General features: G+C 34.8%; 6 protein-coding genes across 10 annotated transcripts; 2 read left to right on the forward strand and 4 right to left on the reverse strand.

The window, feature by feature from the left end:
• The first annotated feature begins 361 nt into the window (after window positions 1–361).
• LOC128996010 (ribose-phosphate pyrophosphokinase 1-like) lies at window positions 362–21,637 on the forward strand. 4 transcript variants are annotated; one of them, XM_054421120.1, is made up of 9 exons: window positions 362–496; window positions 1,701–1,905; window positions 4,993–5,176; window positions 9,164–9,232; window positions 16,327–16,425; window positions 17,016–17,140; window positions 18,879–19,052; window positions 20,403–20,562; window positions 21,277–21,637. In XM_054421120.1, exons 1-9 carry the CDS (start codon window positions 439–441, stop codon window positions 21,367–21,369), a joined length of 1,167 nt encoding a protein of 388 aa, XP_054277095.1. In that variant the 5' UTR covers window positions 362–438; the 3' UTR covers window positions 21,370–21,637. The 4 variants fall into 4 exon arrangements, with proteins under 4 accessions (XP_054277095.1, XP_054277096.1, XP_054277097.1 ...); XM_054421121.1 differs by lacking the exon at window positions 9,164–9,232 and adding an exon at window positions 13,132–13,152; XM_054421122.1 differs by lacking the exon at window positions 9,164–9,232 and having other exon boundaries at window positions 16,309–16,425.
• Window positions 21,638–22,188: 551 nt separating this feature from the next.
• LOC128996013 (UPF0046 protein C25E10.12-like) lies at window positions 22,189–33,113 on the reverse strand. The gene is made up of 5 exons (XM_054421125.1): window positions 32,949–33,113; window positions 27,984–28,128; window positions 26,223–26,490; window positions 25,242–25,468; window positions 22,189–24,591 (listed from the first exon to the last, which is right to left on the reverse strand). The coding sequence occupies exons 1-5, from the start codon at window positions 33,069–33,071 to the stop codon at window positions 24,464–24,466; spliced, it is 891 nt and encodes a 296-aa protein (XP_054277100.1). The 5' UTR covers window positions 33,072–33,113; the 3' UTR covers window positions 22,189–24,463.
• Window positions 33,114–35,772: 2,659 nt separating this feature from the next.
• On the forward strand, window positions 35,773–61,114 carry LOC128996007 (uncharacterized). The gene is made up of 15 exons (XM_054421117.1): window positions 35,773–36,237; window positions 43,369–43,425; window positions 46,877–46,918; window positions 48,242–48,319; window positions 48,978–49,094; window positions 50,929–51,134; window positions 51,801–52,101; window positions 52,656–52,773; window positions 54,128–54,259; window positions 55,036–55,230; window positions 56,342–56,505; window positions 57,057–57,117; window positions 57,852–58,010; window positions 58,386–59,065; window positions 60,009–61,114. Exons 1-15 carry the CDS (start codon window positions 36,109–36,111, stop codon window positions 60,171–60,173), a joined length of 2,604 nt encoding a protein of 867 aa, XP_054277092.1. The 5' UTR covers window positions 35,773–36,108; the 3' UTR covers window positions 60,174–61,114.
• A 2,702-nt stretch (window positions 61,115–63,816) lies between these two features.
• LOC128996014 (uncharacterized) lies at window positions 63,817–72,833 on the reverse strand. Of its 2 annotated transcripts, XM_054421126.1 has the most exons (5): window positions 72,720–72,833; window positions 72,540–72,599; window positions 71,915–72,047; window positions 65,474–65,906; window positions 63,817–64,012 (listed from the first exon to the last, which is right to left on the reverse strand). In XM_054421126.1, the coding sequence occupies exons 1-5, from the start codon at window positions 72,777–72,779 to the stop codon at window positions 63,883–63,885; spliced, it is 816 nt and encodes a 271-aa protein (XP_054277101.1). In that variant the 5' UTR covers window positions 72,780–72,833; the 3' UTR covers window positions 63,817–63,882. The 2 variants fall into 2 exon arrangements, with proteins under 2 accessions (XP_054277101.1, XP_054277102.1); XM_054421127.1 differs by lacking the exon at window positions 72,540–72,599.
• A 28,522-nt stretch (window positions 72,834–101,355) lies between these two features.
• On the reverse strand, window positions 101,356–107,662 carry LOC128996015 (uncharacterized). Its single transcript, XM_054421129.1, has 4 exons — window positions 107,549–107,662; window positions 106,578–106,749; window positions 102,777–103,206; window positions 101,356–101,816 (listed from the first exon to the last, which is right to left on the reverse strand). Exons 1-4 carry the CDS (start codon window positions 107,606–107,608, stop codon window positions 101,690–101,692), a joined length of 789 nt encoding a protein of 262 aa, XP_054277104.1. The 5' UTR covers window positions 107,609–107,662; the 3' UTR covers window positions 101,356–101,689.
• Window positions 107,663–122,860: 15,198 nt separating this feature from the next.
• LOC128996016 (uncharacterized) lies at window positions 122,861–135,367 on the reverse strand. The gene is made up of 4 exons (XM_054421130.1): window positions 135,256–135,367; window positions 131,079–131,229; window positions 125,627–126,053; window positions 122,861–123,039 (listed from the first exon to the last, which is right to left on the reverse strand). The coding sequence occupies exons 1-4, from the start codon at window positions 135,313–135,315 to the stop codon at window positions 122,913–122,915; spliced, it is 765 nt and encodes a 254-aa protein (XP_054277105.1). The 5' UTR covers window positions 135,316–135,367; the 3' UTR covers window positions 122,861–122,912.
• Between the last annotated feature and the right edge of the window lie 8,812 nt (window positions 135,368–144,179).

Raw genomic sequence — 144,179 nt, forward strand, 5'->3', positions numbered from 1 at the left:
AGCTAATGTGTTTTACCATAGATAAAACCATAGAGATAAAACCCTAGATTAAACATACTCCTTGAGGTGATAAAACCAAAATAAAACATACTACCTCAGGTTTTAATAAATATTAGCATAGACGAGCTAGACTAACCAAGTTCGCTTTATCTATGATATTAGCATACTATAACCAGGGTAATCTATGATTTTGGGTACAAAGTACTAAAAAAAAAAGTGCGTAACTAATATCATGATCATTTTTATGCCAAAATATGTAAACACGAGGTGCAAAACCATCATAATAATTCACATGAGTTTTAGTGTAAACATATGTGGGTACGTATTTTTCTTTCAAAATAAACAATCTTTAGTACTTGAAACGGAGTTATAGGAAAGTCATTATGGAGTAGTTGATAGATAGTTTATTTTTGTCGAATTCAAAATTACTTATGAAAAATGCACAGAGATACTTTTTATCTATGTGGATTCGCTTGTTATGTTGCATTCTACAAATGTAAGTTTAATTTACCTTCTTTATTTTTAACGTTACTTAAGTAACAGTTTTGTTGGACACAAAAAACATAAGGTACTTTTGTCCCAATTAACAAATATTTAATTAGGTAAACAGAATAAGTTTATACTTAAAGATAACGTACTCACTCTAATTCTAGGTCAAGTTTGGAAACTCTCAAACTTGCCACGTTTTCCAACTTCCCTTCAATTAAGTTGCTGGGTGAAATTGTGTTTACAAACTGTCAACATTGTATTTAACATAACCTTGTTTTTTGTTGTTGTTGTATTGGAGGAGAACCACGCGAATATACTAGTTTCAAATATTCGTGGGGAGAACCGACTCTGGGAAATAACTTACGCTAATAATTCATTGGATTACATTAAAATAATTTGACATATTATTAAATAAGTTCTCATTAATATTTTTACGTATAGCTAGGTTATCGGCGTAAGGGACCAAATTATATGGTCACAAATATCACTCTCCATAGTCCACTTAATTTCTTGGACTCTGCGTACCCACCCAACTATAAACCAGGAAAGTACAAACTACCCTCAGCTGTCAAACGGGCCAAATTAAAATGCCAACACCCCCAGTGCAAGAAATGAAACAGAACAGAGGAAGAGACTCCGCCACGTGTCCGTCTTCACGTTGTGCGATTTACCCGACCGCAATATAATAAATCAAATGACCACGCGTGTGTAAATATTTTAGAAAATACGGTATATATTATATAGTGTTGCGTGATCAAAGCAGGCCCACTTTTATAAACGGGCAGACTGGGCATATGCCCAGGGGCGCTGGAGGTATGGGGGTGCCCACCGGGTGCTGGGTGTTTAGGAGAAAAGGGGGCAGCATATGTAATATGAAATAGAAATGTAGCATATGAAATAGAAATGTATTTCCTTCCCCCACGGTACCCGAGGCCTTAGTGCAACAGCTGTTTCGGAAGGCCGGGACTGCGGCGTTGCCACTTTTATCTCGCTACAGACTTGTAGTGGAGGCAGGAGGCTATGTTTCAACTATAGAATTTTGATTGATATTAGTTAACAATAAAATAAATACTGGTTATAAATGGTGATTTGTATACATTTTAATCGAACTTTACGTAGTGGTTTGAAAACATCATAGCATCATGTGCAAACGGAAGTCGAAGATACTGAGATTTCATTGGATGCATTTTTTTCTTTTGTTTTTATTCCAGTAATGCCTGGCTTATCGGACGCGATACGTGCTAAGAGTTTGTTGAGAGCTAAATCAGACAAGTACCTACCTCTAGAGTCTAGGATGCCGAACATCAAAGTTTTCAGCGGGTCTTCTCATCCCGATTTAGCGCAAAGAGTGGTTGATCGACTTGGGATTGATCTGGGAAAGGTGGTCACCAAGAAATTCAGTAATTTGGAAACATGGTAAGATGTCTTCTTTTCATTACTTTATTTAAACTTAATTATGTAATGTTGGCTACTTACCTGCCAATGTTAATGGTTTTCGCCTAATTATCACGTGTGTTGTTTGTACCTCTTAAGCTTACTTAGAATAATTTATTTCAATCTCCCAATAAGTGTACTATGACATATTGGTTTAACTGGGTGTAGCCTACTGGTTTTATATTGCTCTAATTGGTTTGTTAGAGCCTAGCCTACATGTTAAATTAATCTGCCATAACTTGTTATGTGGTTGTAGATGGTATTCTAGGGCCTTAATCCATCATTGGGATTCTTTTAGGTAATTGGGCCTTTGCATTATTAACTTAGCTTATAAAAGTAACCTATTAAAATATCAGGGCTTGTTTACGCCCCACATTCATTCGATTAAAACTATCGATACGGTATATCAATTAGCCTACTGTATTTCATTCGATTGTTTAATCCATTTTTTATCAATTTTCCCTACTTTTTTATCATTATTTTTTTTGTATCTTCAATCAACTTCAATTTCAATTGAGTTTACATTCAATATTGAATGTAAACTAAAGTGAAGCCATATCAGTTTAAAGGTTTGTGTTTCAAAACCGAACAATAAGTAACAGTGTTTAGGAAGTTTAACTGAAGGGAGGGCCGGGTACTCCCTAATTTTATGCTTGCCAAGTGGGCCTAGGTTAATTTAAAAGTAGCCTAGGTAATTTAAGTTGAAACTCATCTCAATTAGCCTAATGTTTTCATACTGTATATATTCATTTTTTCAAAATTATTTATCAATAGGCCTGCTCAGAGAGGGGTTATTTAACGATAAACCCCATGAACATGTAAACATATATAGGAGTAATAATTTGATAGAGTTTTATCTTTTGATTATAGTTATATACAAAATATAACCAAAGAAATCTATAACGGTCTCACAGACCAAAGACACCAAATGTGTGATAAAAATCATGACACCACTCTAGGGTTAAAACTCATTCAATCGATATATTTCTATATCTAAACTTTTTAAGTTCTTTCATCCAGAAGACACAACCACTGCAGCAAACCAGCAGATTATCGGCATTTCCATTTACCTGATGAAATTTTCACTAAAATATTTCTGAAAAGTAAATGCCTACAATGCACACAGTAGGCCTATAGTTTTTCTTCCGCTTAACCTACCTAATATAAGTTACAAATGCACTACAGCAACAAGATTTTTTTTAACTTTCATCTTGACGATGAAGCTTGGTTGGTACCGGTATACATTTGTTTGTGGTCTAACCACCTGTTCATAACCAACCACCATTGCAGTTAAGACCATCTTCGAGAATAAGGAATTCTAAGAAATGTAGTTGTTGCAAGTGAATGATGAACTAACGTTGAAGTCAAGTGGGGGAGAACTGTTATCTATATATATAAAGCTCAAATACCACTGACTCATTCACTCACTCATTACGAAATCTCAGAAACCATAAGACCTAGGAACCTGAAACTTGGCAGGCATCTTCCTTTTGGGTAGTAGACGCTCACTAAGAAAGGATTTTACCCTCCGACCTCTGGGCTCCGCCCCAGTGGCTCTGGAGTTTCCCCTGTTAACCTTATGAGTACTCATATTTAAATGGAATTAATGAATCTTAACAGCTGTTTCAATGAAACAAGTTGGTTCTTCTATGATGTTCAATTGCATTAAAGTTACAAGGATTACCAACAGGGTGCAGCACTATTATTTCTTTTACATTTATGACAACAGCTAATTTGCAACCAAAAGGTGAGTGAGCGTAGCGAACGAACTTCAACCTGGAGGCGAGTTAGCAAAGCGAACGAGCAAACCTGAAGGCAAGTGAGCGCAGCGAACGAGCTCTAACCTAAAAGTGAGTGAGCGTAGCGAACGAACTTCAATCAGGACGTGATTGAGCCATGCGAACGAGCTCACTTATGAAGTTAAACGGGGCAAAGCCCGCTGGTACAGCTAGTAGCCTATATTATTATATCTGTTAGTCTGGACTCATTAATTAATTTTATTTCTATATAAAGCTGATTTAATATTTACAATTCTAAGATTAAAAAATGAATAAAAACAAGACTTTATTTTTAGTTCTTACAATTGTATGTTATAATTATTTAATTCAATAAGTACGTAACAAAAAACAAATCAAGGTACTAACACAGGGAAGTAAGATACAGAGGAAACATTCAATGGTACACTTAAGTCGTGTCTAGCACCAGTCGCTGGTGTCTAGTGCAAATTCTATTGGTCGTCCCCTTCCGCTCTCCTCTCCCCCTCACCACCACTTACTACAGCGCTCACGCTGTAGGAAGAACCCGTGTGCTACAACTGCTGTTGTAAACAATAGACATTTGGGCTCTTCGTTACTCGGTATACTAGTATATTTCCGCCCCACCATTCCATAGCTAAAAGCGCTTGGTTGTTCCATAAGCGAGTTTCCTCTGTATCTTGCCTCTCTGTGGTGCTAAATTATTTTTTTTAGCTCTACAAAATGGTTTAGTCAATGTTTTTAAATAGGGTAATTCTATGTTTTGATGGTCAAAAATGAGGAAAACCAATTTTCACCCCTATATAGGCCTGGCCTAACCCCCATTAAACTATGTTCCCATGGTCCAATCATGCTGGTTCACAAACTCGTTTGATTAAACATAGGTTTAAACACTTTATACCAAATTTCATCATACCGGTACTGGGATTATTTTAACATGGCATTTTTGGTCTCTGAGGACATCAAAAAGTAAATCGGTCTTGGGTCGAGGTCTTATACTATGAGACCTACGGTAATAGCTTATTCCTTACATTGGAAATCTGCTAAAATCAAAATTATTGCACCTTATGAAAGACGTTAAAATTATGCTTTTCACCAGTTAATCTATACTATTATACCTTTATAAAAATGTACAGCCTTCGTTCCACAGATCAAAGGGAATAAAACTAGGCCCACATTTTAAAGTCAAGTTTCCTTTTACTTTCTTTTAAGGTAAGGCCTGTGGCCTGTGTACGCATGGTTTTCATAGTTCAGTTATTTTTCATGTCAGTCTCATACTACTTAGGTTGTTAACATTATTGACTCATGTTTACAGTGTGGAAATAGGAGAGTCAGTACGAGGAGAAGATGTTTATATAGTACAAAGTGGCAGCGGAGAAATCAATGACAATCTGATGGAGCTTCTTATAATGATCAATGCATGTAAAATTGCTTCAGCTTCAAGAGTCACAGCCGTCATTCCATGCTTCCCCTACGCCCGACAGGACAAAAAAGACAAGGTAAAATTTTGAGTAATATTGAATTATAGTTGTTTATTATTCTTTTTACAGTTATTTGGGAAAAATTGAAGTTTTAGTCTTGTCAAATTCATGTAGTGTAATACATTTGCAGAATTTCTTACTACAATTATGTTGTATCTCTCAAAGAACAAGTAGGCCTACCTAACTAGTTTTAATGCAAGTGGGTACCATAATTAAATCTAGTCTTAAATACAGCGGCTTTCAATAAGCTGTGATACATTCATTCTAAGTTACATATGTAAAAAAATTCATCCCTACTATCTTATGTTTGTACTTAACAAAAATACTAGAAAAATTTCCTTAGGTGTTTAATCTACACTGTTAAAATGCTATTTATGCCATTTATGATACTTTCATAAAATAGGCAACATAAATTGTAAGAATTAAATAGACAAATCATTAGTGACTGTCAGTTATAGCAATGTAAATCAATAATATAAATAAAAGCAGAACCAAACGACCTAAATTAAAAGTAACCATTGAATTTGATGGTATAAAGAACAATATGCAAATTATTAGAACTACCGATTTTTAAATCATTTCATTTGATTGGAATCCAAACCCCATTTTAATTGGGAGGATGATATGATGTTGCTCAAGACAGTGGATAAATCAAACATTAAACTACATTGGCTAGAATCATATATAGTGAGTGAAAATAATTTGGTTTTGTATAAAAAATACACCTAATTTATTAAGAAAAGACTAGAGAAGCATGATGTTTGCAAAGTTTTTGGGTTTTACTTGGAGGAAGGTTGTGTGCTGATTACAAATCATTCACCTCTGGCTTTGTCAGACAGAGATTCAAGGTCATCCAGTTGGCTGCAAAGGTCTTTATACTGAGGGCCCAATGGTCCCAGCCCCTTTTTTGCTCTCCAAACAGATTAAAATCAAAAGAGGCACATTCCTTTTTGTCCCTTTTTGGTAGAGGTTGTCTATTTGGTGCAGGGTAGTTTTAAAATGTTATATTTTCGTAGTTTTCAATAGGAAATATAAACTTCTTCCTTTATTATTATTGTTTTTTATATATTTTAAAACATTTCTACTGGTAAATTTTAAGTAATTATTGTGTTTTCATTTTTTTTTACAATTTTTGAAGTTTCCTAAATATTTTGTTGATTTACATTGAGGCCTACTATTTAAATTACAGTACAATTACATTAAATAAGAGTATATTAATTCACGTTCACAATTTTTGACTTAACTTGTAGGTTTGTAAACTGTGTGTGGAGAACATTATATGTAAATAATATGTAACTTGTTATTTAGGGCATTGATAAAGTGTAGGCAAAGTTATGATGAATATTTGATTAAACACTTAACTAAAATGTAATTAAAAACTGTTATATGTATTTCTTCTTTTTTTAATAAATTTTCATATACTGGTACGGTACTGAATTACTTGGAAATTCCAGTCCAAACACAATACGTACAGATAAGAAACCAATTTTAATTTTTATGGTTTGTAAAAACCTTTGAGTTGTTTTTTGTGCCATAATTTTGCTTGAAATATAATTTGAACCCATAATTTGATTTCAAAGTATATGTATTAACTGATTAAAATTCTAAATTGAGGTCACTTTAAAAGTTAATAATACATTGTTGATTTCAGTTTTAAAAACATGATTTCACAAAACAAGATATAATTTTAAGCAAATATTATGGTATATTTGTTGTTGTTTAATCTTGAGATAATTTTTATTTCTTAACATGTTGATCCAGAATCATTTTATTTACAACAACTTGTTGACTAGTTGTTTACGTAATTATGACATGGGACTGTTTCTGACGCTAGAAAGTTTCTTTTTAACAACCATATTACGTCATAAGTTTGATAAAACCCAAATAGAGGCTATCTTTCCTTCATTATAACTGATATTTTTTACATACATTCATTTCTTGGTTGTTAACATATTGAGGAATTAATGTATCTATATTGTACAGGCCTGATTGTAAAACATCGAAACAGTTAGTTCTATAAGCCTACTGATAATGAAGTGACTAAATACAATAATAAACAGTGGTTACAAAATATACTTTGATGCACCAATATACTATTTCATGACATCATAGCTCTGTAATATCACAAACCTTATCACATTTGACTATAACTACTGACTGTAATTTCCGCTTAATAGTCAATTGGCCATTTTTTGATATTGGAAAGAAGTGAAATCACAAATCCTAAAAATAAGTAAAACGCCTACTTTACTCAATTCGGTTTTTTTTTTGTTTTTTTTTTATGCCAGTGGCATTTCACGAGAGAGTTACGTTAGGTGTGCATCAATATTTTGATATTATATGTTGTTTAAGAGCTCAGTTTTATTTCTCTGTTATGTTAGTGTAAGCTACTATAGTTCGGCCGCTTAGAAAGCGACCTCCTCCAGCATTGGTTTAGCATTAGCGCACAGGTCGTTTTCTAAGCGGCTGAACTATAGTACATTACTAACATGGACTGAATGTGGTTTTCCACCCTGACGTCAGAGAGCCAATTGGTGACTTAATTACGAGCTTTGAGACAACAGATCAATTAAATACTACTTCTTAGCCCTGTTAAACAGACAAGCTATACGATAATATTGACAGTTGGTAGGGCTACTAACAAAGTATGACTATTAATCTATTTAAATGCTGTAGGCCTTCTATTTATTATAATTATTTCATAAATTATTCTTAAGTTCACATCAAAAAATTTTCTCCAAGTTGATGAATTTCGATAAATGATCATTCGTCTTGCTCCTATATATTTTAATGGTTTTTGATGATTATGGATATTTTGTTTTAGGCAATAATAGGTTAATGGGTTTTAGAAACATGAATATTGTAACGTACCAAGTAGCCAAAACATAATTTTAAAAGTTTTGGCTGCTTAGTCTTAAGTTTCCAGGATTCTTATTAAACTTTTAGGCGTTACTAGCAGTTACCCGGCGCGCGTTGCTGCGCTAACAACTTTTATTTTAAATGGTAAATTTGTTCTTTACAATCTATATATTTATATATTTATTAGATGTATGAATATATAAGTTTTTACTTTTTAAGTTTTTATGTTTACATATTTTATACAATTTATACAGTAGTTTTTATACAGTAGGGGAGAATTTAAACGTTGTTGAGTGCACAGGTGTGCTGCGATTGGGGTTTAATATATTTGGACTTATCTAAAAGTAAAATAGTTTTCTGTGATGCATTCTGTAGAAATATTGTGGGGCTATTCCAAATCATGACTAATACAGAATGTTGTGATTATTCAAACCAACAGTTGGTGAAAGTAAACATCTGCTTTTAAATTATATTTATTTGTAAACATTGTAGTTCCAAAAGTCTGACATTGGACCCCTTAAAAACCTCTAGGGTAGGAGCCCTTTTGACGAATCTGCACCAAACTTTACACAAACCATCCTTGAATAATGCTTAATAATGCCTGAAAGTTTCATTACAATCTCTCAAGTGGTTTTGGAGTCCATAATGTTCAAATATATATATATATATATATATATACAAACTTCCTCTTTTATAAATATAGATATCAGCTTGAAAGTGTTTTTGCTAATGTACAAATTTTTAGTTCTCTATTAATAAGATGGCTCCTCATTAAGGCAGTTTCAACATGAAATCTGAATAAAACTATGATAATGAAAACATTTAACTAAAAGTATCCTGAATCTTCAATTTCACGCTGTTCATTTGGTACGCTCATTCACACACTGAATAGGTATCTTTTAAACTAACTTTATCATCGAGCTTCTGTGTGCTTACTGGTGCTTTCTTTTGCATTAAGGTACGTAGCAAAAATCCCAGTACGATTTGAAGCTAGTCTAGACGAAGCGATGAGTGAAATCCTATTGTGACATTTAATATATTGTTCCAATTTACTAGTTCTTTGTTTGATTATTCAGTAGTCAAAGTGGTGAACAAAGTCCAACATTGTGCAACAGTATCAGTAATAAAAGTTTTCTGATTTGACAGGGTGGTATAGATGATGATTCAAACGTGCCACGGACCATGAAATTTGTAATCAATGAGTGGAAGTTCAGGGTATTTATTTTATTTATCAAAAAGACTAAACATGGAGGACTCAAAATGGTTCTTGCGATTTTGCACTTGGCGGTATATTTTAACACATGGGGTCAACTTGTCTGTTAAATTTGACCATGGTGTCTACTCTCCGGGAAATTCGGGAAAACCGGGAAACCTCCGGGAATTTTATCTTACCATGAAATGTCCTGGAAAACTCCAGGAATCCACCCAAACCTCCGGGAATCCGTAGCCCAGTCATCGGAATCGTCGCCTAACCGAAACACTACCGCTTTTGTTGCCACGATCGCGAGAGACGATTATCGGTGTCGCCGAAGCCACGTGAGATGCCTACGGGCGTTGCCGCGATCGCGGGAAAGATTATCGGTGTTGCTAAAACCGCAAGATATGCTTACGGGTATTGCCGCGATCGCGGGAAACGATTATCGGTGTTGCTAAAACCGCAAGATATGCTCACGGGTATTGCCGTGATCGCGAGAGACGATTATCGGTGTCGCCGAAACCACGTGAGATGCCTACGGGTGTTGCCGCGATCGCGGGGAACGATTATCGGTGTTGCCGAAACCGCAAGATATGCTCACGCGGGTATTGCCGCAATCGCGAGAGACGATTATCGGTGTTGCTAAAACCGCAAGATATGCTCACGGGTATTGCCGCGATCGCGGGAGACGATTATCGGTGTTGCCGAAACCGCAAGATATGCTCACGCGGGTATTGCCGCGATCGCGGGAAACGATTATCGGTGTTGCTAAAACCGCAAGATATGCTCACGGGTATTGCCGCGATCGCGGTAGACGATTATCGGTGTTGCCGAAACCGCAAGATATGCCTACGGGTATTGCCGCGATCGCGAGAGACGGTTATCGGTGTCGGCCAAACCGCAAAAATGCATACGGGTGTTGCCGTGATCGTTGACGGTGTGACGTTTTGTCGCTGGTGTTGAAGATACTGCAAGATATGCTCACTGATATTCCCACAATCGCGGGAGATGATAACTGGTGTCGCCTTACCTACCAGTTATACTGTTTTATTAGGTTGTATAAAATATTATTCTTTGGAAATGTTTTGTTTCAAATAATAATAATCATTATTATTAATAATAATAATAGCCTAATAATAATCATTTTCATTTATTAGCGGGTTGCGATTAGTTAAACGGGTTCCGATAGTAGCTCCTTAAAATTCAGGAATTTGTCTTGAATTCTCCTGGAAAACTCCTTGAATTTTTCAAACCAGGTTTAGTAGACACCATGTTGACTAAAATTAAATAATCAAGCCTCACTGATTTTATTTTTACTGTACCGTACTTAATTTTCAATAGAAAGTATTTTTTTAATTTGTTTACAGTGTGGCTAAAATACTGCTAAAGTAACAACTGGCTGGGTTACCAAGATAATTGCATTCATTATTACAAACTACTAATCCTTTAATGCTTGTTGCTAACATGAAAGCATAAAAATTTTTTTGTAACTAGTAATTTAACACTTTATTAAAATTGTAATTTTTACGCCTATTTATGCTGAATTAATGTTTAACCATATCAAGAAAAGTTTCAAAAACTAAAAACTATTATGTATGTTATTGTTACCGGGATTGTTATTTGTTATGGTCACATGCTATAAAATTAATATATGTAGCATTATGTGAATTCAATGGTTCCCTCATGGTCACAACAAAATGGGATTTATTGCTTTGATTTGGCAGGCTCTCAAAAATTAAGGTCTTAAAATCTCAGACTGATCAAGAAATGTAAATTTAAATTGGTAAATTTACTGACTAACCAGAAAAATTGAGGCGATTTTATAGCCAAGTGATTTCTAGATTGCATAAAATTAAGTGCCTATTTTATTTTTCTAGCTGTCTGCTTCTTGAGTTAAGATTTTTGGGAGTCTACTATAATCACTTACCTGCCAATTAATACCAATATAAGAACAAATTAAATGACAAAGTAAACAGCAAACTTCCCTACGACAGCTATGATTTGCATTATTTGACATCATTTCTGCTCTCTTGTCAAATTAGACCTACTAATATTTGCATTTGCACATTAAAAATTACCAGTAAATGCTTGGGACACAATTGCTAACAAAATTCAGTATTTAAAAAATGTTTAATTCACTAATCAATTAAAAAATTTATTAAACAACAATTTTTGTCAAATTGTATTTTATTTACAGCTGTTCATGTTGCAAAGCAGTTACTATGTTATTTTTATTTATCCTAAGTTTAAAAAAAATGACAATCATGAGACTCAATCAATATGAAAAATAATTATATCAATGTTTTTAATTGAATACATATTTGTTACTTAACTCAAATTAGTTGTTCCAACAGTGAAATCAAGTTTTTTAATCGGTCACATTTTGAGTCTCGTGGCAATTAGTTATATAAGCCCCAAACATGTGTGGATTTGACCCGTTGTGTTATCACTGTCCGTTGGACATTGATATACTGCCGACATATGTTCACTATTTTCAGCTATTTATGGTTTCCTGGTGCACTGCCAGTTTAATTTGTGTTGGTACAGCCTCTGCCAATTGCCAAAGTTCATACTATCTCAAACAACTTTGTTTGATATCGCTCATATTTTTGCTGACATGGTCAATTATAACAGTCTACTGATAAATGGAATTTCATAGCTTTGCGCTATCAGATTTAATTCAAGTTATTCAGGGTAATGTTGAGAATGTGATCTGATGAAATTATAACTTTTAACAGAGTGACTTGATGTAAATCAATTTAAAATTACTAATACAAACTAAACTGAATCAATAATCGCAGATGAATGAGATATTTCTTATCAGTGATATAAATTCTCTTCATTGGTAATTTTTATCTAGGTTTTTTGCACATAAATTTTGCACCAATCTCTCTGCATATTTGGTGACTTTCCTTGTCAAATAATACAAATACAATGGTAAATAATCATGCTTAAATAAATCTGATAGTGTCTGGCTAGAAACTATTCGATCATTGAAAAATTACCTGACTATACTCCGTTTACAAAATTTAGGCGGTTTGAGGGGAAGATCCCCCATCACTTTTTTAGCGAATTTCCCTATAGGGAAGTAGCTATTATCGTAGGTGGCACGGTAACACCTAGACCCTAGAAATATATTTGATTGAAAATCAATTCAGACAAATGGAAATTCCACTTAGTCGGCAGGTTTGCTGCAGCGAAGCTATTCTACTATCTATATGTAGTAGCTGATTGAGGTTTTGGCAAACCTCAGCTGTTGATCTATTGCTTTCAAGGTAGGATCAAGTGGAGGGAATAGATTTCTTCCCCTAAAACTGCCTAAATTTTGTGAATGGAGTATAATTGAAAATGTTGGGCCTTCTATAGAGACATTCTAAGGCTCCCAAAAGTATGCTCCTGTAAAAAAGTTTGAATGTTAGTTTTGGTTACAATACTTTGAAATAGGCTGTTTTTTTGCTTACTGATAAACTAACCTATTTATAGTATAATGCGTTATATTCGGCTTAAGTAAATACAGAGAACAATCTACTTGAGTTTATCTGTTGCTTCATACTTTAGTCTTGAAGTGGTTACCTGATTTGAATCTACTGATTGATATATATTTTTAAGTTGATGAATATTTTTCATCATAAAAAATTACATGACTAATTAAAAATGTAGGACCTTCTATAAAGATGTTTTAAGGCTCCTGATAAATTATGCTCCTGTTTGAAAGATTGAATGTTAGCCTTGGTTATAATACTTTATAATAGACATGTTTTTGCTTACTTCTGAACTCACCCATATAGTGTACTGCGTTAGATCCAGCTTTAGCAAATACAGAGAATAATCCACTTGAGTTTATCTATTTAGTTTTGAAGTGGTTACCTGACTTGAATCTACTGATTGATATATTTGAAGTAGATGACTATTTTTTCAGGATGCTGCACATTGGTATACTGTAAGTACAGTCAGCCAGGTTTATAACGTGCCTTTATCTGTTTCTAGCTTAGAACAGTTCTGCTCTTCACATTTTGTTTCTCTGTACATTTTCGTTGTATGACAGTCGAGACTATTGTTTGGTGAGAAAACATTTTGTAGGAAAATTATATTGGAGGTTGCAAAGATGGTATGGATGCAGACAGTCAATATTTTGACATTCGAATCAGAAAATCAAGTTTAGTCAAAGTCAACATCGAAGGTAGTTTTAAAATCATTATATCTCAATTAGAGAATTTATAAAATTGGTTTTGTATCATAAAATTAATATTATATTCCCAGTAATGCAAATGGGTTTTTATTGAAAACAATTTATTTTTTTACTATACAATTCATAAATTTGTCCTTAAAGATTCACCAAATTCAGTTTGAAAAGCTACCAGTACTAATGTGATAAAAACTATTTAAAGTAGCAAAATGGCTTGAAGTGCGAGTTTAAATAATAACCTTTTTTTTGATACTTGAACTTTTTATATTTCCCCTTTCAACATCTCCCATCTTTGAAACAGCTGTTTGTATTTGAAAATATCCCTTTTACTAAGCAATATTGTTTGAACGATGTTGGCAGTTGAATAAGTAAATCAGGGTGGTACAACTTGGAGGCAGCTTGGTTGTAATCAATAAAGGATAACTTGTGTCAATGTAGACAAAGAAAGCCAACGGATACATAAGGAACTATCTACGTTTACCTGCGTTAAGTTACAGAAGTAATAAAAATCCTCTTAATCAGTCACAAATAGCTTCAACATTAAATTATAATTAATTTGTTTCCCTATTTTTGGTCCAAAATTGAACGATATTTGAGACAACCGCTGTTTACATTTGTAAATGTACAGAGAACTACAGTTGAGTGATATTGTTAATATTCTATTCTCTTTTAAAATAAGTAATATTGATGTGCATTTCTGACCAGATTAACAAATGCATGGAGAGATATAGGCCCATTTTAAACATAGCGGGTTGCTATTTTGTGTTAATTTGTGATAGATCATGTTTGTAACTCAGTGTACAACACCAATGCAATTGACGATTGTGACCTTTCAAGTTGCCCTTTAATGATTTAAAGAGGCTATAAAGTCTTAAGAGGGGCTTTTGCTTAAGAAAACAAATTACAGTATATTAACCTTTGTGTGCTAATCAAATTTACTAACTCCTGGTTATTTTTTCTTGTTGTCTTTTTAACCCCTACATTTTGGTGAAATTTTATATTATTTACTTATTCTGATTTATTATACTGTTAATGTTACATAACTTCTAGTGTATCGTTTGAGACGATAAGTGGATGGGTTGTCGTGCAATTTGTTGTTATTAAGGTGATTTGAGTCTAAATTCTGTGCCGTGTTTGAGCCAAACAAATTTGAAATGACTCCTCTGAAAGCATAATGAGGTCAAATTTTCATTGTTAAAATGTTATTGGTCGGTAACTACAGTTTAAATAGTGGAATTAGCTCAATAGATCTCTGTTTTAATTAACTATGATGGTTACCATCTTGGCTATAAACAATGAAAATATTTGAAAATTTAAGTTAAAATATTTATACCAAAACAAAAACTACATTTCTTGTAATTTTAATATTAATTGTTTAGCTTTAATTTTTGAGAATCCAGAACAAAAATTAAAAACTGGAATTTTTCTATTTTAAACTGTAAAAGCTTTTGAATTAAGTTGGGTTGGATATGCAAACACCTGTTTTGGTGATAGTTTTGCCATCTCGAAGCTTTTCTTTATTTTCTTGTTTATTGCTTTTTTAAATACTAAGCTTTGTTTTGTGTCGTCTGTGTTTATTTTCGGTGTACCAAAAACCTTGGCTGACTGTATGTGTTAATGTACAATTTTTGCTGAAAGTATTTTAATATAAACCAAAATATTTTTTGAAATTTTGTGTTATTCACTTTAGGAATGTGTAGGACGAAAGTGTTAGATTCCGTATAAACATCTGGAAATGGTTACACTTATTAAAATATGCCTTAAGGTTGTTGTAAATATAATTTCCCCCAAACATGAGTACTCGTACTAAGCTCGATAATAATTTGTATATTACATAGCGTACTAGTTTGTAATGGATGGTGAAGAGATAAATTGAAAAAAGTAACGAATAATGCTAAAAGGTAAATAAAATTAAAAGATATTCCTCGTTATTATTTGTTCCCGATTCACTTTTCCTCACAACCTGTTAAGAGAGGTTTCATAAAATATTTTAAACTAAGCTATTCTTTTAAAATATTTTAATAAGTTCCAAATATAAAAAAGTTGTTTTAAAAGGTTCGATGCTTACATTGTATGAGAATATAGTAGCAATCCTAAGTAAACATACAACCTAAATTAAATGTCGAAAAATTAAAAATGTTAGCCGACTTGTTCTCTTAATACATTTTTATTAGTTAGAAACAGATAATTGTTGGAATAGGCAGTCAATATTATCTGGCCGTATGTTTAGCGACTTTTGTAAGTTAATTGCATTTAGCAGTGTCAATAATAGCAGCTTTTTTGCAACCAATCCAACTATAGCCGACATGCAATAATCGTTTTTGGATAATGTTGTAGTTAGAACTGTTAAATTAACTTATGCTTGAAGGCAATGTTTTAGCTTTTTGCCAAGATCTTGGATGGATAGAATTATAAATGTCTCAATAAACCACTAGAGCAGAATCACCAATTTGCTTTCCTCATGTGGTTATTTAGAAATCAGTAAAAATAGACAACAATGTTTTTTTGTTAATTGGCTATAGCCGTAGACAGGACTGTTTTTAGCAATTTTCCTTTTTTACATTTATCTACTGTGAATAATCTTGTGTATTTGTTGAAGTGTTAATGCTAATAAAGATGTTTGATTAGTAGTAGTTAAGATTCCATTTTTAGCCATTACAATTTTGTAAACTGGATTACACCATTTAAGTCAAAGATAACACTTAACATTTCAGGGTTTGGGGGTTATAATTTTCCAAGGGTGTGTGTATTATATACTGGGAATTCAAAACCCAATTTTTGTACTGTGATGTGTTTACCTTTTGATCTCTCAAATATGCATACTAATTTAGTTCTTACACTTAACTATAGCCTAACATTAAGTTTAACTGGGGAAAGATGATTTTACTTTTAAAATGTTATTGTATTTAGAGCTCCAATGCTTTGCAGAGTCGGGCTCCGATCTCGGCCAAGCTTGTGGCCAACATGCTGAGTGTCGCCGGGGCGGATCACATCATCACCATGGACCTTCACGCCTCTCAGATCCAGGTGAATATGGAGATATGTACAGTAGTTTATATTCGGATAATCATGAACTAGTACATAAGTTTGATTGTCATAAAGGAGCTACATTGAACTTATGGTATGTTAGGTTTTATTTAAGGAACAAATTTTCTGACTGAAGAAGTCTCATATTAGGTTGAAATACCAATGTTAAATGTTCTCTTACATCTTATTGTGTATCTAATGGCCCCTGGATTTTAATGTTTTCAGGTAAGCTAAATAAACTCTACCCCTTTAAAAGCCCTGACTAATGTATTGTGACTTTGTGACCTCGTAGTATAATCTATGACTAATGTGACCCTCTAGTAAAATATGTGACCTTCTAGTAAAATCTGTGACTTATGTGACCCTTTAGTAAAATCTGTGACTTATGTGACCTTATGGTTGCTAGTAAATGTGTCTTTGGGACCCTTATCCATGGCTTTTGATGACTTCCATGATCCCCAAGTAAAATCTTTTACTATCATTGACATGTTTCATTTTGTCTCTGGTGACAGAAAGTGTCTTAAAAGTGTCCGAGACTTGTGGAACAGTCAAATTTTACCTCTTACTGATGGTTCATGATTGATGTTTAGGGCTTCTTTGACATTCCCGTGGACAACTTGTACGCAGAGCCGGCCGTTCTCAAGTGGATCAAGGAGAACATCAGTGAGTGGCGCAACAGCATCATTGTGTCTCCTGACGCTGGGGGTGCCAAGAGGTGAATATAAGTTGTTAGGTTAATCATTGTCCTTGGTTGGAATATATTGTTGATAAAAGGATTACCTTATCCACCACATTAATACATTGACCTGGCGAAGCTTTAAGGGACGAAACTAGTTGTCATACCAGCAACTGTGGTTGGATAAGGTAATCTTTTTATTTCATCACGAATATAAATCGTTAAGCTAATATAAGTTTTTAAGCTATAGACTGAACTAGACATTACATTAAAATTTGCAAGTTGTAGCCAGATTTAGAGTCACACTAATCCAAACCACGTTATGGAACTAGGACATTCGGAATAATCACCTTATATGGTCGAGTGTCCATTCATCTTTGCCATTCCATTGGTTCTGTTTTAAGAATGCAATCACCGAGGATGATCTTGGGTTTGATTGTAATATAAATCAAAGTTAGTTCCGAGATAAAAGGATTTAATCAAGGATGATGATTGCAGTGTTTTTATAATTGCGGGAAATTTTCACTGTGTTTCCCATATACCATATATCATAAAAATAGTCATAGTCATAGTCATAAAAATACATTACCAGTACTTTAACTTTTGGTGTAGTTTTACTGCATTTGTGACTAAATTGTAAAATTTTGTAAACCGAACAGGGTCCAGTCCCAATTATTTCAGATTAGCGGCACTGAGGTGTAGTTGAATTCAACCACGGACGGAGTGTTTTGATGTTAGTTTCTGATTTCTGTTCTACATGCCAACTTTTTTTTATCACAGGGGACGTAGAAGATGTCCCTTGGTCGCGAAAGATGTTAACAATTCCACCGTGACCGCAGGGATTCTCACGTCTTCCTAGTGACTGAGGACGATTTCGTTAATTTTCAATTTTACTTTGTGTTAACACTTTCGTCGTGATTTCAGAAGTCACTCTATATAAATCATTATACTAACTTGCTTACTTGCTCAAACAAATTCAACATGTACTGTCAGTAATCAGTTACTATTGTGTCCCTTATTTCATTCAAATACAATTTCCCAATCAAGCATAATGTCTTTTACCGTCATGAGTATCTTTTCACGTCAGATAATATGGTTGTTTGTTCAGAGTTCAGTTCAAAAATCGTTATTCATATAAAAAAGCTTGTATTCAATTCCATATTCAACCATGTGTTGGAAACACGTGCGGTTGAAAAACTTAAAAATATATCTTATATCTACATAAATACTTTCTTGAGTAGGTCCATTTTATTTTAATAAGTCACTGTTACTGATACCTAATATCTATTTTGATTGTTTTTCTTTTTTTCACTATAACACTTTGGTTCGTTACTTAACTGGCTATTCTTTCTTGCATACTTTTTTATATACAAAAATCTTTTTAACGTACCGTAATACATTTTATAATTGTTTTACTTTGTTTGTTTAATCGAGCCGTTTTTGGTCAATTAATTTAATTTACTTTTATACAGTTCAATTTTCAAATCCTGCATATTTTTGAGTAACGGTACTCCAAAAGTTAAAACATTTTACTGCTTTATGGTAACACTGTACTCTGCTTATGTCTTTTATAACAGGTGGTATCACAAGCATACCCTCAGTATAGTTTCCGTATTCCTATAAATAACAACTGATTTTGTTGTCGGCTACGAGTTACAACAAATCCCAGAGGCTCTACGGGGTTCTCCAGTTTCATGATAGGATTATGTTGTACTTGGTTTTTGGAGATCTCTGTAATAAGTCACTTTAAGCACAATGGTGTCGTTTTGTATCGCAGGGTAACATCGATTGCGGATCGATTGAATGTGGAGTTTGCGCTGATTCACAAGGAGAGGAAGAAGGCCAACGAGGTGGCGTCGATGGTGTTGGTGGGAGACGTCAAAGACAGAGTGGCTATCCTGGTGGACGACATGGCTGACACTTGCGGCACCATATGTCACGCGGCAGAGAAGTGAGTCAATTTGAATCAGAATTACAACCTCCAATACACCCAACAGAGGTGGCCCTACATAAAGGCGAAAGGTGGTGCCTGGGGCTGGCGCTTTTCAGGGCACAGCCGTATCTCAGGTAACACGAGAGAGGCCCGCTATTTAACTTCACCTTGGACCCCGTCATCACTAGGTGCCCCGCCACTGATACCCATCCATTTTTTTCTCCCTATTAGGGATAATCGAGATTGGATTTTCAGTTGGAGACGAGACCGGATTTCCCTTCTCATACTTAACGGGAAATGCACGTTCCACATTTAAACCTGATTTTGTAACATTTTAAAATACCTACTGATTTATGACAGATGACTGGTTAAATTAAAAAATAATAATAATAGACTTAAGAATATTGAAAATCTGTTATTAAATAAACGGTATCAGCAATATGACACATACTTTTTCCAATTAGCTTGTCAATAATCTCTATCCAGTAGGGGTAAGCGATGAGAGTAACTGATATTCAATAGGAAAAATCATAAAAGCTGCATTATCTTTTGAACAGTAATTTTTACAGGAATGGCAAAGTTTTGTTTAGAATTATAAGGACCAGTGCAGATGAATTTCAATCGAAACCGGTTTAAAAAAAATGCTTATGGAGAATAGTCAGACTGGAATTTTGCCGCTGAAATGAGCTTCGTGCGGCTGCCGCGCTACTCTAAACTCTCCCTCTAAGCCGATTCTTTGTTTTACTCAGTCAGCTGACTTGGCCGCACGCTCGCTATAGTCTACCTATTGGCCGCCGCAGGAACTATCCGAAATTCAGATATTCCCAGACTGAAATTTTAACAAAGCCATTGCGCTTTTTGTATTCATTGAGATTGTTGTGTCGGTGTAAATATTGTATATAACGTAAAAAGAACATCTTAGAATTTTTTCTGAAGATGCCACTGTGGCAAACTAACTAACAATATTGGAGGAAAAACTGAATTCTGCTGCTAACAATGACAATAAATTAAATTTTCTAGTTCTTGTCACTAGGAAAACAAACAAAAAGTGAATTTGAGATTTGTAACTGGGTCATTGCTGAACAAACCTATAAAACAGAAATTTCTTTTAACAAAGTTGTTACTATAATTAAAGAATAAAATTAATTTATTGGCACATAAGTACAGTTTACATAAAGAAAGTGCTTATAGAAGTAATTGGTGTCTCGTCCATTACATAAATATAACTAATTCAGATTTTGCCTACTATTTTTTTTTTTGCCAATTTATTTACCCATGAAGCTTAAAACAAATATCTAGTAAACAGATGACATGTCGACAACTGACGTTGGTGCTAGGATGCTTACTAACGGTGTGTTCCTTCTGCAGACTGATGGAGGCTGGAGCCACCAAGGTTTACGCTATCCTTACCCACGGAATATTCTCAGGACCAGCCATTTCCAGGATCAACAACGCCTGCTTCGAGGCTGTCGTCGTGACAAACACCATTCCCCAGGAGCAGCACATGAAGGACTGCCCCAAGATCAAGGTGAGTCCCACCTCAGGATGTCTTAAGCTCCAAGATATCTTTGATCCCCTCAACAATTTTCCAATATTCAAGCAGGATCCCAAATGCCCTTAAAATCTCATAGAACTTGTCCCGAATGTCCTTAAAATCTAATAGAACTTGTCCTGAATGTCACAAAAATTTTATAGAACTTGTCCTGAATGTCCTTAAAATCTCATAAAACTTACTTTTCGAAAGTCTGCAGATCTAAAGAAGCACAGGAAGTAACTGACGAAAATGAAGTAAGTGAACTTGGACCTTCAAATAATAAAGTATTCATAGGTACACTTGGGGATGGGTCAAAATGTAAGCCCTGGAAACTAGAGTTAGTATTTGAGGGAAAACCACAAACATTTAAAATTGATTCAGGGGCAGATGTAACAGTAATTCCCCCTGGCATAGTTGGGAATTGTTCATCAAAGTCCCTAAAACCCCATAAAACTTAAAATTGTGTATGTAGGTGATGTAGAAACCCTAATAATAAACACTGTGCCTAACGATTTTGGTTTTTATAACAAATCTTTCATATGATAAAGAATCATTGGTTTCTTTTGTTCTAAATAAACGTAGAAAATAACCGATCGATTCACAAGAGACCGGACACAGTGTACTCTTAGTTACGGGTGTTTTTTAGATGTGTGAGACCTTCCTCACGTATGAATTCACAATCAAGTTATTGTTTCTGGCCTGTTTCAGTGTATTGACGTCTCGATGATGTTCGCTGAGGCAGTCAGGAGGACACATAACGGAGAATCTGTGTCCTATCTATTCTCTAACGTTCCTTATTGAATACTGTTTTATATTAAAACAGTACAAATGTTATTATGTTAAGGAATATCAAATCTCATCTAAGGTTTACAAATATGTACCACTCTTAGAGCAGTGGTCGCTACTTATTTTTATACACAATTTGAAGTTATTCAATATTATTTAGCCGAAAAAGTTATTATTTGTATTCTAAAACTGTTACGAACAACACAGCGAGCTTCTTCTAATCAAGCTGTACATGGATTATTGATAGTGTATTATGTTAACTGTGATTAAAATGAGAATGACATTTGTGGCTTTATTTTACCTTGAAACTCGGTGAATTGTAGTGACTTTATTGTAGGTCTTGTCTGCCATGCAGCCTGTGCCGGTTTGTCTCAGGTTGCAGGTTTGGCCAGCCAAGTGTGTATTTACTACAAATGTTTTCCTGGTTTTCAAATATAAATACTATACGTGTCGATGTGTGTTTATAGTTTAAAATTTTTGTTGGATTTTATACCAATTTCATGTTGGATTTGTATTCTATTTACATTTTATTTTTATATAATGTAGACTAAGTTCAGAAACATGTCGTTAAAATAAAATAATTATACACAAAAGCTTTTTAAATTGTGGTTTTTAATTTTTGTGAACTTATATAACTCAATATACGAGTATAAAATAAATTTGAACGGATGGTGTTCTTGGCCTCTGGAGACCTCAAAAGAAAAAAAAAGTAAATCCGTTCCGCGTCTGGGTCTTCCCACAAGACCAACGGTATTAGCTTATTCCCTATATGGGAAGGAACTTTCAAATACAGAAAACAAAATGTTATTACAAAAGCTAAAAAATTTATTCCGTTCCAACATCCATATAATAAAATTAAAATCCTAAATGGTAACTCTAATGCTTACGCAGGGACAATACTGATCACAAATAACCTACAAAAGGTACAAAAAACATTCAAATTTATAAATTACACACTGCAAATCAAATCATGGTATACAATCACAAAAATAGGCCAAAGACAAAGAGAGTGAGAGTATTCATTGCACCATCTGATCCACACACATCAAAACATGATGTTAATATTTTTTCCTACAGTCACCCGACAAAGTTGGCTTCCTTGTACTGTTTATAGTACAGAAAGCTGCTAATTGCTGCATATTTATACTTTGTCGTAGGGTTTATACTTTGGCGCACATCAGGATTCCAACGAAACGACACAAAACAGCGTGGTTCTATTATGCACGTAATCCGTGTACACTTCGAAATAGGTTGGCAACACTAAAAGAAAAATAATACTATGAGCAGCTGATTGACTATTATAACTACGATTTAACCTCTCATTTCGTGTTTATAGGTTATGTTCTCTTTTCGGTATTTCTGAACTTTCTGGACTTTTCTTTTAAATGTTTTTAAAACATTCCTAGGATCTTAATAAACAAAAAAATACCTTTGAAGCATTTTTTTAGGCGCGGAAACCACTGCAAATTACAAAAACATACGGAACTATTTTCTCAAGTCCCGGAGCACATTGCTTGCCGAGGAAAAAATAGCGGAGTGATACAGACCGGTGACTACTTTCTCTAGGGCACCTATTTGTGTTGCCAGCTGAACCTAAAAACGTGTTGTATAGTGTTTGAAAGACTAATTATTTATATGCTTTATAGTGACTGTAGGAAAAATATAATGTGTAACACAAGTGCAAAAGGCCTTTGCTGCATTTAAGATCATTCCTCGAGGCCTGCGGCTTGTGCGTAAACATTTCTCTCGTGTGCAGCAAAGTGCCACTTTGCTCACTAGTTACACAAATAACTATTTCTGATGACATTTTCTTCCAACTCCAAGTTGTGAAGATTAATTTTCTTACATTAGTGGCAACTTCCTCCCATTAATCATGGAGAAATATGTCAAAACACATTTCACACAAACAGTTTTTAAAAAGCACACATTAAAATGCAAGTTGCCGTTACTAAGACTAGGGGCTAAAAATAGTTTTACAAAATTTTATTTTCTCTTCAGTAAATCTTTGTTTCTCATTTATGATATGATTCTCGATTTGAAGTAACTATTTTACTATCTTATACTAGCTGATACAAAAGTTTTTTTTAGCAAATATTGCAGTATTTGATTGTACTTTTTTTGTATAGAAATACAGTGCAACCTCGATAAAAAGACTCTCATAAGGATTAAGTATTAAATAAGACTTTTTATCAAGGTTGACTTCTTAACAATGTTTAGAATAACACGTAGGGGTAAAATAAATTTAAGGGAATTTGAAAATGAAATGACACTGGTTAAGGTTGACTTGTTATCGAGGTTCCACTTACAATTTCAATTGATGAAAGTAATAAACTACACCAGTTGGCTCCTTTTCAAACCTTAAAACTTTGTCAGCCAATGAAATTCACCATAACAGAGTAAAACTAATTTTGCTCTGATTGGAACATTTACCGCACAGAGTGGACACGGCATCAGCGTACCAAACCGAATAAATTCAAGATTGAATGCAGAATAACTAATAAGAGCTACTGTGTGATTCTGTGCTGGTCAAATATAGTCGCTGTAATTTGTAAAAACAAAAATTACAAAATATTAGTTGGTGCCTTTCATTTGACCAAGGAATGTTTTTAAAACATGTTTGTACAATACTTCAATTTTTTTCCAGAGCCTCCTAGTTATCTACAAGTAAAAAATACACTTGTCAAACACTTATTCGTTTAAAAAATCTCACGACTTCTCACCTTAACACTGTTTAAAAATATTAATATTACATCGTAATATCATCAAAGTGTCTCTTCTAGACCTTGTTAGGTAGCCACAAGGTCTAGAAAATATATGACTTTGCAGCAATTAAACGTACGAGATCACTTATTTGTGATTTTGATGCAAACGATTCATCAGTAATTGTGATGGCCAGGTAGGGAGGCGATGTAACACTTACATCTAAACAGCTGATCCAACAAGTAAACATGCTATGTGAAGAGGGTAGCTCAAACACGGCTTCAGTTGAATCGGTAACCATGCATTGTTGCCATCGTTATCCTAAGATGCCATAAAGCAGCCTATCACATACACGGATTTCTTTGTGGATTATCAAGCACATGTAAAACATAAAAATAAATTATACTGTTCAATCCTTCGTTGCACCAGGAGGTAGGCTTATGTCAAACACTATTGGTTGATTGTTCGGTAAGTAGTTGACATCACAGGTTGAAGCGTTAATGTAGATCACCCGCCCATCTGAAGACACACCATAACCTAGAAAAATAAATCTTTGGCTTTAATAGATTCAAATTGGTACAGGTTACAAACACAATGTGAGTAATACACCAATACACAACGGGACTGAGTTAAAACTACGCAAACTCGTTGGTACTGAATAACCAACACTATAGCAACGCGACTGGATATGAGCTTGTGAAGGGGTTCCCCCGCCACAGCAAACATGCATACTAAGTGAATTACCATTTGCCTAAATTGATTTCCATTTCAATATCTCCTTAAAACATGGTATATGACCAATGTTGATGACTACAGGATTATGGCCTAAAATCTCCAGTTCTACATTTCTGTTGAACGAAACCTGCATCCTTTAGGGTAAATATTTAGTTTTTCCAACTTTGAGTTTGTCTATTGGATGTTTTTCCTCTTATATATGATATGAATTTAAGGTTAACATAGGAAAGTGAGTATGCTTGTTTTCTACCATTAAAATGAAAAAGAATGGAATTTTAGGCCACGATACAATACTTCTAAACTAGGAGAATCAATAAACTTTTAAGGGAGATATGACTGTTTCTTCAGAACTTGCAAAACTGGTTTAGATCACCTAGCTCGGCCTAGCACTTCTCACTATGGCATTTTGTAGTGTCGTAGCAGTTAGATGATTGATTACTGTTTTCAGTTACCTTCATGGACGTGTCCAAAAATGTGGTACCTAGGTCTGACCCTCTGTTGTACAGTAGCCAGCAGTTCCACACACCCTGCGCGGACACCCGAGCAGCACAGGTCACCATGTCCTATGGGTGGCGTGTGCGTCACGAGTACATCGGTGTTGTCTGGAATCTGCTGCCACTTGCTGAGGCACGCTTCACCTCGAGGCAGATTGAACGCCCACTTGCAAAACTCCGGCTGCCTGGTCAACACACACAATAAACAATATTAGCAAACCGACACGTACTTTCTCTCATTAGCTCGACATTAAAATCGGATCACAAGTGTGATTGAATGAATAAACAGTTTAAGAAACATTGGCTACAAACTTCAGTTGTGCTTATTAGTAAAAGGTGACAGAGTTACTGACTTACAGGTATTATGACTTCATTATTATATGGGGTGACACAGGGTACCTACCAGTTGGTCCTGTGACTTCAGGGGACAGCAACGACGTAAATGCTCGATCTTTTGTACCAATGAGGCAATATTTCGATTTGATTTGGTGGCTTGCTCCTAAAATATGGTCCCTCTCATTGATTCTTCATTGTGAATTAAATAATTATTTGCATCAAGCAGAGCAAAAAACCAAAGACACTGTGGCGGACCTGGAGATCGCGGGGCCCAAGGTGAAGTTCAATAGCAGGCCTCTCTTAATAACTGAAATACACCACACGGCTGTGCGGGGGCCCCTGAAAAGCACGGGGCCCCAGGCACCGCCTTGTTCGCCTTTATGTAGGGCCGCCACTACAAAGAGAGGTCTGGTCTGGGGAACTTTATTTTGGTTTTGGCCCAATGTTTTCCTGTGACTTTTGGGACTTTGAAAGGTGGACACCCTGTGAAAAGAGACTACTCCTCCAGTTAAAGTCAGAGCCCTATTTCCCATATATTCGAGGAGCCCACAGCCTATTTTCCCCCTGAATTTTTTCTAAGTATAAGCACACTCAGCAGCTTACCACGGCGACCCGTAGAAATTCAGCCCGTATATTCCTATCGCCTGGTCCTGCAAGTAGGTGCAGTTCGTCAGACACTCCTTGATGTTCTGCATCTTCACAGCCTCCGCGATATTGTCCTTGGGCAGACCCAGCGTGGGGATCTGGTCTATGATGCTGCCTCCTCTAGAGCCGTCACTGGGAGAGTGGCTCAGAGGATGTGTGAACGTCCGGTCAAAGCTGAGCTCGTGGTTCCCAGCTATCACAATTTTGTGTTTGTGTGGCAGGCCGCCTGGACACAAAATTTATTGTGTTTTCAGTTAATCGAGATGGACATTTCCTACCGCTGTTCAATAACACAACGTTTCGGGAGGTAAGGAAACACCTCCTGGTTTCAAAAAACAAAGTATCTTAAGTTTTCTTAACTAGGGGCACAAGGCAAACCCGCTTCCACGCTGACCCACGGGATCATGACTTTAGCCTCTATGCACCAATATGAGGTTAGGTGGGCTAACTAGGAAAATGTAGATTTAGGGTCACACGAAAAAAGGAGGAATTTTCTTCACTCATAGTGTAGTTAACTAAGCGGTAGTAATTGAAGATCCATGTTACTTAAGAAAAAGTTAACTTAAGTGTCAAAATTAAATTAAGATTGGATAAAATTTGTTTAAACTAGACTTGACTTTTCTAATTTTGAGTTTTTATGCCTTATGATTTTTCTATAACCATAAGTAATATTTGGTGTGTACATGCTAATTGTGTATGGTATTAATCTTAAAAGCTAAGTTTAATCGTAATCAGTAGTTTACTAGTTTTGTTCATTGTGTTTTTAGAAATGTGACTAAATTAGCACTAAAATTTGAGTAATATATTTGATTGTTTTTTGGAGTGTTTAATAACTTGAGTACTTTTTGTCCGATTTTGATAAAATTTGGTTTGAAGGTGTAAGGCGGGATACACTTGAATGAGTTCGCGAACCAGCATGATCGGACTATGGGAACGGGGGTTTATGGGGGGTTATATGGGGTAAAAATAGGTTTTTCCCATTTTTGACCCTAAAAACACAAAATTTCACAATTTCTTTTTAAACCATTTTGTAGAGCTTAAAAAAACAAATAATTTAGTACATTGAAGCGTTGTTATGCGCCTAATTGTTACAGAGAAAATTCAAATAAATTGTAATTTTGAAATTCCCATGTTATTCTTATGGAGAATAAGTCAACTGTTGTAGTTTGCTTGTTTATGAACATATTTTGATAAAATTTGGAAAATACATTAATTTCTTACTAAACCACAGTACCTTTTAATATTTTACATTAAAAAAGACTTTTTTACCCTCCCTGTTGCAGCAAACCTAAGTACTCATTAAACTAATTCTGTTTAAATTGGGAATAAATGTGATATTTTTAAGGAGACATTTTAGTTTAAATCCAATCAGGAAAATTGAAATTCGCTAAGTCTGCAGGTTTGCTGCGGCGGGGGTATTTTAGACACTCTATGTTAAATTCTAACCTCCCTGTGGAGGAGCAAACTGCTGAATTACGTAATATGTCTGAGTAATATGACTACACCTTAGCGAATTGAATGTATCGATACAACCCCAGCACAATGCATAGCACACCATTTGTCAACTCTTCACTCATACCTGCTTCTTTCTGCTACCCAACCTGTCTTATTTGGAGAACACTCAGTAGGCTATAACTTCTATTTTAACTATATGGTATTCTGGTAAAATTAAACACTAAACTCATTCTCCAGATAAAAAAATATCCATTAATTCATTACCTATCCAATTGTTGAAATCAATAACTTCTTCTAATCCTCCACATTTTGTAAAGTCCCCAGCGTGTATGAAAATGTCGCCATCAGGAATATCAAACTTGATGTGAGAAGTTAAAGAGTGTGTGTCACTCATACAAACAACTCGAGCCTAGAAAAAATGCCATTCATAATTTATCTTTATAGAATAATTAATTTATAAAACTCATTTTAAATAAACTTAATCAAAAACTATTTATTTACAAAAACAATAATCATGTAAACAAACCAAATAGCAGATGATTCATAACTTTATAACTCAGCTGATAACAATAATCCTACATTTCTCCCCGCCCAATTTAGGCTGAGTTTTCGAAACTGTGTTCATCTTCTGGTTCCGTTTGCATTTTCCATTGAGGTGGATCAGTTGCCCCTTCTCTTGCTCTCAGCTGGTCAGCGTGTTTTCTCTTTATTTCTCCCCCAACTAAAACTGTGTATGATAGCTCTCCCGTCCTTTCTTGGTCTCCAGCCCTTCTTCGTTTCATTTTGAACCCACACTTCTTGTTTGGCAGAAAACTCCTTTTGTTTAGATTTTAAGTCGTGGTAGTACTTCTGTCGCCACACTTGATTTTCTATTCTCTCTCTGCTATTACACCTCCACCTATCCAAAGCTGTTGGTATTCTTCTACCATAGAAAAGGACTGATGGTGGTTGTCCTGTGGTCTTTTGTGGGGTGTTTCGATAAGCAAGCAACACCTGTAAAAGTGCAAGTGATGAACTGAGACCTTCTTGTCTGCAAGCACTGTATCTACTCTTGAAGGTTCTGATAATCCTCTCTACTAAACCATTGGTTTTTGGATGATACGGTGTCGATGTGACATGACATATGTTATTGTTCTTACAAAAAGTCTTAAACTCATGGGACGTGAAGGGGGTGCCATTATCGGATACAATTTTTTTAGGAACACCATAGGCTACCTCGAAAACCAAGTCCTTAATCTATTTACAAGAGCAGCAGTTGTCGTACGGTCCATAACTTCGATCTCAACCCATTTAGAGTAGGCATCGATTCCTACTAACCAGAATCGGTTGTCAAATGGACCTGCGAAGTCGAGATGAATTCGCACCCAAGGATCACTTGGCACATTCCAGGGATATAGAGGTACTTCTGTGTCAAATGATCGGTTACTCTGGCAAGGGTGGCATACGGACATAAACCTCAACATCCTTACTCAGATTAGGCCACCATACATAATACCTTGATAGGGATCTCATGGCCTCTATTCCAGGATGTCCTTTGTGGAGTTCTTTTAATATATTTTCTCTCAAAATCTGTGGCACCACAATTCTTCCTAATCGCATGATTATACCGTTTTCTAATGTCAGCTCTTCTCTCTTATTCCAATATGGTTTCATGGATGGTGGTAAGTTTCCTGTATCTTTTGGCCAACCATGTTCCAGGTAGTCTATAAGTTTCTTCATATTTGGGTCTTTCTTATACTCCAGTACAAGTTCATGATTTGGATAAACGACGTCAATTTTCTCCTGAACCAATGCTCGAATCTCTCTCTCATCTGGATCCAATACTTCTTGTGTCTTGAGTGAAAACCTTGACAAAAAATCAGCCAAACAATTAATTATCCTGTCCTTTGATGTACTGGATCTCAAAATCATACTCCATTAAATACAAAGCCCAACGAACCAAACGGTTGTTTACTACTTTGGTAAGATCTCGATGCATTCCGAATATTCTTTCAAGTGGCTTGTGGTCCGTCCTCACCTTGAAATGTCTCCCACTGAGGTATTGTCTTAGCTTCTTCACTGCGAAAACTAACGCCATCGCTTCCTTGTCAACTGTAGCATACCTTTTTTCTGCTTCCGTTAGTGTCCTCGAGGCGTATATAACTGGCCTTTCCGTTCCATCCGGCATCAAATGTAAGAGCACTGCACCAACCCCTTGTTCACAAGCATCACATTCAATAATGATCGGCTTTGATATGTCGTATGGAACTAATGTCTTCTCTAATGACAGGATATTCTTCAACTTGTCGAACGTCGTTTGTTCGGTGTCAGTCCATTTCCATTTGGTCTTCGTACCAGTCAGCCTATGCAAGTTCGAAGCGATCGCATGAAGATTAGGTATGTACCTTTCGTAAAAATTTAGTGCTCCTAGAAAAGCTCGTAGTTCTTTCACGTTTCTTGGCCTTGGTGCGTTTCTTATGGTTTCAACTTTGTCTTCGGAGGGATGAATACCATTCCCATCTATTGTATGACCTAAATACTTTACAGATTTCTGAAAGAACTTACATTTTGATAGTTTTGCTCTTATTCCACTTGATTCTAGCCTCCTCAAAACTTCTCTAAGAGTGGTTATATGGGTAGTCTTATCATTACTAGAAATGATTATATCATCAAGTAGAACTCCGACATTAAGTCCTTTTAGTAAACTTTCCATGTACCTTTGAAATTTTGCCGGACTCGAGGAAAGTCCAAAAGGCAACCTTTTGTAGCGAAAGTAACCTACATGAGTTGCTATTGTAAGATACTTTTGTGACTCGGGGTGTACTTTCATTTGCAAGTACGCGTCTCGAAGATCTATGACTGAAAATATCTTTCCATCCGTTAATTTGGAAGTCAAGTCATCAAAGGTTGGCAAGAGGTGTCTTTCCGGGACGATGTTTGGATTCAAGGTTGTACGAAAATCGCCACAGATTCTTACTCTACCTCCGCCCTTGTCTACGTTGACTGTTGGGGTACTCCATTCTATCAGTGTTTCGGAAGGGTCCACTGCTTCCAAAACTCCTTCCTGTACTAATCTCTGTAATTCTTGCTCCACTGCCTCCTTTAAGGAGAATGGAACTCGTCGTGCCCCGTAAGATACAGGTTTTGTTCCACTTTTTAGATGAATGATTTCATTAGAGTCAGCTATCGTTCCTAGCTCATCACGAAAGAGTTTGGAAAACTCCTGAATTAATGCCTCAACTTCTTTTTGTAACTCTTTTTTATAACTTTCTTCGTTCTTACCTGCCTCTTTACTATTTGTCTTTCCATTGTCAATACGCCTAACCATTACTTCTCTAGGCAAATTAAGATTGAAAGCTACACTCCACGGCAACCCAAATAATGGAACATCTAGTAATACAATAACCGGCAATCGCTTAGTACGATTACGTAAAGTAACGTCCACAAAAGCCTTACCCATGACTTCTAGCTTATTTTTCCCATAGCCAGTGATGACATCAGACGTCTTTTTGAGAGATTCGCCACCTGAATTTATCTTATCCCAAAGAGATAAACTTATAGCACTTACCCGAGCCCCGGAATCAAACTCCATTCTAACATTATGCCCGTTCAATTCTACATCTATTGTAGCTCTGGGAACCTTACTCTTGACTGACCTAATTTGTGTTCCACTAACATCAATATCAGAACTACACTCATCATCATAAGTTTGATCACAAGAATCATCTACTTTTATCAAATTACCGTCTGTTCTTTTCATTATTTTTACTTTTGCACATTCTTGCGAAGTGGCCTCTCTTTGAACACTTCTTGCACACAGCAGAAAAAGCGGAACATCTATCTTCACTAGGGTCATGTGTAAACCCGCATCTATAACACCTATTGAAGCCAGTAGATTTCTGTACCTCTGGTTTCCTCTTTTCCTTACTGTCACTTACTTTGAAAATCTCATTTTTACACGCATGTTTGGAAACTTCTTCTCTCGCGCGTTCCATAGATTGAGCTAACTCTAGTACTACTGTTGACTTAACACGCTCACCTCGGTTATTAACTCCCTCGGGCCATCTTTGTCTGACTTCGACTTCAAATTCTGGACAGTTACTTCCTACTGCAAATCTATCTCGTACTCGTTCATCTAAGCTATCTCCATATTTACAACTTCTAGCTAAAGACTTCAGTCTGTTATAAAACAAAATAAATGTCTCACCATCTTTTCTTATGGCTCTATCAAACTCAAACCTTGTTGCAAAAAGGGTCCTTGTAGGCTTGAACAACCGGTTGGCTTCCTCTTTGACTTCGTCGTAAGTGCACTCCTCCCAGGCCCTTGGATACATCTGGTCCGACAGTGCCCTGAGGTGCTCCTCTCCGATATTTGCCAATAGAAGATCTCGCCGAGCCGCTTGTTCTTCTGAGTCAGCACCACCCAGTCCCTTAACTCTGCAGGTCAACTCAAAACGAGCTATGTAGTCTTCCCACAATTGTTCACTATTATACTCTTTAAATGAAAATCTGCTCATTCTATCTTGTATGCAAGACATGTTACTACAGTCAATTACACTCTTATACTGAGACTGGTCTGTTTTCCTATGCATTTTCTCGTCGCCAATATAGAATAATTAATTTATAAAACTCATTTTAAATAAACTTAATCAAAAACTATTTATTTACAAAAACAATAATCATGTAAACAAACCAAATAGCAGATGATTCATAACTTTATAACTCAGCTGATAACAATAATCCTACAATCTTCAATTACCAATTATTTAAGATGGGGACGCCACTATGTGCATATTTAGGTAAAACCTAAATCTAATATCGTTTGGTTAGTTAGGTTAGGTAATCTAACCTAACTAACCAAACGATATATCGAAAGAAAAAACCGATTAATCGATTTAAGTTATCGATCTATATTGAACGAGTGTAGGACCTAAAGTAAAGTGCAGCCCCGGACACGACTGCCGACACCCATTAAGCATATTTATATTAACAAAAACTACAAGTGCGGAGGAAAACTCCGCATGCGCCCGCTCGAGGGTTAAAGTGATAATCATTAACATTTTCACTAAGCATTTAATCAAGGACAGGTTAGGATTTCAAAGCCTCTAGTGAACAAGACTTTTAAAAATAAGGAGTTTCCACAGGCTAATATGCCTATATTGTAAGCTAACCCTAAAATGAAAGGGACAATCCTTGACTTAATCACACTATTAAGCCTACTTTTAATAAAAACCATAATATCCTACCTACCTTATTTTGGCTTACTTTTTCTTTAGGGATGTTGACATGGATTTTAATAACCTTCTGAGACTGGCTCAATTCTTTCCAAGCAGCAGTTGGGTTATTTGTTAGGGGATGAACTTCAACACTCATTTTAATGTTATTTTATATTAAAGTCAATTTTGACATGGAAGAGACATCAAAGCAAAGGGAAATTTAAAACCCTAGTTCTACTTTTACTTTACTTACTCCCATCCGACAAGCTCGACAAAAACACAACAATCACAAACAACCACTACCACACAACACAACACAACACAAACCACAACACAACACGAACACAACATAGGGTATAAGCATAGACGATTGGATACAGAAGTCAGGTATAAAAGCACAGAAAACGTACTAGTACGTTTTCTGTGATAAAAGTAACCGTTCCGCACATTTTTTTATTTCAGCTGCGGTTTTTCAATACGGACGAAATGAGAGTTAAAAATTATAAAATTAGTTTAATAATTTTAAATTTATGAAAAAATTTAAAATGGTTATATATTTTTTCTTAAATTTTTAATTAATTTATATTTATTTATTTATAATTACTTTTTAAAGGCTATAAAAAAATATAAAATTAATTTTATATGTTTTAAGTAGTTGTGATATTAAACTGATAACCTATGGTGTCAGGAGTGGAATACGAACCATGGAGGACCAGAAGTTGAGTCTGAAGCTGTTATTATCCAAATATATTATGTACTACAGTTAAGAAGTAACCGCGTTCTAAGCTAAATCGTTATCAAAAAGTTAATGGTATCAGTGGGATTCGATCCGGCTACCTTCAGTTCATCAGCCAGGAACGCTTCCACTGCACCACCGAGGCCGATGGCTCTATACCGTATCGTTGCGGTAATGGTGTTCCCTCAAGAGAAGAGATCTGATCTGACACTGACAGCTGACGTCATAAAAGGCTCGTCTATTCCTCCCTTGAGTAAATACCCTCTAAATCACGACGCCCCGCTCCGCTCCCAATCGATGTGTGATTTTTTAACCCTAAACTCACTCAGTCAAGTCAGTCAGTGCACTTGGGTAGTCTGCAGTGTGGTGAGTGTCTCTCTCTCTCTCTCTCTCTCTCTCTCTCTCTCTCTCTCATCTCTCGACTTCGTATGTCGACCACGGCCGCCTTTAACTCCAGGGGCCCATTTCATAATAAAGTAAAAAATAATATTATTAGTAAATCAGCTGATCACCCAATGCAAATCTTATGGAAATTACAAGTTACAAGTTGTAACTTGTAACTTGTATTTTATCATGAAATGGGCCCCAGGCCGTGGCCTTCGAAGTGGCAACGTCGCAAGTGGTGTTGTAACAGCTGTTTTGTTTGGAAGCAGCTAATAGTATTTGTATATTTACTAAAGATTATGGTTACTGGAACTATGACAATATTCGAATATTCCGCTTAAAATGTACATATATATATATTTAACTCATATTGTTTCGTCTTTCAGTTCTGTATGTTTTATTTTATTTATTTATTTGTTTTATTACAATGCTGCTAAACAGGATAAACCCAGTTACATTGTAGCATTGATATTCTAACAACAAAATCTTGACATGCATGATAAATAACCCAGGCTTGCCCCCCATGCATGATAAATAGCCCCACCCCCCACATTCCCTGCTCAGCCCTAGACCCAATATGTCATCAGGATTCACAGCTGTTATTTCAATATTTTAATAAATTTATGTTCATAAATTTAAATTTAAATCATTAAGGTGCGAATTAATGGCTGTCACCTGTCCGCCATGTTATCTTAGGGCCATGTCATACGAGCGCTATTGCCGTTGCGCAGATGCCGTCGAGATAGCGCAGGAAAAAGTACATGTCATACGTGACGGCAAATGCGTCGCGTTGATGCCGACCCGCCAACGCCAGGTACCTGTCATACGTAGCGTCTTCAGGGCGCATTTGCCGTCGCGGCAAAGATGGACACCATCCAGTTAGGTTGTATCAGCTTTTTGCACATTTTAGATACATATGAAGAGTACCATTTTAATCAAAGGAACAGCATTATTTTTATTAATATAAAACAAGTAAAACTGATTTCCACATCTGATTCCAGTTTTCGTGCATGGCCTCCCAATCCTCGTTCCAGCACTGTGCCTTCAGTTGCCTGTTGCTGTAATCACTCGACTTTACATCGTACAGAGGTGGCAGTTTTTCAACTAAATAAATACATTTTTCCGTATTGAACATCGTATCAAATATCGTAATGATCACTCCAAAGGTGTTCCAGTAGTTGTTCTGTCAGTGCTCACGCGGCAAATGCGTCCCGCTGGCGCTAGCGCTCGTATGACAGGGTCCCGCTTTACGTGCGCCGCGTTGCTAACGCGACCGTCCGCGTTGGCAGCGCTCAGCGTCCGGCTAACGCGGAACTGACGACGGCATTAGCGTCCGTATGACATGCTCCATAAGAACCCCATTGCCGGGTTGGAGCGACTTTAACGCGACGGCATCTACGCGACGGCAATAGCGCTCGTATGACATGGCCCTTATGGGACGTCTGTCACTAAACAACACCACTTGCGACATTGCCAATAATTCTACCAGTCCGCGGCCTGTAGTTAAAGGTGGCCGTGTGTCGACAGATGCGCCACCCGCGCCAGGCGCCACGCCACCACTAGTAGTGTAGTGACTGACAGATCGCTGGCTGAATTCGAACTCTTACTTGGTTGTCTTTGTCTAATGTCTAGTTGAATGAAGAGTTGAAGTTGAGTTGAGTGGACCAGTTGACTTTGACTGAGTTGAGTTGAGTTGCAGTTGAGTTGAAGTTGAAGTTGAAAGTTGGAGTGAAGTCGTCGATCGTGTTGCGAATGTGAAAGTGTGATTTTGATTAATAGGAACTTAGCAACACCGGTTTACTTTTTATAATCAATAACTTATCCTCTAATCTTTATAGGCCACAAACCCTTCTGTGTACTAGAACTATTGTTATATTAGGGAATATAAATATCGCAATTTCAGTACAGTAGGAACCGCTTTAAGTTGACTTTCTTTGTCTAAAGACGCCTCAATCAAGATTGCAACAGCAGCCCTGGTAGAAAGTTCAAAGATAACGCAACATACGATCATTGACTGACCTGGCTTCTTGGATTTTCTGACTAATCAAGTTGGATTTGGTTTAGTTTGACTAAAATGTCGGACCAATACGTCTTTGAATTGTGTTATAAACGACAAGGAAGGAGCCCTGATGAAAAAGAAACTCAATTCGTGATAATTGATGGCTCTTCAATGGCAGATTTCTGCAGACTGAGGGAAGACTTGGTAAGCCCTTATAGACTTAAGTAGGACATATCCTTTGTGAGCCTAAGCCTCTGCCCTATGCTGTCACTGGCTTCATAAACTTTATCATGACAAATTTATTTTCTTTTGGCTAAGGCAATAAGTTATGACTAAGTTTAGGCCTAGCTGGTGTGCAACCCAACCCATCTTTACCTTAGGCCTATGGATACTGAACTAAACTGGTCCCATGAGGGATAGGCCTAGGTTTAGGATAGCCTTAGTTTTGGTAATTATTTGATAGGCTATAGGCCTATCGGCAAATATTTGATACATCTACAATGCGATATTGTGTAATTTTTAGATGTCTAAAAGTATTTTTCACGCTGAATCCAAAAATGCAATCAGTTTTTGTCAGAGAGATTCATAAGTGGCCGTAAAACGAAGGTTAAAATTACAAATCCAAGGTTCATTGAGCTTACTGATGGTAAGTTACGGTACCTAATATGGCGTGGTCTGGACGGGTCCGTATGTGGACTGAGTGAGGAGGAGAGCAAACAGCTGTTTTATAGGTACTCGACTTAATGCGGAATGAAATCAATTTGTTTTGAAACCAAATAATCAGTTCTTATTTTAAGCATGTGAGGAAGGTAGGGCCTAGGTCGGGCTTTACACGGATTCGTACCTGTATTAGGCCTAAGTGTTTTGAAGTGAGGTTAGATTAGGAAGGTAGGTAAAGGTTAGGTTATAATGAACCGACTCATTAATTTATGCAACTTCCAGACTGTTTTTGCAAAATTAAATAGTGGGTGAAACACAATGAAATAACGATATCAAAAACACTTTGATGCGGGAGCTGAGGGGGCCCGCAAACCGGTGAGTGGGAAACGGTGAGCAGAGAGGCCCGTGAGACGAGTGGGGCTGAAAAATTGGAGTTCATTCTTATTTAAATGTATTATCAATCATTCAATAATTGTATTGAACAAGTAATGACATTGATGTCATTAATAATAATGTTGTTATCAGGTATCGTTTAATTTCGTTAGGCCTCTTCAGTGATAATGAACTAGGGTAACAAATTCAGCGTGTTATAACGTGGGTCTTTGCAATTTTACTTTTGTCAATGAGAATACTATACGGTAAAATATGCATTTTAGGGTTTACGCGATTTTTGAAAATTTTTTTCATTCTACTCGAAATTTAACGCTGATTCCGAAAATGACGTTCTTTTCCCGCGGAAAACGACCATAACACGGAAAAATGACCAAAACGACCAAAAATTTGTTTTTACCAAAACACGTAATGTGGGTACTCAAATTAACCGTAATATTAAGCAGATCACGACTATGTAAGAATTTTTAGGATCCGAGGTCAAATAAGCGAGATTTTTACGAAAATCTGAGATGCTATTTTGAATTTTTGCTCCAACTTTTGTCTGTGTTGAAATACCAGCTGATCAGGATCAGCTGGTCATTATTTTATTATAAGGCAAATATTTGAAATATCAACAACGCGATATTATGTACTTTTTTGATGTCTACTTACAGTATTTTTCACGCTGAATCCAAAAATGCAATCAGTTTTTGTCGGAGAGATTCCTAAATGATCGTAAAACGAAGGTCAACATTACGAATCTAAGGTTAATTGAGGTATACTGATGGCAATATGGCGTGGTCTGGACGGGTCCGTATGTGGACTGAGTACTGAGTGAGGAGGAGAGCAAACAGCTGTTTGTATTCGACTTAAATGCGGAATGAAATCAATTCGTTTTGAAACCAGAGATAATCAGTTCTTATTTAGGCATGTGAGGAAGGTAGGTCGGGTTTTATGCGGATTCGTGACTGTATTAAGTGTTTTGACGTGAGGTTAGATTAGGAAGGTAAAGGTTAGGTTATAATGAACCGACTCATTAATTTATGCTACTTCCAGACTGTTTTTGCACAATTAAATAGTGGTTGAAACACAATGAAATAACGATATCAAAGTAGCCCCGGTTGACGGTACCTTCCTAATCTAACCTCACTTAAAAACACTTAATACAGTTACGAATCCGTGTAAAACCCGACCTACCTTCCTCACATGCCTAAAATAAGAACTGATTATTTGGTTTCAAAACAAATTGATTTCATTCCGCATTAGGTCGAGTATAAACAGCTGTTTGCTCTCCTCCTCAATCAATCCACAGTCCACATACGGACCCATCCAGACCACGCCAAATTACCATCAGTATAGCCCAATGAACCTTAGATTCGTAATTTTAACCTTCGTTTTACGGCCACTTATGAATCTCTCCGACAGAAACTGATTGCATTTTTGAATTCAGTGTGAAAATACTGTAAGTAGACATCAAAAATGACACGATATCGCGTTAAAGATATATCAAATATTTGCCTTCGTTTTTTCAATCGCAGAGGATACGCAAGTAGTAACCGGACGTGGATTAAGCGTCTGGCAGTTACTGTCATAACCTAACCTAACCTAACCAACCAAACTTGCTGATAATGAAAAAATCGAATGAAGATTAAATTCTGTTCTTAAAATAAAATTATAAATGCCAAAAATTCTAACAAAAGATGTACAGTTAAGAATAAATGGCATTCAAAGCAAAATCTGTGACAAAAGTTAAAGTTACCGATGGGATTCGACCCAGAGACCTCTTGCATATCAGCCGAACACTCTATCCACTACACCTTGAAAAACAATGGCTGAACATCATGTCGTTGAGGTAGTGGTGTTCCGGGCCCCCACAACCCGGTGACGTCACAGCCAGACGCCTAATCCACGCCTGGTTACCAGATGCTTATCCTCTGTGTTTTTCAATTTGTTCAAAACCTTCAAATTTATAAAAATAATTTAGGCAAACTTAGGCCCATAACAACCATGTCAAAACAAACTAACTTATGTTAACTTTAGTTATAGACCATTAAATAAATCTTAGTCTAGAAGGCAATAGGGTAGATAACGGAAGTGCTATAATGTAGATAGGTAACAGTGCTATAAATAACTTACAGGCAATAATAACAGACAGTAGTTGAAACAGTCAACATCAATGGTGCTCTTTCATTGACAGTTTTGCTGAGTTGTATATTTTTCTGCATTATTCCAATGGTGCGTTACTATATCTTTATAGATCTCGTCCGCTATGATTACCCAGGTGCGATATTACGAGACCCCGAGATTAACTTACATAGCGCAGTAATCTTTTGCGCATCATAACCTCGCAAAGAAAGGAGAGAGAGAGCGTTAGTTTATATGAACCAGTAGCCTACAATGTTGACAATCTTCAGCCAGCCCAGGAAGTGAATAAGGCGTCATTGTACGAGATCTCATACCGCACAGCTGTATCATTATTATCATTATTTGTTTGTATTTATTATTTTCCTACAATAACAAATTAAGAAAAATATGTGTTATCTGTTTATTTACGAATTCCTATTAATCTTAAGTAACCGTTTAAAAAAATATATTTTATCTTTGTATTATCACTTTTTATGCCAAATGCGTTTCCTTATGGCTGGTTTCAGGCTAAACAAAATACAAATGAAATATGTTTGCAAATTACTGTTATAGCCTTTACCTTTTTCGGTCCCAATTGGTTCGGATTTTTGATGCTCTACTCTAGATTAGCTATTTTGTTAGGATTTGATTCCCTCATTTTACCAGTCAAATCTGCATTAAATGAGTTTTTGATTATCCGAGATACACGATGTCTCTATTCTCGGATAATCAAGGCTCTCTATTGTATACCAATAACACATATTGCCAAATGAGCCATTCCAAAATAATAATCTAGGTAAAATTAGTAGTCTACCTATTTTTAAATTCCATTTTCCAGTCCCCTTCGAACTCCAATGAACATGCTGAAATGTTGCAAAAAATACGCCCAAAGAGTTGTTTTGTGTAAAAAACATACCGGTATCATTGAATGTGCTGTAGGCCCTACCAGTGGGGTTTACTGTGCTCCCAAAACAAATAACATTTACCCATACAGTAATTTTGAGTTATCGCAACTTCAAAATCCTTATTCCTGAATTGCTTATCAGACAATGAGCGGTTGGAATGAGCCTTTTGATAAAACCTCAACCAGTGATAATATTAGACACTCATCAAAATATTCCCTTATTCCTCTTGACATAATTTCTAACTTCTGACATAAATTCTGACGTAAACTGCATCTAGTCCTTTGACAGTAGGTAAGGTAAAGTACAGATTATGAACCTAGTTGTTAGTTTATGTTATCTTCAGACTGTTTTTGTCCAATTAAAACACTGGGTAAGCCATTGCAAAATATGTACCCTACTATTTCAAAAATCAAGTTGGTTTGTGCGATGAAACCAAAAAACATACATAACCAAAGAAAGCACCGCCAACCATTGCGGTATTGCGGTTTTTGTGGGGGTGATTTTATAAACTCAAAGAATCATAGCTTGTTTTTTAATGATAGTCATAATGAAACAACATTGCTGAAACTCAAATGTTACCATCTATGTGTAGGTTAACTTGCATTATTTCTTATTATTTATTATTTATTATTATGCATTAACTGGCATAATTTTAGGTAAACCTAAAAGTTAACTTGCACAATTTGTAGAAATATCAACTAACAACTTCAACACATTTTATGTAGGCTATTTAAAAAAATATAAAAATAGGCCTATCGTCATTAAAAGGCCTTGTTATTTAGACTGGCTACAGTATTATATTAGTCAAGTTGATTTTTTATGTTATTATATTGCCATTCATAGTTTGTTTGTCATTATGAGCCATAGACAGAAGTTGTTTGCAATTATGGTGTATTGAGTGTCCATTTGATCAGAATGCCTTGATAACAGAAAACTTGATAAGATAAGCTCAGTAGGCACTATGTTTCAAACTTAGTATTAATTTTAATCTAACTCATAACAATTTTATTTATGCAAAAACTATTTTGTATAACTTGGTAATTAATGCATTTTTGTTTTCCTAAACTAAATTTAAATGTTTAGATGTTAATTATTATTCAAGTCTTGGATTTATACCATAAGTGCTGATAAATAACCAGACTTTGCCTCTCAATAGTTGGCTTTCGTTTCAGATAAGCCACTGTTGTCAACAGATAAAAAGTGTATTATCGGTGTAAAAATATTCTGTAGGTCTAGAGTGGACTTGCACAATTGAATCTAGTCTATAGAAAAAGAATCAATGCCATCTTCATTCCTTTGTATGATGTAATGAAATATGAATATGGTGGTCACCGTTGGCAAATAAATGAATACAAACTTATTTGTAACGCGACTAACGATACATGTGCACGCCACGGGAATTAGTTAAATAGCTTATTCCCTAAAAGATAAATTCGCTAAAACTAATCCAAATATTTTAGCCTACTCGAATTTGAGAGAGCATTGTTTTTAGAAACATGTTTTTAGAACTGGTCTCAAATCTTTCCCACGAGAAAAATTGTTTCAGTACCACCCACTTCCTGCTAATCCAGTCCGGCCAAAATTGTAAAATTGTATGAATTGCTGATAAAAATTGTCCGGTTAAAGAAATGAAACTTCAGGAAACTTCAGCCGTGTGTAGTCCTGTTAAACCGATGTCTGGCCATTACCGAAAACGAGGGGGGGGGGGAGAGTGCCACTGTATGCCATCTATCAATGATCTTATTGTAAGTTTTTCATATCAATCAACTTAGAAATTTTAACTCTATGGGCCCTATTACACTTCAATATTCACACTTATTGCAATATTCAATATTAATATTCACCAGGCGATGTCACTGGTGTTACTGTACGGGCAGCCAGCCTCAACACCACAGATGTCACCAGGAGTGAGACCAACCCTAAAAATTCCTCCACTCCAGTGTCTACATACATTCAGCGCTGTCACCTCGTTGAAGCACAAAGTACTCTGTTATCCGCGTCTCTTCAGTTTAAAAAATGTCCTGTGAACAAACATTAGTAAATAAACGGGGAAGAGATGCAGGGAAAGGAAAAGGGGAAGAAGACTTAGTAAAAGTAAGCCAGTCTAGTGTAAAATGTTGTGGTGAAAAAGATACCACTACATTTTCCTTGGGGGTGCACGTACATTTTCCTTGCTCGTCTCCTCCTTCTCCTCAACAAACGAGCAATAATTAACATTTCTTCATATTTTTCCATCAGTACGTCCACCCACTACACTGGCAACAATCTGAACACGAAAATACAGTGGTGACGCAACACCGGTGACTGTAATATGTGCCATTTGATTCAATGCCCAGCGACAAATCTTGGTCACCAGGAGACGTCACCGGTGACCTGACTGGTTGGTGGGGGGCACTGGTTCTTACGGCACCTATTACACTAGAGTCACCGGTTGCATCACCAGCCTTTGGTGACTGACCGGTGACTCTGCCCCGTGACCAGACGAGTAACCACTGGTGACCAAGATTTGTCGCTGAGTATTGAATCAAATGGCACATATTACACACAGTCACCGCTGTTGCGTCACCACTGTATTTTTGTGTTCTGTAAGTTTAGATTGTTGCCAGTGTAGTGAGTGGACGTAATCGGAAAAATATGAAGAAATGCTACTTATTGCTCTTTTGTTGAGGAAAAGGAGAAGACGAGCAAGAAAAATGCACGTGCACCACCAAGGAAAATGTAGTGGTATCTTTTTCGCCACTATATTTTACACTAGACTGGCTTCCTTTCACTGAGTCATCTTCCCTTTTCCTTTCCCTGCATCTCTTCCCCGTTTATTCACTAATATTTGTTCACTGGACATTTTTTAAACTGAAGAGGTTGGACGCGGATAACAGAGCACTTTGTCCTTCAACGAGGTGACAGCTCTGAATGTATGATTGTAGATACTGGAGCTGAGGAACTTTGGGGGTTGGTCTCACTCCTGGTCACTTCTGGTGTTGAGGCTGGCTGCCCGTACAGTAACCGGCGACGCCACCGGTGACGTCGCCTGGTGACCAAGTGTAATAGGGCCCAATTAGTTTTGAGATTCATGAATGGCTTCTAGGTTTTGCAGATTTACACTCTTACTAACCAGTTGTTTTTGTTTAGCCTATATGTACTGTATTTGTATTTGAGTTTGCAGTTGTTTGTTGCAAGTGGTAATTCTTTACGCATATATATGCAAGTAGGTCGTATTAGAGGATTTTTGTACTCTCATACACTATCGTATCTAAAACTTTACCTTGTGTTTCAGGGAATGTGTATGGCAGAGCCGTTTACAGTGCAGTACATTGACGATGAGAATGATGTTGTAAGTGCATTTTATATTTCAGAAACTATGCATTAGTACATTTTATAGATTATATTGTTTTCATAATCATTAAAAATCTTATTGTCTATTGTGATTTTTTTTTAGACAAGGATCTGTTTTGTAAGGCTTTAGTATTTAAGGCTGGGCGCACACAATCCAGCAATTCACCTGAAGCAAAATGATGCACAACGATTTGCTTGGAAGCGTTTTTTTTTCTTTGCTTCTCCAGTGAGCGGAAGTTTCAAGCAATTCAGCATTTGGTTTCAAGCAAAAATAAGAAAAAATACACACTATTTTTTCTGGTCCTCTACTACAGTATTGTTTAAACATCAGTCAGTTTTTGCAAAATTTTGGACTAAATAGAAAGAAAACATTGGGTTTACACAATCAATCTGATGATGGACATTAAGGCTTTTCTCTCAGAAATTAAATCAGATCCAGGGAAATTTTACAACTATTGTCGAATAATTGCTATACTAATTAATTTGAAAGGGTTTAAATACTGTAAGTTATACCGTAAAAAACTATTAGATAATGGCGTGATGGTTAAATAATGGACTGAGTATTCTTGGTAATTTCTTAATTATTTTACTACTTTGCATGGGCTGTATGACTATCAAAGTGGTAGCAGGAAAAATTAAACAATAATATTGTTCAATGGAAATACAAAATATAATAGTAAAGTTTTAATGGAACTTCAAATAAGAGTTAGTTATTTTTTAAACAATAAAAGGCCAATTGAATTTTGAGAGCCACTAAGCCTATTCTAGTTATAAGGGATTTGGCGCATGCGCAGAACATTTTGCTCCTTGAAACATCAAACATCGTGCTGTCTATTCGTCGAGCAACTGCTCAAATGTTTCAAGAACATTTGATGTAAGAACATCCGCCATCTTAGATGTTCTTACATCACCAACTTGGACACTCATCACCAACTGTACTAGTGCTCCCCATTATTTAAGTGAATTAAGTGGTAAAACCAACAAATTACCTACATAACTTCACACAAAACTGTACTCATCAACTATAAGTAGCCTACACAAAAATCATGAGAAACTAAGACCTACATACCTAAAGAGTAGATTCAATCTGAAAACAAATTTGCTGCACAAGGGCTTACAACTCACCAACATACCTTGCTCTCAGCTTTAAAATATTGAATAAAGCACCAAAATAAATTTGTATAATCTTCTGACAGTATAAACTGAAAAACTCTAGGCCTAAGATATTTATGAATAATACACTATTTACAGAACATTTATGAATAATACACTATTTACAGAACTAGAATAAACCAATTAAAACTGTGACAGCTGGTGACAAGCAATGCTGACAGAGCACAATCAGCACATTCCATCTTTGCTAACTCACTCAAAATACTGCTAACAACTGACCAATGCCAAAATGAGCTGAGCTGTGCTTTCAAATCACTAATGCAAGACTGCACATATGTTATCAATTGACATAATATTCCTGATAAAAAACACTTAAACAATTTGACCAAACCAAGAAGAAATTTATTTCACAACCACCAAAAACTAAACCCCCCTAAAAAAGTGACAATCAGAAACCACCTTAATCATGTCAAAATATCCATGCGGAATATGCAACATAGGGGTTAAACACAAAGGCATTCTGTGTACCGGAGAGTGCAATCAATGGTAGGCCTATCACTCCAAATGCCTGAACTGGACAGATAAAAAACTGAAAACGCTTACGAACCTAGAAATACAAAACTGGAAATGTACTTCATGTACCGAAGACACCAAAGTCCAAAACCCCAGCGTAGACGAACTAGAGCAAAGAATTAGTAACCTAAGTAACAAAGAATCAGCTGACCTTGAAACATCACTATCTTTAGCATCCGAGGTTGGTAGCGCACTACTAACGGAGAATAAAGAACTCAAACAAAACTTAGTAACTATGACAAACAAGTACATTATCCTAGAAAATGAAATAAAGGAATTGAAAAACTCCAAAGACCATTCCTTAATATACCAACAGCAACTAGAGGAATGCATTATTGAAAGGGAAAACATCCTATTCAAATATAACTCCCTAATTGAAAAAACAGATGAACTAGATAAACCACTGATAAAGGAGAAACAAATGAGATATGGCCTAGAAAAAATGTTCGAGGAGCATGACAAGGAGAGTACTGAAACTATTCTTAGATATGAAACAAACATCGAACAGCTCCAAAACAAAGTTAAAGAACTTGAACAAAATAAGCCTGTCGCATATAGAAACCCAGCTAGACCAATATACACAGACTCTGAAACCCAAACAACAATCTCTGACGCATTCCCATCAACTCAGATATGGCATTGCGACTTGGGGTGGAACATCAAAAGGCAACCTGAGAAGAGTACGCCTAAAGCAAAAAAGAGCAATTAGATGCCTTGCCGACCTAAACTATAGAGACAGTTGCCGAGAAGCCTTCAAGAACCTTAAAATTCTCACATCAATTTCACTCTACAAAAGAGAAGTCATTATCCACACCACTAAAACAGCCCAGCCAAGACACAGAGACATACACTAGCACAACACACAACATGCCGCCAATTTTTCCCTCCCACAACACCATCTGAGTCTGTACGTGAAGAAACCATCCTACAAAGGTGCTCTGTACTTTAACAACCTACCAGAGCACCTTAAGAGAGAACAACCCAATCTGTTCAAGAAGCACCTGACAACATGGCTTATGGACCGGCCATTCTACTCTGAGGATGAATTCTTAAACAATAAGCTACCATGAAAAAAAAGAAAAAAAAATCTAATTGTAATTGCAAATGACTGTAATAGTTTATGTACATACTGTACATTTTATGTACCTGACACATGAATGTTCTCTAGGAATATTTCAATAAAGATTTTGTCTATTGTCTATTGTCAAGGCGTTGCGAGGCAACGTTTGCTTGATCAGTGTGCAGCCTCACTATTGAAATACATGGGGCGATCGTACCCAGTGAAACATTTTGCCTCGCAACACTTGCTTCAGGTGAAATGCTGCATCAGTGTGTGGCTGGCCTAAAGTAATAGCAAAATACTGTTGGGCCTACGCCTGAATACAGGTCACCAACCAGATGAATCAACACTGTGTAATTACGAGCATTATTTGTGATTTGTCAATAATTAGGTCTATATAAGCACCGATATTACCATCATCAGGACTAACATATTCAATGGCCTTATTTACAATAGAGTTTTATGTTATGGATGTAATAATAATCAGCTTTAAATCAGAAATTTCCTTCAAAAATGAGACATGTAATTTTTATTAAATTACAATGTTTACTTTTGATCTATTACGTTTATTAATTTTAAACCGTCACACAAACTCAACTGATTGAAATGAATAAAATTGATTACTGTTTCAAACTATGCAAGGCCTACTAGTTCATTAATAGAATCACTAATATACACGTTTTAAAAACTTTGTTGCTTGCAGATTTCAATTGATACAGAAGAGGAGTTTCAAGAGTTTGCAAAGGTAAGCTAGAATGTTTACTATCACAAGAGCCCCCTTGTCTTGCACGGAGATAACCTCACATTGTTAAATTTTTTCACACCATTGTCTAGATAAGAACACTTAAAGAATCATTTAAAGTCACTTAGATTATTTGGCTGATAAGCCTAATTTTCTGCTTCTGAGACTGTTTGTCTGCACTAACTTATAACTGCAGTTCCCCCTAGCTTAGCAATGTGACTTGTACCATAGATAAAACATACTCCCTTAGTAGATTTGTCATCCTTATGGAACAGCTGAAGCCAATTTTATTGTTAGTTCTGTACGTCCAACTGTAGAGGTTATGTTTTGTTTACGATTTGTTTCTTGATATTTCAGTCATTTAAAACATCATTTAACCAAATAAAACTGCATAATCCTAAACAATAACTTGTCTTCTAGTCATATAATCAAATAGTAAAGCACAAATCATGAAAATAACCCTAAAATAATAGAAACAAAATTTTGTCTACACTAGCGATCTGTGTGGACGTACATGAACTAGACACAAAAAACAAACTTCAAAATGTACAATGGGATGAGGAGTCTACTTGTGTTGATTAGTCTATGCTTGTACCAAAACTCAACTGTCTTCACATATCACTGCAGAGACCACTAGGTTTCAAAAGCTGTCACGGCTCGGTAAAAAAAGTTGGTAAAAAACTAAAGAAAATCTCATGCATGTCTTAGTATGTAATACAGAATCTATATAATAAGTCAATTTTGATAGTGAATTTAATACGTTCATTCCAAAGACTTTTAAAATGGTTTTTTATGTTAAAACTTGAAAGAATTCTTTCAGAGGCTAGAATTGCACTGGTGATGGTTGGGGAAATGATTCTTTCAATATTCTTTTGCCATCATTTTGATTTGATGTATCAGAATATCTTTTTCTATAGCCTATTCTTATAGCCTGCCTTAATATAAATCGATATTATACATATTTTCAAGGAGCACATATTCTTACATCCAAATGAGGGTTTTACATTGATTAATATGTTTTTTATTTCTATCTTTAACTTATTCTTAAATTGAGTACAATTAAATAAGTTTATGGTTTTTTTTTAGGGATACATATGTTTTTATAATGAACTCTAATAGTGTCACTTTAATCACAATCAGTTGAATGAATTTTGAGCAATAATAAAGTAAAGTGGTAAACATTTTTAATACAGTTAGAAAATTCCTGTAATGTCTTTTAATATTTGGTTTAAGCTTTTTTTCTGTTTGTGATTTGTGTTATAAATAGCAATGCTCTTAACATGTACCAGTTGAATCTATTGTGAATTTGGTCGTCTCAACTTTCAGATAGCCAAGAAGCGTTGCTCTCGTGGAATGCTTATGCGGCTCATCTTGAACTCGAACACACAAGCTCCCACACCACCAGTAAGTAAAAACGCAAATGGATACTAGTAATGTTTCTATAGTGTTGATGTACCTATGTGTTGGAACAAGGATGTTAGGTTCGGTAAAACCCTACTTATTTGCGGATTTAAATTTGGATAACTAACATTATCTACAAGACATATTCCCTTGAAATCAATTATTCAATAATTAATCTTGGATTTATTATTTATAACTATGCCATAGACTGACTATTTAAAGGTTACAAAACAATTATCTTAACATAGAGCTGTGCGAGGCAGATTTTTGATCTAGCGGAATCTGGGCTTTTTTATATCATGAATTTTATGTAATGCCTTATAATAAGTTAATCCGTCACAAACCTTCTTTTTACAGTGGAATTTAATATTGTGATGTGAAGAGTTAGAATAAAATTTTCACATTACTTAAATAGATTATAAAACCGTGACTAAGTTTAGAATAAATGTGAACTTATTTTCTATTCTTAAAAATGCAATGTTTTTCTGAAATTTATGTAGTTACGGACGAAGAATAGGTCCAAATGAATATACAAATAATAAGTTATTAGTTACAATTAGTTCTGATAAGCCGGACTTTGGTATATTAATCTAATTGACATGTTTAGGCCTAATTAGGTCTCGAGTCCATGTTGTTTATCTATGTCTCGGTTGATTTCTAGGAAGGAAGGAAGAAGGTGCAGTTCTCGAACAGCCAGAGACATGCAAACAGAGAGTCCTCCGCAAAGACGCCCAAAACAGTCTCTGAGAAACCCATTCGGGACCCACAGGATATGCTGGTACTTTATATCTTTTAAGTGAATTCCATTCCTTAATTTTTGTACTTTCAAAAGACAGGGTGTCCGGCCAACCTGGAAACTGGGAAAACAAAATTTTATGACCGGGAAAAATTCCATGAAACTTATATAATTTTTGTAAAGAATCGAGAAATTTTAATTTTTGATAAATCACAGAAAAAATCCACCAGAAATCACCGATGAATCTTTTTTTGCGTCATTGAAAATCATGATTTTGGGAAACCATCACGAATCACGGATGTTGCTGCGGCCGTAAGAAATGATAACAGACATTGTATCTATTGTAAGAAATTATCACAACGTTGCCGCGGTCGAAAGATTACAGATGTGCGATATCGTGAAAAATTATCACAGACGTTGCCACGAATGTGTAATCATCACAAATTTTGCTGCAATCATAAGATATGATTACCAATGTGGCTGTGAACTCTGGAAATTATAACAGAAGCAGTGAATTTCGATTACGTGTGTAGGCAATGAGCATCACATTGTCACAGCGCTTCTACAAGCTTCTGGAAAATATCACTATAGTTTCATAAACCAGCTGGTTACTGTAAAAACGCCAGAATCTGTCTGTCTACAGAATCGGTAAAAATTTGGCGTATTCAACAGAAATCAGTTGGTCACATCAGCACAATCTGTGAGTGGCTGGATTCAACTTAGTCCATTTTGATTAAAAAACTGACGACAACTTTGGAGGATGTAATCTTTATCAATAGTCAAAGGTTTCATCTATTACAGTTCATAAGAAGACTGCCTGACTGATTTGATTATAATAATATAGGTTAAATACCTTGCATACGTCCTCAATCCAAGTCGTCTTTTATAATGACTATAGTTTCGGGGCCAACAGCCCCATTGTCAAATTTTCTGTCTTGTTAATTACTGTTTATAGCATTGGTCACGTTGAAGTACACATATACACATACACTGACACACGAAACATTTATATTTACACGTAACATTGAAAAATTATACTTTTTGGCCGGCCTAAACAAAAGTGATTACATCATTGTGCGGACCGGTACACTGACTGACTGATTCATGTTAAGCCGATACCCTGGGGTATACATAGGGCAAACTGGTCGTTCCTTTAGAACAAGGTTTAACGAACATCTCCCTAAACCTAAATTGCATTCACAGCGTTCTAAGATTGCCGAACACCTGCAAAAAGAAAACCATTCCATAAAAAGTTCTAATGGAGGATTAGAAATTTTACATAAATGCAATAAAGGCCCCGTGATGAACGTCCTAGAAAGCTATGAAATTTATAAAGCTTTCAAAAAATCGCCAGACGATGTGTTAAATGAAAAACTAACTTTCAATTCCAACATTCTGTTCGATCGCATCGATTCATTGAACAATAGAAATAGTGACAAACAGCTGATCTCCCCCCTCCCCCAAGGCCAAGGTCAACGTCTCCTGGGTATCGGCTTAACATGAATCAGTCAGTCAGTGTACCGGTCCGCACAATGATGTAATCACTTTTGTTTAGGCCGGCCAAAAAGTATAATTTTTCAATGTTACGTGTAAATATAAATGTTTCGTGTGTCAGTGTATGTGTATATGTGTACTTCAACGTGACCAATGCTATAAACAGTAATTAACAAGACAGAAAATTTGACAATGGGGCTGTTGGCCCCGAAACTATAGTCATTATAAAAGACGACTTGGATTGAGGACGTATGCAAGGTATTTAACCTATATTATTATTATTATTCAATCCAGGAGGCAAACATGGATGATTTGATTAGCTGGTAAATCACAGGTCTCTTGATTCTGTACTATCTTTACAAATGTTATCATTGGGTTACAGAAATTCAAACAACAATTCATAGCAGAGGTGAAGAGAGAAATTCTGTCTGAACTCAGAGGTGCAGAAGGAGCACAGGCTGGTTCATCCAACATCAACACATATGTGTTTAAAGCCAGCGGCAGCAGGGACAGTAGCCGAATGGAAGTAGACTCCAAGGAAACAGAATACGAAGAAGATTCTGATTTTCTCTGTCCTCCAGAGAAGAAGTAAGTTAATCAATCACAGCTTCTTATTGGTCTCCACATTCATACTACAATGATCGTATAAAACATCTGATGTCATGAGTTAAAAAAACACTAGCATTTAAATCGGTTAGGCCTACAAGATAAATAAATAATTATGATGGTAGATTGCAGGGATTTTCTCAAGCTCCGCTGAAACATTGGTGGAAGTTTATTATGGGAAAAAAATGCATTGCGTAAACATATTTACCTTACATAAAAAAAAAAATTAATCTAAGTAAAATGAAAATTCTTCTTTATTAAGACGAACTTAGGATCTCACGGTCCTGTGTTGCTGCTAACCTGAACAAAAATACAACAAAACTTGGAAAAACAAATAATTACAATAATTTCTTTGTTTCCGTGAAATACAATCACACACAACACATAAACACATTGCTGTATCAAGACATAATGCACACCACCTGCCAGGAGGAGCAGGATCATAGGTGGCATGTTTTTACTATATGATTCAAACAGTTGTCCTGTGATGAGGAATGCTCAGTTAAGGATGCCAGAGTGAGGATCCTTTGAGCATCTACCGAAATGTTTAAAATTTGGTATTTAATTACATAAAACATCAATATTAAGTGTAAATAATGTCTTGTGTAAATATTTACCTAATATAAACATTCCCACTATTTGATTCAGCTCTAGGAAAACCAAGCTGATGCATCACAGCCAGAAGAAGCTTGAGAAGAAGGATAAACTGATCGAATCAAAGATCGATCAGAGATTGGAAAAACTAGAGATGAAGAGGAAAAAACTGATGGACAAGGTCAATCAGAAGATGACTCCGTCAAAGTTCCTGGGCTACCAAATGTCCCAGCCGATGATCTTCAGCGCCATCGCGACCCAGGAGACTACGAAGATCGACCAGCCTGTGACTGCCTCGGAGATGTTTTCTCACACCTGGACCATCGTCAACGATGGCACCGTGTCCCTGAACAATGTAAGTTTTAGCACATTACAGTAAATCATGAATAAAGGAATAAATATTTACCTATTCTACAAAAAACATATGCTACATCAAACACACTTTTACAAAAGATCTATGAGCTGGGCAAAATATATAACTTTACAAATACAATAAAACTCTGTAGTTAAAATTTAAATTAAAAGTCTGTGGAAGGGGCAGAAATGGACAAAAATGCACTTGTGCAAGTACTGGGACTACCTTTTTTACTTTTGATTGACTATTGCTGATTATTTTATTGATGGTAACAAAAGTGAAAAAGTGCTGAAAGAATTTGATTTGATTTTCTATTGAATATGACAAATGAATGTGATTATGAAGTGAAAATTAGTAAGTAATAAAGGAGAAATAGATAATTCTGAAGGAAAGTACAGTACAGTTATCATGTTGGTCTTGAAAAGTGATAAATTTATTTGGTAACCGGTACTTATTTCTTAGACTATTAGAGGAATGTATTTGAAAGCTGATGATGTTAAAAACACATAAAGGAAATCATTCTGATGCTGATATATTGGTATTTTATTTTCCAGGTTGCACTGCGTCACACTTACAGCTCTCCTGGGCTTGAGCCCAAGGATCTTGTTCTCAAGTTGACTCCTTTGCAACCAAATGAGACTTGCAACATTGTGGCCAAGTTCAGGGCTCCAAGTGAGTATTATTACTAACAAATGTTGCAACCTTCTTATGTTTCTTAAAATAAACATAACAAAAGTGTGTGTCTTGGGAAAATTGGTTTGTGCCGGAAATAATTTGGGTCAAGCTCGGATTGGGTAATTTACTTTAGAGTTGTGCGAGATTCAAACAAAGCTTTTATTCTTTTGATATCATTGCACCGCAGAGAGCTTCTGTGATTGTGTGATAGAAAACTCACGATTATGCTGCAATTGCAGGAGAAATAAAAGATAGATTCTGTAAAATAAACCCTAAAATGATAATTATTAGTGCACTCAGTGCTACAGTCCGAGCTGGCACTCGGAGTCTTTTCTATGCTAAGCACATGGTGCTCCGTGGACATTGGTGTTCACCAGTGAACTGAGTGCATTAGTGTGAATTTGGACATGGAATACACGTTGGATCAGACTTCAGATTATTTCTAGGATTCTAAGAAGTTTACTTGCAGTATCCAAACTCAATGGTACTATACAACTATTATACTCTGTTCACAAAATTTAGGCGGTTTCAGGCGTGTGCTCCCGCTATCTCCGCATTCCGCCACCTCCGAACCCAAATCTGTCCCGCCACCTCCGAATTCTTGAGTCACCCTTATAGTCCCGTCACTGCCTGCGTTGGTAGCTGTCATTGTATCCACGGCTGCGAAGCCCCGTGAATGGAAAATTTAATGATAATTTAAACCGTGGGTTAGGTTAGGTTAGGTTAGGTTAGGTTAGGTTAGGTTAGGATAGGCTAGATTAGGTTAGGTTAGGCTAGGTTAGGTTAGGTTAGGCTAGGTTAGGTTAGGTTAGGTTAGAACGGAAAGTCTTAACGCAGGTAGTAACCGAGGATTATAGGGGTCACTCTGAAATTCGGAGGTGGCGGGACACGGAGGTGGCGGGACGCGGAGATAGCGGGAGGTAACCGTTTCAGGAGAAGAAATTTAGCCCCTCCACTTCAACCTACTTTTAAACAATAGTTGCCTAAAAATAAGCAAACATTCATAAAAAAATGGGGGAACTTCTGTAAAACTGCCAAAATTTTGTGGACAGACTCTCATCTAGGTCAGAAGAAAAATGATGTGTATAGATCCACTTGATATTCATTGTTTGACATGATCTTACATTTTTACTCCAAGACCATTGATTATTATTTGTAGTGCTAACCATAATACAATTTCTTTTTTAGAGTAAAGTTAATTTTATGACCACAGTTAGCTTATTTTTCGATAGAACAAAAAGGTGTTCTTAATTAGCCAGCTTATAGTTATTGATTCATACAGAGAATTTTGTTTTTAAAATGTCAGGAGCGTGATATTAATTATAAATCAATTTTGCTACTTTGTTTTCAGAAACTCGAGGCATTACGTTCATCTCCTACTGGCATTTATTCCGTCTGGTTGACGCTCAGTGGCAAGAGTTTGGGCATTATGTCTCGGTAACTGGGACCACTGAATCTTCTGTTGGAGATACTGCAAGTAACGGTGCGAACAGAAAACAATTTTAAATTCTTTAATTTTTATCTACATATTTTTAATCAAAATGATGTGTCTTTGTGATACTTGACTGGTTTTACTGACATTTTTACCACACTATGACACAAAGTTAGCAACCCTACTCAGGTTTGGGGTAGGCACTTTGCTGTGTTAATATTTTAACTGAGGGCAAAACACCGCCTTTACAAAGAGTCAACGAAGGTTTCTCAAGTAAATATTAATCGGATGCCATGGCAATTGAAAGAATACATAACACGATCTTTAATGTTGTTTTATTAACATTTGCTATCATTGCATTTTAGTTTACTCTGCCATACAGCTAGATAAAATGAACCAAAAAGATTTTTGGAAAATAAGTAGTATTTTTTTACTATCAAATTTTGCATATCACAAGTAAAATAACTTTGTCCTCCTAATGTGTAATGTAAAATCTTATTGTTCAAACTTATTTTGTACTTATTACTTAAAAAAGGGAATTTTTAATAACAAACTATGCCTTTTTTTTAACACTATCACAATTGTACTACATCTGAAAACGGAGTTACAGAATGCAGAATGTGTTTTGGAAGATTTTATCTTCAGTTTCTCAATTACTAAAATCATGCACTGTCATCTTGCATATCTCATTGTGTATCTATTGGTGTAATCAGTAGTTAATTGACTATATAGATAATTTAGTAAACTTTAATTTTTAATTTTTCCTGCAATTTTAATTGGTATCCAGAAATATGTTTCTAATTTAATAAAACCAGTCTTACCCACAGACCTGACAGTAACCAACCAAAAGCCCCTAGAGGAGAATCCAATTGATATGGTTGGAATCGTGGAGGAGGAAACGAACGTAAGACTGAAACAGCAGATGGAGCAACTGCAGGCAACCCTGGCGTCCACGGAGATTGCGGCAGAGATGGCACAGAAGGCGGCCAGACTGCTGGCACGAGCTGCGGAGAGCAACAAAGGTGACAAACTGTTCTCACCATCCTGTAAAAATCCCTGTTAAGGTTAAACGGCTCCAGAATTTAAAGAAATTTTCGGTACTTATATATTTCTGATCTGCAGGCCTATCTATCTATATATTAATAGGCAAGCATGTTTCTTTAAAACCTTTTTTCTCAGCTTGTGTGCATTGTGGGGTAAATCTGCGCATACCGTTAGAAAGCAATTTTCCTGTAGGTGTGCAGAATCCCTTTATAAATTTAAATAGGCTCAAAGATAAGCACAAAAAATGAGTTTAAACATTTGAAAAAATTAACATGGATCTTATGCGTTGCCATGCTGGTGACGAAATAACAACGAAATATAAACAGAAAATCAAAACAAATGGAAGAAACTCCAATCACATGTTTTATTTACAGTGTGGGGTGAAAATAGAGAAGTGAGTACGTTACATATTTTTGGTCGAGTTTCGACCACTGGACGACCTCTCGTAAACATTATTACATAGTTTCAAATACCATTGGATGAGTGTGTATTTCCATGATTGATTTTAGAATCCGATGTTTTTAACCCGATGTCTATACTTTTTGCACAGTTCACCTATATCTGAACTTTAAACCCTGACGCTTATTAATGTCAACAAATATGATGTACCCTGTGAGTTTTTTTCAAAATGTTTTTCATAGGACACTGACTCTAGGCCTACTGATTTGCTACCAAATTGAGACTCTAATATTGCTAAAAATATAATATTTATAGTAAAAAAACAGATTTTATGTGGTGCAGCTTGGCAGTGCACACACTTAATACTACCGTTTGCTAGCAATATTTACTGAGGTCCCATGGTATCATGGTTTTATTATCATTTTGTGAAATTTAAAAGTAATTAATATCTTTCTTCTCATTATTATTTACATGTCGTTGGGCACAATAAGTTAATCAAGGGATTTTTTTACAAAGAAAAAGATTTTCTAGGCCTACAAAAGTTTATACGCCTTGAACCATCTGAAATGTCCTGCACCATCGATCCCTCCGGCTTTGCCTGATACACTTACCTAGATTGCCTGATTATTTAAAAGTACATATGATAATATATTAATCATAGTTAGTAATTTGAACCTTTATATGTTTCAGGCAAGCCTCAGAGCGGAGCATCCACAACCACCACTCCCTCCACATCTGCACCTCAGCCGGAGAGAAACTGCCAAATACCGGCAATCAACCGTGCAGAACTGTTGGCATCGCTGACGCACGCACAAAACCGTCAACGAACTGAGAGCAGGACCAACGCTAGGCAGGTTAGAAGCTCAGTCATCTAATCAGCAAAACATTGTACAGTAAAAGCCCGCTAATCTGGCATCCGATGGTCCAGCATTTAAAATAATCCGGCATCGGTGTTAGGCCAAGCAATTTCTGAATGTTTTAGGTCATTTTATTGCAGTCGGCAGATCTTAGGAGCAATCAGCACATGTTGGAAGCAATGGGCAGACATTGGGAATGATGGACTGAGTTGGTAGTGATATATACAACGGGAGCAATTGGCAGAAGTCACTTGCCATTTGATAAGATTCAGAATTTTTCATATGGATTTCTTTTTGGCATTTTTCATCACTTATAAAATAAAAGAAAGCCCATTAAAATTTAGCTGCCTTTCCTGCAGCACATAAGTACTCTTCAAAATTAATGTTATTGAAATAGAAAATCAATCTGACAACCTTTAGGGAATATTTTTAGTGAACATTCAATCAGGTACATGGAAGTTAGAGCTGTTTGCAGGTTTGCTGTGTTGGGGGATCACTTTAAATTGTTCTATAATTTTACTCCTGAAGCATGTTCATTATTTTTACAGTGTGCTGTGCCCGTCTGCGACAGGCAGAAATTGCTGAAACGCTTGATGACACTTCAGGCAGGTAAGTCTTACTTAGTGCACAACTGCAACGCATCCAAATATATGATGTCTCACTCGAAAGAAAGTGCAGTACCTGACTGCCCCATATGTCTGCCAGTCAGGGGGGAACAAATTCAATTGTTAGGGTAATTTGTTTTGAAACTGAGTTAAAAGTGCTTTTTTTTAGATCATTTTGAAAAATCTCATAATTTTTTTTACTGTAGGCCTAAATTTTTGTCCTCTTGCTTCAACGATTAAGCTTAAAGTGTCCACCAATTGACAAGTTTCTGTCTTGCCAATATTCACCTTTGGCTACGCCAAGTCATCTTAAACAAATTTTCCCAAAATCCTATTACAATTTCAGTTTCTATTGGGCTGAGGATATAGTTCCAGGCAGTGTCGAAAAGTTACAAAACTGGCAGGTAAATTACATGAAGATATGACTTCAAATTTGTAACCTAACCACAAGTTATTTGTACTGTCTACGTGCACTATGACAATCCATAGCCCGTGGACTCCATGACTAAATAAATAGACAATCTTACCACTGTCTGTAGATTTTCATAAAAAAATTGCCTGGGCTAAATAAAGAGGTGAGGAAGCATATTTGATCTATATCTATATGTCATTTTATTATACATAGTAAAATAAAAAATAAAAATATTCGGCAAATCACACGTCCAAAGACAACAACCAAACATTTGGTATTTTTTTAATGTGAAGAAGTTGGTTTAACGTTGAGTTTGGCTATTGCAGATACAGATTTGGAGCAAGCAGCTGTCAAAGTGCAGCAGTTGAACCTGGTGGAGAGTGAGTCAGACACGGACACAAACATGGAGACCGGTGAAGACACAGACCGTGGCTTTGTCATGGTTAACATGACCACAGAGCAGACTAGTCCTGAGGGGACCCAAGGTATGTCGATGAGTAAAATATGTTGCTGAAATAAATTAGTGAACATTTCTTGTGATAACATCCTGCTATCACAGCAACATCATGATTGAAATGAAATAAAATGTTTATTTGTCTCACAGAATGGAACAATATTCTACCTAATAGATTTTGTCTGGGTCATGGAATTCCATTTTTGTTGGACATCTGCGTTCCTTTTTGTTGGAAATTTTTTGTCCGACCTTTTGAGAAGTGTAATGAAGTTATTGGCTGTTTGGGTCTGAGCCTTGTATCTGCAAAGCTCTAGTGTTTTCGGCTTTAATGCTATAACGAGGTATAATATACAGTAAAAAATACGTCAAAGTCTCTCATATTGATGTCAATCATCTGTATCCTTAGGTGAGCTTAAGGAGGATAATACAGCTGCTTCTGAGACTGTTAACCCCGAAGAAGCACAGCCAGAACCTCAGCGTACCCCTTTCGTACAATCGCAGCAGCCGCATTTGGGATTTTGGCACCAGGTCCCACTAGGTTCAGATTATCCTAGACCTATGTACTATCCCCTCCCCGCGAGACCCCTCTACAATTCGCCAGTGTTTTCCGAAATACCCCCTCGCCCTGCCAACAACCTAGGGGTTGTTTTCCCCCCTCCTATGAACTATCACAACACATGGATGCCTCCCCCGGGGCCTGTACCTCTTCACCCATTTGTTCCTCTTCCCCAAACAATGACTCCTCTGGCCTCGCACCCCTTGCCAGTGACTCTGCAACCAGTCACACAATCACCAGCTACTGCGCAAACCACTGTTACTCCGACTGAGGCTGCAGATATAACAGCACCAGAAAACCCTGCTGCGACTGTGCCAACTACGGCTGAAGTTGAACAGGAGCAGCAGCAAGAACCTCAGACAGACGCTGCAACTCCCAATCCTGAAGAGGAAACCCAAGCCCAAACATCCAACCCGGTCCAGATCCTGCCTCAGTCGCTGGTGGATGGGGCTATTAACGTAGCCGCCACTGCCTACTCCACAGCCTGGAACGCCCTCAACAACCTTCGTCCAAAAGAGGGAGAAGCTGCGGTATGTATTAAGCTAGATAGATTGGTTTGAATATTGTAATGGCTTACCTAAGTTTGATTTATAATGGGATTGTTTGCTAGGTAATTAAATTAATACCAAAGGAATAGAGTTCAACTAGCATCTGAGAAAATTATTCCAGGGAGTAATAGTTACACAATGAATGAAAACAAAACTTTATACTGATACTCTTCTACTTATACAGTAACTTTACTTGATACTGAAACGTTTTGTCCTGATTTTTTCAGAGTAGGTTGAAGAGAAGAAAATTTTCCTTCCCCGGGACAATAATTTTCTTAGATTGAACTCTATTAAAAAAAAAATCCTTAGCCAATAAGCTTTCCTTTAAAATATAATTAATACTAGAAACTTCTATCATGAAGGTAGGAAGAGTTTTTAAAACTCCTAGCTCCTTCTCCAGTTGATCATTTATTATTATACCTCCTTCCTACAATAGGCAGTATAATGAATCTGTGATTGGAAAAGGAGCTAGTAGTTTTGAAAACTTTTGGTGTTTTATGTATTTTTATCAGCATAAATTTGTTAGCGGTAAACTTGTTAAGATGGGATTCAAACTTAAGATGTTCTGTATCCTGGGAAGACAACGTATCTTGGACTGCTTGGGTACCAATCACTATCAGACCTATGAATCAACAATGTTAAAGATGGAAAATACCATTAACTTTGCAATAATAGTCATGAAAGTTCCATAGCTCCTTGTGTGCGATTACATGGCTAAATTAGTTTTTTTTATTTTGTTTCACTATTGCTGGCTTTTTTAATACACACTTCTTTAGTACTCTTCTCTGCTTTTTTAAAGACATGCCACAGCGTCGCCGGTCAAATACGTTCGGTAATCTTAGCGGTATTTAGCTGGAGCTTCATCAACGACCTCGGGAAGTTACTTTAAATTATGCCCACCTCTAATGTCTTCTGACATTCGCAGGAGTTTGACCCAGTGTTTGAGAACAACATGGCTGTGTTGGTGGAGATGGGGTTCAACAACCTTGAGCGCAATGCCCGTCTTCTCAAGCGCTTCAACAACGATATAAGCCAAGTGATCGGAGTCATCTGCTCCACTGGTGGGGGCCACGACTTGAACATTGATTAAGCAACAATCCACGATATATTTTAACACACAACGTATTCTTTCATGTAATTTTAAGTAACGTATAGTCCTATTGTTTAAGTACTTGTATAACTGAAGTTGTTTATAAGATTGTCTGTGGTGATGGCGATTTCCGAGTTAATTATTTTTCCATTAGACAAACGCTTCTGTGGTCTTTAGTGAGTTTTATGTGATACTGGTTAATGTTGTAAAACATGGCTGTGGCGAGGAATTTTGTCTTAGTGTTTTGTCAGATTTTTTGGGGTAGAGAATTGTTTCTAAAGTTATGGGATTAAGCTTTTGCATTTACGTAGTGTCAATGATGTAATTACCGTTTCCTCGCATTACTTTTATGGTTTAAGTCTGTGTAGCATTTATTTGTTCTCTTGGTTAATTTCATACCTCTGTTATTTTTTCAGACTCTATTAATCACCTTATTTAATCCAAGGGCATTAGTGTCACTCGTATAATTGGTGGATTTGAATACTATTCATCAAACTGATATATTATTCAGTTGTTATCCATTGTATTGCAATATATTGTTTGTGTTAAGTAGTTAAGAGTTTAGCTAGAGTTTATCTATATAGGGTGTTTATTTTCTATTTTAATATGTTATCAAGTTAACTTGACTTTAATGATTAAAATTTTTAGCTGTTCAACATTGTAACTTGTTGTAAGAATCAAATAATTTGCAAATTAAATATTTTTTTAAATTATACCCATTATGCTTTGAAGAAAACAATATTTTTCCAAAAAGATGTAATGTTACATACAAGATGTTACTTAAGAGTTTTTAACCTTTATTAAAATAAAACGAGATACTATAAACTATAAAGGATATTATGTAAATAAAGCTTCATTAACAAAAACATTTGGTCCTGCGTTCAAGTGTATGCACATGTAGCATTTTAATCAAGTGTATAAAATAAAACTGTTAAATTACATTTTGTTGTCATTAATAATCCAAAGAAACCTAATTTTGGTTTATACTCCTGCAAAAGTGGTCGATTGGTAGCAACTGCACAAGATGCGTTGTGGGGCTAAAGAGATTCTTTCAATCAATTGATAAAAAAGAATCAGCTGTAGTCGAGGATATCATTATCAGATATATACCTTTCTCACTATAAAAATTGTCCACTTGCAGAAAAAATAGTACTGAAAGGAATAATATCATTATTAAATATTCTTGAGTTTGTCAAGTCACATGTTGATTTCACTCGTAGCGAGCTGGTCTAGTGGTAGAGTGAGGGACTTAAATCCCCAAGATCCCAGGTTCAATCCCGCCAATCAATTTGATATAAGTGAAAATGGGGCAACCCCTAGGTCAAGTCTGAAGTAATGTGAAAAATGAACCCGAGGTATGGAAAAAGGCCTAGGGTGAAAAACTGTATATTCCACCCCAAAAAAATATTGCCAAAGGAGATTTAATATAACCACATACAAGGGAAATTACGCACCAATGGAAAATAATTTTCAAGCTGATTAAACAAGGGCTTTCCATAAATCAACAAGGTATAAAATAAAACAATGGCTTTACAGATTTTGATAAAAATTCTGTATATGGTCCATATTTCCAAACAAAATGGCATAAACCAAATGGCTGTAAAAATTATGATTCAAAAGTTATTGCAACTTTTGTGATTTTCACCATAAAATATAGTTACTCCCACTGTTTACGTATAATAAAGGTTGTTGGCTATTTAATGGGGGATAGTAGGTGTCAAATTGCTGATACCGTTTATTAATTTACCTGAAATAAAATTTCACATTTAGCAGTAGTATATAAGTAACTAATTCATGAACTGTAAAGCAGATAATGGTATTTTGTTATCATTGGTAGATTATTCAATGAAGATTTGTGTATATAATAATAAAATAGAATATTTTTTTTTTACTGTAACGCTAACAATGTCAAACTATGGAGGACCACAAAAATAAATAAAACTATAAAATAGCAGCAGAGTACCCATCCTTCGTATGGGGTTGGCATATAAGTATCAAATGCTTATTGCAGACAAAATAATTATTGATATTATAAGTATCAAATGCTTATTGCAGTTATACTCAAGCTTTGCGTTTGCAATGGGAGAGAACACATTTAGATAAAATTCAGTTCTTAAAATTTGTGGTACCCTATAGTATAACACATCTACCATATAGCCATAATGTTCTACCACTGCAACTAAACAATAGAACAAATCACCAAACATTCACACGCAATTTAACAAATTATTCATTAATTTAATTAAGACTCTTCATCTTCTAAAAAGTGTACCTAGTTCTTTCATAGTTGTATCGGCTCTTCTAATACACTCTTCAAGAACCAGCTTGTTAAGTTGGAACAGCTGATTAATACCTACAGCTATTACCCTAGCTATTACCTTACAAGTGTAGTAAGAGCGTTTTTACATCACGCAGGTGAATGTAATATAAAATCGCTTCCGCTCGTTGCATAATTTACCGAAGTGATGTAAACACGCTCTTGCGTAACGTGTAACGTACAAGATTTTACCTGACCCGACAATGTACAGGAGGTTACGAACAATATTTTTCATTATCCATTTCACTCATCTTCTATCAGTAACGTTCATTTACAAACAAAAGCTAGGTTAAGAAAATTCTTCAAAACATAACAATAAAATTCAAGCGCACAGCTGATTTCTAGCGTTGAAAGTCGTTGGCTCCATAGAGGTATATTTTTTAAGTTAAGCACTCAATGTTATTTAAATGGGTTTCATTACATCACCGAGTGAGTTTTTTCAACTTTACATCACTCGAGAAGTAACGAAGTTATATACATCACGCTTGGGATAGGGAAGTTTAACATGGCGGGTTAGGTAACCTTTTAAATGTATACTCATAAGGTTAACATGGGGAACTACAGTGCCACTGGGGCGGAGCCTGAAAGGATTTTTGAGATAAGGATAGGCCTATATGTTAATCGAGCTATAATGTGCCAAATTTCAGCCCAATCCTCAAGTAGTTAATGCGTAATTGAACTTCAAACAAACAAACACACAAACTTTCACATTTGTAATATTAGTAAGATAACATATAAAATGGTGTTGAGTCGTATTTAAAGTCTAAACGTGATTTATATAATTTACTAAAAATAATTATTTCAATGGAATCAAAGAATATAAATGCTGTCGTTTGCATTTATTATTTTTCTGTGAATTTATTTTATTTTCCAAAGTATACTCCTAGGATATAATCATCATATAATGCATTTTCCAAATGCTATGAAAGGATTGAAGAAAAAATATTTTGTGTTAAACAATAGATGGAAAATTAATATTCTGTTTTTATTAGATGCAATCCGATTCACATTTAAGAAACACATTTTGGGCTGCAGGAAACAAAAGAGACAGGAACATAATGGAATCGTTGGTTGGATTACTGTACAAGTCCAGATAGCGAGAATTGGCTTTGAATCCTGGTTAATTGCATTCTTTCTCCTCTTTTGGGATGTATAGCTTACAAACATTTAGTTAAACTTTCAGTTTTACGACAATTGTTTTTACTTTTCCAACCGTTTATGTGAAGAATAGAATAATAACATTGATAGCTACTTTTCTACAGGAATATTTGCCTAATATTAGATAATAGGATAAAGGATGGTTGTAATTAAATTAAAAATGGCAAATTCAAATTTTTGTCTTTTTATCTTCAAAACTAAGACATGGTTGACTCATTTCCTCTAATCGGTTGGTTAAGACATTCCCACAGCCGGTGCTGGTTCAGGAGCAGAGTTAGTAGCAGGGGCATCTTCTACTTTACATAAAGATTCAATATTTGCTTCTTTATTCCATGCCATATCTTCAGGACTGAGCATACCATTCCTGGAAAAAATTTATACCATGATATCTATTGAAATTGTCAATAGTTTATCGCTATTTGTATACTACATTAGAAAATCACAGGTGGGGAAAAACGGGAGCTTTTGAAAATGCAATAAAGGATTTCTAGTAAGGGCCAAGAACAAGTTTTCATAGGAAGAACTCTGGGACAAAATATTAGTTTTCCTAAGGGCAAGAACTATAACTAAATGGTTGTTTTAGTAACATTTTAAAATATTGCATAAGCGTCAGCAATTACATTTGTATTGTTTTGTTACTGTTTGTTTAATTTCTCGTTAAACTGTTGATCCTCTTCATAGATTTTCTTTGTTTGCATCTATACAGGGTTTCCTGTTTCAACTAGAAAAACTCCAGGGAATTGTTGTATTGGTAAAAAAAAAGAAAATAAAGAATAGCATTTTGCCAAAATCACTTTGTTAATCATATATCCACTATTTTGTATTTTTTACAAATCCTTTTTATCTTTAGATTGTTTAGACTGATTTTTATGAAACTTGGTATGTATATGTGTATATGTATATGTATACATGTATATGTATGTATATATACATATATATGTATACATGTATGTGCTTGAAGATACTTAATTCTGAAAAAAAATATTAGAACTTAGTATAATTCAAAATTCCAAAATTGCGTTCATTACAATTTTAAATTTAAAATTACCGGTCCAAAAACTGGCTGGCTTTATGAAAAATTGTCAAGAATACTTTATTTTGCTCTTTAAATCTGTATATTGTAGGCAAGCATGTTTCTTTAAAATCTTTATAAATTAAAATAGGCTCAAAAATAAGCACAAAGACAAATTTGAAACTAAACAAAAATTAACAAGGGCCTTATGGGTTGCCATGATGGTGACGAAATAACAAAAAATATTTACAGAACATCTAAACAAATGGAATAAATTCTAATCACATGTTTTATTTACAGCGTGGGAAAAATAGAGAAGTTTATACATTACATATTTTTGGTCGAGTTTTCGACCACTGGACGACCTCTAGTTATCTATCAAACGACACCGAGTTCAAAAAGATTGTATGCAAAATAATGAACTATCACGATTTGTAGTTTTGACGAGGTAAAATAAGGGTCAGTAGCCAGGTTTGCCTAATTTAAAGATATAAAATGTAAATACCCAAATATTACACTGAACTAATTTAATGTACTCATAAAGTTATAAATATCTCTATTTTACATGTAGATTTTTCAAGATTTTCATGCAAAAGAAGTACAATTATAGTAGTTTTTTTCAAATGTAATTAGTATTTACTATTTAATGACTAATGTAATTCAACTCTCAAGTAATTGTCACGGTTCAATATTCGTAGGTAAATACCTTTATAGATACATGACCACAGTTATTAAAGCTAGTAAACAGATATCATGTTTATTCTTCCTGACATTTTACTCACTCTACTGACAACTTTTCACCTTCCTACTTACTTTGCCTTGCATTCGTCCAACAATGATGAACTTTGTGACTGTGTTGGGCAATCGTCTTCACCATGATTTTGGGATCCACCGTTCAGCGAAGCGAAGCCCTTAATCTTGCATTCTTCTTTATCCCCTTTGTTCACTCTGATTTTAAACAGGTATACCATTGTGCATGCGTTGCTATTGCCACAGGAATAGCTCGAGCAGAGGTGTTTGACGTTGTCCAGGACGACGGAGGGGTCCGAAGTACAGTAAGCCTCAAACATGTCCGGTCCATCTAGAAGTTCTACGTAATGCAGATGAGTTTCCTTCGTCTTGGAAGCACAATGTTGCCGAGCCTCTGGCAAAGGGAGACACGCCATCTTGAATTTTCTCTTCGTAGCTGCTATGGAAATCAACTTCTTTCCTTTGTCATCTTTCTCGAAGGCGTCGACTTTGTAAACTGGAAATAATTAATTTGAGTTACTATTAAGTATTTTACCTAACCCACCATGTTAAACTTCCCTATCCCAAGCGTGATGTATACATCTTCTTTACTTCACGAGTGAAGTAATGTTTCAAAAACTCACTTGGTGAAGTAATGAAACCCATTATAACATTGAGTGCTCAAGTTGAAAAAATATACTTCTATGGAGCCAACGACGTTCTACGCTAGAAATCAGCTGTACGCTTGAATTTTGTTATGCTTTTGTAAAAGAACGTTACTGTTAGAAGATGAGTGAAATGGATAATGAAAAATATTGTACGTAACCCCCTGTATATTGTCGGGTCAGGTAAAATCTTGTACGTTACACATTACGCAAGAGCGTGTTTACATCACTTAGGTGAATTATACAACTCGCTTCCGCTTGTTGCACAACATTCACCTGCGTGATGTAAAAACGCTCTTACTACACTTGTAAGGTAAATAGCTAATATTGATTAAAAATATTTTTGCCTTTAGTCTGTCTCAGAAATAAATATAATATATTTTGACATTTAAATATTGTCGTCTTTGGCCTGGCTCCAACACATGTTTTAGGTTTAACACATTAACATGTGGTTTTTTTAATATTATTTGTTTTGTTGAGCGGAGCGAGCGAAGCTCTTATACGTCGACTTTTATGCATTTCGTAATACGCAAACTCCTCCTAGACGGCTGAATCAATCGTTTTCAAATTTTGCATGGTGATAAAGACCATATCGGTGAGTGCCAACATCTATATAGCGTTAAAAAAGTCTCTCAGGAATCCGTAGAAAAATGAAACTGAAAATCACATTTTTTTAACATTAGTCTTATGGGTTGCTAGGTAACCATGTTGGCTGAATTAAATAACAAGTAAAAAGTAAACAAAAGATTTGAAGTTTTAGCATGTGCTCATAATAAGCCAACTACCCACAGTATACTAGGAAATTACAAATACAGTACAAAAGGAAAAACACCACTTGTTAATATTGAGCACAGATTATACTTAAGATAACTCGATACATTGCAGTCAAGGGTAGCAGCACAGACAATATAATACTTTATTGTCTGTGGTAGCAGTGCGAAGTCTAGGATCTGTTTATGACGAATACATTAAGGTATCTGCAATCCTAAAATGCTATGGGAAGGGAAGGAAACAGGTCCGTGACGTAGGAAGTAGTGAAGGAAGTAGTATAGGCAATCATAAAATGCTATGGGAATAGAGGGAAACAGGTCCGTGACGTAGGAAGTGATGAAGGAAGTAGTAAATGCGAGCAGTCCGGAGTGTGGGGACTGTTTATGACGATAAGATTAGGGTATCTGCAATCCTAAAATGCTATGGGAAGGGAGGAAAACAGGTCCGCGACGTAGGAAGTGGTGAAGGAAGTAGTCAAGGCGAGTAGTCCGGAGTGCGGGAACTGTTTATGACGATTAGAATAAGGTATCTGCAATCTTTAAGTGCAATAGGAAGGGAGGGAAACAGGTCCGCGACGTAGGAAGTGGTGAAGGAAGTAGTCAAGGCGAGCTGTCAGGAGTGAGGGAACTGTTTATGGCGATTAGATAAGGGTATGGGCAATCCTAAAATGCTATGGGAAGGGAGGGAAACAGGTCCGTGACGTAAGAAGTGGTGAAGGAAGTAGTCAAGGCGAGCTGTCTGGAGCGTGGGAACTGTTTATGATGATTAGATTAAGGTATTTGCAATCCTAAAATGCTATGGAAAGGGAGGAAAATAGGTCCGCGACGTAGGAAGTGGTGAAGGAAGTAGTCTAGGCGAGTTGTCCGGAGTGTTGGAAATGTTTATGACAATTAGATTAAGGTATCAGCAAACCTAAAATGCTACGGGAAGGGAGGAAAACAGGTCCGCGACGTAGGAAGTGATGAAGGAAGTAGTCAAGGTGAGCTGTCCGGAGTGTGGGGACTGTTTATGACGATTAGATTAAGGTATTTGCAATTCTAAAATGCTATGGAAAGGGAGGAAAATAGGTCCGCGACGTAGGAAGTGGTGAAGGAAGTAGTCTAGGCGAGTTGTCCGGAGTGTTTGAAATGTTTATGACAATTAGATTATGGTATCAGCAAACCTAAAATGTTACGGGAAGGGAGGAAAACAGGTCCGCAACGTAGGAAGTGATGAAGGAAGTAGTCAAGGTGAGCTGTCCGGAGTGTGGGAACTGTTTATGACGATTAGATTAAGGTATTTGCAATCCTAATGCTATGGGAAGGGAGGAAAACAGGTCCGCGACGTAGGAAGTGGTGAAGGAAGTAGTCAAGGCGAGTAGTCCGGAGTGTGGGAACTGTTTATGACGATTAGATTAAGGTATCTGCAATCTTTAAATGCAATGGAATGGAGGGAAACAGATCCATGACGTAGGAAATTGTGTAGGATGTAGATGTGTGAATTTATGCATCTCCAATACTACGGTGCTTTCAGAGTGAACTAATGATTTTCCCCGAGCAAAGCTCGGTCCCCAGGTACTATAATCAAATGACGACACTAGCTTGAGGTTCGTGACGTATGAAGAGGTTAAGGAAGTAGTAAAGGTGAACAGTCTGGAGTATGGAAACTGTTTATGACGATTAGATTAAGGTCACAACGTTCCTAAAATGCTACGGAAAGGGAGGGAAACAGGTCCGCGATGTGGGAAGTGGCGAAGGAAGTAGTAAAGGCGAGCTGTTCGGAGTGTGGGATCTGTTTATGACGATTAGATTCAGGTATCTGCAATCTTAAAATGCTATGGGAAGAGAGGGAAACAGATCCGCGACGTAGAAACAGGTGAAAGAAGTAGTAAGGTGAGCAGTGTGGAGTGTGGGAACTGGAAACCGTTTGTAGCAGTTTTAATGTACAGTATCTGCAATGCTGAAATGCTATGAGAAGGGATGGAAGCATGCCCAAGACATAGGAAATTGTGAAAGAAGTAGTAAAGTCTAGCAGTACGGACAGTGGGGATGTTTGTTGCAATTAGATTAACGTATCTAAAATACTAAAATGCTATGGAAAGCGATGAATACAGGTCCACGACGTAAGTGGTGAAGGAAGTAGTAAAAGCTGGCAGTGCAGAGTGGGGGAACCGTTTGAGCAGATGGATAAATGAATTTGTAATACTTAAATGCTATGAGAAAGGAAGGAAACAGGCCAATGACGTAGTAAATGGTGAAGGAAGTAGTAAGGCTAACAGCGCAGAGTGTGGGAACTGTCTTTGGCAATTAAATTAATGTATCTGCAATCCTAAAATGCTATGGGAAGAGAGGGAAACAGGTCCACGACGTAGGGTGTGGTGAAGGAAGTAGTAAAGGTGAGCAGTGTTGAGTTTGGGAATGGATTAATGTATCTGCAATGCTAAAATGCTACGGGAAGAGACTGTAGACTGTAACATGTTAAAATGATTACGAAGCACAAATCGATACATATTTTCGATACATGCAATCGTTTACAATCGAAATTTACAACTGAGTTGACAACAGCTGATTTTTACTCCATAGAGGCTAAAAACGATTTTTACTCCCTAAATATTAAAAATGCTACTTTAGACCCGCAGCGCATGCATGAAAAAATACTGTTTTACTGCAGTAAGACAAAAACAATATAATATGAACCCTCGATGACTCCGCTCAATTTTGTGGATGCCTCTGCGAACGCCACCTAGTTTATGTTCTGTGTTCATGTTGAAGAAACGTAAAACTACTCAATTATTATTTTTGCTCTTAATTATTTTTAGTGTTTATTACTCGCTCAAAGTATTTAAAAAAGTTTTCCTCACTTTTCACTATAGCTGTTCTTAATAACTCTAAATTTCAAACCTCAAGATTTATAGTATACAAAGAAGAAAATATTTAAAGGTAAAATCTCTTCCTAAGCATATATCATTTGGAACAAATCAAGCCTGATCTGATGGTAAATTCTATTCTCACATCTCTTGTTCTTTTCTTTGTAATCATTTCAGTTACCGAAATTGAAAATTTACCGAAAGTTTGATAACATTTCCATTGAGCTGAACACGAATAGTAAAGCAAGTTATTTAAAGGTAATTTAGAATAGAGCGCAGAGCCACTTTCACTTCAGGTTCTAGTTATGGAATAGTGCTGCATTTTGGTTCTATTCAAACTGGCGTGGGAAGGATAAATCAAAAGATTCATCGAAGTTCAAGAACTATAAATAGAGCAAGTGTAAACGTGACATTTTATGACACTGAAATCATTGAATTTACATTTTAAAACCCAACCACAGGAACTATTGTAAAAAATTCTTGATGAAAGCGAAGAGAAAGCAAATCACCAAAATGTAAAGTAAATGGAAATATGTCAATGATACTTCACGGTGCATAGACTGTCGTTTTGTAACATTTCAATTAGGCCAATGTTTATATAGTTGTTTGCATGATAACAAGAACCAAGACAACAGGGCAGGTTCTAGAACGAGAAAGTGAGAGCTTGAAGTCCGTTGTAACATTTCAATTAGGCCAATGTTTATATAGTTGTTTGCATGATAACAAGAACTAAGACAACAGGGCAGGTTCTAGAACGAGAAAATGAGAGCTTGAAGTCCGTTGTAACATTTCAATTGGGCCAATGTTTATATAGTTGTTTGCATGATAACAAGAACCAATACAACAGGGCAGGTTCTAGAACGAGAAAATGAGAGCTTGAAGTCCGTTGTAACATTTCAATTGGGCCAATGTTTATATAGTTGTTTGCATGATAACAAGAACCAATACAACAGGGCAGGTTCTAGAACGAGAAAATGAGAGCTTGAAGTCCGTTGTAACATTTCAATTAGGCCAATGTTTATATAGTTGTTTGCATGATAACAAGAACCAAGACAACAGGGCAGGTTCTAGAACGAGAAAATGAGAGCTTGAAGTCCGTTGTAACATTTCAATTGGGCCAATGTTTATATAGTTGTTTCCATGATAACAAGAACCAAGACAACAGGGCAGTTTCTAGAACGAGAAAATGAGAGCTTGAAGTCCGTTGTAACATTTCAATTGGGCCAATGTTTATATAGTTGTTTCCATGATAACAAGAACCAAGACAACGGGGCAGGTTCTAGAACGAGAAAATAAGCGAGTTGCACAACATTCACCTGCGTGATGTAAAAACGCTCTTAATACACTTGTAAGGTAAATATAGCCAATATTGATTTTAAATATTTTTGGCCTTTAGTCTGTCTCAGAAATATAATATATTTTGACATTTAAAAATATTGTTGTCTTTGGCGACAATATTTCTTCAACAACGAACAATAATTCTTAGTTGACAAATTGTCAACAAAATGTTAAAATCAACTATAGCTTTATAATTATGTATAATATGACATGTGGGAACTCTGTGAGATTTGAACTATAACTATAACTATAATGAACCTCTGTTTTGGGTACATCCTGTATTGAAAAAAAAAAAAAACATTTAAAATGCAGTAGAGGCATACTTGTAAGTTACTCCTTGGGGTTGGTTTAGAGGGTAAAATCTTTATTTTCGCTGTACTTAAATGAGTTTGTAAACCAGCAAGGTGAGGTTATAAAAAAGCGTGGTTTTTTAAAATTCCTTCAAATCTTTACTCTTAAAACATAAAAATGGCCAATTACATTACAACCATCGTAGACCTAACAAACTGTTGTAGGTCTCAAAGCGTTGTTGTGCTTAATCTTCTCCTACAATCTTTTTAAGGAGAAAAACTTGATCAAATTTGACTAGTTTATTTTTGAACATACTATTAACATTTTTTATTGCCAGCAAATGCATTACAGTATTATAACATATTTACTCAGCGTGCAATGGTTATGCCGTTGGAAAATGTTAAGACTTTAAGCGGGCTCCTAGGTTAAATTTATCATGTATCCTAAGGTACCTTCATTCCAAATTTTGTGCCTTTATCCGCCAGATGGTATTCTCAAAGTAAAGCCCTAAGCAAGTTAGTTTCGGGACTTATGAAATATAACATTGCAATACAGAATCATGCGCTGGCAAACTTAATGACTAGTCTAGCCTACATATAATTGTCCAAAATATACCTTTTCCGGCCATTACTGCGAATGGAATGTCTGTGTTTGCGCCATTTGTGGTAACATGATGACTGGAAGAACCTTCATTCCTCAAGTGATTAGCCGCTTCTTTTTTAACCAATTGATGCCTGTAGATTAGAAGCTGAAACAGGAGATTTAAACCAATTAGAGTGAAATATTTTTGTCCTAATTATTTGTAACCTTCCACAGCAAGCGATTTCCAGTTAATTATTCCGTTTTCAAAATTACTTAAGAGATGTATATATCAAGGTTCCTGAGATTTGTGTCAAACGTGTTTTGATCATTTGGCTTAATATAAGATTTGGTAACAGAATGGAAATAGATTGCTGACTTGTGTCAGGTTCATTTTTTCGCGTAGATAACAAGTAACAAAGGTAATTTATGGAGCTCGATGTAGGTTAATTTCTGAATGGCGTAAGCCATAAAATATTCCATGAGCTTATACAATAATGACAAAAATATATATTAGGTAATTCACACATTCTTATACAAATCGGGTTTACTGTAATTTCGTATCCGATAATTTGAACAATAAATAACCTATTGTCTAAGTAGTTAGAGCGATAAAATATTTTAAATATTGAACATCATTTTAAAGGAAACATATACTTACTCTAGAAAGCTTATCAAAAAGATTTCTTACACTGTGTCTTACACTGTGAGACGCTGTTGTCTATAACAAAAATATCTTGATTACAAGTTGTTTCCTAAAGTTATACGCTACAAGTTTTCATGTATAAATAACTAAAAAATTAGATTAAAGTGAAATTAATCTAACGGAACTTAAACTCACCCCAGTTAACATTGAGAGATTTACGACGGTCAAAACACCAAAAAATACAACGTAATTCATGCTTGTAGTTTTAGCTTAAAACTACAGAACCGCAGAATCCGTCGATTTGTCGATGGTAACTACATTTTCGCAGATCATTAGAATTAAATGTCATGTTTGTGATACGTGTGAACAGCTGGTGTATCTGCCATCGCTGTGATGTCATCATCAACTAGTGAAATGAGAGGTTTTTAAAAACTTTCATAACTTGGACTAATGCTTAACTCAGCGAGTAGTTTACTAAAAATTGTCTTAAACAAATTGTTACATTTGTATGCATTTGGTTCTGATGAATGTTTTAATGCAAATGAGCATATTTTGTATTTGCATGTTGGTGTGAATACAAATTACAGTTTTATCTTTAGATTCTTTGTTATCAAACTATTCTATAGTGTACTAAGAAATTAGATGCAAGGGTATTAATATTTTTTATTTTTGAAAGCAAGATTGTACATTTGCTTATTTATGTTACATCTTAACTTACTCCCATGACCATGAATACCCTAGGTGGTATTTGGCCTCGCCAACAAGTAACCAACAAGTAAGATTATAAATCTTTTGCCCTGATCTTAATTTTGGCAAATATTTCTCCACCTAGTCCTTCCAGTGATTCTTTGGTCTTTGTCAGGGCCTTCTTTCCGCTGGGGGTTTGCCTTTGAAAGATATTTAATTCTAATAATTTTCCACCCTAAATACATTTCCAGACCTTGGTATTCCGCTCTTTGCTTTTCCTAATATGGATTATTTATTTATTTTACATCACTGTTAGGCCTAAATAGAAACGACTGGATGGGTAACCTTTCTAACGATAAATTTGTTGACTTTGATAAATGCATTTTCCGTTCTTACAGTTCCGTTGTATAGTTAGAAAATCATTTTAATTTAAGATAAAAAATGAATCCCTTCAAATTGCATGGACAACTTTGAACAAACCATTAGGCAATGCCCTCGATGTACTCTGTTTTGACCCGCAAAAGTTATCTTTAATAATTATCGAGATTAAGAGCTTTCATTCATTTGACCAGGTTGAAGTTCGTTCGCTACGCTCACTCACCTTTTGGTTGCAAATTGGCTGTAGTAATAAATTAAAAAAAATAATAGTGCTGCACCCTGGTGGTAATCCTTGTAACTTTAATGCTATTGAACATCATAGAACAGAACCAACTTGATTAATTGAAACAGCTGTTAAGAAATTCCTTTTAAATATGAAAAATCATAAGATTAACATGGAAAACTCCAGAGCCACTGGGGCGGACCCCGAAAGCCCGATCAGAATAAAAACTACTTAGTTTTCCTATTTAATGCCCAAAGAATCGGTGTACCGAATTTCAGCCTCATAGGTAAAAGGGAAGTGGGAGAATTAGTGATGAGTGAGTGAGTGAGTCAGTCAATCAGTCAGTGAGGGCTTTTCCTTTTATATATTTAGACTAGCTGTACCCGCGGGCTTTGCCCCGTTTAACTTCTTAATTTTCAAGATGATTTCGTTCGCATGGCTCAATCACGTCCTGGTTGAAGTTCGTTCGCTACGCTCACTCACCTTTAGGTTGGAGCTCGTTCGCTGCGCTCACTTGCCTTCAGGTTAGCTCGTTCGCTACGCTAACTCGTCTCCAGGTTGAAGTTCGTTCGCTACGCTCACTCACCTTTTGGTTGCAAATTAGCTGTTGTCATAAATTAAAATAAATAATAGTGCTGCACCCTGTTGGTAATCATTGTAACTTTAATGCAATTGAACATCATAGAACAGAACCAACTTGTTTAATTGAAACAGCTGTTAAGATTCATTAATTCCTTTTAAATATGAAAAATCATAAGGCTAACATGGGAAACTCCAGAGCCACTGGGGCGGAGCCCGAGAGTCCGATCAGAATAAAAACAACTTAGTTTTCCTATTTAATGCCTAAAGAATCAATGTACCACATTTCAGCCTCCTAGGTAAATGGGAAGTGGGAGAATTAGTGATGAGTGAGTGTGTCAGTGAGTCAGTGAGTAAGTGAGGGCTTTGCCTTTTATAAGTATAGATTTACAGGGGTTGTCAACAAATTAAGATTTCACTGTCCTTCAACCCCTATTGCTATCCATCGCCAATGGCGGACATGACTGGAGTGTGTTCGTAAGGGTTGTAGGGAGTTCGGGGATTTGTAAAAAGTGTTGTCCACACTTTAAATATGACACAGGCAACTTTATAAAGGCAGCACAATAGTTACTATAGGAAAAGTTAATTTGATTAGCTAAATTGCGATTGGATACAACACTTCGAGAAGAACGAAATTTGATTCAGGTACGGAACATGTAAATGAAGCATATCGGATCTTGTTCCCACATTGGAAGATCTGATCATACTGGATCTTAATGTGGAAATTATGTGTTTATATCCTTATATGTATACACATTTCGTGTGTACTTTGTGGACTTCTTTCTTCACTATGGAAATTACTCTTTTTTATGCAGTAGAAAATACAATTTACCACTAATTGTATTTATTCATTTTTATTGTTGCTGGCATGATAAATGTCCTTACTTGAAAAAGTCAGGTTGAATACAAAAAGGTAGATAACAGTTAGCCAATAATAGTTCCACAGCGAGTGCAATAAAATTGTGGTGACAATATTCAGGACAGTGAATAACCCTACAGCCGAGTAAAACACAGACATTAGAAATAGGATTCTATCCTATAGCTTTGTGCATATCCCTCTCTGCATTTAAACTGGTACATTATCTTTAAATAGGGCATGAAACTGATATTGTAGTAAATAATGGTGTAAATACTGTACCTGCATTCATGTGATCAATTTGTTGCTAAATTGCAACCGGTTTCGACTCACAAAGGAGTCATCGTCGGGCCAGTACAGATGTCTTCTCGCTTCATTTGAAGGTCGTTAATTCATGATAAATAAATACATTTAACACGCACACGTACACGAACATAAAAACAAACATTTAGGCCTAAAAACGAAAGATGATACAATACGGTAACGGGACACTACGTGATCGGGCGGGGGTTATGTCTAGACTGCCGGTCAGGATCAGCGTGGTCAGTGATGACGTCGTGCCTGGATTTCCCGATCAGCTGATAACTTCATTCACAGCTGTCCCTTGCGCTAGTATCTTGATTGCAGTGTCGTAAATGTAATTTGATTGAAATGAAATCTTGTCATTGATGATGTTTTGGCTGTCAAATTTAACGGCCCTATATATTTCGAATTCTTCCAAGGTGTTTGTATTAAATCGGTCATTTGAGAGGTGTAGGATTTTCATGTTATTATCAATATTAGTGTAATTGTGGTTGTGAGAAATCAGATGTTCTGCGAAGGTCGAGGTCTGTGCCGCTGTAGTTCTTTTCGGTAGATGTTCTTTAAACCTTTTGTTGAAAGAACGGGATGTTTGGCCTATATAATATTTTGGGCAGTCATTACAATTGATTTGGTAAACTCCTGTTTTCTCAAAGGTTGCAGTAGGTGTCTGGGGACGATTTTTTAATAAAGAACCTAGTTTATTATCAGTTTTGAACGAAACTGTGATTTTATTGCTGTTCATTATATTTTTAAATTTAGTGCTGAGAAACGAACCATACTTCGCAGAAACATAGGTTTTCTTTTCTTTATTTTCGGTTTTAGCGAATTTCCCATATAGGGAATAAGCTATTACCGTAGTACTCATGGTAAGACCTGGACCCGGGACCGATTTTTTTTTCGTTTTGAGGTCCCTAGAGGCCAAAAACACCATAGTAGTGGAGAACTACCGGTTTTACCTCACTTTGGGCGTTTTTTCCCATAAGAATAACATGGGGATCATTTTTTGGCCACTAAAACCAAAAATCCTGATCTTTGCCTAAATATCCCTATATAATTGTCAAACCTTATTTCTTACTTATTCCCCATAAATATATTTGCTATTAAGCTAAAAAAGCTATTTCTTATATTTATTGACCCTTACAAGTGTAAATGTAGAGTAGAGGCAATAGGGCAAAGAGACGACACTTTAGGCACGTTTTCCCCATAAGAATAACATGGGGATCATTTTTTAGCCACTTTTTCAAAAATCCTGATCTTTGCCTGTACACCCCTATATAAATGTTCAATACCATTGTACAACTTCATTACTATTTCAAATCCACATCTATTCACATGTATATTCTCAAAATCATCAACTTGACAGTGCGAGGTTTGTACGCGAACTCGGGCGCGCTCCCGGCTCATGGCGTGCTCCTGGTCGTGCTCCCGACCTATGGTCAGGCTTCTCGTCTCTACTGGTCTAGTCCTGGGTGGGTGACCTCCTGTTGAAGTAATTCTTAATTTCTAATCTAAATTTTTAAAATTTTAAAAATTTTGAAATTTTCGAAAATTCTATAAATAGAAGTGACATTCGGGTATTATTTCATTCTGGACCATGAGGCCCACCTGTCAACACTGCTCTGTGTTGCTCTCCACCAAAAGTAACCTGATTCGCCACTACAAGGTAATTCATCAAATGAAGGTGAAACTGTGCAAGGTTTGCAATTTAATCTGTGATAATAAAGTGGCTTTAAAATCACATATATTACAAAATCATAAGACTTGTAATTTCTGTAAAACGAATGTTGTTGGACATTTTAAAAGACACGCCAATTCTTGCATCAAATGTCCATATACAATGATTAAATTTGTTGGTGAATCGATTAGAGCTGACCTTAAAAATACTCTTCAGTCTTGTCCTCTTCCGATAAAATGGACGTTAGTTAGGAGAATCAAATTTATAAAATATTCAATGGATCAAAATGGAAAATTAGTCAATGAAAAAGAATGTATTGCAGATTTTAGAAGCCTTACTACCTTAACTATTGAGAAGAGAGATTTAAAGCCTCAAATTGAAAATGCACTTTTAAAGATTGATGCTTCCATACACAAATATCAAGCCCAAGGCAGTGGATGGATATATGACCATACTAAATATTGGCAGCTGCATGTTTACAAGTATAAGCCCCTAACTCCAAAGTCATATATCCCTACACCAAAAAGTATTCAATCAAAACATGCAGTTTTAAATATTAAAAATGCTGACAATAAATGCTTCCTTTGGTCGATTTTAGCAGCTTTACATCCAAGGAATGCTAAAAATGCTGAAAGGGTTTCTAATTATGTACCCTATGAAAGTCAGTTGAATATGACAAACATAAAGTATCCTGTGAAAATATCTGATATAGATAAATTTGAAACACAGAATGATATAAGTATTAATGTATTTGGGGTTGAATATGATAAATTTATATATCCATTAAGAACAACCAAACTAAATAGTAATAATCATGTAGATCTATTGTTATTACAAGAAGGTCGTAAATCACATTACTGTTTAATTCGTGATTTTGATAAGTTAATGTTCCACTCTACAAAAGATGACCATAAAAAGCATTTTTGTAAGTTGTGTTTGCAACATTTTTACACTAATGATATATTAGAACGTCATGCAACATATTGTAAAAACTTTGATGCCCAACGAGTGGAAATGTCTAAACAAGATACATTACAATTTAAAAACTATAAATATCAACTTAAAGCCCCATTTGTGATTTATGCAGATTTTGAATGCTTTATAAACTCTAACAACCATACTCCATCTGGATTTGCATTTGTTGTAGTGAGAGATTCTAAGATTATTTCTGAAGAGTTATATAGTGGCGAAAATGTTATGGATGTGTTTTTTAAAAGGTTGTTTGAAACTTATGACTTCATTAAAAGTCAAATGGCGATATATATTCCCCTGGTAATGACTCCAGAGCAAGAGGCGTCTTTCCAAAACTCGACACATTGTTATATTTGTGAAAAGCCCCTATATTTTGATAGGGTGAGAGATCATTGCCATTCATCTGGCCAATACCGTGGAGCTGCCCACAATGATTGCAATTTAAACTATAAAGTAACAAAGAAAATCCCAGTATTCTTCCATAACTTGAAAAATTATGACGGTCATTTAATAATGCAACACTTGGGAAAATATGCAAAGTTAGATCGTAAATTAAATTGCATAGCCAAGGATATGGAAAAGTACATTTCATTCTCTATTGATGATTTAGTATTTTTAGATTCCTATAACTTTTTGTCCCTTCCATTATACAAATTAGCTTCCAATTTAAATACATTTAGATTCATAGACAATCCACTACTACAACGTAAAGGTGTATATCCCTATGAATATATGACGGGACCAGATAAGTTTGCAGAGTCTCTACCACAAATTGAATCATTCTATAGCACTCTAACTAAAGAACATATCTCTTCCAACGAATACGAACATGCTAAAAATGTCTGGACCCATTTTAATATAAATAATTTACAAGAATATCATGATTTATATCTTAAAACAGACGTATTGATACTGGCTGATGTGTTTGAGACATTTAGAGACCTGTGTTTAAAGGATTACAAACTGGACCCCGTACATATGTATTCACTCCCTGGATTAACATGGGAGGCCTGTCTTAGAATGACTGGTATAAAATTACAATTATTTCAAGATATTGACATGCATTTGTTCATAGAAAGTGCGATTAGAGGAGGAGTCAGTATGATTTCTACACGTTACGCTAAAGCAAATAATAAATATATGGGTGAATACTATGATCCCAATCAAGAGAGTGTGTATTTAATATATTTAGACTGTAACTCACTATACTCTACAGCAATGTGCGAGCCACTGCCTGTGGAGGGATTTCGTTGGACTAATGAGATAGACTACAAATACAATCAAAATGATGAGTTTGGATATATTTTAGAAGTTGATTTAAAATATGATAAAAGCTTACATGATTTACATAATGACTATCCATTAGCACCAGAGAAAATGAATGGCAAATTAATACCTAATTTAAATGACAAAACTAAATATATTTTACATTACAAAGCATTACAAAAATATGAGGAATTGGGTTTGATTGTTACAAAATACCACAGAATTTTAAAATTTAGACAATCAAAATGGCTTGCGCCCTATATTAATTTTAATATTGAAAAACGCAAATGTGCTAAAACTGATTTCGAAAAAGACTTTTACAAATTGTTAAATAATAGTCTCTTTGGTCGAACAATTATGAATCAACGAAAGTTTCGTGATATATATCTCAAGGATGAGTCAATATTAACAAAATATGTCACTAATCCAAGGTTTGATTGTAGCAAAAAGTTTGATAACAATTTACATGCTATACATTTAAATAAATTAGTTGTAAAGTTTAATAAACCAATATATTTGGGAATGACCATTTTAGATATTAGTAAAGTAATAATGTATGATTTCCACTATAATTATATGTCAAAATTTAAGAATAAAAGATTTCTAATGACAGATACAGATTCTTTAATGTATGCTATAGTTACAGAGGACTTTTACAAGGAAATAGAATGTGACTTGCACTATTTTGATACCTCTGGATATAGTAAAGACCATTTCTTATACTCTGATAAAAATAAAAAAGTCACTGGAAAGTTTAAAGACGAATTGGATGGTCATATTATGTATGAATATTGTGGTTTAAGACCAAAATTATACTCTTACATTCCTCTAAAATGGTTATATGAAGAAGACAAGCAAGCTTTAGAGGTAAAGAAAGCTAAAGGAGCTGATGGTGCCACTGTTAAACATCTCCTCAGACATCAACATTATTTGAACTGCCTTGCAACTGGGCAAGACTACTATGAAAATGTGACAAGAATTAAATCTATAAATCATCATCTTCAAACCTTAACCATGCACAAGAAAGTACTATCCTTTGACGATGACAAGAGGTTTATTCTACAAGATGGCATCAACACTCTTGCCCTTGGTCATTATAAAATTGATCAAACATAAATTGTATGTGTAGATATATAATAAATACAAATGTTAAAAAACTCTAGTCTTTTATTTATTTACCCTTACCATCCTCTTGATAGAATTGGTCAAACATATATCTATATTTGCCATTATTCTTTGACCTTTCTTTGTCTATTACGAAAAAGCCATATTTAGTTTTATCCCAACATTGATGGCAGAGATTTCTAAATTGGTTAAATGAAAAGTCATTACCAACATGATTGTTATATACATGTTTTAAATTTAAATCATCTTGTTTAAATAATATTAGGAAATTTACATTATCACGTAAATGTTTGTGTACTTTGCTGTAAGATTGACACAAGTAAAAACAGTTAATATTTTTATGTCGACCCATTGAGAAAAATTGTGTAATATTTTGACTATTTATGTCATCAAATACAACAACTGACTGTGATTTTACATCATTTGGTGTGATTTCACAGTCAGTAAACGTGTGTAATTTCACTTCGTCACACAAACTAAATATTTCAATTATTTTTTTATATTTTTCTTGTTCTAAAGATTTAGATATTAAATATAAGTTTGTAAATTTTAATCCTTCCTTTCTTACAATTAAATTGTAAATTACAACCGTCTTCCCACTTCCACTTGGACCACAAATAACACATCGAATATTGGTAGGAAATAGACCCAACTTCTTTGGTATATTTTCCTTAGTATGTACTATTTTAAATTTATGTTTTTGTTGAATAAAAGACATTTTTTATATAATAAAAATGGTAAAAAATGATAGTAAGAAAACATGTAAAAAGGGCAAAGGTTTATTCCTAAAGCCCTATAGGGGTCGAGGGTTATTGAATACTCTTATAAATAACCTTCCATTCCCACTTCACATACCATCATATCGGTACTGTGGACCTGGAACGAATATACGTGAGAATCTAGCCAAAAATGTACCTCCAAAAAATAAACTAGACTCTTATTGTAAAGAGCATGACATATTCTACATGAATAATCCTGATACTGCTGCTCGGAACAAAGCAGACATGAGATTAGCAGACTTAGCTTGGACTAGAGTTACAGCCAAAGACGCAAGTCTTGCTGAAAGAGCTGCTGCTTATGCCGTGACAAATTTGATGAAGGCTAAAGCAAAAATGGGAATGGGATTAAAATTTAATAAAAAAGATGGACAACTACCAGCTGTTAGAGGCCGCAAAAGACGTGCCTCACTTCAGGGGGGTGTACCTAAAAAACGAGCTAAAAAATCTAACACCAAGAGTAAAAGAGTGCGGAATAGTTAATTTAGACAGTTCATCTGGCACACATTGGACAGCTTATCGTAAAAATAAGGATATTGTAATTTATTTTGATCCATTTGGAATCCAACCTCCAAAAGAAGTAATTAAATATTTTGAGGGATATAAAATATTCTATACAACCGATCAAATACAAGATTTAAATAGTTCTATTTGTGGAATTTTATGTTTATCATTCATAAAAAATATTTCTTTATAAAAATGGATTCATTTACCATAACATTTTCGGGTACAGAGCCAGAGCTAAAGTCAGTATTCTTTCCTCCCATAGAATTAAATGATGATTATGTAATTGGATTGGTAGATTTTCAAAGTTATAACTCTATATTTAATGTTAAAAAACCACTAAATACTTTAACATATTACAAAGTAGAGAAAATGACATTACCAAAAGGAGAGATCTCTGTCGACGATTTAAACCAGTTATTAAATGGTAAACTTAAAGTTATAATAGATAAAAATGGAGAAGCATTAATTAATACTAAATCTAAACTTTTATTCAAAGGGCTTATTCCAAAATTAAATCAACTTAAAGGCAACAAATTAACCATTAGAGAAGGTGATGATGTTTTCTATTATGACCACAATGCTCCAGTTACAATAGAAATTTCTGAAGGAACATATGAGGTGGTTGAGCTAGCAAAGGAAATTCAAAAGCAAATCCCAGACTTTTTCCTTACAGCTAATAATAAAACTATGAAAGCGACATTACTTTCTAACCACGTGTTTGATTTTACAAAACCATGTTTAGGGTCTGTTTTATTGGGATTTAAAGGTGTTTCTACTCCTGGTGTTCAGTTTGAATCTACAAATAAAATAAACATTAATAATGTAAATGTGATTAGAGTAAAATGTAATATTGCAAACGGGTCCTATTTAAACGGAAACAAATCACACACCATACATAGCTTTTATCCAGAAGCTCCTCCTGGCTACAAAATTATCGAAGTTCCAAGAAATATTATATATTTTCCTGTAAATAAGAGAAGTTTAGATGTTGTCAGTATTACATTTGCCGATCAACACGACAAGGCAATTGACTTTAACGGAGAAGAAACTACAATTACTTGTCATATAAAAAAGATATGAGAATTTATAAGAATTTATCCATAAGTGTACAAAATGCTAGGTTCCTAAAGTCAATAGGACTAAAGTTAAAATTTTCTATTAATAAAAATGGAAGATTTTCTAGATGTTACAGGGAAATCCCAATTCGACGATAGTGTGGTTAAAATTACAAATCACTCCTATGTTCCCCACAACACTTTGGCAATAAATAATTCTGATGAAATTCGAATATGTATTAATAATCAAGATTTGCTAACTCTGCCATGTAGGAGTTATCTGTATATTAAGGGAGAAATTGAAAATCATGATAAAGGTCATTTTATAAATAATGCATTTGCGTTCTTATTTGATGAAATTAGATACGAAGTTGCAGGTAAAGAAATAGACATTGTAAGAAACCCAGGAATTTCTAGTCTTTTGAAAATATTGAGCTCTTACAATAAAACTACTAAATTGTCAAATGTAGCATTTGATTCTGACACAAATTTAAAAGAGTTCCATAAAGGTGGCAAGTTTAGTACTTGTTTGCCATTAGAGCTGTTAATGGGTGTATTTGAGGATTTTAATAAGGTATTAGTAAATGTCAAACAAGAATTGGTATTGAAAAGATCCAAAAATGATTTGAATTGTATATTAACAACCACTAGTGCTCCAGCCAGTGGCACTGCTGATACGATTCCCAAAATTACACTTAACTCAATTCAATGGGTAATGCCACACGTGATACCATCAGATGGAGAGAAGTTACAATTACAAAAGATGTTATTGCAAAATAAAAATTTGCAAATTGCATTTAGAAGTTTAGAGTTACATGAACTTCCATCATATCCCAATACCACAAGACATACATGGTCAGTAAAGACGTCTTCAAGTTTAGAAAAGCCTAGGTATATTATATTTGGTTTCCAAACAGCTAGGGATAATAGTGCACGAAAAAGAACTGATGAATTTGATCACTGTAAATTAAAAAATCTTAAAGTATTTTTAAACTCTGAATATTATCCTTATAGTGATTTAAATCTCGACTTTGAAAATGGAGATGTCTCTAAAGCTTATGAGATGTTTATGAGGTTTAGAGAGACTTACTATAATACTATCCCAGATCCTATGATTAGTAGGGCTGAGTTTATGAAGAAATATCCACTAATTGTAATAGACTGTTCTAGACAGAATGAAACTGTGAAAGAAGGAATTGTTGATATTAAATTAGAGATTGAAACTGCAGAAAATGTACCAGCAAATACATCTGCATATTGTTTGATAATACATGATAAAGTGTTTGAGTACAATCCTTTGTCAAATGAGATAAATAAAATGTAAATAAAAGATGAAAAACATTCAACAAGAATTGGTTGACTCTGCAAATCAAATACGAGAAAAATATAGAGCTTTAAAACGTGGCAGGTTTCTAGAGGCTGAAGAGAGGTTTCAAACATTCCAACCTTTAATAGAGCCATTACAAGAATTAAAAAAAATCACATCTATTGGTAAAACAGAGAGGCCTCAAATGGAGATACTCCCAATGACTCCATCTAGAATATCAATGATACCAAGATTACAACCATTACAGCAATCCACTCCACAGAAATTAGATTTTGGTCTTTTAGCATCAGACTATTTAGGAAATTACCTCAGTAAAAGTAGTATGACAGACACTACATATGGTATTAGACGAGAAGCAAATAAATTTTTTATTGGAAATAAGGAAGTTGATATTGCCAATGATGATGTTACAGTTGCAAATAAAACCTACAAGGGGACAAAAGGTTTGTGGCAGTTGTTAACTTTAAAAGAACCTGAGAACTATACTCAAGCTGATTTGCAAAATTATAAAGAGATTTTGGAAGCTACAAATGGACATTTAAAGAGTTACAAAGATGGTGCACCAATTTCAAGTAATAGACATACTAAATATCTTAATATAATTAAACCTCTTTTTAAATCTGTTGGTGAAGGTTTGAGACAAGTGACTGGTAATAAAATAGACTATATTTATTGGGATGATCCTAATGAACTTGTAGATAGGTTAAGACTTCTTTGGCTAAGTCGCCAAGCCGGTAACTCAGGAGTGGATAATGAAATAGATTCCATTATTGAGGAATTGAGAGAAAGTGGAATTATTTATTAAATAAAAATATGTTTATAGATAAATTTTATCGTTTATATAATCCATATAATAAGCCTGCAGAACCCAGGGCTAGTAGTGAACCTACTTTAAATTTACAAGACGATAGTTGGAATGGTTTAAACCGTAAAATTGGTAATGTAAAAGATGGGGAGTTTGTAGATGATGTATCAACTTTGAGACAGACATTAACTAGAAAAGGTGATGTCTTTTTACAAGGTAAAACTAAATATGAGTTTTTAGAATCTAAGAATGAAAATTGGAATGCTAAAAAACAGAAAATTACTAATGTGGAAAAGGGTGAAAGTTTAGATGATGTGCCCACTTTACAACAGACTTTAATACGAACAGATGGTGGTACATTTGTACAAGATAATAATAATTATAAATTTTTAGAATCAGAGAATGGTGTTTGGAATGCTAAGAAACGGAAAATTACTAATGTGGAAAAGGGTGAAAGTTTAGATGATGTGCCCACTTTACAACAGACTTTAATACGAAAAGAAGATGGTAAATTTATACAAGATGATAATAATTATGAATTTTTAGAATCAGAGAATGGTGTTTGGAATGCTAAGAAACAGAAACTTAGCAATTTGATAGAAGGTACAGATAGTAAGGATGCTGTGAATGTTTCACAAGTTCCAAAAATGGAAGCAGGCTATTGGGATTTTAATAATAAAAGGTTAGTACGTGTAAAACCCGCCGTTGATGACACTGACTGTGTTACAAAAGAACAGACTATAACTTATGATAAAAAAGAAAAATGTTGGGATGCCAAAAAACAATTTATAAGAAATCTACCAGAGGGGGAACATTCGGATGATATTTGTCTAATGTCACAAGCTATGCATTACGATGGATCAAAATTTGTATATGGAGAAAAAATTTTTAATTTGATGGAATATAATCCTGATTTATTAGTTGCTGACCCCACATCTTTGAGTGGATTTAAGTATATAGATAATAGACCATATATACCAGAAAACTATGTATTTAAAAGAATGGAAGATAATCTATTGATTGGGGCTAATGGTGATGTATTTAGAGTTACAGGAAAGGATGATGTTATAAAAAATGAATGAAATTGCATACGAACTTCATAAGCCTGCAAGAAATAATTTCATTAGAAGGTCTTTTAAAGTATTGGGTATAAACGAAACTGTACAAATAGATTTAATTGATATGCAAAACTATGCTAGAGAGAATTCTGGCAATAAATATATTTTAACTTTAATAGATACATTTTCTAAAAAAGCTTATGCTGCTCCACTAAAGAATAAGACGGGTTTGGTGGTTACAGAAGCCATTAAAACCATTCTACCAAAGGGGGTTAAAAACATTCAATCTGACAATGGAAAAGAATTTTTAATGAAAAAATTAAATATTAATCACTATCACACTTTTTCTACAACTAAGGCTGCAATTGTGGAGAGGTTTCAGAGAACTTTAAAGAATTGGTTATATAGGGAATTTAGTGCTCAGGGAAGTTATAAATGGTTGGATTTACTTCCAAAGTTAATTCGAAAATATAATAATAAGGTGCATAGATCTATAGGAATGAAGCCTAACCAAGTGAGTATTAAGAACAGTAAATATGTGCATGAGAGGTTGACTTCTAAAGTAGTGCAAGTTAAAAAGCCAAGATATAAGGTAGGTGATAGTGTGAGGATTTCCAAGTATAAACATGTTTTTAGTAAAGGTTATACTCCGAATTGGACAGGCGAACTATTTACAATAGCAGAAGTAAAGAATACAAAGCCTGTGACTTATACCTTGAAAGATGAAAATGGTAATATAATCAGGGGAGGTTTCTATACAGAGGAATTGTTAAAGACCAAGTATAAAGACATGTATTTGATAGAAAAGGTTATTAGGAGAAAAGGTGATTTATTATATGTCAAATGGCTTGGGTTCCCAAGTAGCCAGAATTCATGGATTTCCACTAAGGATATCCAAGGGAGCACGCCATGAGCCGGGAGCGCGCCCGAGTTCGCGTACAAACCTCGCACTGTCAAGTTGATGATTTTGAGAATATACATGTGAATAGATGTGGATTTGAAATAGTAATGAAGTTGTACAATGGTATTGAACATTTATATAGGGGTGTACAGGCAAAGATCAGGATTTTTGAAAAAGTGGCTAAAAAATGATCCCCATGTTATTCTTATGGGGAAAACGTGCCTAAAGTGTCGTCTCTTTGCCCTATTGCCTCTACTCTACATTTACACTTGTAAGGGTCAATAAATATAAGAAATAGCTTTTTTAGCTTAATAGCAAATATATTTATGGGGAATAAGTAAGAAATAAGGTTTGACAATTATATAGGGATATTTAGGCAAAGATCAGGATTTTTGGTTTTAGTGGCCAAAAAATGATCCCCATGTTATTCTTATGGGAAAAAACGCCCAAAGTGAGGTAAAACCGGTAGTTCTCCACTACTCACCATTCGTTCAAATTCATATATATATATATATATATATATATATATATATATATATATATATATATATATATATATATATATTTATATATGTGTCCGTTAGCGCGATAACTCGAGCAAAAATGATCCGATTTTGATAAAATTTGGTACAAACGTGTAAACCTACGTTTATTCGAACGAGTTCGCGAACCAGCATGATCGGACCATGGGAACGGGGGTTTATGGGGGCTTTTATGGGGTAAAAATGGGTTTTTCCCATTTTTGACCCTAAAAACATAAAATTTTGCAATTTCTTTCTAAACTATTTTGTAGAGCTTAAAAAAACAAATAATTTAGTATATTGAAGCGTTATAATGCGCCTATCGGTTACGGAGAAAATTCCAAAAAATTGTAAATTTAAAATTCCTATGTTATTCTTATGGAGAATAAGTAAACTGTTGTAGTTTGCTTGTTTATTAACATATTTTGCCCAAATTTGGAAAATGTTTTTATTTCTTACTAACTATTAACATTTTACATAAAAAAAACACTTTTACCCTCCCTGTTGCAGCAAACCTAAGTATGTGTTTTAACTCATTCTATTTAAATAGGGAATAAATGTGATATTTTTAAGGAGACATTTTAGTGTAAATCCAATCAGGCAAATGGAAATTCGCTTAGTCTGCAGGTTTGCTGCGGCGGGGGTATTTTTATTTTTATGCTTGGAAATCAGTTTATCAATCAGGTTGCTTTGGAAACCATTGGAAACAGCTATATGTTTGATTGTATTGATTTCTTCGGTATAATCTATTGTGTTCATTGGTATGGAGAGGAGTCTATGGACAAAACTGTTGTAAGCTGCTAATTTTTTAGAGTATGGATGATGGGAATCTGCGTGGATGGTCTGATCTGTACTAGTTGGTTTCCGATATATTTTGAATGTGAAATTGTCATTTTTCTTCGTTATTGTCAAGTCCAAAAAATTCAGGCTATTGTTGGCCTCCTCTTCTAATGTGAATTTAATATTTTTATGCATGTTACACAAGTAATTGTTTAGCAGAGAGAGCTGTCTGTTGTTACCATTAAACAGAACTATGGTGTCGTCCACGTATCTGTAATAAAAGATTATCTTATCTTTGTAACGATTATCTGAGGTAAACAAATGTTTGTTTTCGATGTGGTTGAGGAATATCTCGGCCATAATACTAGATAGTGGAGAACCCATTGCTAGCCCATCTTTCTGGTTGTAAAAGTTATTTTCAAATTTAAAATAATTCTGTTTCAACACTATTCTTATAAGTGCTATGAGCTCGTTTACTGCTTGGAGGGGTAGCTTAGAGTGTTTATGTAAATTCTGTTCCAATATTTCTACTGTTTCATGGATCGGGACATTTGTGTACAAGTTCACTATATCAAAAGATGCCAGTTTCATATTGCTTTTTATTGGTTGTGCCTTAATATTGTTTACTAATTCTATACTATTTTTAATGCTATGGTTGTTTTCCAACACGATCTCGTTCCTGATTATTTTGTCCAGTTTTTTTGCAATTTTGTAGGCGGGCGATGGTATGAAATTTACAAGGGGTCTGATTGGTACATCTGGCTTATGGATTTTCGGAAGTCCTCTAAGAATGGGTGCTTGGGGGTTGGTTACTTTCAGGGACAATATTTCATTAGCTGATAATAAATGTTTACTGCTAGAGATGGCTTTGTTTATTTCCTTGGAATTTTTGGCTGTGGGGTCCTTATCTAAGAGCTCTATTACATTGGTTTTATTCATAACGTCTTTTACTTTGTTTACATATCTGTCGTGATACATTATTACTATGGAGTTGCCTTTATCGGCCTTAGTTATCAGGGCATTATTTTCAGCAAGTTTGTTCTTTATGCTTGTCAAGGTACGTTGCACGGGTCTGAATTTTAAGTGCTGTTTCCGTGTGTTTGATTTATTTCTAAGAATGTGTTTTGCTCTGTTTCCTATTAAAATGCGGGTGGAATCTCTTACTTCGTCATATTTTATACTTTTAATGGATGACTCAATGTCTAATAGTTCATGAACTAGGCTTGACTTTTTATTGTTTGGTAAATTGAAATTCAATCCTTTATTTAGCAAGGCAACTTCATCATCATTAAATTCGATTTTTGTTTGGTTTACTACTCTCTGAAAAAATGTGTGTGAACATTTTATGAATTCTTTGGTATGCTGTCTTTCAATTAGGTTACGAATCTTTTTATTTTGTGTTTTTCTTTTTACCAGAATTTTCCTTAAGACCTGCTGTTCGATTTCATTGAAAACATTGTTTTGTTGTGAAGCGTGAATACTGTTTAAAAGCTCTAAACAGTATCATCTTTCGTTTTTAGGCCTAAATGTTTGTTTTTATGTTCGTGTACGTGTGCGTGTTAAATGTATTTATTTATCATGAATTAACGACCTTCAAATGAAGCGAGAAGACGTCTGTACTGGCCCGACGATGACTCCTTTGTGAGTCGAAACCGGTTGCAATTTAGCAACAAATTGATCACATGAATGCAGGTATTTACACCATTATTTAGTATTTAACTGTGATCAGGAGGCTAAAATTCAATATAATGATATTGTAGACTGGAACACAAGGTTTTCAAAGTTGATATAGGTCGCTTCCAATAAATAAAACCTATTCAAACAAAAACATTGAAACAAAAAAAACCCCTTTTCGGAACATAAGATTGTCAAGAATAAGGTTTTATTCTTAGAACCATAACTAACCTAGTAGCATAACAACCTCCAAAACCGCAACGGTTAGCATATGGATGAACTTTAAATCTAAAAGAATCACTCAAGAAATATGAAAATCACTAAAATGTCAAATGTAATCAGGCGCTATTCATGCTATAATGTATGTATACTATAGTCTGTAGTACCTCTTCTACTTAAAAACAAATCAAAATAGTCACAAAAGGCTCTATTTTAATGTTAATAGCTAAAAATAACTCTTATGACGTACAAGTTTTCATCCTACACGCAACATGTTGTAATTGCTATATTTACATCTGGGATAGAATTCCACATAATGTGAGTTTTACATGTAAAACACAAAGGTACGACGAAGTGTAATAACCATTAAATTAACCAACCACACTATGCCGTAATTATAAATGCATTAATATTATCTCACACCACGAGTCGTATATTTCTCTGTACGGAAATTAGAGTAAAGTCGTTTCCGGAAAAAGGAAATTGCATCATAATTTTCTTCGCAGCTCACTGATTAAAAATTCCACTATTTAATCTGAATCACGCAACATTACTGCAACGCTATTTATTTTGCACATTTTTAGATTGGTCAAACATAGGAATTATTTTTTTTCCTAGGACGCTAGGCATGAGTCCGGGATTGTTTTTCACATTACTTCAGGCTAGACCTAGGGGTTGCTGCATTATCACTTAGATAAAATCCATTGGTTATTTGGCGGGATTTGAACCCTGGACCTCAGGAACCGAAGTTACGTGCTCTAACCATTGGACCAGCTCGCTCCCCAAACATAATAAAACTTACTACAACAATTTAAAAAGTACATGTCACTGTATACTCACTAGATAAAGTACGTATTGCATAACACAGAGGTATAAACTATACGTGTTATGGCATTATATAACAGTTTGGTTCAAAAACACAATAGATTTTTTTTCAAAATTTTGTTGCTTGCTAAACAACTAAACACGGGACAACCGGCAATGGGCCGAGTTAGACAGAGTTTGGATCATTGAATTTGCATTGTAGGAAACTTTGTCCGTTAACCTAATCTGTGGACCTTATTTTGTAGTTATCACACAATACGTCTTTCAAGGCTTAAAGTGCGATTAGCTCGAGTTACCACAACTGATGTTACATTTTGCTGATGGTTTAGCTGGGAAAATGGTCATTAGAAACACATGATTTTGTTCTTTTGATTAAAATCATAATATGAGCACGTTTAGATGAATCTTACTAATGTGAAAGTTTGGATGATTGTATGTCACATTGAGAATCATGTTCAAACTAGACCAATTGAGCTGAAATAATTTTCCAGAAATATAGCTGATTGATATACCAGAGATACATAATATATAGGCCTTTCTCATTTTGAAACTATCCTAGAATCATAGAATATCTGCATAGAACATCCTTAGAATATCTGCACTGCGAGCGAAATACTATAACTAGCGTTTGATAGTGGTGTATCACATCACCCAAACTTTCTGCGCAATAATTTTTCTTCAACTTGTTGCATTATGAATCCCCCTAAGGATATATGTGCGGTCTGCTTTATTAAGGTCTTACCCACTGATAAAAAAGCTGAATGTGATGTATATGAGAGATGGTTTCCTGTACTTGTGTCGGCTTATCGTCCTCTGAGTATAATACTCGTAAACTGGCTGTCAACAACAAACAAGTTTGGAAGTGTAACCGTTTTGACTGTAATGCAAATCCTGATGTTACTGTATCTGCCAAATTGAATAAGCTCCTAGACAACTTTGCCCAGCTTCATACTAAAGAGGATTTTAGCAAATTAGCGAGTGGGATTTCTGATCTTAAGGCTCAACTGAATGACCTCTCCTGTAAGGTATCTGACATCGAACCTCGACTTGCCGCTGCTGAAAATGACATCTCCGACTTGAAAGGCGTAATCTCTGAACTGAAATCTACCTCCCTGGACCAATCTACAACTGAACATATTTTTGAGGAATTCAATGACCGGATACGTCGGGCTAAGAACATAATCCTGTACAAGCTCCCTGAAAGCAACTCCAACAATGCTGACCTGATTAAGGCCCACGATCTGGATATTCTTAATAAAATCTTTCAGTGCCTGGGGGTAAGCTTCTCCTCTTTCAGTTTCTTTAGAATCGGCCGTAGTAAGGGTCGAGCTCCTCGTCCCCTGAAGGTTACTCTTCCATCTTCTGATGATGTTCGTTCGTTCTTTACAACGTTTTCTGTTGATAAGATTGCCTCGATTCACGCTTCCTACTCCGAAATAGAGCTGTCTAGAGATAGAACTCCAAACGAACGTAAGCTTTTAAGCAAACTACGGAAAGAGCTGGAAGAGCGAACAAAAACAGGCGAAACCGATCTCACTATCAAGTTTGTCAATGGTACACCCGCTATTGTGAAAAAGCCAAAAAACGGTTAGACTCCCCAGTCCTTCACACAATTCACATGTTCTATTAAAATGTGGATGGACTGAGAACGAAACTTTTGGATCTAAGGAAGTCACTCTCTACCTGTGTCTATGATATTATTGTTCTTACGGAAACTAACTTGTTACCTAATATTTCTAGCTCAGAACTTGGTTTCCATAGCACCTTTGATATATACAGGCAAGACCGATCTAAGGAAAATAGTGCCAAGTCTTCGGGTGGTGGTGTGATGTTGGCTGTTGACAAGAAGTATTGTTTAAGGAGGGTTGATATCCAGAGTGAAGATGTTGAGTGTCTGGTTGTATCACTGTCGTGTGGCGCACTATCGAACTTTCCTCTAAGTGGCGTCTACCTTCCCCCTAAATCCCATAGGGATCTCTACCAGGAGTATTTTTCCATTATTGAAGAAGCTGTTGTTACCACTAATCCCACTGAGTCCCTCCTGATTGGCGATTTTAATCTACCTGAAGTGAACTGGTGTCAAACTGCCGACCCCCCCTACCCCCAGTCAGCTTAGTCCAACGTGGTAATGAACTCTATGTCCTTTTTCAATTTAAGACAGTTCAACGATGTCCTAAATGACCGTGGAGTGTGTCTAGACCTTATTATGTGTTCCCTCAACAACATCATGGTATCAAAAGACACTGATCCTCTGGTTCCAGCGGAGTCTCATCACCCTGCTTTATCAATTGATGTACCCTTGCCTCAAAAAATCTCTGACAGAGCTCCTATTTTCCGACCAAACTTCAGTCAAAGCGATCTACCTGCTATTCATTTGGAACTACAGTCACATGATTTCAGTTGGTTTGACCCTGATTCCGATACCAATGCTTTGTTTAATAGCTTCTGCAGAACAGTTAGTACCATAGTTTTGCGTCATACTCCCAAGAAAAATATTGCCAAGTCTCCCTTTCCCATCTGGTTCACACCCCAGTTGCGTGAGCTGGTGATTGAAAAGAAAATCCTTCTCAAGGCTTTTAAGATGTCCCTAAAGGATAATGATTACGTCAAGTTTGCACGTGTCAGAGCTGAATGCAAACAACTCTCTGGAATCTGCTACAAAAACTACTTGCAGTTTATTCAAGCAAATATAATGGGCAATCCTAAGTCTTTCTGGGGTTTTGTGAGGAACCTTAAATCTTCTGACGATCAGCCTAGAACCTTCAAGTATGATGATCATTCATCGGAGCATCCTGATATCATTTCAAACTTCTTCGCTGACTTCTTCTCGTCGGTCTACACCAACGATCATGTCTATCATCCTCCACTTGATGTGGGAGCTTCAGATGTTCTCTCTTCCTGCTCGCTTCAGCTTGGGGAAGTTGTTGACTGCCTCAAGAACCTGGATGGATCTAAGGGTTGCGGCCCTGACAACATACCGCCTAATGTTCTCAAATCAAGTGCTGATGTACTAGCTCCTGTTATTTTAGTTCTGTTTAACCACTCTTTATCCTCGGGTGTGTTTCCAGGTGCCCTGAAGAGTGCTTACATCTTACCCATTCACAAATCTGGTCCTACTCTAGACGTCCGCAACTACAGACCTATAGCTATTTTGAATACACTCTCCAAAATCTTTGAAAAGTTGATCCTCAAAAGACTGAATTTCGCCATCAAGCCGTATCTCTCTCCACTGCAGCATGGATTTTCTACCGGACGCTCAATTACCACCAATCTTTTGGTAATGCAAGCTGACATCCTTGATGCCTTTCAAGACCGCTTGCAAGTGGACGCCATTTATCTTGACTTTGCTAAGGCGTTCGACAGGGTAAATCATCCGCTCCTCCTCACCAAGCTCCAAGCTGCTGGTGTAACTAGGAAAATGCTATCTTGATTCCAGTCCTACCTTGCAAACCACCCCGTCCAAGTTAAGTTTCTTGGTTCCTTATCTCACGAGTTTTTCCCCACATCTGGTGTTCCCCAGGGCTCCCACCTTGGTCCTCCACTTTTCAACATCTTCATTAATGACCTGGTGACCCACGTTGGTAACCATTGCCTTCTATTTGCTGACGACCTGAAGATATACCGTACCATTTTCTAATGGTACGGTATATCTTAGGCAGGCTTCTGCCACGAAGACTGCCTTCTCTGCCAACGTAGTCTCGATGCCGTCCAGAACTGGTGTGTCTCAAACCACATGGATCTAAACATTAAAAAGTGTGTAGCTATATCGTTTAGCAAGAAGAAGTCTCAGTCTCAGTTCGTATATAGCCTGGGTCAATCTAATCTTGCAAGGGTTAATGAAGTGAGGGATTTGGGCGTGACCTTAACCTCCTCCCTGTCATGGGAACGTCATATTACCACTAGTTGCAGAAAAGCCCTTTAAGCCCTGGGATTTGTTCTTCGAAGCTCCAAATATTTCCAAGACGTTACTCTACTCAAAACCCTGTTCCTGGCCTTCGTATTACCACACCTAGAGTTTGGCTGCTGTGTTTGGTCACCTCACCAAGACTATCTCAAGACCGAACTTCAAATGGTTGTTAATCACTTCTTGAGAGTGGTCGGTGTGAGGTTGGGCTACAACTACAGAGAGGTACCCATCCAAGAAATCTCCAAGGCCCTTCAAATCCTTCCACTGGAGTCCAGACGTGAGATCCAGGACATCTTGCTCATTTACAAACTGGTCAATGGCTTCATCGACTGTCCTGGACTTCTCAAACTTTTTGAACTTCAGGGCAGGTAGATCTTCAAGATCCAAGGACCTCTTCTCTCGTGAGCATCTCAGCACCAACTATCATCTCTTCAGCCCACTGCCCAGAGCCCAACGTCTCGTCAATGCTCTACCTGATGATATTGACCTTTTTAATATGTCGCTGGCTGCTTTCAAGAAATGTGTGGTAACTTCGAAGTGGTGAAGTTCCTTCTGAGTTTTGTACCTGTACCTCTCTGTGTACGCAAATTTTTCTACTGCCCTTTCTGGTTTTTTTTTCAATTGCACGGCAGTATTGGTTCGCTATTTTCTGATATGTTTGGGTTGTTGCTTTGCTTGTTTTGGTTATGCATAATTATTGTTTCTGTTTTTGCACTCAAATGTCATTATCAAAAAATTTCTTAATTTAGTAGATCATTATTGTGAATTTTGCATGTTTGTCAACTTATTTATTGTTGCTATTTATTATTGTTTTTTATTTATTGTTGTATTTATTGTTTTCTCGTAGCTTGTTACTGTTCTGAATTGTATCACATTTGCATCTTGTTAGTTCCTTTAAATTGTATCTCTATCAATCATCTATGTATTGGCGTCAGCCGTTGAAATGATAAATAAATAAATAGAACCCCATCCCGCTGGCTTCCACTAGTTTGCTATGTAATTTTTACCTAACGAACACACTCTAAATTAATGTTACCATATTGGGATAAACCAGTGGGTTGAAAATGTTTTTTGTTGGAGTTTTATTTACATCGAGAAGATGTCTGTGTAATTTAATGAGAGGGTTATGTTTCATTGAGGAAAGGTATTATATTTTCTTAGAGTTTTGCTTATAGATTTCTGTTGCATTTTTAAAGTGAGCTTACAGATAAAGGTTCTTCGAGCATTTAAGAATCAGTGTTGAACATAATATATACTTTATTCGAAATCAATACATAGTATATTTCTCAACTTGCATGTAAAACACCAACTCGCCCCGAAATGCCACTTTCGTGACGAGTATTGATACTTTTTATCACAATGAAAAAAACTACTTCATCAAACTTAAAAATGATCTGACATTTCGTAATACTGTATATTCATTTTTTAATCCATACACAATACGGCTGTACCGGTACAATTAATTTTAGTGTAAAATTCAGCTGATTGTAATTTTGTCGATGTCAGGCAAAATACTGTTTGTAGCGAAAGTAATGTTTGTGTAGCGAAAGTAATGTTTATGTAGCAAAAGTAATGTTTGTGTCAGGAAAGGTAGCTGATCACTATTTGTTTTCAGTGTATGGAAATTGACGATTTTCGAAGATCTCAGCAGTATGGAAATTAGCTATTTTTGAATACAGAGGGATGAAAAAGTAATTTATTTCATTGGTACAGTACGGTATGATGTTAAGTTCTTTTGGATTTATTGTCTTCAAACAATAGAGGAATTAAAGTGTAACAATTGGAGGGTTTAACAAGTATAAGTACCTTTTAAGTGCCTCTTTTCATATTAAATTATATGGTTATAGAATTTTTAACTTACATCAGGGCCACTAATACACCGTACTAGGCTTATAAGAAAAATTTAACCCCCTTATAGCTTATTTGAAAGAAAATAATTATATACAACTAAGCAGTAAAATTAGGTGTTGTTTCTAAAATTAACTATGGGTATGTAACTATTTCATGTATGTAGACCATAAGAATACTAATACAGTCTTATTGTCTGTAAAGGAGAGTTTAATATGCAGCAGGAATACAGCTGTAATTATATTTGAAAGAAATTACTGAAAGTAGTTTACCCAGCTTCTTAATGAGCGCCTTTCTTAAACTTTAATTTAACTTTATTGCACAAACTTTATTACAAAAATGGCACACAGTCATTCCATTATAAAAATCAAATATTAATGAAATTTCCTTAGTATAACAGTTTTACATTTCTATTCAACCCTGATAAATATAACTTGTTGGTTGTTTTTAGACAACATTTAAGTTTTAAATGTTATAGTTGGCATAATCGATTTCATAGCATTTTTTTCCTTCAATAATCGGTTTCTTTTTATATAATGCTATTACACAATAGCTTATGTGCTTCTAAAACAGGGTTCTATTTATTCAATTTAAGAACATTAATCCATATGTATTAACTTATCGCCAGTGATGAACCTAGTAGGGATAAAATCAACTCTGCTGAGGTTTTTTTAGCCACAACCATTCTTATTTTTTAATCGTATTCCAACAACGAAGCAATTGTATAAACGAGTATAACGACTAAATGTTGACAATAGAGTCTTTATCCACCAACACATTTACATCACATAACTTTGTCTAATGTTCAGCTGGAAAACTGCAAATTGAAAAGAGCAATCTCTGGCTCACTAATCCAAACATTCAACTTCTCATTTCTTATCCAGTATTAACAGGCCCAAAGGCTCCTCTAGTGCGATTTAATTTTTGCAGTAAATATAACATTACACCAAAATTATTGGTAAAAAATATTGGTGTTTACGTTTATACACCAACGGGTGCTCCATGGGTGCTTTTTCACATAAATCAAATTTTAGAATATCTGCCATTTTGCCTAGGGAGATATCCACCTCCGGTTTGCATCATTGTGTTTCTTTTGACAAACCCTTCAAAATGAGGGGTCACTCAATAGGGATTGTTATAAAAAAAATAGTCACCCCCACCCCCTACCCTGTTAAAGGAGTTTAAAAAAATTGTTGATGTAGAAGTTGATGAATCTATGTTAACAAACAATTCCACAAACAGAATATTTCTATCTATTTCTGTTTTAAAAATAGAGATTTGTGTGATGCTTTTTCACATACAGTAAATCATATTTAGGAATATCTGCCATTTTGCCTAAGGCTGAGATATCCACCTCGGGTTTGCATCATTGTGTTTGTAACGTTGCTAGTAATGTTTAAAACAAGGGGAAATCGGACTGATCACCCGATAGTAATTATTGCTGTCTGGAGGGACGCCTTCAACTGCCCCAACACACAATATTGCTAGTAGGTCTTGCAATTGCCGCCTCCCCACTGAAGGAGCAAGATAAATTCAATCTGTAGTCAAGGGAGCTACACGCCGACCATCAGTAGCCCTCAGGTTTGTGCATGAGTACTGATGAGCCCAACTGATGGATAAGGAAAACTGTGCATTTATGGTGTGGAAGCCGACCTGACTGATTGTGGATATCCAGGACAACACCCTCTTCTCTTCAGGAATATTTTATTGAGGATATTAATGCAGATATTTTATTTGTTATTTGTATGTTCAAAATCAAATTATAAGTAGTTTATGTTGCCTTGAATGATTAATTTTGTTGGAATTATAAAATTCTAACATTGACTTTTCATGCATAGACAATCTCAAAAAGCACATGTTTCTAAAACTTTGTAAATAGGTAAAATATATTTTATTAGGAGTTTTGCTGTTAATCAAAGTAAAATAAACGTTATAAGTGTTAATTTAATATCAAGCATAACTTAACATTTAAAGTTAACAATTGTTGTACATAAAATTTTGTGAATATTGATTGAAGTAAATTACAATCATTGTTGGGCTGTAAATGTTAAAATATTAATAATCCAGTAGTATTTTTATTAAATTAATTACTTGGTTTTGCTGAAAACTGTAAATAATATCTCAAACGTTAGCAAATTTGTAAATATTAGGCTATATTTTTAATAATCAACATTTTATGTAGCTACATTGTCTAGGTCAAACTTATTTAATTGTGCATATTTTATGTTCCATTTTGTCAATTTTTAACTGGGTCAAAAATTATAGTTAGTGAACTCATTGTTTGATGTGTAATTTAATGTGTAATAGATTCTTGAGGTTAAAATAATTATTGTATGAATTCAATACATCATAGTAGGTGTGATACAATGATAAAATCATACTGTATAAGCTTTTGGGCAGTTACAATTGTAGCATATTATTTGGAATACAGATCAAACAGATTACTATGCAGATAATTTCCAGGACCTTGCATTATCACAAGAAGTTGTTTACAAAGTTGCATATTTTGATCTATTATTTTTGAACTTGGGTTGGCATATATCTTTGGTGGAAATATTTGGTAATATTTAAATATTTGTATTTATGTAGGATTGTTATTTGTAATCCTCACTAGAACAAATTAGTTGAATTATTTATTTAAACAGGGAACAACCATTACATTTATTTAATGTTTTACAAGAGCATGAGCATAATTCATTACAATCACATTCAAAAGTTATGTTTTGGCTTAAAAGTGTGGCACTAGAACTTGTTTTGTTAAATATATATATATATATATTACGTTTATGGTGAGATCATGTACTATTCAGTAAGGAATTTTGTAGGGTTTTTTGGCTACTGCTGCTGGGATTTGGATCCAACAGCCTGGACACTCTGGTCACTGCTTTGCACTCTACCGCACTTGGTCTACCCACTGCTATGTTTCTGGACATTTGGACCTGGACTGCCTGACTGGTCAATCACCCTTGATGCTCTGGGCCTACCTACTTCAAACCGAGCCCGAGATCATCTGTCTTCAACCGATAAGTCAGACATCTTATTCTTTAGTCCAAAATATCTTACCATCTGATCTCACAGCTTATCCCGGAATAATCAAATAAACACTTGGCTAGCCAGACATTGTGGACACTTGGTGCTTGAGTGCCCCCACCTCTAGGCGTGTGTGAGACTATTAAGTGCCACAGGAATATTTGAGTGCCTGGATGTCGTCACGCCTCATTGGAGAATATTTATTATAAATTATTTAGCCTTGTTAGATTTAAGTAGTGTGCATGTTCTTGTTTGATGATATTTTTATGGTTATGTGGATGTATTTGAGAATTTATATGTACTTAAAACGTCTTTTCAGCACGGTGGCCACCTGCAGTTGCACTCAATTGATTAATTAATTTCATGTTGTAGTATTATTTGCTGAATATCTTGCTTTTGGTGAAACATATACTAAAGTTTATCTTGAGCAGACAATATCTGATTTATTTAAGTAAATTTTTGAAATACTTTATTATTTGAATATTTTGTGGCTTGTGTGACATTGAGGGTTGAATATACAAATTGGAGCCACATTTAAATGATGTATTTTGTATGTGACAATCTGATAGCTGAATAAATATTGTGTCTGCTAACTGGTTATCATCTATTTGCCTGTCTAGACACAAATAATTTAGTGTGAATTTACAAAACAATTTGAATTAGAGTCTTTTGAATTTTAATCAATTCTTTTGGTATATTTTGAGTGTACATAATTTATTCGCTGTTTAGTTATAAGATTGCATGAACAGTCAAACTTTCTTTATCTTTATAGTAATTATCTGCATTACCAAAACGTTATCTTGTTATCTGATGAACTGACCCATCAGGATGGATTCCCCATTGCCATCACATGAACTCCAGGGTATGATTAATGGGGTGGCGCCCTTTTAAAACCATCTTAACAGATAAGGATAGAATTTTGGGTAGCTTTAATATTCTTCAAGGCAAACTTTGGCGAATTAAGATTCAGACCCCGCCCTACTCCACTGACTTGGCCAGAGCACATGGCATGTTCCTTTAACATAATGGATAACTCTGCACCCTTTAAATGATTTTCAGATTGTACTTTTGTCCCCAATTTATAAATGGAAATGTGTTACTCAGAATTGCATCATGTAATAAACAAAAATTTATATGGTTCATTTATCGTAATTACATCCATGGTACTCACCTACTAACAATATCCTTTAATTCAGGGTGTAACATAAAGCACAAGGGCGTAGGTTATTAGGATTTTCCTACTTTTAGGTAATATTTTTAGGTTTTTAGGGCTACCCTATCAAAAATCCCAATATATTGGTTATTTAGTTATTTAAACACAGGATTTATTTATTTTTGTTATCACCATTCTGTAGACGAATCATTATTGTAAATAATTTATAGCTATGTACCAATGAATTTGTATTAAATAGTAGGAGAAATCATGCATCACAATATATACAACTATAAGGTCTATGTGTAATAAAGCCACTTGATCAACTTTAGACAATTTATTTATTAAATAAAACCTGTGTTCAGACTTTTGAACAATGGTAAGCAAATTGCTTACATTATTTGATGTCTATTTAAATAAGTTTTCAATTGCTGAGTAAGTAGAATTGATTGTTATCGTTTTCAGGCACTGTTTATGACGGATGAATTTGACTGTATATATAAAGTATATACATTATATATAATGAATTTGTATATATATAAATTAGAATATAAGTAGAATTGATAGCTACTTTTCTACAGGAATATTTGCCTAATATTAGATCATGCCATATTGGATAAAGGATGGTTGTAATTAAAATTAAAATGGTAAATTCAAGTTTTGTCTTTTTATCTTCAAAACTAAGACATGGTTGACTCATTTCCTCTTCTGTTGGTTAAGACGTTCCCGCAGCCGGTGCTGGTTCAGGAGCAGAGTTACTAGTAGGGGCATCTTCTACTTTACATAAAGATTCAATATTTGCTTCTTTACTCCATGCCGTATCTTCAAGACTGATCATATCTCTGAAAAAATTGTTATACTATGATGTCTATTGAGATTGTCAATAGTTTAACGCTATTTGTATTTAACATTTAACATTTTTGCTCAAGTTATCACGCTAACGGACACACACATATCTATATATAAAAGGCAAAGCCCTCACTGACTGACTCACTCACTCACTCATCACTAATTCTCCCACTTCCCATTTACCTAGGAGGCTGAAATTTGGTACACTGATTCTTTAGGCATTAAATAGGAAAACTAAGTCGTTTTTATTCTGATCGGACTCTCGGGCTCCGCCCCAGTGGCTCTGGAGTTTCCCATGTTAACCTAATGAGTACTCATATTTAAATGGAGTTAATGAATCATAACAGCTTTTTCAATTAAACGAGTTGGTTCTGTTCTATGATGTTCAATAGCATTAAAGTTACAAGGATTACCAACAGGGTGCAGCACCATTATTTCTTTTACATTTATGACAACAGCTAATTTGTAACCAAAAGGTGAGTGAGCGTAGCGAACGAGCTAACCTGAAGGCAAGTGAGCGCAGCGAACGAGCTCCAACCTAAAGATGAGTGAGCGTAGCGAACGAGCTCCAACCTAAAGGTGAGTGAGCGTAGCGAACGAACTTCAACCAGGACATGATTGAGCCATGCGAACGAGATCATCTTGAAAATTAAGAAGTGAAACGGGGCAAAGCCCGCGGGTACAGCTAGTGTAATGATAAAGTTATACATATCTCTATTTTACATATCTATCAAGATTTTCATGCAAAAAAAGAACAATTATAGTAGCTTTTTTCAAACGTATTTACTATTTAATAACTAATGTAATTCAACTCTTAAGTAATTGTCACGGTTCAATATTTGTAGGTAAATACCTTTATAGATACATGACCACAGTTATTTAAGCTAGTATACAGGTATCATTTTTATTCTTCCTGACATTTTACTCATTCAACTATTCACCTTCGTACTTACTTTGCCTCGCATTCGTCCAACAATTTTGACCTTTGTGACTGTGTTGGGCAATCGTCTTCGCCACGTTTTTGGAATCCACCGTTCAGCGAAGCGAAGCTCTTAATCTTGCATTCTTCTTTATCCCCTTTGTTCACTCTGATTAGCAACACGTATACCGTTGTGCACACATTTCCGCCACAGTCATTGCGCGAGCAGAGGTGTTTGACGTTGTCCAGGACGACGGAGGGGTCCGAAGTACAGTAAGCCTCAAACATGTCCGGTCCATCTAGAAGTTCTACGTAATGCAGATGAGTTTCCTTCGTCTTGGTAGCACAATGTTGCCGAGCCTCTGGCAAAGGGAGACACGCCATCTTGAAATTTTTCTTCGTAGTTGCTATGGAAATCAACTTCTTTCCTTTGTCATCTTTCACGAAGGCGCCGACTTTGTAAACTGGAAACAATTCATTTACGGTACTGTTAAGTATTCTATTGATTTTACATATTTTTGCCTTTATTCTGTCTTCAAAATCATACTCCTACTAATATTATAAATGAGAAAGTTTGGATGTAGTATGTATGTATGTTTGTGACAAGTAAACGCGAAAAATACTGGTCGGATTGGGCTGAAATTTGGCATGATGATAGCTCACATTCCTGATTAAGATATAGGCATATTCTTAACTCAAAAATCCTTTCGGGCTCTGCCCTGGTGGCTCTGCAGTTCCTCATGTTAACCTTATGAGTATCCTATACTCTAATACGAGCAATGTTTTGCTTGTATGTATGCTTGCTTGCTTGCAGGAAGATCTCGAAAACGGCTCCGACGATTTTCTTCAAATCTTGTAAATAGTTTATTTTTGGCCTAAAAACGAGTTTCATGCAGTTAGAACTGCCAACAAAAATCTAATTGTAGAAAAACGAAACTGAAAGTCACATTTTTTTAACATTAGTCTTATGGGTTGCTATAAGTAACCATGTTGGTTGAATTAAATTAAATAACAAGGAAAAAGTAAACAAAAGGCTTGAAGTTGAAGCGTTGAAGCATGTGTTCATTGGTTGATTAAATTAAAATTAAATTAAATTAAATTGATTAATACATTGTAGGCCTAGTAAAGGCAAGCAGTACGAAATGCGGGATCTGTTTATGACGATTAGATTAAGGTTATCTGCTATCCTAAAATGCTATAGGAAGGGAAGGAAACAGGTCTGCGACCGTAGGAAGTGGTGAAGGAAGTAGTAAAGGAAAGTTGTCCGGAGTGTTGGATCTGTTTATGACAATTACTTGCAATCATAAAATGCTATGGGAAAGGGGGGAAACAGGTCCGTGACGTAGGAAGTGATGATGGAAGTAGTAAAGGCAAGCTGTCCGGAGTGTGGGAACTGTTTTTTACGATAACATTAAGGTATCTGCAATCCTAAAATTCTATGGGAAGGGAGGGAATCAGGTCCGCGATGTAGGAAGTGGTGAAGGAAGTAGTCAAGGCAAGTAGTCCGGAGGGTGGGAACCGTTTGTGACGATTAGATAAGGCTATTGGCAATCCTAAAATGCTATGGGGAAGGGAGGGAAACAAGATCCGGATTATCAAGATACAATTAAAGTGGTTTAAATACCTGTAATGTGGATAATCCAATCGGTTGTGAAACAACTAGTTTCGGCTCACAATGGAGCCTTCTTCAGGTTTTCCCAAGGACATTGTTACTTCTTCCGAAGGTCGTCAAAATTCACAATATTTACAAATCATAACAAACATTTAAAACACGTACGTAACACGCATGCCTAGGCCTAGCTTTAACGATGTGACCGGCGGGAGTTTACGTCTAGACTGCCGGGGACTATGGTCGGTGCGTCTTATCAGTAACAGCACAGAAAACATACTACTATAACCATATTACTATAACTTGGTTATAGTAATATGTTTTCTGTGGTAACAGGTTGTTTGTGGGTTTCATTCTTCTCCCTCTCCCTTTCCATTATTTCTATTGTAGTGTTGTAAACTTAAATAAAATTAGATGCGAATGTAAGCTTGTCGCTTAGCACGTTTTGTTTGTCCGATTTGACTGCCTTATAAATTTCGAATTCTTCTAGCGTGTTGATCTGAAACTTGTTATTATTAAAATGTAGAACAGTCATGTTATCGTTGATGTTGGAATAGCTATGGTTGTTTGTGATTAAATGCTTTGCAAAAGTTGATGATTGAGTGGACGTGGTTTTCTTGAGGATGTGTTCCTTAAAACGTTTTGCAAAAGAGCGTGATGTCTGGCCTATAAAATAATTATCACAATTGCTGCAATTGATTTGGTAAACACCTTTCTTATCGTAGTTTGATGTAGACATGAGAGGACGTTCCTTTAACTTAAGAGCCAAGTTTGTTGACAGATTTAAATGCTACTGTGATGTTGTTCTTGGCCATGAAATTTTTAAATTTGTAACTTAGATGAGTTCCAAAGTCATCCGATAAAAACGTCTTAGGCTCTTTTGTTTTGTTTTTATCTTTATTCAGCTGTTTAGCAACCAGTTTATCTACTATACTACTTTTGAATCCATTTTTTACAGCTATGTATTTGATGGTATTTAATTCTTCTTCATAATCTTTTGTATTCATTGGTACTGTCAATTACCTGTGTACAAAACTGTTGTATGCAGCCATCTTTTGGGAGTATGGATGGCGTGACTCTGAATTAATGGTTTGGTCAGTGCAAGTCGGTTTTCTATAGATCTTAAATTCAAAGTGGTCATGTGTTGTTTAAAGATGGTGAGGTCGAGAAAGTTGATAGAGCCGTCTTTCTCCTCTTCTAGAGTAAATCGGATGTTTTATGGATTTTGCATAAATATGTATTTAACAGGGTCAACTGCCTGCTGTTTCCGTTAAAAAGAACAATTATTGTGTCATCTACATATCTATGGTAAAAGATTATTTTATCTCTGCAACGGTTAGCGTCTGTGAACAATGTTTTGTTTTCAAGGTCATTTAAGAATACTTCGGCTAAAATGCTTGATAGAGGGGAGCCCATAGCTAACCCTTCTTTTTGGATGTAGAAGTTATTTTGAAATTTAAAATAATTCTGTTTCAGAACAACATTCGTTACTTTTATCAGATCATCTATCGCGTCAGGTGAAAGTTTGGAATTCTTCAATAAGTTGAGTTTGAGGATGTCTATTGTTTCGTTAATAGGGATATTTGTATAAAGATTCACAATATCGAATGATGCTAGTCTTTGGTTATTTTTTTATTGACAGTGATTTCATTTTCTCAATTAATTCTAGGCTATTTTAAAGGCTATGGTTGTTCTCTAAAATAATTTCATTTCTGATTATCTTATCAAGTTCTTTGCCACTTTATATGCTGGTGAAGGCGTGGAGTTGACAAGAGGTCTTATAGATATGTCGAGCTTGTGAATCTTTGGTAGTCCACGGAGTATTGGAGCTTGCGGGTTCGTGACTTTTAAAGAATTCATTTCAGATTTCATAAACAAATGTTTGCTTTGTACAAGCAAACAGTAAATAATCCAATCGGTTGTGAAACTAGTTATTTCACAACCGATTGGATTATCAACATTACAGGTATTTAAACCACTTTAATAAAATTTATCATCATATCTTAAGGTACCTTCATGCCAAATTTTGTACCTTTATCCGCCAGGTAACGGTATTCTTAAAGTAAAGCCCTATGCAACCTCACTGATTGGTGTTTTCGCCCTTGCCATTATCTTTCCCAAAATGGGTTAGTTTCGGGACTTATGAAATATAATATTACAATACAGAATCATGCGCTGGCAAACTTAAATACTACTCTAGCCTACATATAATTGTCCAAAATATACCTTTTCCGGCCTTGGATGTAGATGAAATGCCTGTTGGTGGAATGCCTGTAGATGGAATGTCTGTGTTTGCGCCATTTGTGGTAACATGATGACTGGACGAATATTCTGTAGGCCTATTCATCAAGTGGTTAGCGGCTTCTTTTTTAACCAATTGATGCCTGTAGATTAGAAGCTGAAACAGGAGATTTATATCAATTAGAGCGAAATATTTTTGTCCTAATTATTTGTAAGCTTCCACAGCAAGCGATTTCCAGTTAATTAATCTTTTTTCAAAATTACTTAAGAAAGGTATGCATTAAGGTTCGTGAGATTTGTGTCAAAAATTTTTTCGATCATTTGGCTAAATATACGATTTGGTAAAACGTTGCTGATTTGTGTCAGGTCCATTTTATTGCGTATAACAAGTAACACCGACAATTGGGGAAACTTGATTTAGGTTAATTTATGAATTGTGTAAGCCATAAAATATTCAATGAACTTCTATAATAATGATGAAATGAATAACTAATTTTAAAAATTCAAAAAGGCCAATATATAATAAATTGTATATATATGAAATTAATGTAATATTGGCCTTTTTGAATTTTTAAAATTAGTTATACATTTCATCATTCATTGCCAATATCTCCAAATATAAGTTATTCTATAATAATGATAAATAATTCGCACATTTGTATACACACATATCAGTTTTACTGTAATTTCGTACCTGGTAATTTAAACAATAAATAACCTATTGTCTAAGTAGTTAGAGTGGTAAAATATTGTAAATATTGAACATCATTTTAAAGGAAACATATACTTAGTCTTAGCTTAGTAACAAACTTAGTTACACTGTGAGACACTGTTGTCTATAACAAAAATATCTTGATTACAAGTTGTTTCCTAAAGTTATACTCTACAAGTTTTCATGTATAAATAACTACAAAATTAAATTAAATTAAATTTAACCTAACAAAACATAAACTCACCCCAGTTAACATTGAGAGATTTACGACGGTCAAAACACCAAAAAATACAACGTAATTCATGCTTGTAGTTTTAGCTTAAAACTACAGAACCGCAGAATCCGTCGATTTGTCGATGATAACAACATTTTCGCAGATCATTAGCATTAAATGTCATGTTTGTGATACGTGTGAACAGCTGGTGTATCTGCCATCGCTGTGATGTCATCATCAACTAGTGAAATGAGAGATTTTTACAAACTTTCATAACTTGGACTAATGCTTAACTCAGCGAGTAGTTTACTAAAAATTGTCTTAAACAAATTGTTACATTTGTATGCATTTGGTTCTGATGAATGTTTTAATGCAAATGAGCATATTTTGTATTTGCATGTTGGTGTGAATACAAATTACAGTTTTATCTTTAGATTCTTTGTTATCAAACTATTCTATAGTGTACTAAGAAATTAGATGCAAGGGTATTAATATTTTTTATTTTTGAAAGCAAGATTGTATATTTGCTTATTTATGTTACATCTTAACTTACTCCCATGACCATGAATACCCTAGGTGGTATTTGGCCTCGCCAACAAGTAACCAACAAGTAAGATTATAAATCTTTTGCCCTGATCTTAATTTTGGAAAATATTTCTCCACCTAGTCCTTCCAGTGATTCTTTGGTCTTTGTCAGGGCCTTCTTTCCGCTGGGGGTTTGCCTTTGAAAGATATTTAATTCTAATAATTTTCCACCCTAAATACGTTGCCAGCCCTTGGTATTCCGCGCTTTGCTTTTCCTAATATGGATTATTTATTTATTTTACATCACTGTTAGGCCCAAATAGAAACGACTGGATGGGTAACCTTTCTAACGATAAATTTGTTGACTTTGATAAATGCATTTTCCGTTCTTACAGTTCCGTTGTATAGTTAGAAAATCATTTTAATTCAAGATAAAAAATGAATCCCTTCAAATTGCATGGACAACTTTGAACAAACCATTAGGCAATGCCCTCGATGTACTCTGTTTTGACCCGCAAAAGTTATCTTTAATAATTATCGAGATTAAGAGCTTTCATTCATTTGATACTAGCTGTACCCGCGGGCTTTGCCCCGTTTAACTTCACAAGTGAGCTCGTTCGCATGGCTCAATCACGTCCTGGTTGAAGTTCGTTCGCTATGCTCACTCACCTTTAGGTTAGAGCTCGTTCGCTCTGCTCACTTGCCTTCAGGTTAGCTCGTTCGCTACGCTAACTCGCTTCCAGGTTGAAGTTCGTTCGCTACGCTCACTCACCCTTTGGTTGCAAATTGGCTGTAGTCATAAATTAAAATAAACGGTATCAGCAATCTGACACATACTTTCTCCCATAAGTTTGTAAACAACCTTTATCATGTATAAAAGCGGTGAGAGTAAATATACGGAAATGGGATTTGTACAATTTTGTTCAGAATTTAAAGGACTATAACATACTAAATTTTTATCAAAATTGTTGGAGCCAATTTTGGGAAATCCGATTTTTCCGTTATTTTATGGGGTTTTTATGGGGAAATAACATAATTTACAATAACTTTTGAACCGTAATTTTTACAGAAAAGGGATTTGTACCATTTTGTTCAGAATATAAAGGACTATAACATACTAAATTTTTATCAAAATCGTTCAGGCCATTTTTGGGAAAATCCTATTTTTCCGTTATTTTATGGGGTTTTATGGGAAAATCCCTATCTAAAATCAAAATTTCTAAAAAAAATGAAAAAAACTATCAAAATTGTAAGGACCATAACCTACTATGTTAAATAAAAACTGGATTTTTGTCTAAAATCCTATTTTTCGTTATTTTATGGGGTTTTTATGGGAAAAAAACATAATTTACCATAACTTTTGAACCGTAATTTTTACAGAAATGGGATTTGTACTATTTTGTTCAGAAGTTTAAGGGCTACAACATACTAAATTTTAATCAAAATCGTTCGGGCCATTTTTGAGAAAATCCGATTTTTCCTGTTTTTTATGGGTTTTTATGGGAAAATCCCCATTAAAAATCAAAATTTCAAAAAAAATTAAAAAAACGCCTGGAGATACCATGGATTAGAACCTACATACCAAATTACATCGAAATCGGACCACAGGTGTAGTCTCTAGCTCTGTACACATCCAGACACACAGACACACACACACACACACACACACACACACAGACATCACTTCGAAAACCACTTTTTTGGGTCCAGGGGGACCCAAAACGAATATATCCACTCAAAACTCAAACTCGAAAATTTTGACGAAAACAATACTTTCTTTATATACTATGGTATAGGGGGAGAAAGTAAAAAATAATAGTGCTGCACCCTGGTGGTAATCCTTGTAACTTTAATGCTATTGAACATCATAGAATAGAACCAACTTGATTAATTGAAACAGCTGTGAAGAAATTCCTTTTAAATATGAAAGAAAAATCATAAGATTAACATGGAAAACTCCAGAGCCACTAGGGCGCACCCCGAAAGCCCGATCAGAATAAAAACTACTTAGTTTTCCTATTTAATGCCCAAAGAATCGGTGTACCGAATTTCAGCCTCCTAGGTAAAAGGGAAGTGGGAGAATTAGTGGTGAGTGAGTGAGCGAGTCAGTCAATCAGTTAGTGAGGGCTTTGCCTTTTATTAGCGAATGGTAAAACCTGGACGCGGGACCGATTTTTTTTTTCGTTTTGAGGTCCCTAGAGGCCAAAAACACCATTCGTTCAAATTCATATACATATGTGTGTGTGTCCGTTAGCACGATAACTCAAGCAAAAATGATCCGATTTTGATGAAATTTGGTACAAACGTGTAAACCTACGTTTATTCGAACGAGTTCGCGATCCAGCATGATCGGATCATGGGAACGGGGGTTTATGGGGGGTTTTATGGGGTAAAAATAGGTTTTTCCCATTTTTGACCCAAAAAAACATAAAATTTTGCAATTTCTTTCCAAACCATTTTGTAGAGCTTAAAAAAAAAATAATATAGTATATCGAAGCGTTATTATGCGCCTAATGGTTACGGAGAAAATTCCAAAAAATTGTAAATTTAAAATTCCCATGTTATTCTTATGGAGAATAAGTAAACGGTTGTAGTTTGCTTGTTTATGAACATATTTTGATCAAATTTGGAAAATGTTTTTATTTCTTACTAACTATTAACATTTTACAAAAAAAAAAAAAAAAACAGTTTTACCCTCCCTGATGCAGCAAACCTAAGTACTTGTTAAACTAACTCTATTTAAATCGGGAATAAATGTTATAATTTTAAGTAGACATTTCAGTGTACATCCAATCTGTCAAATGGAAATTCGCTTAGTCTGCAGGTTTGCTGCGGCGGGGGTATTATATATTTAGATTTACAGGGGTTGTCAACAAATTAAGATTTCACTGTCCTTCAACCCCTATTGCCAGGGCCGGTTCTAGGAATTTTTCAGAGTTAAGCGAACACCCAAATCAGCGCCACTTAGAATTCCCCCCCCCCAAACCCATGAACATAACTTAACCGTATTTGTAAATTTTTTCCCAATAATTTTGGGAAGAATTTTTTTTAAAGTTTAGGTAGAAGAATACTAACTTGCAATAAAAGGTTGTTTATTATTCGCAGAAATGTGACATTTATACACTTTTACTCATCATATAAACTATAGCAAAACCAAGGACACACGAAAAAAACAGGCCGTAATGTAATGCTCGTCAAGCATGACGTCACGATAGAAGACGGCAATGACGTAATGTTTGCCGTTAAGTGATCAGCTGCTTGTTTTAATCTTTCCTTCGAAAATAAATAAATAAATACCTACGTCATTGCCGTCTTCTATCGTGACTTCTTTTGGCTGACTGGACTCGCCACCAGATGATTTCTACAAAAGTCTACTCATTGATTTGGCTTTTTTTTCTTCCTCTTCCAAATTCGCCTTACGCTTTCTATGATAAGTGCCAGACGGTTTCTTTTTTTTCTGCCATTGTTTTCATAGTTTCGACTCGAATATGTTTTACTCATTAATTCAGTTTATACTTTCTTTTTATTTAATGCGCTAATTATAAATTAAACTTAATGCACTCGTAATAATTCGCTTATCAACAATCATGAATCATCAAAACAATGCCAATACGATACCGACACGGTATAGGCCTACGCACGATTACTAGAAAAATACCGGTATGGATCATAAACATAAACAAATGACGTTTTTGGACCGAAAATAAACATTATTTAAACATTGCTTAAATGGAACTGCCAAAACATATGTTCAATGCTATTTATAGGATTCGGGTCAATAGCGTAATTTGTTTATGTTTATGATCCATACTGGTATTTTTCTAGTAATCGTGGGCCTACGTATACAACTAAAAGAGTGCAATACAACGTAATGCTCTGCTCTAGGATCAGAGGCAGAAAGGAGTGAAAGAAAGGGGAAGTTTCTTGTTGTGACAAGTGGCGCTGCGCGCTTGCTTATCTCGAGCATGAGTGATTCGTGAAATGAAACCCATATGTGCCGCGCTGGCGCTGACGCTGCCGACTGCAGACTGCCGAGCGTCAGCTCAGTTCAAATCGAACCTGCAAATGGCATTGAGTCCTTGAGTTGTAGTGCTGTACAAATATACACAATTTTCAAGTGCTGTCGGTACAAACAGAATAAATGCCTTTATTGTGGTGCTTTGAATACTTGAACTCTGAGCAAAAATAAACAAAATTACGTTGTCCACGTAAAAAAAAAATGTTCCGTTGGCGCCACGGCGCCACTTCTTCGTGGCGCCATATGCGGCCGCGTAGTTCGCGTATGGGTTAAACCGGCCCTGCCTATTGCTATCCATCGCCAATGGCGGACATGACTGGAGTGTGTTCGTAAGGGTTGTAGGGAGTTCGGGGATTTGTAAAAAGTGTTGTCCACACTTTAAATATGACACAGGCAACTTTATAAAGGCAGCACAATAGTTACTATAGGAAAAGTTAATTTGATTAGCTAAATTGCGATTGGATACAACACTTCGAGAAGAACGAAATTTGATTCAGGTACGGAACATGTAAATGAAGCATATCGGATCTTGTTCCCACATTGGAAGATCTGATCATACTGGATCTTAAGGCGGTGACACACTATCGATCTTTTCCCCGATCAAGACCCCGAACCGAGCAGGGAGAAGGGAGAAGGGAGATAAATATCAGCAAAATTTTACTCCGAACATTTCCCCGAACATGACCAAGACCAGACGAATTCTACCGAGCGCGGCAAAAGGAAGTTTGGAGAGAGATAGAGAGTGTGTGCGAGTGAGAGCGCGGAGGCAGTGCCGTGGAAGAGGGAGGGGGGGTGCATTGACCATTTATTTATATCTGAACATTTAGTTATATCTATTGATTTCTATTGGTTTTATTCATTGAAATAACGTTACAGAATGATCATGTTAACTGCCTTTAATAATATTAATGTTTATATTATTTTTGAAAGAATTTAAGTCAACATCAATTACTTAATTCAACCTTAATATTATTGATATAATTGATTTAACGGTTTCTACACTTTCAACCTTGACCAAACAAACCACAAACATTACATCTTAAATGATTATAATATATAACGGCAACATATTACCCAACATTTATTTATTTTACCAATTAAAGAGTTTAATTGCCATATTAAATCAGAACTATCAATGCTAGCGCAGGCGGCCGCTCGGTGCGGCGCTCGCGACGATGTACGGGGCAAAAATGTACCGTGACACACTATCGTACATCGGACCGTACATCGGACCGATCTTTTCTTTGATCTTTCGCCAAAAGACCGCCTCCAGAGCGCTCGTCTCCCTGCTCGGCCTGATGTCTTGTTCGGCGTCTTGATCGGTGTACGGACCCGTGACACACTATCGAACATCCTCCCTTCGACCTCCCTTCTCCCTTCTCCCTGCTCGGTTCGGGGTCTTGTTCGGGGAAAAGATCGATAGTGTGTCACCGTCTTTAATGTGGAAATTATGTGTTTATATCCTTATATGTATACACATTTCGTGTGTACTTTGTGGACTTCTTTCTTCACTATGGAAATTACTCCTTTTTATGCAGTAGAAAATACAATTTACCACTAATTGTATTTATTCATTTTTATTGTTGCTGGCATGATAAATGTCCTTACTTGAAAAAGTCAGGTTGAATACAAAAAGGTAGATAACAGTTAGCCAATAATAGTTCCACAGCGAGTGCAATAAAATTGTGGTGACAATATTCAGGACAGTGAATAACCCTACAGCCGAGTAAAACACAGACATTAGAAATAGGATTCTATCCTCTAGCTTTGTGCATATCCCTCTCTGCATTTAAACTGGTACATTATCTTTAAATAGGGTATGAAACTGATATTGTAGACTGCTCTAACCATTAGACCAGCTCGCTCCCCAAACATAATAAAACTTACTACAACAATTTAAAAAGTACATGCCACTGTATACTCACTAGATAAAGTACGTATTGCATAACACAGAGGTATAAACTATACGTGTTATGGCATTATATAACAGTTTGGTTCAAAAACACAATAGATTTTTTTTCAAAATTTTGTTGCTTGCTAAACAACTAAACACGGGACAACCGGCAATGGGCCGAGTTAGACAGAGTTTGGATCATTGAATTTGCATTGTAGGAAACTTTGTCCGTTAACCTAATCTGTGGACCTTATTTTGTAGTTATCACACAATACGTCTTTCAAGGCTTAAAGTGCGATTAGCTCGAGTTACCACAACTGATGTTACATTTTGTTGATGGTTTAGCTCTTGGGTTTAGCTGGCAAAATGGTCATTAGAAACACATGATTTTGTTCTTTTGATTTAAATAATAATAGGAGCACGTTTAGATGAATCTTACTAATGTGAAAGTTTGGATGATTGTGAGTATGTCCCATTGAGAATCATGTTAAACAAGACCAATTGAGCTGAAATAATTTTCCAGAAATATAGCTGATTGATATACCAGAGATACATATAGGCCTTTCTCATTTTGAAACTATCCTAGAACTCTGCCCCGCTGGCTTCCGCTAGTTTGCTATGTTATTTTTTCCTAACGAAAAACACTATCTCGCCCCGAAATGGGACTTTTGTGACGAGTATTGAACGATACTTTTTATCACAAAAAAAAAAAAAAAAAAAAAAAAAACTACTTCATCAAACTTAAAAGTTATCTGATATTTCGTAATTTATTCATTTTTTAAATCCATACACAATGGCTGTACAATTCGTACACTACTGTATTATTTTCGTTTAAAATTCAGCTGATTGTAACTTTGTTGATGTCAGGCAAAGCATTGTCAGGAAAAGTCAGCTGATCACTATTTGTTTTCAGTATATGGACATTGACGATTTTCGAAGATCTCAACTGTATGGAAATGGACTATTTTCGAATACAGAGGGATGAAATAGTTATTTGTGTAACTAGTGGTGAAAGTGGCACTTTGCTGCACACGAGAGCAATGTTTACGCACGAGCCGCAGGCGAGTGTGGAATGATCTCGAGTGCAGCAAAGGCCTTTTTCACTCGTGTTACACATTATATTTTTCCTACAGTCACTATAAAGCATATAAATAATTAGTCTTTCAAACACTATGCAACACGTTTTTAGGTTCAGCTGGCAACACAAATGGTGCCCTAGAGAAAGTAGTACCCGCGGTCCATATCACTCCGCTATTTTTCCTCGGCAAGAAATGTGCTCCGCGTTTTGAGAATATAGTTCCGTATGTTTTTGTAATTTGAAGTGGTTTCCTCGCCTAAAAAAAATACTTAAAAGGTATTTTCTTGTTTATTAAGATCGTAGGAAGGGTTTAAAAACGTTTAAAAGAAAAGTCCAGAAAGTTCAGAAATACCGAAACTATAAACACGAAATGACAGGTTAAATCGTAGTTATAATAGTCAATCAGCTATAGTATAATTATCTTTAAGTGTTGCCAACCTATTTCCAAGCGTACACGGATTACGTGCATAATGGAACCACGCTGTTTTGTGTTGTTTCGTTGGAATCCTGATGTGCGGCAAAGTATAAACCGTACGGCAAAGTATAAACCGTACGGCAAAGTATAAACCGTACGGCAAAGTATAAATATGCAGCAATTAGCAGCTTTCTGTACTATAAACAGTACAAGGAAGCCAACTTTGTCGGGTGACTGTAGGAAAAAGTAATTTATTTCATTGGTACAGTACGGTATGTTGTTAAGTTCTTTTTCACCCCAATATGATTTTTTAGCTGTTTTACATACGTTAATTGGTGACTGAAAGCTGCGTTTTGCTGGCCATGCCAGCTGTCATCGTCATTTGTCGACCAAGCAGGCTTTTACATCCCTAGGGCCGCAAAATCAGCTGCCCGCTTACTTTCTTAAAACGTGAATGCATATTAAATACATATTCAGTACGTGAAAAATAGCGTTCGTATCAAGGACCGACAAAACCTCATTTTCGGCCCTAGGTACGAAATGTACTATTTGATTTATTGTCTTAAAACATAGGGAGGGGTTAAAAAGTATAAGTTCCCTTCAAGTGCATCTTTTATTATTAAGTTATATAGTTATAAAATTTTTAACATGCATCAGGGCCACTAATACACCTTACTAGGCTACCTAGAAAAATGTAAACCCCTTACCTGATTTGAAAGAAAATAATTATATACAACTAAGCAGTAAAATTAAGTTTTGTTTCTAAAATGAATTATGGATATGTAACTATTTCATGTATGTAGACCATAAGAATACTAATACAGTCTTATTATCTAACGTAAAGGAGAGTTTAATATGCAGCAGGAATACAGCTGTAATTATATTTGAAAGAAATCACTGAACATTAACAGAAATTGCTGAAGTAATGAAAGTAGTTTACCCAGCTTCTTAATGAGCGCCTTTCTTAAACTTTCATTTAACTTTATTGCACAAACTTTATTACAAAAATGGCACACAGTCATTACATTATAAAAATCAAATATTAATGAAATTTCCTTAGTATAACGGTTTTAAATTTATATTCAAACCTGATAAATATAACTTGTTGGTTTTTTTTGACTTTTTTATGTTTTAAATGTTATAGTTGGCATAATCGATTTCATAGCATTTTTTCCCCTTTAATAATCGGTTTCTTTTTATATAATGCTATTACACAATAGCTTTTATGCTTCTAAAAGAGGGTTCTATTTAATCAATTTAAGAACATTAATCCATATGTATTAACTTATCGCCAGTGATGAACCTAGTAGGGATAAAATCAACCCTACAGAGGTTGTTTAGCCACAATCATTCTATTTTGTAATCGTATTCCAACAACGAATCAATTGTATAAACGAGTATAACGACTAAATGTTGACAATAGAGTCTTTATCCACTAACACATTTACATCACATAACTTTGTCTAATATTCAGCTGGAAAACTGCAAATTGAAAAGAGTAATCTGGGACTCACTAATCCAAACATTCAACTTCTCATTTCTTATCCAGTATTAACAGGCCCAAAGGTTCCCCTAGTGCGATTTAATTTTTGCAGTAAATATAACCATACACCAAAATATTGGTGTTTACGTGTATACACCAACGGGTGCTCCATGGGTGCTTTTTCACATAAATCAAATTTTAGAATATCTGCCATTTTGCCTAGGGAGATATCCACCTCGGGTTTGCATCATTGTGTTTCTTTTGACAAACCCTTCAAAATGAGGGGTCACTCATTAGGGATTGTTATAAAAAAATAGTCACCCCCACCCCCTACCCTGTTAAAAAGGAGTAAAAAAAATGTTGATGTAGAAATTGATGAACCTATGTTAACAAACAATTCCACAAACTGAATATTCCTATCTATTTCGGTTTTAGAAATAGAGATTTGTTTGATGCTTTTTCACATACAGTAAATCATATTTAGAAATACCTGCCATTTTGCCTAAGGCTGAGATATCCACCTCGAGTTTGCGTCATTGTGTTTGTAACGTTGCTAGTAATGTTTAAAACAAGGGGAAATCGGACTGATCACCCGATAGTAATTATTGCTGTTTGGAGGGACGCCTTCAACTGCCCCAATACACAATATTGCTAGTAGGTCTTGCAATTGCCGCCTCCCCACTGAAGGAGCAAGATAAATTCAATCTGTAGTCAAGGGAGCTACACGTGCCGACCATCAGTAGCCCTCAGGTTTGTGCATGAGTACTAATAAGCCCAACTGATGGATAAGGAAAACTGTGCATTTATGGTGTGGAAGCCGACCTGACTGATTGTGGATATCCAGGACAACACCCCCTTCTCTTCAGGAATATTTTATTGAGGCTATTAATGCAGATATTTTATTTGTAAATTGTATGTTCAAAATAAAATTATATGTAGTTTATGTTGCCTTGAATGATTAATTTTGTTGGAATTATAAAATTCTAACATTGACTTTTCATGCATAGACAATCTCAAAAAGCACATGTTTCTAAAACTTTGTAAATAGGTAAAATATATTTTATTAGGAGTTTTGCTGTTAATCAAAGTAAAATAAACGTTATGGGTGTTAATTTAATATCAAGCATAACTTTTAAAGTTAACTATTGTTGTACTCACAATTTTGTGAATATTGAGTGAAGTAAATTACAATCATTGTTGGGCTGTAAATGTTAAAATATTAAAAATCCAGTAGTATTTTTATTAAATTAATTACTTGGTTTTGCTGAAAACTGTAAATAATATCTCAAACGTTAGCAAATTTTTAAATATTAGGCTATATTTTTAATAATCAACATTTTATGTAGCTACATTGTCTAGGTCAAACTTATTTAATTGTGCATATTTTATGTTCCATTTTGTCAATTTTAACTGGGTCAAAAATTATAGTTAGTGTACTCATTGTTTGATGTGTAATTTAATGTGTAATAGATTCTTGAGGTTAAAATAATTATTGTATGAATTCGATACATCATAGTAGGTGTGATACAATGATAAAATCATACTGTATAAGCTTTTGGGCAGTTACAATTGTAGCATATTATTTGGAATACAGATCAAACAGATTACTATGCAGATAATTTCCAGGACCTTGCATTATCATAAGAAGTTGTTTACAAAGTTGCATATTTTGATATATTTTCTTTGAACTAGGGTGATTATCTTTGGTGGAAATATTTGTATTTATGTAGGATTGTTATTTGTAATACTCACTAGAACAAATTAGTTGAATTATTTATTTAAACAGGGAAAAACTATTACATTTATTTAATGTTTTACAAGAGCATGAGCATAATTCATTACAAAACATAATTCACATTCAAAAGTTATGTTTTGGCTTAAAAGTGTGACACTAGAACTGGTTTTGTTAAATATATATATATATATTATGTTTATGGTGAGATCATGTACTATTCAGTAAGGAATTTTATAGGGTTTTGGGCTACTGCTGCTGGGATTTGGATCCAACAGCCTGGACACTCTGGTCACTGCTTTGCACTCTACCGCACTTGGTCTACCCACTGCTATGTTTCTGGACATTTGGACCTGGACTGCCTGACTGGTCAATCACCACTGATGCTGTGGACCTACCTACTTCAGACCGAGCCCGAGATCATCTGTCTTCAACCGATAAGTCAGACATCTTATTCTTTAGTCCAAAATATCTTACCATCTGATCTCACAACTTATCCCGGAATAATCAAATAAACACTTGGCTAGCCAGACTGTGGACACTTGGTGCTTGAGTGCCCCCACCTCTAGGCGTGTGTGAGACTATTAAGTGCCACAGGAATATTTGAGTGCCTGGATGTCGTCACGCCTCATTGGAGAATATTATGATAAATTATTTAGCCTTGTTAGATTTAAGTATTGTGCATGTTCTTGTTTGATGATATTTTTATGGTTATGTGGATGTATTTGAGAATTTATATGTATTTAAAATGTCTTTTCAGCACGGTGGCCACCTGCAGTTGCACTCAATTGATTAATTAATTTCATGTTGTAGTATTATTTGCTGAATATCTTGCTTTTGGTGAAACATATACTAAATTTTATCTTGAGCAGACAATATCTGATTTATTTCTGAAAATTTTGAAATACTTTATTATTTGAATATTTTGTGGCTTGTGTGACATTGAGGGTTGAATATACAAATTGGAGCCACATTTAAATGATGTATTTTGTATGTGACAATCTGATAGCTGAATAAATATTGTGTCTGCTAACTGGTTATCATCTATTTGCCTGTCTAGACACAAATAATTTAGTGTGAATTTACAAAACAATTTGAATTAGAGTCTTTTTAATTTTAATCAATTCTTTTGGTATATTTTGAGTGTATACAGGGTGTCTCAGACCACCCGGCCGGCTTGTATAGCTCCAATTTGAAGGCAAATGGAAACCTAATTGCAACTGGAACCCCCTATTTTGACCCCAAGGAGTTCAGCTAAATTATTTTCAACCCCAAAAAAGCACCCTAAAGGGCAGATTTTGGGGGGTGGGGGTGGTTTTTGGGAAATTTTCAAATGTAAAGGGGGGTCGTGTTATACCTCTTTTTAAAGGTCCTTTAGTCCTAAGTATTTTAGTGGAAAAAGATTTAAATTATCTTCATCCCTATTTACAGGATGTTCAAAAACGTACAAAAAATAGACCTTTGAACTACTTTTCACTGTAAAGAGGTGGAATTTCGTGGGGGGTTCAAATTTTGACAACACTTTAATTAATAAATGAGCTTTCAAAAAACTCTGGTTTTAACCCTTTTGCTATCTTTTTACTTATGTTACGCATTTTCAAACTTTTTTAAGTTTCAAAAGCTGTTATCTCAAAAATTTCAAATGGCAACATGGGTTTCATTACAAACCACATTGTAGCCCTTGAAATTTGCTATAATTTTTGTATTTAATGTTTTTTGGTATCTTCATTGGTTAAAGAGATATAGCGAAATTAGTGTATTTTAATGTTTTATTAAATTGTATTCAAAGTGTTTGCTGTTATAAATGTACACGTCTAGGTCTCAATTAAAACTAATTATGTTAAAAAAATAAAATACTACCCAGATTGTTAAACTTGGAGGATTAATAAAGGAAAAAAACACAACTGCAAATATTCTTAGTTATTTTACAATTTACAAAATTCTAATAGTGCTTTGAATGAATACTGTCTATAAATGCTACTGGTAAATAAAAAAATCATCATGAAATCAATGAGCGTGTGCGTGAAACTGGTCACGTTTGATCAGATAAAACAAATTATAAGGAACTTACTGGATCTGTACGAGAGGTGAATGCACCTGCGGTAGTAAAATAGCAATACAGTACCATAATAGTGGAGAAGAAATACTACGTGCATAACAGAGTTGGGGTTTGCATGGAACAAAATGGAAGGCAATTTAAGCATTTGTAGAAGTCCATCGGTATGTAGGCTATTAATGCTGATTCAAACAAATTATTCATTCAAAGCACTATTAGAGCCATGGAATTGTAAAATAACTAAGCATATTTGCAGTTGTTTTCTTACCTTTATCAATCTTCCTAGATCAACAATCTGAGTACTATTTTATTTTTTTAGACAAGATTTGTTTTAATTGAGACCTAGAGGTGTACATTTATAACAGCAAACACTTTGAATACAATTTAATAAAACATTAAAATACACTAATTTCGCTATATCTCTTTAACCAATGAAGATACCAAAAAACATTAAATACAAAAATTATAGCAAATTTCAAGGGCTACAATGTGATTTGTAATGAAACCCATGTTGCCATTTGAAATTTTTGAGATAACAGCTTTTGAAACTTAAAAAAGTTTGAAAATGCGTAACATAAGTAAAAAGATAGCAAAAGGGTTGAAACCAGAGTTTTTTGAAAGCTCATTTATTAATTAAAGTGTTGTCAAAATTTGAACCCCCCACGAAATTCCACCTCTTTACAGTGAAAAGTAGTTCAAAGGTCTATTTTTTGTACGTTTTTGAACACCCTGTAAATAGGGATGAAGATAATTTAAATCTTTTTCCACTAAAATACTTAGGACTAAAGGACCTTTAAAAAGAGGTATAACACGACCCCCCTTTACATTTGAAAATTTCCCAAAAACCACCCCCACCCCCCAAAATCTGCCCTTTAGGGTGCTTTTTTGGGGTTGAAAATAATTTAGCTGAATTCCTTGGGGTCAAAATAGGGGGTTCCAGTTGCAATTAGGTTTCCATTCGCCTTCATATTGGAGCTATACAAGCCGGCCGGGTGGTCTGAGACACCCTGTATAATTTATTCGCTGTTTAGTTATAAGATTGCATCAACAGTCAAATTTTCTTTATCTTTATAGTAATTATCTGCATTACCTAAACGTTATCTAGTTATCTGATGAACTGACCCAACTGGATGGATTCCCCATTGGCATCACATGAACTCCAGGGTATGATTAATGGGGTGGCGCCCTTTTAAAACCATCTTAACAGATAAGGATAGAATTTTGGGTAGCTGTAATATTCTTCAAGGCAAACTTTGGCGAATTAAGATTCAGACCCCGCCCTACTCCACTGACTTGGCCGGAGCACATGGCATGTTCCTTTAACATAATGGATAACTCTACACCCTTTAAATGATTTTCAGATTGTACTTTTGTCCCCAATTTATAAATGGAAATGTGTTACTCAGAATTGCATCATGTAATAAACAAAAATTTATATGGTTCATTTATCGTAATTACATCCATGGTACTCACCTACTAACAATATCCTTTAATTCAGGGTGTAACATAAAGCACAAGGGCGTAGGTTATTAGGATTTTCCTACTTTTAGGTAATATTTTTAGGTTTTTAGGGCTACCCTCTCAAAAATCCCAATATATTGGTTATTTAGTTATTTAAACACAGGATTTATTTATTTTTGTTATCACCATTCTGTAGACGAATCATTATTGTAAATAATTTATAGCTATGTACCAATGAATTTGTATTAAATAGTAGGAGAAATCATGCATCACAATATATACAACTATGGTGTAAAGTATATATGTATGCAAAGGTCTATGTGTAATAAAGCCACTTGATCAACTTTAGACAATTTATTTATTAAATAAAACCTGTGTTCAGACTTTTGAACAATGGTAAGCAAATTGCTTACATTATTTGATGTCTATTTAAATAAGTTTTCAATTGCTGAGTAAGTAGAATTGATTGTTATCGTTTTCAGGCACTGTTTATGACGGATGAATTTGACTGTATATATAAAGTATATACATTATATATAATGAATTTGTATATATATAAATTAGAATATAAGTAGAATTGATAGCTACTTTTCTACAGGAATATTTGCCTAATATTAGATCATGCCATATTGGATAAAGGATGGTTGTAATTAAAATTAAAATGGTAAATTCAAGTTTTGTCTTTTTATTTTCAAAACTAAGACATGGTTGACTCATTTCCTCTTGTGTTGGTTAAGACGTTCCCTCACTCGGTGCTGGTTCAGGAGCAGAGTTAGTAGCAGGGGCATCTTCTACTTTACACAAAGATTCAATATTTGCTTCTTTACTCCATGCCGTATCTTCAGGACTGATCATATCTCTGAAAAAATTGTTATACTATGATGTCTATTGAGATTGTTAATAGTTTAACGCTATTTGTATACTATATTAGAAAATCAGAGGTGGGAAAAAACGGGAGCCTTTGAAAATGCGATAAAGGATTTCTAGTAAGGGCCAAGAACAAGTTTTCATAGGAAGAACTCTGGGAAAAAATATTAGTTTTCCTAAGGGCAAGAACTATAACTAAATGGTTGTTTTAGTAACATTTTAAAATATTGCATTGAGCGTCAGCAGTTACATTGTATTGTATTGTTACTGTTTGTTTAATTTCTCATTAAACTGTTGATCCTCTTCATAGATTTTCTTTGTTTACATTCATACAGGGTATCCTGTTTCAACTAGAAAAACGCCAGGGAATTGTTGTATGGGTCAAATAAAAAGAAAATCAAGAATAGCATTTTTCCAAAATCGCTTTGTTAACCATATATCCGCCCTATTATTTTTTACAACAACCTTTTTATCTTTGGGTTATTTAGACTGACCTTTATGAAACATGGTATGTATGGTGCTTGAAGATACTTAATGTTGAAAAAATATTAACTTAGTATAATTCAAAATTCCAAAATTCTGTCCATTTTAATTTCTAATTTAAATAACCGGTACAAAAAAATGGCTGGCTTTATGAATAATTGTCAAGAATACTTTAATTTAATTCATAAAATCTATATATTAATAGGCAAGCATGTTTCTTTAAAATCTTTATAAGTTAAAATAGGCTCAAAAATAAGCACAAAAAATAATTGGGAATTAAACAAAAATTAACATTGTTTATTTTCTATTATCTGAGGTTTTAGGACATCTTATCCACCAAGTATAAATATCGTAAGCACCGGGAAGGCAGAAATAGGTTAAAACAAATTATCTTAAGTGGTTTTTTTTTATAAAAAGAAAATAATCTGAAATTAATTTGAGTGCATAAACTGCTGTTTTAAGATGTTTTACATTTAAAAACCAGTTATGCTGGGTATTCTGTAAGGTTATATGTACATGATAAACAGTTTATTGTGTCTCCTGTAAAATGTACGCTTTGGTACTTTACGATACCTTTTCTCCTATAAAGGGGACGACACGGGCCTTATGGGTTGCCATGATGGTGACGAAATAACAACAAAATATAAACAGAAAATTGAAACAAATGGAATAAATTCTATTCACATGTTTTATTTACAGCGTGGGGAAAATAGAGAAGTCTGTACATAACATGTTTTTGGTCGAGTTTTCGACCACTGGACGTCCTCTAGTTCTCTATCAAACGACACCAAGTTCAAAAAGATCGTATACAAAATAACTGAATTATCACGATTTGTAGTTTTGTATACAAGAGGTTAAGTTACCTTGATTCTGTCCAAGTAATCCTTAAGTCGTCATTAGTCGTCATTAATGACGACTTAAGGATTACTTGGACAGAATCAAGGTAACTTAACCTCTTGTATACATTCATGAAGTAATCCGGAAGGCAGTAATGGAAGATGAAGTTTGTAGTTTTGATGAGGTAAAATAAGGGTCAGTTACGGTTTGCCTAATTTAAAGATATAATACCCCCGCCACAGCAAACCTGCAGACTAAGCGAATTTCAACTTTTATGATTACATTTTTACTAAAATATTTCTGTAAATAAGACATTTATTCCCTATTTAAATAACATTAGATTTAACAAGTGCTTAGGTTTGCTGCTACGGGGAAGGTAAAAAGTGTTTTTGACCATACGTCAATAGTATAGGATTAAATAAATACATTTGCCAAATTGTATCAATATATATCCATAAACAAGTAAACTACAAACTTTTTCATTTTCTCCGTAAGAATAATGGGAATTTTAAATTACACTATTTTTGAATTTTCCCCGTGACCGTTAGGCATACAACAGCGCTTCAATATACTAAATTATTTATTTTCTTAAGCTCTACAAAACGGTTTAAAAAGAAATTGCAAAATCTTTTGTTTTTAGGGTCAAAAATGGGAAAACGCTATTTTTACCCCATAAAACCCCCCATAAACCCCCGTTCCCATGGTCCGATTATCCTGGATCGTGAACTCGTTCGAATAAACGTAGTTTTACACGTTTGTACAAAATTTCATCAAAATCGGATCATTTTTGCTCAAGTTATCACGCTAACGGACACACACATATATTTATATATATGAATTTGAACGGATGGTGTTTTTGGCTTCTAGGGACTTCAAAAAGAAAAATTAAAGTCCCGGGTCCAGGTCTTACCATGAGTACTACGGTAATAGCTTATTCCCTATATGGGAAATTCGCTAAAATGTAAATACCCAAATATTACACTGGCCTAATTTAATGTAATGATAAAGTTATACATATCTCTATTTTACATATCTATCAAGATTTTCATGCAAAAGAAGAACAATTATAGTAGCTTTTTTCAAACGTATTTACTATTTAATAACTAATGTAATTCAACTCTTAAGTAATTGTCACGGTTCAATATTTGTAGGTAAATACCTTTATAGATACATGACCACAGTTATTTAAGCTAGTATACAGATATCACGTTTATTCTTCCTGACATTTTACTCATTCAACTATTCACCTTCATACTTACTTTGCCTCGCATTCGTCCAACAATTTTGACCTTTGTGACAGTGTTGGGCAATCGTCTTCGCCACGTTTTTGGAATCCACCGGTCACCGAAGCGAAGCTCTTAATCTTGCATTCTTCTTTATCCTCTTTGTTCACTCTGATTTTAAACAGGTACATTTTGCACTCATCGCCGTCACAGGTTTTGCGCGAGCAGAGGTGTTTGACGTTGTCCAGGACGACGGAGGGGTCCGAAGTACAGTAAGCCTCAAACATGTCCGGTCCATCTAGAAGTTCTACGTAATGCAGATGAGTTTCCTTCGTCTTGGTAGCACAATGTTGCCGAGCCTCTGGCAAAGGGAGACACGCCATCTTGAAATTTTTCTTCGTAGCTGCTATGGAAATCAACTTCTTTCCTTTGTCATCTTTCTCGAAGGCGTCGACTTTGTAAACTGGAAACAATTCATTTAAGTTACTATTAAGTATTTTACTTAACCCACCATGTTAAACTTCCCTATCTCAAGCGTGATGTATACATCTTCTTTACTTCACAAGTGAAGTAAAGTTTCAAAAAGTCACTCGGTGAAGTAATGAAACCCATTTAAATAACATTGAGTGCTCAACTTAAAAAAAATATACTTCTATGGAGCCAACGACGTTTAACGCTAGCAATCAGCTGTGCGCTTGAATTTTGTTATGCTTTTGTAAAAGTTACTGTTAGAAGATGAGTGAAATAGATAATGAAAAATATTGTACGTAACCCCCTGTATATTGTCGGGTCAGGTAAAATCTTGTACGTTTCACGTTACGCAAGAGCGTGTTTACATCTTTTAGGTGAATTATGCAACTCGCTTCCGCTCGTTGCACAACATTCACCTGCGTGATGTAAAATACGCTCTTACTACACTTGTAAGGTAAATAGCTAGTATGATTTATCCATGCTAATATTGATTTTAAATATTTTTGCCTTTAGTCTGTCTTAGAAATATAATATATTTTGACATTTAAATATTGTTGTCTTTGGCCTGGCTCCAACACATGTTTTAGGTTTAACACATTAACATGTGGTTTTTCATCACTGAGCTATAATAATATAACTGGAGTAACCACTCTGTGTTTTAAAAACGTACCACTTTTTTTGATGTTTTTGTTTCAGAGCTTCGTGTTGTTAGGTTGGGCAGGTGATCAGTTGGTGGGATTTGTCAAATTAGAGGAAAAATCAAGATGGCGTCATCCTATTGTCTTGTTGATAGCGAACAAAAATATGTCAACATTGTGATTGCAATATAAGTTTAATTATTTATTGTACGAGCAAGATCAACACGTTTTAACAAGATCATAAACCGATGGTCGTTCTTTATCAAATGCCATTGGTAAACCTGCCACAGTAAACCCAAGACTAAACCAATATCTCCAAACCAGGAAACTTGACTAGCCTATTTTCACCACATAGCTTGAAAAGAGGTAAATAAGTTAGTAGCCTATTTATTTATCATAAAAAACAATTTATAATGTTTCAAAATAACTTTAAATGCACGGGTTTTAACGTGCAATGTCTTAAATACGTTTTTTATATAAGTTCTTGAAATAACCGATAGGCCTAACTCAAATGAATAGTATGGTTAGGTTAGAATGAATTGGAATTTGACAGCATCCCACCAACCGATCACACGGCCAACCTAACAACACGAAACGCCGAAAACAAACCAGCAAAAACAGTGGCACGTTTTTCTTTAATGTTTAACCAGAGAGTAGTGACTCCAGTTATAATCTATATTTCAATGTTTTTCATATTATTTGTTTTGTTTATGTTCTGTGTTCATGTTGAAGAAATGTAAAACTACTCAATTATTTTTGCTCTTAATTATTTTTAGTGTTTATTACTCGCTCAAAGTATTTAGGAAAGTTTCCTCTCTTTTCACTATAGCTGTTCTTAATAACTCTAAATTTCAAACCTCAAGATTTATAGTATACAAAGAAGAAAATATTTAAAGGTAAAATCTCTTCCTAAGCATATATCATTTGGAACTAATCAAGCCTGATTTGATGGTAAATTCTATTCTCACATCTCTTGTTCCTTTCTTTGTAATCATTTCAGTTACCAAAATTGAAATTTACCGAAAGTTTGATAAAATTTCCATTGAGCTGAACACGAATAGTGAAATAAGCTATTTAAAAGTAATTTAGAACAGAGCCACTTTCACTTTAGGTCCTAGTTATGAAATAGTGCTTAAATCAAAAGATTCATCGAAGTTTAAGAACTACAATTAGAGCAAGTGTAAACGTGGCGTGACGTTTTATGACACTGAAATCATTGAATTTACTTTTTTAAACCCAACCACAGGGACTTCTGAAAGCCAAGGGAAAACCAATTCCCAAAATGTAAATTGAAATATGTCAATGATACTTCACGGTACATGGACTTTCGTGTTGTATTATATCAATTATGTTTAGTTATTTTTGCATGATAACAAGAACCAAGACAACAGGGCAGTAGTGGAGAACTACCGGTTTTACCTCACTTTAGACACGTTTTTCCCATGTTATTCTTATGGGGATTATTTTTGGCCACCAAATCTAAAATCCTGATCTTTGCCTGCAAATCCCTATAAAAATTGTCAAACCTTATTTCTTAGTTATTCCCCATAAATATATTCGATATTAAGCAAAAATAAAAAAAAACATTTATTGACCCATGTATGTGTATATGTATAGTAGTATAGGTTGTCGCTGCCGTTTTTTGGGCATCGACATTTTTGTGCCAACTCCCACCCCCTCCCCCCTCACCACTCCCCTCTGCCCCATGCACAATTGCTAGTACATCTACCATTCCCCTTTCCAGTTGATATATTATATTTCTATTTCAAAATCATGTATGTGCGTGGTTTGTACGCGAACTCGGCTCATGGCGTGGGTGTGCTCCCTTGGACATCCTTAGTGGAAATCCATGAGTTCTGGCTACTTGGGAACCCAAGCCATTTGACAAACAATAAATCACCCTTCCTCCTAATTACCTTTTCTACTAAATACATGTCTTTATACTTGGTCTTTAACAACTCCTCTGTATAGAATCCTCCTCTGATTATATTACTATTTTCATCTTTCAAGATATAAGTCACAGGCTTTGTATTCTTAACTTCTGCTATTGTAAATAGTTCCCCTGTCCAATTCGGAGTATAACCTTTACTAAAAACATGTTTATACTTGGAAATCCTCACACTATCACCTACCTTATATCTTGGCTTTTTAACTTGCACTACTTTAGAAGTCAACCTCTCATGCACATATTTACTGTTCTTAATATTTACTTGGTTAGGCTTCATTCCTATAGATCTATGCACCTTATTATTCTATTTTCTAATTAACTTTGGAAGTAAATCCAACCATTTATAACTTCCCTGAGCACTAAATTCCCTTTATAACCAATTCTTTAAAGTTCTCTGAAACCTCTCTACAATTGCAGCCTTAGTTGTAGAAAAAAGTGTGGTAATGATACATATTTAGTTTGCTGAAATATTAATTAAAACATTATTTTCCATTGTCAGATTGAATGTTTCTAACCCCCTTTGGTAGAATGGTTTTAATGGCTTCTGTAACTACTAACCCCGTCTTATTCTTTCGTGGAGCAGCATAAGCATTTTTAGAAAATGTATCTATTAAAGTTAAGATATATTTAATGCTGGACTTTTAACCATTTTGCCATATCTCAAATGGTTTTCAAGATATAAGTATTTTAAAATAATATTATGTACTTATAAAATTTCAAGGTGTGCAAACATGACAAAACGTCTGGACTTTGAAAAGTTTCGTGATAACTGTTATTTGTGTCCATATAAAATAATGCTAATTTTTCTTATTTTTGGATATTTTTATGTTGTAATATTGTTTATTATCAAAAGTTGACACCTACTATGTGTGCCAGAATTTCAACCGTTTTGCTGTAGCTCAAACCGTTTTCGAGATATAAGCGTTTTTAACAGTTTTATGGACTTAGAAGAATATGAGGTGTATAAAAATGTCAAAAAGTCTAGACTTTAAGATTTTTATAGTAAGTTTTATTTGTACCCATTTAAAATAATGTTAATTTTCTTGGAATTTTTTATTTCTTTATGTTGTATTATTGTTTATAATCAAAAGTTGACACCCACTATGTATGCTAGAATTTCATCCGTTTTGTCGTATCTCAAGTCGTTTTCAAGATATAAGCATTTTAAAACGATATTATGGACTTAAACAGTTTTAGGTGTGCAAAAATGTTAAAACACTATGAATAAGAAAGTACTATCTTTTGATGATGACAAGAGGCTTATTCTGGAATCAATACTCTTGCTCTTAGTCATTATAAAATTGATCAAACATAAATCTATATTTGGCATTATTATTTAGCCTTTCCACGTCTATTATGAAAAAGCCATAATTAGTTTTATTCCAACTTTAGAGGAAGAGATCACTAAATTGGTTAAATGAAACGTCATTACTAACATGATTGTTATACACATGTTTTCAAACTTAAATCGTCTTGTCTGGATAATATTAGGAAATTTACATTATCACTTAAATGTTTGTGTACTTTGCTGCAAGATTTACACAAGTAAAAACAGTCAATATTTTTATGTCGACCTTTTGACAAAAATGGTGTAATATTTGGACTATTCATGTCATCAAATACAACAACTGACTGTGACTGTGATGTGAATTTTTGTGCACTTGTGTAATTCATCACACAAATTTCACACTATTTTCACAAATGTTACAGGAATTGTGAATTTCACTGCGATTGTGACTGTGATGTGAATTTACGTGTATTTCGTCACACACATTTCACACAATTTGACACAAATTTCACACAATTTGACACTTATTTCACACAATTTTTAAAAATTTCACGTGAAATCATGATAGTTGTGTCAAATGTGTGAACATTGTGTGAAATTTGTGTCATATTGTGTGAAAATTGTTTGCAATTTGTGTGATATTGTGTGAAAATTGTGTGAAATTTTTAAAAATTGTGTGCCATAAAATTGCACTTCATTATTACAACATATTTACTCAGCCTGCAATGGTTATGCCGTTGGAAATTACTGTACCACTTTACTTGTTTAGTCCCAAAGGTTACTAGAAATGGTGTTGAAAAGACTGTAGTAGGGCCTGCCTATATAAAATTAAGTAGACTAATTCCAATAAGAAACACTGGGAGTTAGTAAAAGTGTAAAAGGGGTTGATGGGGACCCTGTAGGTATGATCCTGAGACCAAACAGAGCAAAAGTCAGCTGTTATTTTTGCATTGTGATAAACAGTAGTTCACGACTCGTCACAAAAGATCCATCCCCGGCTCGATAGTTGTTTTCGCACTTGTTAACCACTATCTTTCCCAAAATGGGACTTCGGGACTTTTGAAATATAATATTACAATACAGAATCATGCGCTGGCAAACTTAATGACTACTCTAGCCTACATATAATTGTCCAAAATATACCTTTTCCGGTCATTACTGCAAATGGAGTGTCTGTGTTTGCGCCCTTTGTGGTAACACCATGACTGGAAGTACCTTCATTCCTCAAGTGATTAACCGTTGCTTTCTGTATTCTTACTCTTTCTAAATCCAATCGATACCTGTAGATAACACGCTGAAACAGAAGATTTATATCAATTGGAGCGAAATATTTTTGTCTTAATTTATTTGTAATCTTCCACAGCAAGTGATTTCCAGTTATTCAATCCTTTTTCAAAATTACTTATGAGGTATGCATTAAGGTTCGTGAGATTCGTGTCAAACATGTTTTTGATCATTTAGCTAATTATACGATTTGGTAACAAAATGGTAATATGTTGCTGATTTGTGTCAGGTTTATTTTATTGCGTACTAGCTGTTGTACCCGTGCTTTGCAACGGGAAGAGGACACAAAATAGAAACATTTTAATCTTTACATCTGTTGCATATAATATTTACACATCCGCCAACGCTTTTAGAAACAAAATTCAACTTTTAGCCTTAATAGAAACGTTTAAGTTATATGACTTTTAAATCTGGTAAGTACTGGATACCACCATTTTGGTTTTGATTAATTTTAAATCTTGTGTAGGCTGATATGAGAAAATCTTCGAATAAAACATTGACATACATGATTTGCCTTCATTTTACATATCTTTTAATTTATTATTGACATTTAAAATTTCAATTTTAAAGTTAAAAAAATACTAATTATTAAATTTAAATGAACATTTTTTTTAAATTTCACTCTTCTTTATGTTAAATCACAAATCCTTCCATCTTCAGTTTCCTCACTCACAATAAATCATTAGCAAAACTAAGTCAGCTGTTATAAACTTTAGAAATATTGCTGTGCCTTATCAATACTTTTTTTTTTGAAATATTAAAGAAACTATATCTATATGTTAAATAAAAAATTGTAAATAAATAATTTAGCATTAAAGACAGCAGACAAAACTAATATGATTATCAAAGCATCAAGGACTAAATAATTTAATAGCAAATACAGTATATGTTTCATAGCATCTCTGATTCTACTCTACAAAAATATCAACAAACAACTCGTTCTTTTAATCAGTTCCATCGTCCATTGCCTTTACATTTTCACACTTACCATTAAGTAAACATAGTAACAGATATTAAATTGATTTTAGAAACAAAAGAACACTGTGTACTGCTTAGTTTTATATTTTCCTTGGTTTAATTTAATCAGTGGTGTGGCAAAACACAAATAATAAATGTATCAAATAAAGTAAATGTGAACTGAAAGCTAGGTTAAGATAAAATAAGAGTATTTTGTATTAGCATTTGATAATTAAATATAGTTACATATATACAACAGAAAACAAAAATCAACGTAAATTTTAGTTATTGATGATGTTCTTTAGTTTAATTTAAGCATAGGTTTAGCAAAACACAATAACTTAATTTACCTAAATATACATAAAAAACAATGTGATGTGCAAGTTATGTTAAGTTAATCTAACACATGTTAAGCAGTTAGAATTTATTTAAAGTAGCCTCCAAATTCATATAAAACATCTATACTTTGTAATTTTAATACTTTTTCCATGAAAACATATCAATAACATTATTTTCATAACTTAGACGCTTTAAAAAATCCAAAGCAGAGCCGGAGTTGATACAGCAATAGTTATAGAATCTTTTTTTTTATAACCATTGACATAGTTTTAGAATAAACTAGCTGTGTACCCGTTCTACGCACGGGGATCTTATAATATTCAGTTGAAACCTTCTTATATAACGAACAGCAGTTGGTTTGCATATTTTAAGATATGCTGGCCAAACTATTATACATAGCTTCATTTTATGTTGTTTTTTGTTGTTCCGGATCGGTATGACAATCAATAAAAGGTTAAATTACCTCTGTGTCTGCCGGTCGATCCTATAACGGTAGGCTTACTTTTATTTTTACTATCTGATCTCGTTTGCATGGCTCAATCACGTCCTGGTTGAAGTTCGTTCGCTACGCTCACTCACCTGTATGTTGGAGCTCGTTCGCTGCGCTCACTTTCCTTCAGGTTAGCTCGTTCGCTACGCTCACTTGCCTTCAGGTTAGCTCGTTCGCTACGCTCACTCGCCTCCAGGTTGCAAATTAGCTGTTGTCATAAATGTAAAAGAAATAATAGTGCTAGTGCTGCACCCTGTTGGTAATCCTTGTAACTTTAATGCTATTGAACATCACAGAACAGAACCAATTAATAATTTCATTTCTCATAAGGTTAACATGGGCTTCCAGAAATTCCACGTCAAAAATCGACAAAAACTTGATTTTCAAGGGTTTACTGTTAAATATCTAACTGTCTCATATTCGATGAAATACGTCTAAAACCATCTCATATATGTAAAGTATTTGGAAAATAAGTTTCAGGCGGGACAGTGCTATAGTTATTGAGGAGTAGTTGTAATAAAGTGCGTATTTTAGCGTTACCAAGAGAATGACAGATAGACAGACAGACAGACAGACAGACAGACAGACAGAAATTGAGATAAGGTTTGATTCGGTTTCTCTGACCTATGAAATGTAAAAATAACCAAAAAGTTCATTATTCTAAGCAATGTACAGACAAAACTCTAATTTTATTTATATAGATAATCCATGATAAAAGGTTAGATTAAAATACACCTACCTCATAGATATAGAAAATATTATATTTAATTTCTTTGTATCAGCTGTCTGAAATTGTGAAATAAGCAGTTTAGCAGTTCTTCTTGTTTACATTTAAATGTCAAAGCAAACGTAAAAAAACATTGTTAGTGTTCTCATCACAGCCATGGAGACCAATCAATATTTACTTTTAAAATGTTCACCTCAGAACTTTTAAGCCAAAGGGGCAAAGCCTACGGTCTGTATCGAAATGTGAATAGTCCTATAATGGTCCTTGGTATGGTAGCTATATTTTTTTATAATTTAAGCCCAGTTGGTTCAGTAGTTTTGTCACCTATTAGTAATACACATACAGACAGACACCATTAGATTTTTATATTTTTATATAATAGTATAGATAGTATAGATAAATAGTAACACAGACAATTGGGGAAACTTGATGTAGGTTAATTCCATGAGTTTATATACAATAATGACAAATATTAATTCGCACATTCTTATACATATCGATTTTACTGTAATTTTGTACCTGATAATTTAAACAATAAATAAACCTATTGTCTAAGTAAGTAGTTACAGTGATTAAATGTTGTAAATTTAAACAGCATTTTAAAGGAAACATATCCTTACTGTTAGCTTAGTAATAAGATTTCTTACACTGTGAGACGCTGTTGTATATAACAAAACTATCTTGATTACAAGTTGTTTCCTAAAGTTATACGCCACAAGTTTTCGTGTGTAAATAACTATAAAATTACATACAAGTATAATTAAGGGGATCCGCCACCTTTAAATGGTAAATTTTTATTTTTTTCACATTTAAAAAAAAATGTTATTTTTTTGTTCTGCATACTTTTCTGAGTATGTGGGTAAAATTTGAATACAAACTGAACATTTTTTCTTTAAATAATATTAAAAAATAGAAGTTGTTACAATTGCTATAGAAACGCTATAGCCTACTTTAAAGTCCGTTTTCCGCAAGTTCTGTTTTTCCGTGTTTCTTATTACATATGTTTGAATAACTTTTAAAGTATTATAGATAAGCCATTAAACTTTTTGCTACTTGTTCCTTGATATATTACCGAGATAATTAATTGGTCATAAGAAATTGTATAGCGAATAAAATAAAATAATTATGATTTTTTTAAATTTGTAAAATGCAAATTTTTATTTTAAAAATATAATTGCTTGTAACTTTTTTTTTCTGAAATGATATTTTAATTATAATGACCAAAAAGTTTCTAGGTATTATAAGGATAAAAATAAATCAATAATCATTACAATTGATCAAAAAATAAGAAAGTTATTCAAAGTTTAGCAATGTACCTAAAAACGCTAAAATAAAACGCTAAAATAAAACGCTAAAAAATTAAAAAAAAAACCAAAAGGTGAAAATTAAATTTAAAACGTCAAAAGCTCATTAAATAAAGGTCCTAAATATAATACCTGCATAACAAATGTCTAACTTACTAAATAAAAAAATTTTCATTTAAAGGTGGTAGATCCCCTTAACATAACAAAACTGAAACTCACCCCAGTTAACAATGAGAGACTTACGGCGACCAAAAGACCAAAAAATGCAGGGTAATTCATGCTTGCAACTTCAGCATAAAACTAAAGAACCGCAGAATCCGTCGAGTTGTCGATGAAAACTAAATTTTATTTTGCAGAAGATCATTAAAGTTAAGTGATGTTTGTGACACCTGTAAACATCTGGTGTAGCTGCCATCGCTGTGATGTCATCATCAACTCGTGAAATGATTGGTTTTTACAAACTTTCATAACTTGGACCAATGCTTAACTCAGCTAGTAATTTACTAAACATTTCCTTAATAAAATTGTTACACTTGTATGTATTTGGTTCTGATGAAGTTTTTATTGGCAAATATGCTGCATGCAAATGAGCATATTTTGTTTTTGCATCATGCTGGTGTGAATACCAATAGAAGTTTCATCTTTTAATTCTTTGTAATCAAACTATTCTATAGTGTACTAAGAAATTAAGTTGCAGGGGTATTCATATTTTTTATTTTTGAAAACAAGATCGTATTTTTGCTTATTTATGTTACATCTTAACTTACTTACTCCTATGACCATGAACCCTAGGTGGTATTTGGCCTTGCCAACAAGTTACCTCCTTCCCGCCTTTTAGCGAATTTCCCATATAGGGAATAAGCTATTACCGTAGGTCTCATGGTAACGCCTAGACCCGGGACCGATTTACTTTTTTTTTTGAGGTCCCAAGAGGCCAAAAACACCATCCGTTCAAATTCATATATATATATATGTCCGTTAGCGCGATAACTCGAGCAAAATTGATCCGATTTTGATGAAATTTGGTACAAACGTGTAAACCTACATTTATTCGAACGAGTTCGCGAACCAGCATAATCGGACCATGGGATCAGGGGTTTATGGGGGGTTTTATGGGGTAAAAATGGGTTTTTCTCATTTTTGACCCTAAAAACTTTAAATTTCTAAACTTCTCTCTAGAACATTTTGAAGAGCTTAAAAAAACAAATAATTTAGTATATTGAAGTTTTTTGAATGTTCATTGACTACGGAGAAAATTAAAAAAATTGTAAATTTAAAATTCCCACGTTATTCTTATGGAGAATAAATAAACTGTTCTAGTTTGCTTGTTTATGGATATATTTCAATCAAATTTGGCAATTTGGCTTATTTCATACTAAGCTATCAATATTTCAATTGAAAAAACACACCTCAACATCTTTCCCGTAGCAGCAAACCTAACTACTCACTAAAATTAATGTTATTTAAATAGGAAATAAATCTGAAAATTTATAGGGAATATTTTAGTAGAAATCAAGCAGGGTGAATGGAAATTCGCTTAGTATGCAGGTTTGCTGCGACGGGGGTATTTTATAAATCTTATTGCCTTTTTTGACAAATATTTCTCTTTTTAGTCCTTCCAGTGATTCTTTGGTCTTTGTCAGAGTCTTCTTCCCGGTGGGGTTTGCCTCTAAAATATCTTGGCAATTCTGCTCTTTGCTTCTCCTACTATGTCTGGATTATTTATTTTACATCACTTTTAGGCCAAAATTTAAACGACTGGATGGGTGGAAATTTGTGGAATTTGTTAAATGTATTTTATTTTTTTACCGTTCCGGTGTAGCGTATAGTTAGATCACCATTTTAATTCAAGATAAAAATGAATCCCTTCAAATTGCATGGACAACTTTGAACAAACCATTAGGCAATGCCCTCGATGTACTCTGTTTTGACCCGCAAGTTATCTTTAATAGGTAATTATCGAGATTAAGAGCTTTCATTTATTTGATATTTACAGGGGTTGTCAACAAATTGAGATTTCACTGTCCTTCAACCCCTATTGCTGTCCATCACATACTGGCATACACGAATGGAGTGTGTAAAATTAAGTTTTGTTTCTAAAATGAATTATGGATATGTAACTATTTCATGGATGTAGACCATAAGTATAATAATACCGTCTTGTTATTGTCTTATTATCTAACCAAAAGGAGAGTTTAATATGCAGCAGGAATACAGCTGTAATTATATTTGAAAGAAATCACTGAACAATAACAGAAATTGCTGAAGTAATGAAAGTAGTTTACCCGGCTTCTTAATGAGCGCCTTTCTTAAACTTTCATTTAACTTTATTGCACAAACTTTATTACAAAAATGGCACACAGTCATTACAATATAAAAATCAAATATTAATGAAATTTCCTTAGTATAACAGTTTTAAATTTATATTCAAACCTGATAAATATAACTTGTTGGTTTTTTGACAACTTATGTTTTAAATGTTATAGTTGGCATAATCGATTTCATAGAATTTTTTCCTTTAATAATCGGTTTCTTTGTAAATAATGTTATTAGAATCTTATCCACCAACACATTTACATCACATAACTTTATCGTTCAGCTGGAAAAACTGCAAATTGAAAAGAGCAATCTCTGGCTCACTAATCCAAACATTTAACTTATCATTTCTTATCCAGTATTAACAGGCCCAAAGGTTCCCCTAGTGCGATTTAATTTTCGCTGTAAATATAACATTACAAAACTATTGGTCTGCAGTATTGGTGTTTAAGTTTATAGAAACAATACAAAATATAGAGTAACTTTATGGAGTAAGTTTTCAATTTGTTAATAATATTTAGGGAGTAAAAGTAGTTTGTCTAATCTCTACAACCCTAATTAGCATTGCGTATAATATATTATTTATTGGCATTATTATCACACTTATTATACTATACTAGTGTTGATATCATTTCAATTGTGTTTTACTTAAGACAATGCAATTTCGATGGGATATTTCTGCACCCTGTGAATGATATTTTTTCAGATTGTACTTTCCCCCCTATTATATATATGAAATGTGTTACTCATAATTTCATCATGTAATAAAAAAAGAATATGGTTCAATTATCAAAATTACGTCCATAGTACTCACATACTAACAATATCGTTTATTTGGTTATTTAAACATTGGATTGAATTATTTTTGTTTTGAGCGTTCTGCGGAAGAATCATTATTGTAAATAATTTATAGTTACGTACCAATAAATTTGTATTAAATAGTAGAATAAAATCATGCATCACAAAATATACCACTATGGTGTTTATTATATCTATGTGCAAAGGTCTATGTATAATAAGCCCGCTTGCTTACTTTACACAATTAAATTTATTTTGTATAACACTTGTGTTCAAACTTTTGAACAATGATAAGCAAATTGCACACATTATTTGATGTCTATTTAAATAAGTTTTCAATAATTGAGTAAGTAGAATTAATCGTTATCGTTTTCAGGCCCTGTTTATGACGGATAAATTTGGCTGATTTTCAACACATTAAACAATAAACATGGCTTTTTGTCACCCTCCCAAATCATACAGCATAAATCAGCTGGTACTATCGAACAGCTGCTTCCTGTTCAGCAAAACTGCATTAAAATATCGTGCCAGATTCTTACGAATTTCTGGGTGATGAATCCTATTCCTAGATTTACTTTTACAATATCTAGACGAATTAGAAAGCATGGTTATTATATTATTATTATTATTTTAATGTGATTCGGAATGCCACAGTACCCAAGATAGTATAATGATATGATCAAAACTGTCCTAAAATTACAGAATCTAAGTTCGGGACTAAGTTAAGCTTTAATTCATTATCAAAATTAAATTTACTGCAACTATCGTTTATCAGTAGGCACGATCAATATCGTAAAATAAGCTGTTTTCCGATGACATTTGAAAAAAGCCAACCTTTTTTTTGTTATGTTTAAAACTAAGGGTCGTATTTTACACTAATTAAAACATATGGATCCAATCCACATAGTGTCATTTAAATAAGTCGATTCCATCAAACCATTATATTTAATTAAAATCCCCGTCGCAATCTGGTGTTCAACTGTCCAAGCGAAAAGTTCATTTATCTCATCACTCAGTTTTACTGCACTGCGGGACTTTTGTTAAACTCACATTTTGTATGTTTACTAAACTTTGAGCCTTTGAACGACATAGTGGAAACAAGTTGGTTTAGTACAAGTAAATAAAAGACTAAAGTTGATTGTGACAACTCTTAACTTCCTTTGGGCTACCATGTTTTGGTAGGCAAAAAATGGAAAAAGTTCATGACAAAATTCAAACTAATTTATTATAATGTTTGTCAAAATAATAAGTTTGTTGTTAACAGACAAGACCTACAAAGTTAAGAGATAAATTTCCCCTCGGTGCAACTCAAATATATCATAACAAGGAACTGTCATCCGAACTTGCTTTACATCCCTCCTTATAAGTCCAAAGTCACTTTGGAAATAATATATTAAGACAGCTTTAAATATACATTATTTCCAGTTATTGCAAGAATCATAAAATGTATTTATGTTAATCTACTTAAAATTTACCATAACAAATGTATGTAAGATATATGTCTGACTGAAACAAACAAAGAGGGCAAACAAATATTGTATTTTGAATTGTGTTTTGGACCACGGCCATAATACAATACTTTACATTGACCAGAAAAATACAATACAAACTAGGTCAAATCAGTTACATTAGGTTATAACTTTGGAAAATGTTTTTTGACGTTAAAAATAATGTAATATACGGTACGTTTACTTTTTTACTATCAGCCTATGTAACTGCAAAAATCTTACATTAATATTATCAATTTAACTACCGTTATGATATACTCATATGTTAAAATCATATAGTTCCGTCCTTATCTGGAAAAATTTCTATTTTTAGGACTATTATAAATAAAAAGGTTTTTCGTATTTTAGGTTTTCTATTTAAAATTGTTTAGATGGAGTCGGAAATATATGATTTTAACATGAGTAGATCGTAGCGATCATTAAAACGACTATCCCAATGTAACTTTTGGCATTTATGTAGGCTCATAGTAAATAAAAGTAAAGATAAAGTTTATTATATTATTTTTATAACGTCAAAAACTATTTCCCAAAACATTATTTTAATGTGGCTGATATGACCCAGTTTGGTTTAGTTTCCTGGTCATTGTTAAAGTTTTTTGTTAGTATAGGCCATGGTCTAAAACACAGTTCAAAATAAAATAGCTGTTGTTCCTCTTAAACTTTTTTCTTTTTTCAATCATACACATACATGTCTGAAATGCTGACTGAGTTAAATTTTATTTAGTTTAAGTTAAAAATTAACTCATTTGTTGATTAGCGTTTAAACATTTCTAAAGTTATTGTTGAGACATGTGTTGATAATAATACAGAACATGATTTTAGCAATAATTGTAAATCTGATGACAAAATTCAATACTATAAATAATTTTAAATGTAATTTTAATGGATAGAATCCCTGAAAATCCATCGTTATAGGGACTCTATTTCCTTTCTTTTATTCACAATGTTCGTTTGCTTCAAAGGTAATAAACTACCTATTTAAGTGTTAAAACAAATAATTGAAAATAAACCTCTTGAATAGCAGTCATCAGGAAGAGGATCAGTCAATCAGAAAGAGTAGAGTAATAGGCTACTCATAGAGGCGTTAATAAACTTGTTACAAATGTGTTATACTCTTAATGCAATAATGTTAATCAGTAAGCCTTAACGATATGACAGGGTATAGTATTGTTATTATACTTATAGTTATCTATATATAAAGCCAGAAGTACCCATGAACTTTTGAGAAAACTACAAGTCACACCCGTATAAACCATATACTTAAAATGTTAGTCATGACGAGAAACCTTGCGCAAAACTATCCATTATTTTATAAATTGCCCTTTAAGGTCGTAATTCCTTTCTAAAGGGAACTTTTCATGTACAGTACCTAATGTTAAAAAAATACCTCAGCTGTATTTATTTGTTTGTATTAATGTATTCTGTTTTGTTTATTTAAGTTTAACTTAACCAATCAATAATTTTATTAATGCTTATGAAGTCAAACGGGGTGAAGCCCATGGTTAACAGCTAGTTATAATATATTCCTTTTTTCTCTAAGAGAACATATATTTTATCAACCAACAACACAACCAATCACGTTGGCTCAGAACAGAGGCAGACCTTTTGTCCAGTTTCTGTATTTGTCAATGTCGCGTTGACTAACGATTTTTTAAACGATTTACTTCAATATGAACAGGGAACTGATCAACATTTATCCAGATTATATTTCAGATAATAATCTGTAATACGTACACATATTTAACTAAGTAGTGTAGTTTGGTATTTTGTATGTAGAACATACTCTTTCGATACATTTATATCTGTGCTATATATACAGTTAGTACTCATGGCTGCTAATAATCTTATTTAGGGGTTAGAGTAATGTAAAAATGGTCACCGAATCAGAGGTTCATAATTTAAGGAGTACTAGCTACTGTGTACCCGTGCTTCGCAACGGGATGATGTAGTCTAATATACTGCCTAATCCAAACACTTGTTTAGGAGATCGAATTTATAAACAAAAAGCCACAACATTTTTACAGAAAAAGCATGACCTACATTGTAATTAATTGTGCTACTGTTTACATTAAAATATATTAATAACATAAATTTCAAAACTTAGGGTTATAGAATCTTTCTTTATTTCCATAATCAAAGCCATAAATAAACCTACCACATAGTTTTGTAAAATATTTAATTTAATTTGATTGGATCAGCTGTCTGAAGTTGTGATATAGGCATTTAGAAATTCTGACTGTTTAGATTGAAATGTCAAGGCGGTAAACAAAGTTTGTGAATTTTCTCATGCTTCCATGGAGACCAATTAATATTTACTTTTGAAAACCTCATCTCAAACTTTCGACATCCAAGTGGTGTAGCCCGAGAAGAATAATTCTGGGAAGTGAATAGGCCCATGACATTCCTAGGTATGTGGACAATATTTGTGCTTAATTTGTGCTGTATCGGTTTAGTATTTTAGTCGTGGCAGCGGGTCCGCGGAATTGGCTAACTCTGGAACTCGCTAACCCCATGTTAAATGCCATATCTTCAAATTTGGTCGATGAGAGGAACTCGCTAACTTGTTCGGTTTCGGAATTGGCTAACTCCGGAACCCGCTAACCCGCTCTAAAGCCGGGTTAGCGAATTCCGTCCTCGTACGGAAGTCGCTAAATCGGTCCCTCGGCGGAACTCGCTAACTCCCAATCAGAAGCCTCGCGGGCCGTCCAATGGGAGCCAAGCACGAATATTTTTGGCCAGTGTTGCCGAAAGTGTACTACCTATATCGTATCGGTACCATAATGTCGTATCCTACGATTAATTAGGAGTAAGAACAACGTAGTCGATAAAATAAATATATTTGGAAGTATGTTTAACATTATTCTTATGGTTATTAGGGTGGAAAATGCATTATAGTCTTACCATAGACTAACCAACACAAGTAAACTTTACATCCCTTTGTAAACTTTGAAGCTCGTTTTTCGTGTCTAGTTCATGTCCGGTGACACTGATCGCTAGTGTCGACAAAATTGTGTTTCTATCATTTTATAGTTAACTTCATGATTTGTTCCTTACTGTTTGGTTATATAACTAGGGGACGTGTTATTAGTTGTGATTAGAACGTTTTATTTGGTTAAACGAGGTTTTAAATTACTGAAAACAAGAAACAATTGTAAACAAAACACGACCTCTAAAGACAGTGCACCGGACAGAACTAACAATACAACTGTCTTCAGATGATCCATAAGGATTAGAAATGTACTAATATAAGGGAGTATGTTTTATATGTGGGTTTCTTACTTAAATAGTAGCTTATTGGTATGAAAAAGATAAAAATGCACATTTAATTTGGATCTATTACATGTTATGAAATATCTATTTTCGTATTCTGCCATTTGTTTCTTTTATTCGAATAAATACCATTTTGTGAACTTCTGCAAATAAAATTTTTGAGTTCGTATTTTATATACTGGGCTTGTAGTAACCTTAAATCATAAATCATAATAAAATTTACACGTTAAACGTCATTACAGAATTACATTGTAGTGGTTACGCATTTTTAAATAGAGCATGGATTGCATTAAAAGTTGGTCTATGCATAAATACAACTTGTAAATTTCTTTTATCGTAGGCTATTAGTGTAGAACCCGGGTCATCCTCTTAATTTTGTTGAATTAATATTAATTTTACGTCTTTCAGTAGGCTTACTTTTTAAAAGTCGGGAGTTTTTTTTCCAGGCTGGTTCTATCTTATCCAAAAACAAAGCTATTGTCTATTGTGTAGCTCAGTACTGGGGAACAGTGAACCGAGCAATGGCTTGCTATAGTTTATATCGTTTGTGAAAGCAATATAAATGAAACCCAAAACTCAAATCAGGAAAATCCGTCAATTAGTTTATTAAAAATCGTGAATTGAAATAACCCTGTCACGTTTTATTATATGAATATTATATCTTCTCCTATTTTTTACTAGTGGTGCTTAGGTGTACAATCTAAAAACTGTTTTAAAACATGTAACATTATTGCTAAAAAATTTAACACATTTTAGAATTAGGCAACTATTTACTAGTAGGCCTACAATGCTTTGGTTCAAACTATTAGGCCTAGATAATAACTTAGTCTATGTCATCATATGTGTACACGTAAGTTGGACGGTTCAAAGACGAACATTAAATTTAAAATCTATGAATTAATTATGAAAGTTACGATGGTTGATGACTGTATTAATTCATGGTTTTGGTTTATTACGACATTACAATTAAATCTGTTTTCCGTGTTTAAGAACTTGCGTGTATTTTAGCTTAATTTCGTAGAGGTTTAATTATTTATTACCAATTAAACTAAATTTTGAATATTTTTCATATTCTATTATTTTCTTTTATACTGATGGCATTTATATTTAAGATCGAAATCATAAACATTTAACTGGCCATTGTACAGTTTAATAAAAAACATTTTTTCATGATTTTTTAATTGTCTTTTAATTACTTTGGGCTAGTTATCTGTTAAAAGTGGAATTGATAACAAAAAACAATAACATTTA

Source organism: Macrosteles quadrilineatus, unplaced genomic scaffold, assembly GCF_028750875.1.
Source record: "Macrosteles quadrilineatus isolate MER2022 unplaced genomic scaffold, UCM_ALF_1.0 Scaffold_5__1_contigs__length_97177068, whole genome shotgun sequence".
NCBI classification, from domain to species: domain Eukaryota; kingdom Metazoa; phylum Arthropoda; class Insecta; order Hemiptera; family Cicadellidae; genus Macrosteles; species Macrosteles quadrilineatus.

Excerpts from the sequence above, each read along its gene's own strand:
- LOC128996007 (XM_054421117.1), top strand. The coding sequence starts at position 36,109 with ATGTCGGACCAATACGTCTTTGAATTGTGTTATAAACGACAAGGAAGG. Across the intron at positions 46,919-48,241 it reads AGTTTCAAGAGTTTGCAAAG|ATAGCCAAGAAGCGTTGCTC; the intron begins GTAAGCTAGAAT and ends CTCAACTTTCAG. Across the intron at positions 52,102-52,655 it reads GCACCGTGTCCCTGAACAAT|GTTGCACTGCGTCACACTTA; the intron begins GTAAGTTTTAGC and ends TTTATTTTCCAG.
- LOC128996016 (XM_054421130.1), bottom strand. The coding sequence starts at position 135,315 with ATGAATTACCCTGCATTTTTTGGTCTTTTGGTCGCCGTAAGTCTCTCA. Across the intron at positions 131,230-135,255 it reads GTCTCTCATTGTTAACTGGG|CGTGTTATCTACAGGTATCG; the intron begins GTGAGTTTCAGT and ends CTTCTGTTTCAG. Across the intron at positions 126,054-131,078 it reads TGCAGTAATGACCGGAAAAG|TTTACAAAGTCGACGCCTTC; the intron begins GTATATTTTGGA and ends AATTGTTTCCAG.
- LOC128996015 (XM_054421129.1), bottom strand. The coding sequence starts at position 107,608 with ATGAATTACGTTGTATTTTTTGGTGTTTTGACCGTCGTAAATCTCTCA. Across the intron at positions 106,750-107,548 it reads ATCTCTCAATGTTAACTGGG|CTTCTAATCTACAGGCATCA; the intron begins GTGAGTTTATGT and ends CTCCTGTTTCAG. Across the intron at positions 103,207-106,577 it reads TACATCCAAGGCCGGAAAAG|TTTACAAAGTCGGCGCCTTC; the intron begins GTATATTTTGGA and ends AATTGTTTCCAG.
- LOC128996010 (XM_054421120.1), top strand. The coding sequence starts at position 439 with ATGCACAGAGATACTTTTTATCTATGTGGATTCGCTTGTTATGTTGCA. Across the intron at positions 497-1,700 it reads TTATGTTGCATTCTACAAAT|TAATGCCTGGCTTATCGGAC; the intron begins GTAAGTTTAATT and ends TTTTTATTCCAG. Across the intron at positions 19,053-20,402 it reads ATATGTCACGCGGCAGAGAA|ACTGATGGAGGCTGGAGCCA; the intron begins GTGAGTCAATTT and ends TTCCTTCTGCAG.
- LOC128996014 (XM_054421126.1), bottom strand. The coding sequence starts at position 72,779 with ATGAATTACGTTGTATTTTTTGGTGTTTTGACCGTCGTAAATCTCTCA. Across the intron at positions 72,048-72,539 it reads TTTTTGATAAGCTTTCTAGA|CTTCTAATCTACAGGCATCA; the intron begins GTAAGTATATGT and ends CTCCTGTTTCAG. Across the intron at positions 64,013-65,473 it reads TTGGACGAATGCAAGGCAAA|GAATGGTATGCTCAGTCCTG; the intron begins GTAAGTAGGAAG and ends AATTTTTTCCAG.
- LOC128996013 (XM_054421125.1), bottom strand. The coding sequence starts at position 33,071 with ATGAGTGTTGAAGTTCATCCCCTAACAAATAACCCAACTGCTGCTTGG. Across the intron at positions 26,491-27,983 it reads TGATTTCAACAATTGGATAG|GCGGCCTGCCACACAAACAC; the intron begins GTAATGAATTAA and ends TTTTGTGTCCAG. Across the intron at positions 24,592-25,241 it reads TTTTGGACACGTCCATGAAG|GTTATGGTGTGTCTTCAGAT; the intron begins GTAACTGAAAAC and ends TTATTTTTCTAG.